The 123,847-nt window shown below is 38.9% G+C and overlaps 5 protein-coding genes across 25 annotated transcripts; 4 read left to right on the top strand and 1 right to left on the bottom strand.

Annotated features, from left to right (window-relative positions):
- The first annotated feature begins 4,690 nt into the window (after nt 1-4,690).
- On the top strand, nt 4,691-24,916 carry ZNF84 (zinc finger protein 84). Of its 3 annotated transcripts, none has more exons than XM_017657280.3 (7): nt 4,691-4,851; nt 5,291-5,401; nt 6,589-6,700; nt 8,262-8,400; nt 12,436-12,543; nt 13,193-13,288; nt 19,243-24,916. In XM_017657280.3, exons 5-7 carry the CDS (start codon nt 12,510-12,512, stop codon nt 21,225-21,227), a joined length of 2,115 nt encoding a protein of 704 aa, XP_017512769.3. In that variant the 5' UTR covers nt 4,691-4,851; nt 5,291-5,401; nt 6,589-6,700; nt 8,262-8,400; nt 12,436-12,509; the 3' UTR covers nt 21,228-24,916. The 3 variants fall into 3 exon arrangements, with proteins under 3 accessions (XP_017512769.3, XP_036870180.2, XP_073078413.1); XM_037014285.2 differs by having other exon boundaries at nt 12,417-12,543; XM_073222312.1 differs by lacking the exon at nt 4,691-4,851 and having other exon boundaries at nt 4,882-5,401; nt 12,417-12,543.
- Nucleotides 24,917-28,168: 3,252 nt separating this feature from the next.
- Nucleotides 28,169-43,775, top strand: ZNF140 (zinc finger protein 140). 12 transcript variants are annotated; one of them, XR_012125371.1, is made up of 8 exons: nt 28,170-28,390; nt 28,738-28,789; nt 30,372-30,498; nt 30,743-30,838; nt 38,276-38,326; nt 38,957-39,005; nt 39,745-39,798; nt 41,591-41,729. XR_012125371.1 is itself a non-coding variant. In XM_073222322.1 (7 exons), exons 2-6 carry the CDS (start codon nt 28,781-28,783, stop codon nt 38,968-38,970), a joined length of 297 nt encoding a protein of 98 aa, XP_073078423.1. In that variant the 5' UTR covers nt 28,169-28,390; nt 28,738-28,780; the 3' UTR covers nt 38,971-39,005; nt 41,591-41,776. The 12 variants fall into 12 exon arrangements, 11 of the variants coding, with proteins under 11 accessions (XP_073078423.1, XP_017512776.3, XP_073078417.1 ...); XM_073222322.1 differs by lacking the exon at nt 39,745-39,798 and having other exon boundaries at nt 28,169-28,390; nt 41,591-41,776; XM_073222316.1 differs by lacking the exons at nt 38,957-39,005; nt 39,745-39,798 and adding an exon at nt 28,913-28,996 and having other exon boundaries at nt 28,189-28,390; nt 41,591-43,775.
- A 7,952-nt stretch (nt 43,776-51,727) lies between these two features.
- On the bottom strand, nt 51,728-60,877 carry ZNF891 (zinc finger protein 891). Of its 3 annotated transcripts, none has more exons than XM_037014167.2 (2): nt 60,379-60,877; nt 51,728-55,271 (listed from the first exon to the last, which is right to left on the bottom strand). In XM_037014167.2, exon 2 carries the CDS (start codon nt 55,154-55,156, stop codon nt 53,435-53,437), a length of 1,722 nt encoding a protein of 573 aa, XP_036870062.2. In that variant the 5' UTR covers nt 55,157-55,271; nt 60,379-60,877; the 3' UTR covers nt 51,728-53,434. The 3 variants fall into 3 exon arrangements, with proteins under 3 accessions (XP_036870062.2, XP_036870063.2, XP_036870064.2); XM_037014168.2 differs by having other exon boundaries at nt 51,728-55,180; XM_037014169.2 differs by having other exon boundaries at nt 51,728-55,180; nt 60,776-60,877.
- Nucleotides 60,878-60,982: 105 nt separating this feature from the next.
- Nucleotides 60,983-78,006, top strand: ZNF10 (zinc finger protein 10). Of its 6 annotated transcripts, none has more exons than XM_037014163.2 (7): nt 60,988-61,300; nt 65,311-65,406; nt 67,207-67,426; nt 67,737-67,827; nt 69,410-69,536; nt 69,897-69,992; nt 73,907-78,006. In XM_037014163.2, the coding sequence occupies exons 4-7, from the start codon at nt 67,795-67,797 to the stop codon at nt 75,367-75,369; spliced, it is 1,719 nt and encodes a 572-aa protein (XP_036870058.1). In that variant the 5' UTR covers nt 60,988-61,300; nt 65,311-65,406; nt 67,207-67,426; nt 67,737-67,794; the 3' UTR covers nt 75,370-78,006. The 6 variants fall into 6 exon arrangements, with proteins under 6 accessions (XP_073078416.1, XP_036870058.1, XP_073078414.1 ...); XM_073222313.1 differs by having other exon boundaries at nt 61,937-65,406; XM_073222315.1 differs by lacking the exons at nt 65,311-65,406; nt 67,207-67,426 and having other exon boundaries at nt 60,983-61,300; nt 73,907-73,942; nt 74,027-78,006.
- A 17,021-nt stretch (nt 78,007-95,027) lies between these two features.
- On the top strand, nt 95,028-121,253 carry ZNF268 (zinc finger protein 268). The gene is given in 8 exon segments (XM_073222807.1): nt 95,028-95,160; nt 95,341-95,416; nt 106,820-107,008; nt 112,666-112,792; nt 113,059-113,154; nt 115,851-118,089; nt 118,091-118,661; nt 118,664-121,253. Coding segments are annotated over 7 exon segments (3,459 nt in total). The 5' UTR covers nt 95,028-95,160; nt 95,341-95,383; the 3' UTR covers nt 118,868-121,253.
- Nucleotides 121,254-123,847: the final 2,594 nt, after the last annotated feature.

The raw sequence follows: 123,847 nt of genomic DNA, 5'->3' as shown, positions 1-123,847 counted from the left end.
GTGGAACTGCCAAACTATTCCAATGTGGCTACAGTATTTTACATTTCCACCAGCAAAGTATAAAGGTTTCTGTTTCTCCACATTCAAATTAAGAATCTGTTTTTTATCTTCATCTAGCACAGCTCCTAGTGTATAAATATTTCTTGAATGTGAACACTTAAATGAATGTATGAATCAATGAAGAAATGAACAAATGAACTGAGGTCATTTAAATATTAAATACTATTAAATAGTAAATCACAGTCAACAAAAGTTATTTATTTTGACCATTAGTTTCTCACTTTTAATCTTGATTTAGAAATCTGGAGTAAATCAAGATCCATGGATTTATCTTCTATATTTAATCAATTGCCTTTTATTTGGTGTTAAGAACTTCCATTGCTCTGTTAATGAATTTACAGTTAGTCCTACACATATCACCACCAAATGGGTTCATATAATATTGTCTACAAAAACATTGTAAATTCCTTGGATTCAGGAAACATGGTTTATAATATTTTTGTATTAACAAAAATAATTGTGATATGCTGGTAAGTGTTTGACAACTGGTACTCAAATTTGTTTGCCTATTTCTGTGTTGTAAATACTCCCACCACCATGTCCAATTTTAGGCTACCAACATGGTATTATTAAACCCAGAGCTGGTGAGATATAAGTAGATATTAACTGGCCCCCAGCATATCACTAATACCAGAAAGAAAATAGACCATGAAATCAGACGACTTAAAATTCTAGCCTGACTCCAGTACTTATTGGCTGTGTAACATTACCAAACAGTGCCCTTCTCTGAGTCCCATATATAAAATGCAGCAATTTCTATCACCCTCACAAGACGTTTGTGTTATTAATAAGAAAAGATTTGTGTATAAACCAGTCTGTGACATCTCATGGATGGGTAGGCATAAATCTGAACCCCTCTAGCTTGGATCCGAGCCCAGAGAAGAGATTTAGTAAATAGTTGTTGACCATCAAACTCTAGGCAAAATCACATTCCCTGAGGCTGACTCAGCCCCTCACTTTCCTTCTCTGAGGATTCTTCTTCTGCCCACTCTACCAGTTCCCTCTTCTTGTATAACTTCCTGACAGGTTTTTTTTTCATGAGATATGCATTTAGGAAGATAAGTATTACAAAGAGGAAGACAGCCTTATCCAATTAATTTTAGATAGGATCTTTGTAAAGTAAAAACTAGGTCCTTATCTCAGACCTGGACTCCAATTAAGAATTTCTGGGGTTTATAACTTGTGGAGACTAAGAGGATGTAGGATAAAATAGCCTATGATGTCCTAATTTGCTAATGTGATATGTCAAAAAGGGAAACAGTGGTAACCTGGACACATTTATTGAATATCAATTTTGTTCTGAGCAGTAGTCTAAGTTTAGTTTACATATTAAAGTTTACATATTAATAATCCTCATGATAACAACAGGGAAAGGACAGTCTCTTTTAAGTGGTGTTGGGGAAATTGGATGGCCACATGCAAAAAAATGAAACTGGACAACTACCTTACACTGTATATAAAAATCAACTCAAAATGGATTGAAGACTTGAATGGAAGACATGAAACCATAAAATTAGAGGAAAAAATAGGCAATAAGTTCCTTGATATTGGTCTTGGCAATGCTTTTTTGGATTGGACACCAAAAGCAAAGGCAACAAAAGCAAAAACAAACAAGTGGAACCTACATCAAATTAAAAAATGTCTGCACAGCAAAGGAAACAATCAACAGAGTGAAAAGGCAACCTACAGTATAGGAGAAAATATTTGCAAATTATATATCTGATAAGTGGTTATGTCTGAAATATATATAGAACTCATACATTCAACAGCAAAAAAAAAAACAATCCAAATAAAAAAGTGGGCAGAACAAAAAGGCATCCTACAGTATGGGAGAATATATTTGTAAATAGCATATCTGACAAGGGGTTAACATCCAAAATATATAAAGAACTCACACGCCTCAACAACCAAAAAGCAAATAACCTGATTAAAAAATGCAAAGGATATGAACAGACAATTCTCCAAAGAGGAAATTCAGATGGTGAACAGGCACATGAAAAGATGCTCCACATCAGTAATCATCAGAAAAATGCAAATTAAAACCACAATGAGATATCACCTCCCACCAGTGAGGATGGCCAACATCCAAAAGACAAACAACAACAAATACTGGTGAGGATTTGGAGAAAGGGGAACCTTCCCACACTGCTGGTGGGAATGTAAATTAGTTCAACCATTGTGGAAAGCAGTATGGAGGTTCCTCAAAAAACTAAAACTAGAAATACCACTTGACCCAGGAATTCCACTCCTAGGAATTTACCCAAAGAATGCAGGATCCCAAATTCAAAAAGACATATGCACTCCTATGTTTATTGCAGCACTATTTGTAATAGCCAAGAAATGGAAGGAACCCAAGTTTCCATCAGATGAGTGGATAAAGAAGATGTGGTACATATACACAATGGAATATTATTCAGCCATAAGAAGAAAACAAATCCTATCATTTGCAACAACATGGATGGAGCTGGAGGATTTTATGCTCAGTGAAATAAGCCAGGCAGAGAAAGACAAGTATCAAATGATTTCCCTCATCTGTGGAGTATAAGAACAAAGCAAAAACTGACAGAACAAAACGGCAGCATACTCACAGAACCCAAGAATGGAATAACAGTTACCAAAGAGACTGGGCAGGGTGGGTGGGAAGGGAGGGACAAGGGAAATAAGGGGGAATTATGATTAGCACACATAACATAGGGTGGGGGCACAGGGAAGGCAGTAAAGCACAGAGAAGACAAGTAGTGCCTCTATAGCATCTTACTACACTGATGGACAGTAACTGCAATGGGGCATGGGGGGGTGAACTCGATAATATGGATGAATGTAGTAACCACATTGTTTTTCATGTGAAACCTTCTTAAGAGTGTATATCGATAATACCTTAATAAAAATAAAAAAACCTAATCATGTCTCAAGTGGAAAAGTAGCAGTTATCTGAAGACATCACTGATCCAAAACACCCAACAGTGCCTGTGGTTGGTGCTGTGTTCTATACACCGCATAGAACACAAAGGAAACAAGTTCAAGACAAGGCACAGGGATGCAGTCCAAGAAAGAAAAAGAGAACAGCGTTGTGACATTTCTTTTGCTAGCTGAACAGATAGATGATGTGCTGCGTTTTTCACATTAAATGGAATTGTTACTACAAGTACAAGTTTTTACTAGGAGAGTTACAATATAAATTAAGACCTGAAACTTGCCTTGTGTTTTGTAAAATCAACCAGGACATAATTGAATAATGGAAGTGACTTGGGGCCTAGAAAATGTACCTCATTTGCATCTCTCATTCCTCTTAAATCTGAACTAAGGATTTAAAGAGATGTACAGGATGTGTGGTTAGGCCACACTTTCTCAGATGTCACACCAAAAGCACAAGCAACTCACCAAAATAGATAAGCTTACTAGTTAAACACTTTGTACTTCAAAGGACCTCCACAAGAAAGTAGATGACCTACACAATGAGACAAGTTTCTTGAAATCGTGTATCTGAGACATTACTAGTGCCCAGAATATATAATGAACTCTCATAATTGAACAACAAAAAGACAACCCAATCAAAAAGGGCAAAGGGGTATAAGTAGATATTGCTTCAAAGAGGATAGACATATGATCAATAAGCATGTGAAAAGCTGTTCTACATCTTTGACCACTAGAGAAATACAAATTAAAAGCACACTGAAATACCACCTCACACCCATTAGGACGCCCAGGATCAAAAATGATCATCATGAGAACTTTTGTTGAGGCTATGGAAAATTGCAACCCAATATACCTCTGATGGGAAAATAAAGAGTTTGAAAAACTCTTTCTCAAAAGGTGAAACATGAGGGAGAGCAAGTCTACAATTAGGTAATCTCTCCAAGGGAAATGGAAACACAAATCCAAACAAAAACTGGTATACAAATGTTCACAGAAACATTACTCAAAAGGGCCAAAAAGTGAAAACAATTCCAATGTCCACCAGCTGATAAGTGGATAGACTCTAGGTGATATGGCTACATCATGCACTATGATTCAGCCATGAAAATGGATGGAGCAGGAGGCGTGCTGGAACATGGATGAACCTGGAAACATCATGCTGAGTCAACGAAATCAAGACGAGATTGCGGAATTGTATTGTATTGCAGGATTCCACTCATATGTCATGTCCAGAACAGACAAATCGAGACAGCTGATCCATAGTGGCCTGGGGATGAGGTGGTGGCATGGGAGTGGTTGCAAATGGGTTACTTATTAATAACTCTCCGTCACAGCACTTGAATTGAGAATCAGTTTTACTTTTTTTGTTAATTCCTATCTGCTCTCCATAAATGTATTAAAGCGTTTTCCGACTTCAACTGAATTTTTAAGCCACTTGACCTTTTTTTCCGCCCTTATCACACCGATGTATTTGAATTCATACTCTTTTAAAACCTAATCCTTTCTAGAATCTTACTCTTTCCTGCACACCGCGTTTTCACGCAAGCGGCTCCTCGATAGGCGCGAGGGCGTCCGCGATTCTGTAGGAGACCGGCCCTCCTAGGTCGCCAGTACGCCGACGTGCGCAAAGCCTTCTGGGAAATGTAGTTCCAAAACGCTCTCGTGCGCACGCGCTCTCGTACAGCCTTGGCGCTTTAACGTTGTGCCCCCTCTCTTTGTCCTCCGCCGGCACGCTAGAGACGAGTATGCGCGCGCCCGCGTGTTGGCGTGCCCGTGTGCGCGCGCCCCCAGCTACGCCGGAATCCCGAGGAACAGCCCGCACCTCACCGAGGCCTGCGGGCGTCCAGTCACGTGGCTTCCGACTTGTTGTCTGAGGTTGCTGGCCTGGGGTCGGGATGGGCGTTTTGGGCGTTCGGGGCCTAGGCTTGGGGCAGCGGGGGCCGTGTCTGGGCTGCAGGCTTTGCGGCCTGCGGGCGCCCGCGCGTTGGTCGGCGGAAGCGGGGATTTCGGGGTTGGGGAGTAGCGGGGAAGTATTGTGTGGATTTGGGCGGCTGTAGCGGGGAAGTATTGTGGGGGTCTGGGCGGCCCAGCCGATCTGGGGGCTCAGGGCGCGGCGCACAGGCCCCGGTTCTCTGGGGACGCCGTTTCCCGGTCCAGACTGGTTTCGCGTTTAAGGAGAGGAAGAAGCGGGTGGGACCGTGGGGGAGCGACCGGTGGGGGTGTGCGCCGCGGAGGCCCGCCGGGCCTTTTCCTGAGGTTGGCGCTGCTCCCCAGCGCCTGCTGTGGGTCCTAATCTCTTGAGGTTCCCTTTCAGCTTGAGTTTTGAAGGCGGAGCTCTCCTGCATCTCTGGATGTCTTTGGCTGCCAGCCTAGCTCCGTCCCCGCTGAAGGGCTGGGACCCCATGGCTGGAGAGGAGTGTGTGATGTGAGTGCCCGCGCTGGCCAAGGCGTGGTGTGGGGGCGAGGGTGGCTGGACTGCAGGACCGCCTATTCCTTCTCTAACCTGGCTTCCCAGCTGGCTCTACATGTATCGGTACTTTTTTTTAAAAAGACTTTTCTACTTAAAAAAGCAAAGCAAAAGAAAACAAAAGCAGCCAAAACTAACAACAGCGAACTTTTGACACTAAATAGCTGGTGTGACGAGAACAACATTGCCCTAACGTCCTTTTCTCTTGATTTTGATCCACCTCTGCCATTCTGGATAGTCTCCTCACTGTTTCTGGGTCTCATGTTTTTATCTGGAAATGAGGGAGTAGAAAGAAATGAGCTTTTATTTTCTAGCTTCGATGTCATTTGCTGTCATTAAAACATACTTTATCTTATTTTAATTATTGTTTACTTTGTTTTCAACCGTATGGTGCTGGATTGACACTGCTCTGCTTGCCTGTTTTCTTGGGTTAAGGATTTTAAGACTTTAAAAAGATAGTATTTGTACTTTTTTCTCTTATGAATCAAAAATATATTCACTGTAGGTCAGTTTGGGGCATCTTGGTAAACAGATTCAAATGAAAATCATGATCCCATCAGCAGATTTACTGCTAACATTTTGGTACTTTTTTTGGTCAATAAATGTATGTGTGTTTTTAGTACGTCTTATTTGTATTTCTTTTAAGAAACAAAGTTGGAAATATGCCGCATATGCTGCTTAAAGCTGTTATAATATATAACCAGTGTCTTTGCTTAACTTGAAATATTTTGTCCCAAGTGTGGAGTTTAAACTTACCTGGGGAGTTTTTTCAACTGGCCTTTCAGAATTCATCTTTCTCTTGTTTTTAATTTTTCCTCTGGTGCCATTATTTCTGTACAGGGGACTGTATGTGCCTGTACTGGGAATATTTGGGGTGCCTTTTACCACTCCTCTCTCGACTGTTGCCAAGGGGCTGTAGTCACAGGCTCTGGGGTGGACGGCATGGGACCAGTGGCTCAGATCTGTCACTTCATGAGTATGTCATCACTGTTAGGCAAGTTGCTGAAACTCTGTGCCTTATCACTTATGTAATGAGTACTCAGTGCATTAAAAAACAATGGTATGGTGTATAAAATGAGGCACATAGCAACTGTAAATAAATGTTAATTTTATTATTCTCCACCTTTTCCCTGAAATTCCTTCAGAACTTGAAACTGAGTGGAGCCACGGGATAATGATGAAAGTTGCCGCTTGCTTCTGAGGATAAACGTGAGAGCTGTCACAAGGAGAGCTGCCCTGTAAAAGGAAACTACTAAGGTGAAAAAAAAAAAACAAACCTGAAAACCAAACATGTCAGTGAAGTTAAAATGGGCCACATCGTTCAGGGAACAATTAGGCTTCCATTTCTCCATTGCCCATGAGGGGACATGTTAAAAAATTCAGGAGGTGACATCTACCTCAAGGGCCAACTTTAAAAGACATTAGTTTATAATAAGGTCGAGTCTGTAACAAATTTAAATATCATCAGAAACATCTTTAACTACCACACTGATGGCTGTGCACCTAAAATTCTTATCTCTGTGTATTCTCTTCAGTAAATCTACCTTATTGAGACATAAATCCCTACTTGTAATAAGTTCTCACTGAAACCCAACTAAACCTCAGTAATGTTGTAGTCATTGACAGAATTACAAAGGAAATTTTAAAGTCACATTGCAGTTTTGGCTACCTGCTAAAGAAATGGTTTGAATGATAAATGTTGTTTTATTTGTCACAATGCCAGAATTTTTATTATGTGGCATGAAATGAAATGAAAGCATAATGGAAAGGAAATGAGATCATTTTGGGGTAAATTTTCCTGTGTGTGTGTGATGATTGCTTTTTTTTTTTTTTTAACCCCACAGAGGTTATCTTTTTTACCTTGTTTGGGGTTAGATTTATTCACTTAAAAAAAATTACGGCTTTTGCCTTTGTATCATACGTAGGGAGAATTTCCTCCAAGTTATACAAATATTCACCCATGTTTGATTCAAGCATTACCCTGGTATCCATTATTTTAAACTCTAATCCATCTGGAACTAGTTTGTTGTAATGTAGGAGATGGATAACTAGCTTTCTTCTTTCAAATGTTAATCATTGGGTAGTCTGGTTTTGCTCATGCTTTGAAGCCACAGTATTGTGGGCTTAGTTCTCCCATACTCGAGCTTTAGTCATCTGTGTGTCTTTTTGAGACAGTGTCAAATGCTTGTTTTGATTATTATAATTTTATAATACATGTTAATATTACACAGATCTTTTTACACCCATTTTGTATTTCCAAAAGTGTCCAAGATGTTACTAAACCTTTTTCCTTCCAGAAAACCTTTTTGAAGTTGTGATTGGAGTTGACTAAAGTTATGTCATTTGGAACTAAATTATCATTACTGTATGAAATCTTCCTATCCCAGAACAAGACCAAATTGTATGAGGTGTATATTTATAGTCCACATTGGTGTTTTTAATTTGTGTCATATGGCTTTTAGATATTTATTGTCAAGTATATTCCTACATATATTATGTATTTATTCTATTAGCAGTTGTTTTTCTTTAATTTTTTATATAGTAAAACTGTTGATATTGTAGAATATTTGTTGACCTGTCTTTGTATAGTGGGGAAAAAAACAAAAACAGTTTTTAAATGTAACCACATACTTGGACTCTTGTTAAAAATAGCCAAATAGTTTCCACCATCTCTTTTGAATGGTTGTCTGTGATGTGGTGATAGCATAGGAAAATAATTATATACATTTCTAAATTTTGCCATCATATTTTACTTTTGTAATAGTTATGGCTAGTGTTTGTTTAGTGCTGATTGTGTGTCAACTTCTGTTCTAAACAGGAATTCATTCTCAGTGGAAAAGATCTAGCTGAGACCTGACATCAGAGCTTCGGGACAGAAGCAGAACAGACGCAGGATAGAACAGATCTCAGACTTGCAAATCATACTGCACAGGCATCAGAAAATGACCATGTTACAGGTGAGTTGACTGTTTATTCCTCATTATTTTTCTAGGGGATTAGAAGAGGTGTGTGTGTCTTCCAGTGAAAAATAAAAGTTTAGACAGTTAAGAAATCAGAGGAAATAGCCTCAGAATAGAAGATCTGGATTGGAACAAAATTGGAGCAGTGATTTATTAACTATAGGGCTTTGTGAAGTTTTTAATGTTTAAGTTTTTGTAAGCTATAGTGCTCTACATAATTACTGAATTTGAGCTGCAAACTTGGTTCTCAAATTTTTGACAGTTGTAACAAAATATGAACCTTTATATGAGTTGCATTATTCAAAGGAAAAGCAAACTGATCTTCATTGAAAGTAAATATTTCTTGGTCATTCCTTGATGAAATCTTCGAATAAATTATACAGCAGGTAGTGTCCTCCAGAGAAATGTATAAATACATGAGTCTATGGCCATTTTACATAGTTTTCCAGAGTGTGCCCCAAGGGGAAAATTCGAAAGCAGAACCTAATGACCGTAGTTCTTTTCATTTATTGTTTTACCTCATTAATTGTGAAGTCGAATTCACATTCAGAAAAGTACATCAAATGTAAGAGTGCAGTTTTGTGAATTATTATCAACTGAATCCGTGAAACTACCGTTCTAGTCAGGGAATAGAACATTCCAAGCCCAAACAAGCCTCTTCAGGTGCCCTCTTCTAATCACGACTTTGCCCTCCTGACAAAGGGAGTCAAGACCCTGACTTTTGTACCATTTCTTTGCTTTTTTAAATAGTTTTTCTTGTAAGTATCCGTCCTTACACTGAAGTTTGTTTTGTCTGTCATCTGCTATAATATATGCTTATTTGTATTTTGCTTCTTTCACTTAACATTTTGTTCATGATATTCATTGTTGAAATCTCTGTTGAGGTAGCTTCGTCGTATCATCAAATCTAGTCAGTGTTCTAATTTCCAGTTGTCTCATAAAATCCATAAGTTGTTGGCTCTTTATTTGAATCAGAATTAAAGTTCATGCAGTGCAATCAGTTGATCTTTTTCCTAACTCTCTTTTAATCTATTGGCTGTTTTTTCTAGCCATATTATTTGTTGAAGAACAGGTCATTTATTCTGTGGATTCCCACTGTCTTGATTTTGCTAATTGCATCCCCACAGTGGTAAGGTGTTCTGTCGCCTATGTTTCCTATAAATTGGTAGTTTTAGAGCTGTGCTGTTCAATATAGAAGCCACTGGCTACATAAGATTGTTATAATTTAAATGAATTAAATTAGTCACACTAGCCACATTTCAAGTGCTCAGTAGCTGCCAATTGGATAGCTCTGCTGGACAGAAAGTTCTGCTGGACAGATCTGACCTAGAGACTTGATCAGATTCAAGTTTGACTTGGTGAGAATGTTTTAGAGGTTGTAGTATGTACTTTTTTTCAGGAAGTAAGTAACATTTGTCTCTTTGTCATGCTGGCAGCTTTATGTGATCACTGCCTAGATGGATTATTTCATTAGAGGTTGTACAATGATAATGTTCTCTTTTTCTTTTTTTTTTTGAGAGGGCATCTCTCATATTTATTGATCAAAGGGTTGTTAACAACAATAAAATTCTGTATAGGGGGATAATGTCCTACTTTTATCCTTTCTTTGTATTAACTGAAATACTGCTTTCTAGCATGACAAGATACAGCAAGCCTCATTTTGTAGATTTTTGTCCCAGACCTGCAAGTAGCTATTTCTGCATTCAGTGGTATCTTAAAGTTTATTTATTAATTTAAAAAATTTTTGTTCTCAAAATATGGATATATACTAGATTTTTCATATTGACTTTGTACACAGGAACTTCTTAAGACATTTTATTCTAATAATTTTCTTTAGATTTAATTAGATTTCTATGTTCACAAATATATCAGTAATATTTTTTTTTTGTAAAAAGGAATTCCACTGAAATTGTACATGGTCAGGACTTTTTATAACATGTTGATTATTTTTCAATATTTGGTGTGTCAGTTTTGTTATGTTTTTCATCTTCTGTTCTTTTTTATACTTAAATTTCTTATGAACCTAGTCCTTCTTTTTGAAAATTTAAAATGTTTTTTTAAAAACCGTTAGATTTTTTTGTTATTTGCAGTTCTTGCAATGTATATTCTTTCATTTGCAAATATGCTTTATATATGCATATGTTAAGGTGATTAGATATTTTTTCTTAGTCTGTTAGGGTAGTGAATGTCACTGAGTTTTTTTAAAAAAATGTTACCAACCTTGAATTTCTGGGGTAAGCTCCAACTTATTCTTGATATATTTTCTTCTTTATACTGCTCAGATAGTTTAGTAACATAATGTTGAGGATTTTCATGTCAGTGTTCATTGTGAGTTGGCCTTTGCTTTTCCTTTCCAAGTGTATCCTTACTGGGTTTTGTTATCAAGGTTATAATGGTATTAAAAAGTTAAGGGTTGTGTATTTCCATATTCTATAAGAGTTCAGTGAAATTGGAATTATTTCTGTATTGTTTACAGAATTAACCGATAAAGCCTTTTTTTTTTTTTTTTTTTTTTTGGTGAGAAAATTTTAACTCAGGGAACCAGTACTTTCTACATAACCAATGCATGGTGGTATAAAATAATTAATTTGTAAATGATCCATTCAAAGACCGAGATAAACAATAGGTTTTAAAAATGTAACAGTGTGAGTTCAGTGATAACGTTTAAGATTCTGCATTGCACCTCATCTTTAAGAGAACACTAGTTGATTAGTTTTGGTGGAATATCAAGACTATCCACAATTAACTAATTCTAATTGTTTGTAGGATCTTTTGGATTTTATTTGTATTCATTCATAGCATCTATGACAGTTTTACATCTTCCTTTTACTATTTATACTTTTTCCTTCTATTTTATTGTACTGGCCAGGACTTCCAATACACTGTGGACTAAAAGTGGTGTTAGGGAACATCCTTGCCTTGCTTTAGATTGGCACTGTCTACTGTGTGGTGCATTACAGCTCTGACACTAACCTTAGGGAGTTAACACAGGAGCCATACGTTAAGAGCACAGTCCTCAACAAGATTCTCCTCACTTCAGGTGCTAGCTGTAAATTTGGGGGTCCCCAGGCTATCTGCACTTCTGACAAGCTGGCTACAAATTTGGGGGATTCCCTTGACACCCTCAGATTTGCTGGGAGTACTCACAGAGCTTAGGAAAGTGCTATACTTAAAATTACAGTTTTATTGTGAAGGACATAAATTGGGGCCAGCCAAATGAGACACATAGGGCGAAGAAGTCTGGAAGTATCCCCCACAGGGAGCTTCTGCACCCTCTCCCCATGGAATCAGGACACACCACCCTCCTTGCACATATCTGTTTCCCAACCAAGAAGCTAACCTGAGGCTCCAATGTCCAGTTTTTATTGGGTATTCATTATGTAGGTATGATTGATTGAATCATTGGCCATATGATTCAGCAGTCTCCAGCCTCCTCTACCTGGAGGGGATATCTGCCTCAAAGTTCCAAACCTCTAATCAAATGGTTGGTTTTCCCAGATGGTGCCTATGGACATTTTCTCAGAGCCCATCATGAGTCACCTTGTTTGCATTAATTCAGGAGAGGCCCACCATAAGAAAAACACTCCTCACTGGGGAAATTCCAAGGCTTTAAAAGCTCCTTTCCAGGAACTTGGGACAAAGACCAAACAAATTCTTTACTGTGCAGCTACATGTGATAGTTAAATTCAAATAAGTTAAAATTAAATAGAAAAGTCAGTTCCTAATCACCTTTGAAGTGTTCAGTAGAAATCTGTGGCTAGTGGCTGCTGTATTGGATGGTATAGATCTAAAACATTTTGATCGTCACAAAAAGTTCTATTGAACAATGATACTCTGGCCTTCAGGGAGAAAGTATTCATTATTTTACCATTAACTATAATGCTAGCTAATCTCTGTAACCCCTACGATGAGGATAATATGTCCATGCTCATGCACCACGTCGCATGGCAATAGCTGCTTCATATTCACTAGATTGACAGCTGCTCAGGTTCAGACTCACTGTGCTCTTATAGGGGTCCTTCTCATTTGAAGATTTATCTGTGGACTTCACCCAGACGGAGTGGCAGTTACTGGACCACTCTCAGAAGGACCTGTACAAGGATGTCATGTTGGAGAACTACAGCAGCTTAGTGTCACTGGGTAAGAAAAGGTCCCAGAGGAAAATTGTGCCCAATGCCTTGCTTTTTCCCTTCTAGTTGCTGAGTGCTGTAGGTCTTCTGAAATTTTTAATGATTTTGAACCTGAATCTAAAAGACCAAAGTTCTTTGGATTGCGATACCAGGGAAAGTATTTGAATCTCACCTTCCAGTAATGAAGTCTTCATTTTGTTGTGCAGACTCTGAAGCTAATAGTGATAGTGGCAGTGGTGGCATCTGTATGCATAGAACTTAGAATGTTCCACATAGTGTTCATATATTGACTTGTAATCATAAGAGTAATCCTATGTGGCAGGTAATGAATTCTCTCCTTTGTTTTCTAATAAGGAGATTGAGGCAAAGAGAGATTAAGTAACTTTCCCAAGGACTGATGCTACTGAATGAGCCTGGATTTGAACCTAGGCAGACTGGCTCCAGTGCCTGTTCAATGGCTTTGGATTTGAATAATAGAAGTCAAGACTCTTAGACCCTATTAACTTCCAGGAAGATCATTGCCTTGACTGTGAGAATTACTTTGTTCATACACAAATGGGTAGCTTCACTGGTTAACTATGATGCCAAACCTTGCTGTTCTTAAGAGGCTCTAAAGTCCAAGGAATTGGAGCCAAGGCCTTTGTGATTTCCCCTAACAGGGTATGAACTTAGGAAACCTGATGTCATCTTCAAGTTGGAGCAAGGAGAAGAGCCGTGGAGAGGAGATGGAGATACTCCAAGTTCAGACTCTCCAGGTGAGTGAGAACCAGGATGATGGGAGCAGGTCCAAGTTCAGCCTCAGCTGGTTAGTGGATTGACATCTTTGAAATGTGCTTTAGAGAGCTCTCGTCAAAGTCTCTAAACCATTAGTGGTGATTCAGAATTAATGTGAGCTACACAAGTGAGTCATTCAGATGTGGCTTCTTTGCTTATAGCTTAAAGCAGAATGTTCCCATCTTGCCTGAGCCATGTGTGCTGTTACTCCCCATCTGTCACATCTGGGACTTTGGCTTCTTGTTTGGTATTCTGTCCCCTGACATGTTGAATCTCCTGTCCTTCGTTCCCCTGTGGTCAAAGACACCCCTGTGTGTACATTGAGGAATTCTTATATTTCCCTTGTTCTGAGTGTTTCTGATGGCCAGAGAAGTGCCCTGTGAAAACCATTCTGTTCAGTCTCATTTTATCAGAAAATGGAATCATCATTCCTCCCAACAATTTTTCCTTTTTGTCCCTTTTAAAATTAGGTTCTGCTGTGCTTTTTCTGTAGATTAGATACCACAGTACTTTGAGTCATCTCTTTCTACCATTCTTTTTATTCAAGTATTTTGCCCTTTGGAAAGTACTTTTTAAAAGTCTTATCTCCTCAACTCTCAGTAAAAAGTAGGCCCATGATGTTTCATTCCTGAATTTCCCAAATTTCTAGCTTAATCCATATTCTAATCTCCCAAATTACTATAAATGATACAACCATATTGGAGTTTCTAAAGCTCTGACACTGATCAGGTAAGCCTCCCTGTTCCTCATTATCTGCTGCATGACTTCGGCTTGCTTCAGGTTCCCTCAGAAAGTGGACTCTGTGGTATGTTTCTGAGTGTAAGACTTAGCCAGGGCTCTGATACCCACACTGTAGTGGGAAGAAGTGAGGTAGGGAGTACCACATGAAGGTTGTGTGGATGTGGGGCGCTGCTGGGAGCCCTGAGGAGCCAGGAAGCTGGCACTGCTGTCCAACTCCAGGCTCAGTGGTTAAGCACTGCTCCAGGGAGCACCAGCTCTCCACAATGTCTAGCATCTGCCCTCAGACCAAGCATGTACTTGAAAGGGCTCTGGTGGGGAGATGCGAGTGGCTAGGGTGGGTGTCAGTCACACTGCACATGTTCTCTGACTGTGGCTGAGGGGAGTAGGTGTGGCAACAAGGATCTGCTACAGGGTTTACTCCTCATTGACCTCCATCGTATGAGCTCTGTAGCCTGTTCAGCTATTTCCCTTTTTTCTTCCAAATTCGTGGTCAGTTCCCTTTAAACATTTCTCAGTGTTTTCGGACATACAATATTTATTCTCCCCTGCATGTGAACTTTTGATTGTGCTATGCTTTCTTAGGAAACTCTTGGTCCTTTTTGCATGAACTCTGTTTTCATATTGCATGTTCCTTGACTGCTCCAGACTAAATTTTCTCACTTTTTTCTAACATCCCATCCCAGACCTGATCATAATATTTCTTGGTTAGTTTGTCCCTGAGTGTTGTTTGCATACATAGACATAAGGGCTTATAATTTATGTTCATTTATGAGACACATAATCTCTCTCCACAAACCCATTGTTTTAATACAGGTGTTTTTAACCAGGTCTACATCAGATTACTTGGGGATTTTTTTCCCCAATGATGAGCATCATGTATCCTTTACTAGAAACTGATTCAGTGGAGTGATGTATATGTAGTTTTAAACTATCATAATCTAGTACTAGAATTTATAATTTGAGAAACATTTTGTGACTTTTATGTACTTATTAGTTGAGACCCATCACTTTAATGACTAATAACAGTGATTAAAGAGAGACACAGAAAATACCTTTTAGAAGCATAGAACTTAGTTAAGAAGATGAGACATTTGAATCTTTTTTTAATAGCATTTAAATGTTGAGTGTTTATCTTTTGTTGTAATGCAGTGCAATGTTAGTTGTCAAAATTAACATAAACGAGGACTGTGTCAGGGTCCCCAAGACTACCACCACATTCAGAGAAGGGGTCAGAATGTAGTTGTATGGGCTAAGCTTTATTACCATGATATAATAAGGACACATAGCTGCTTCACAAGGGAAAAGCTACTAGCAAAATCTGAAGCAATCTGTGTGCAGGCTTCCAGTGCTCTTGCCCTCCATGAGGGATACAGAGCTCACCCTTCTGCAGCAGTGAAAATGCAGTAATGTGTATGATGTTTCTGCCCGGGGAACTGTATTAGAGACTTATTGCCCAGGGTTTTTTTTTGAGGGGGTTTGGTGAGGCTGGTCACATAGACACTTCTGTCTGGCACATGCAGGAGCATTTCAGACTCTCAGAAGGAAAACGTGTTCAGCATAAACCATATTGTTTGTACACAGTCTAGGCATTGGGAACCACTTTTATCAGGGAATGGTGGGAACACTCCCCAAACTCAGGTTCCCCAATGCCAGCCAAGGGCCACCTTGCAAGGAGGCCTGTTAGTAACTTTTCTGTACAGACTGCATTAGCAGATCATAGAAAGCTGGAAACAGACTTCTTTTATTTTCAGGAGTTGTGCTGGTTGCTATGGGTGCAATTATGAACATAGAGTTATTCCCTGCCTACAAGAATGCCTGCTTTCCAGTGGGAGAATAAAAGTGAACAAGTTGGCATATAACTAAGACAAAGTTCAGACCCTGAAAGTAGTGCTAATAGGAATAAATCAGGTAACGATATGGTAGAGGGTGTGTCAGCCAGTTTGGGCTGATGTAACGATACCATAGACTGGGTGGTTTAAACAGGAAGTTATTCTCAGTCTGGAGGCTGGAAGTCCAGGATCAAGGTGCTGTCAGGATCAGGATCTGATGGAGGATGTCTTCCTGGCTTATAAACAACCACCTTGTAGCCTTGTAGCTTTGTCATTGCCTGGCTTTTCCTCATGTTTGCATGTGGGCAGAGTGGGCAGAACATCTTTAAAGGACATTAATCTTGTCAGATCAGAACCCCTCCTTTGTGCCCTCATTTAACCTTAATTACTTCCTTTGAAGATCTCATCTCCACACTAGGGGTCAGGGCTTCAACAAATGAGATTTGCAGGGATGCAGATGTTCAGTTCTTAACAGAGTAACATGGAGAAGCCAATTCTAGTCATTAGGACTGAAATGAGCAGGCCATTAGGAGCTTAGTGACTAAAACAGAATGGAAGCCTTGTGTCTGGAGGAAGATGGAAGTTGGAGAGAGTGAAGGAAATAAGATCGTACATCAACTTGCAAGCAATAGGAAGGAGTTCAGATTAGTTCAGACATCTTTAAATTACCCGATTTAATAATTCTAAAATTCAGTCTGACCACCAAATAGAAAAGTATATTGGAAGAAGGGAAACCTTTGGGACATATTGTAAATGACCAAATATCAAGCAATCCCATTTTTCCAATGGGAAAAAAATTGAACAAAAATTGGGGTAAGTTTAAAGTTGTAAGTGTGTACTTAGCTCAATAATGTAACGCTTAAAAGAAATGTATCTAATGTATAGATAGTCCTATTTTTTTATCATTAATATACAATTACATGAGCAATATTGTGGTTACTAGATTCCCCCATTATCAAGTCCCCACCACATACCCCATTACAGTCACTGTCCATCAGTGTAGTAAGATGCTATAGAATCACTACTTGTCTTCTTTGTGCTATACTGCCTTCCCCGTAGCCACCCCCACCGCTACATTATGTGTGCTAATCGTAATGCCCCTTTCCCTCCTTATCCCTCCCTTCCCACCCATCCTCCCCAGTCCCTTTTCCTTTGGTAACTGTTAGTCCATTCTTGGGTTCTGTGAGTCTGCTGCTGTTTTGTTCCTTCAGTTTTTTCATTGTTCTTATACTCCAAAGATGAGGGAAGTCATTTGATACTTGTCTTTCTCCGCCTGGCTTATTTCACTGAGCATACTACCCTCTGCTCCATCCATGTTGTTGCAAATGGTAGGATTTGTTTTCTTCTTATGGCTGAATAATATTCCATTGTGTATGTGTACCACATCTTCTTTATCCATTCATCTACTGATGGAGACTTAGGTTGCTTTCATTTCTTGGCTATTGTAAATAGTGCTGTGATAAACATATATCTTTTTCAAACTGGGCTCCTGCATTCTTAGGGTAAATTCCTAGGAGTGGAATTCCTGGGTCAAATGATATTTCTATTTTGAGTTTTTTGAGGAACCTCCATACTGCTTTCCACAATGGTTGAACTAATTTACATTCCCACCAGCAGTGTAGGAGGGTTCCCCTTTCTCCACATCCTCAACAACATTTATTTTTGTTTGTCTTTTGGATGTTGGCCATCCTAACTGGTGTGAGGTATTATCTCATTGTGGTTTTAATTTGCATTTCTCTAATGATTGGTGATGTGGAGCATATTTTCACGTGTCTGTTGGCCATCTGAATTTCTTCTTTGGTGAAGTGTCTGTTCAGCTCCTCTGCCCATTTTTTAATTGGATTATTTGCTTTTTGTTTGTTGAGGTGTGTGAGCTCTTTGTATATTTTGGATGTCAACCCCTTATCGGATATGTCATTTAGGAATATATTCTCCCATACTGTAGGATGTCTTTTTGTTCTACTGATGGTGTCCTTTGCTGTACAGAAGCTTTTTAGTTTGATACAGTCCCACTTGTTCATTTTTGCTTTTGTTTCCCTTGCCTGGGGAGATATGTTCATGAAGAAGTTGCTCATGTTTATATTCAAGAGAATTTTGCCTATGTTTTCTTCTAAGAGTTTTATGGTTTCATGACTTACATTCAGGTCTTTGATCCATTAGATGCCCCTATTTTATACTCTCACATTTCCTGATATCACTCTGTTCACTCATATCATATTTCAAAATTAATGTATCTGTAATAGACTCTTAATTTTTAACCTCCAGATCTCTCCTTCAGTCTTTCCAATTCACCATAAGCCACTGAACTGCTCAGATCCCAAACCTAGGAATCATTCTTGATTTCTTGCCTTCCCTTATTCCATCCACAACAAATCCATCATCAAATCTTGGTAATTCTATCTCCAAAAAATATATATGGCCAACAATGAGTTGTGGGTTTCTCACAAATTTATTGCCCTTGGTTGACATTTAAGTCCTTAAGAGATTTTTCACATTACTGTCTTTCATACCTGTGGATGTGACCTCAGAAAAAAAATCCCAAGTGTAGATTGTTGATGAAAAATAAGGCTTTGAAGAACACTTACAACGCTAGTGTAAGTGGTATGTTGTGAGGATACTGGAAATAGAGCTAAAAAGTAAATGGGAATCAAACTTTCAAAATATTTTAAGAACAGGAACTTGTGTCGGGATAGTTTCAAGGAGGAACACATGGAAATTTTGTATGTGAACAGTTTAGATGAAAGGTGGAATATGTCTTGTAATGCATTGTTCAGAGTGGCTTTGTTGGTGATAATATCAAAATGTGTATGGTAAGTTTTAAAAACTTGAGAATGGGAAAGCATACAATATTTCTCATTCAAGATCGAAATTACTTTATCAAGCCTGTTTCCTTCATAGTGCTCACCACTGTATACAGTTGTACTGTGTTTTTAATATCATCTGTTTTTCATCTTTTCCATTAGAATGTAAGTTTCATAATGGTGGAGGCATGTTCTCTCCTGTCTGCAGGGCCTGCCTTACTTCCAGGAGAAGAGTGTGCTTGAATAAATTATTGAATAAATTAACTTCTCAGAACTGCTTCCAGCATACTCTTTGATTCTTGATGCTCTTCGTGTATTTTTCACATGCTCTCCCTATTTTAGAAATTTAAATTTGAGAATGAGCAAAGGTAACAATCTAATGTTTCTTACTACTTTTTACAGTACTTTATTTTTCAATACCTAGAGTATTGAGACTTATTTCACATGAGGAAACTAGACCTTAAAAAGTATTTACCACCTCAAATAGCATTTCTTTTTTTTTTTTTTATTTTCATTCAGTAAGTGCAACCATAGAAGAATTTACAGGGTTTTCTTTTTTTATAGAACAAGTCTTGCAAGTAAATGGTCACATGATTTGGCCACAGGATAACCAAGAGAAGCTTAAAAATATGAAACAAAATCATGACTATGATGCATTTGGAAAACATTTCAATGTGAGCATGAACTTTGTTCCTTTAAGGAAATCAAACAATGAATGTGCCATAAATGGATTACTTTTTAACCATCATTTAGATTTACTTATTCCAAAAGCAGATTATGGAAGAATGGAACCAGATGACTTAAATGTATTTGATGAATTGTTTCTCCATACCAAGCCTGAGGAAACCGATACTTGGTTAAGGTACTACGAATGTGATAAGTATGATAAAGTTAGCTCTAAGAAGTCACAGATCATAATTTATCACAGAACTCGATCAGGGGAGAAACTCTATGAATGCAGTGAGTGTAGGAAACGCTTCAATAAGAAGTCAAGTCTCATGAAACATCAGAGCAAACACTGGAGAGAAACAGCCTTTGGCTGTGGTAAGTGTGGCGGAACCTTTCCGCAGAAGGCACAGTTTATCACGCATCACAGAATTCACACAGGTGAGAAACCGTATAATTGTAGCCAGTGTGGGAAGGCCTTCTCCCAAAAGTCACAGCTTACATCCCATCAGAGGACACACACGGGAGAGAAACCGTATGAGTGTGGTGAATGTGGGAAGGCCTTCTCCCGGAAGTCACACCTTATATCACATTGGAGGACACACACAGGAGAAAAACCCTATGGATGCAGTGAGTGTGGGAGGGCCTTCAGTGAAAAGTCAAATCTCATCAACCATCAGAGGATTCACACAGGAGAGAAACCTTTTGGATGCAGAGAATGTGGGAAGGCCTTCAGCAGGAAGTCTCAACTTGTTACCCATCATAGGACTCACACAGGAACCAAACCCTATGGGTGTAGTGACTGTAGAAAAGCCTTCTTTGAGAAATCAGAGCTTGTTAGACATCAGACGATTCATACAGGAGAGAGACCCTATGAGTGCAGCGAATGTCAAAAAGCCTTCAGAGAGAGGTCAAGTCTCGTGAACCATCAGAGAACCCATACAGGAGAGAAACCTCATGGATGCATTCAGTGTGGGAAGGCCTTTTCCCAGAAGTCACATCTCATATCACATCAGATGACACACACAGGAGAGAAACCCTTTGTGTGCAGTAAATGCAGGAAAGCCTTCAGCAGGAAATCCCAGCTTGTTAGACACCAGAGGACTCACACGGGAGAAAAACCGTATGAATGCAGGGATTGCGGGAAAGCCTTCAGTGAAAAGTTAAGCCTCACTAATCACCAGAGGATTCATACAGGAGAGAAACCCTATGTGTGCAGTGAATGTGGGAAAGCTTTTTGTCAGAAGTCACATCTTATATCACATCAGAGGACACATACAGGAGAGAAACCCTTTGAATGCAATGAATGTGGGAAGGCCTTTGGTGAGAAGTCAAGTCTTGCAACGCATCAGAGAACTCATACAGGAGAAAAACCCTATGAATGCAGGGATTGTGAAAAAGCCTTCTCCCAGAAGTCACAGCTCAACACTCACCAGAGAATTCATACAGGTGAGAAACCGTATGAATGCAGTCTTTGTAGGAAAGCTTTCTTTGAGAAATCAGAGCTAATTAGACACCAGAGAACTCATACAGGAGAAAAACCTTATGAATGCAATGAATGTAGAAAAGCCTTCAGAGAGAAGTCAAGTCTCATCAATCATCAGAGGATACACACAGGAGAGAAGCCCTTTGAATGCAGTGAATGTGGCAAAGCGTTCTCCCGGAAGTCACACCTCATACCACACCAGAGGACACACACAGGAGAGAGGCCCTATGGATGCAGTGAATGTAGGAAGGCTTTCTCTCAGAAGTCACAGCTTGTTAATCACCAGCGAATTCATACTGGAGAGAAACCTTATCAGTGCAGTGAATGTGGGAAGGCCTTCTCCCAAAGGTCACAGCTCATTAATCACCAGAGAACTCATACAGTAAAGAAATCCTAGGAATGGAGTAAATATTAGTCTTTCACAGAGGTCTTACGTCACTGTACTTCAGGAAATGCACTCCCAGTAAACGTTAGGTACTTAAATCACATATGTCTGAGTACTCATGGAAATTCTGAATGAGGTTATGTAGGGAAAACTTTCAGCAGATTAACATGTTTACACATCAGCATTCTTAGGGAAGAATGAGCCTATGAAGTACAGGGGGTTTCAGAAACCTATCAAACTTCATACAGTAGAAAACAGCAAAGAGGAATACTGTGGATATCAGAAAGCCTTCCAGAGGTCAAGTCCTATTAGCTGATGGAAGTACTCCCACTGGGATAAATGCTAGTCCAGTGAGTGGAGGAAAACCTGTGAATGCAGCAAGTGAGAATATTTTCAAGAAATGAAAGCTTGTTTGTGCATAGGAAAATATCTTCAGGAATGAAATCCTATGAAAATACTAAATACAGAACAATTGTCAGCAAGTTGTCCAACTATATTATATTTTGGAGAATTCATATTGTGGGTAAACCTAACAAAGACATCGGAAATAATGTGTCCCTATAGAAACATTGCTGTAAAGAGAAACCACACACTTTTTATAGACCTGGGTATACCAAAAATACCCAGTTCTCCATGGCTGATGTTCACTCTGAAGTATGAAAATTTAAAAATATGTGAATAAATTGAATCATTGAAACATCTAAGGAAAAAATTTCTCATTGGTATGGCTTATTTTCCTGTGTCACGTGATGTGTTTTATATTTTGGAATTGCTTATGATAATGTAATTGGGAACATGAAATGCACATGCCTTGCCTTGTAGTGCCTCCAATGTCTGTCAAGACACACCATATGTCACTGATTTTTCTATTTTAATGAGACTATAAAAATGGTAGCTAATATGTTGTTGCTAAGTAAATAGCTCGTTTCCTTATGATTTGTCAGCTTATAAAAGCCAACATTATATAAAGTCCTTGACATCCTCAGAGCCTGAAAAACAGTTTATAAAATAAACCTTGTTGATAAGTATGCAAAAGCAGTAGCCATAGAATAGCTGCAGTAATTCATGATAAATAGTGAGCAAAAGAAAGGAGGTGTGCAAACTGGATTACTCTGCACCCAAACTAAATGGCAGTAATGCTGTGCAACAAACTTATCTCATTTAGTGAGATTCCCCCATGCATCAAGTATATCTACATCTTAAGTGCTATGTAACCCAGGTACAACTGGTAATATTTTAATTTGCTCTGATGAAGTGTGGAGGTGGTATGCTTCTATTATGTTTTTGGTATTTCATAAAGAATCTTGTAAAAAATGAGATGGAGAAACCAATTATTTAAGTCACTTCAGAAAGTATAAAATAGAGAATTTTGTGGTGAGAAATATATTTTTGATGTTTTCAAGGAGGCCTGTTTTGCTTTCCTGCAAATTTCTGTGATTAATGGATAAGTATTAGGAAAGAATATGTTCATTATTTCATCATGTGAAATATTTGTGTTCACCTTCCTACACTAGTGGCATCATCCATGTGGGAAACTTCCCATTGTAAATGTCCCATTACGTAAGTATGGTTACCTTTGAAAATGGATGAACCATTTCTTAGCTTAGTTAGAATTTTGTAGTGATCTCTTTATAATGTTTGGCAGAGTCAACAGTATATTTTGTATAATGGTGAAAATGAGAGAAGTGCAACATTGACCTTGTATCCAAATCAAGACTTCTCTCATGCACAGGGTGTTTTTTGAGTACAGTGTATTGCATGGGCAACTCTAGCAGTGATTTTTCTTTTACCAATTTTACATCATTGTTGAAAAATTGGGACTTAAATTAGAGTAATTTCTAACCCACTGTGGCAGAATTTCAACGTCCAGGTAATCCTGTCTTTCCATGTGGTAATTTTAAGAGCATCCAATTTCTCAAGTTTTTATTCATGCTCAAATTCATAGACTTCCTACTTTTCACCTGAAGGTCGTTTTACCAAATAAGGGAAACAGACTGTAAATAAAGAAGAAATTAAAGGGTGATGTTTTACTTTATGTTTTCTATCAATTATGATTCTCTTCCCTAGTCCCAGAGATTGGTTCATTAGGTCTTCAGCTCAGAAGTCTAAAATTTTCTAATTTTGCTTCCTTCAATTCTAGATTATTTCCTTGACTTTTCAGCACTATTCCCTTCAATTCTAGATTATTTCCTTAACTATTAGCTACTATTATTCCTAAACCTAAACCTAGTACTTCATTCTGCATGACCCTATTGATTTAATACCCAAGAGTGAAATTTTTTTCTAAGGGTCAGGTGTAAGTCACAAGGCTTATGCCGGCAAGAGAAGTCTAGTTATCAGATTAACTGATGTGGCGACCCAAATATGTAGAACTCACTGGGAGCTTCCACTGTTGTAACGTATCAAGAGAGGGCTGTGAGTCTGAAACTAGAGATTTGTAGTGTTCATTAAAAATGTTAACCTTTGTAAACCCCACATCAAGGAGAAAGTCAGTTTTAAAATTAGACCAGGTTTACTTATGGTTTCTTGAGGCACAGTAAGTTACATTGAGAGGAAATCTAATATAGAAGCATCACTTTTCCTTTCCTTGGGTGCCATCCAGGTTCTAACACTGGCCTAGAGACAGTCCTGCAAAGGACAGTTTGTGTTGTTTTCCTAAGTAATGGGCCTGTTGGAGGTCCAGTTTATGAATTTTGAGACCTGTCCCAGGAGTGCCTTATGTTTAGCTTTTCTTTGTGGGCTTTCATAGTCTGACAGTTACTTGGTTTCAGTAGCATCACTTGTAGAACCCAGAGATGAATTCAAAGACTTCCCGATTTATCATATGTATTACAGCAGAACAGAGACCAATGGGCACTGGAATTTACATCTGATCACTTATTCCAGCAGTGTATGTCCTGGCTGTCAATTTCAGTGGGCTCATTCATCTACAGATATGGTACCAACATGTGTTCAGATGCTCAGCACCTAATCCTGGCCACAGTGCTGATAAACTAACAACCATGACCCTTGCAGCTGTATGCATATTTTTTGCACTTTGCTCTTACTCTTCTTTAATCCATTTTTCACATTTACACATAGTAGTTACCTTAAGATGCAGTCCTGATTACACACTTGAGTGAGAGATGTGGCTAATTGTGGAATTTCCTTAGGGTATGCGGGGACTTCATACAAATCCATGCCTGTCCATTGTTTCTGAGTATTTCGTCCTGCACAATAATACTTTGGCCTCCTTGAACTATTTTCAGTTCCTTGAGGTTTCTATAATCTCTCATTTTAGGCTTTTTGTAGATCAACTGCCTCCAAAATGCCTTTGTTCCTTGTTAATGACTGTGGCCTATATGGACCTGTGCATGTATTCATCACTGTGATAATATAACTATTGCATGCTTTATCTTTTACATTAGAAGGTTTCTGGAAAGATGGGACTCTCGTTTTCTACGTAATTGTAGCAACTGAAGCTGTAATACATAAATGTGAGTGCTGTCAGTGGTAGGGTTTTCTACTACATAGTGAAGCATAGTCTACGATGAGAAAGAAGAATGCAGCCATCATGGAAGCCGTCAAGGCACAGTCCTGATTGAGTCTCAGCATCTGGTTCTTGTCTTGATGTCCAGAGTCATCTCTGCCCTTTTTCAGGCCTTGATTGTTTCTGTGGGGTATCCCAAATACCCACCTAATAAATCCCCATGATTGCTTCAGCTGGTTTAATTGGTGTTTATTACTTACATCCCGAATACTCCTAACAGAACACCAGGCTTTGTCTAAATTGGGGTCTCTGGAAGCAAATGATGAGATGAATTTTGGAGCTTCTTCTACTTTGGGGACACAGCACCATATAAAACCTTTCATCCAGTTCATATACTGTATTCTGAAAGATGGCACCTGTCCTGACAATATTTCCTCTGAGCTGGAGCTTCAGCTGTGCCTTCACTAGGTCATTCCAGTGCTCTGTTGCATTAACAACTACTGTAAGGTGAGGTATGGACATACCCAGTGGATCCCATAGTGGTCAATCAGACATTTTGTAATTTGGATAGTGGTGTTGGCTTAGGCCCTGGAAGCAGGAAAGAAACCCATGCCTGGGGATGTTTTTTTTCCTTTGAGAACACTGGTATTTCCAGGGCCAAAAGAGTCAACTTGATACCAAGTGCTAGTTGGTCTGCTCAAGGAATGTTGCTGTATAGAGGGCTCAGCCTTGGTCTCTAGTTCTGGACATTAAGTGGTGGCAGTACCATCAGCCCTGGTGAGAGGGACTTTGCTGGTGGACCTGGACCAGAGACATTCCTGGGAATTACCTCTCCATTGGGTCTCTGGTCTTTGGTTAAGGACTACCATGGTGGACAAGGCCACATGGGAGGCTCTGAAAGATGAAGTAGTAATAAAAAATACTGCTTTCAGGGGAGGAGACTGAGAGGAGGGTGGCAGAGATTAGTGCTATTCTTAAATATCTAAAGGATGCAGAGGTCTTCCTATCATCACATCCCTATTAATTCCACCTTGCAGAAGCCTGATAATCCTAGAGAATAAGGATGGACTACACAGACACAGCCAAGCTGTAGTCCCACTTGCAGACATGACACTGCTTCTAAAGCTGTTTCTTATGCTCTCAGATACACAATATGCAATCTTTGATTTGACAAATGCATTCTTGTTATCCCGCTTAGGAAAAAGGATCAGAAAATGTTTGCATCAACATGGAGCAGACAACATTACACATTCACAGCCTTACCCCAGGCTGTCATAATGTAGTCTTAGGAAACGTAGACTATCTGGGCATTTCATAGAACATCACAGCAGTGAAATGATGACAAGATTTCAGGATGAGCAAGAGGTGGCCAACAGGTTGGATACCCTGATATATCATGCATTCCAGAAGATAGGCAACAAACCCTGTGAAGGGTTAGCCATCTACCACAGAAGACGATTTGCACTTTTACACACTGCTTTGTATCTTACTCATGAAGTTTTAGTAGGGTGCTTTTCTAGTAATTTATGTATTATTTACATTATACATACTAGCTTTGTAATTGCTATCTCTACATTGAATGTTTCATTAATATTTATATGTGAATTCTCTCATTCTTGTTCCATCTTGGCATAAGTTTGTCTCTATTAGCTTCTATCATGAACAAGATTTTAAATTTGTTGTTCTATTAGTATCATTTCTGTTCAGTTGATTAGCTGAAAGCTGGACTTGACAGAGGCCAATACTAAGATGTCAGAAGTTCCTAGGCATAATTTTGGGATTTATGGATATATAGTTGTTGATAACAGATTTATCCTGAGGTAATTCACTCTTAATTCCCCCAATTTTGACCTCCAAGAGGGTTCAGGACATTGAGAAATTATTGGGTGAAGGGAGCACCAGCAGCAGCCTGTATAAATGTGGTTGGTCATGGCCATGAGTTGTAGGCCATGGGTAAAGATGGAAGATACTGCCACTGAAGTGAGATCCCTGACATCAAAGGAGATAGGATTCTGGGATTGAACACTCCTAGTGGCAGAATTTAATTTTGAGAGGCAAAGGTGGGCATGGTTACTGCAACAGACTCAGTGCCATATGGTAATCAGAATTTCTGGACCTACAGAAACCTTTGGAAGTGGCTAGCATATGATCGTAAGGACCAGAATAGCTGGACAGCTTATGAAGTTCCTGTCTATACAATAAAAAAATATAGACGCTAGATATCCTTGAGGATAGACCATGTAATAGGGTCACAAGTACATACATACTGTAGAGCTGAGGAGGCATCAACAGGCCGTTTTACCATTCTTTCAGGCTGACTGCTTTTAGGTGAGTAAGTACATGTTAACACTAGTGTGCTTAATCATAACCACAATCCTACTATTATACTTTTCCTTAAAATAGGTCACTGGATCTGAATCTAGCCAGTGTGCACAAGATGAGTTACACTGTCATCCCTTTTGCTTTCTCTGCCTCTTCTAGGAATTAATGTGAGACATAAAAATCCACATGCATTATGTCGACTACCAAATTGTGTTCAACCAGGTTACTTTTTCCTCAGACTTCCTTGACCATGATGTTCCAGTTTCATTCCTGTCAGGATCCTTACTACCTTGGTTTCTAACAGATCTGCATCACGTCCTAACTTTTGGGATACCTTGCACCAATCCAGGTCTCATTCTAGGCTCCCCTCAAAATTGTAAGCTCTCCAAATTATGCAAGAAATTGGTTAGAGTAGAATTTCCAAATGTGTTCAATACTGCCTTACGAATTCAAAGAACCCCTCCAAGCATTGTAGCTCTTCCTGTGTGGTGTGTGAATTTTAGTAACTTGTCCTATACCTTAGAGGATATCCTAACATTCCTCAGTTCACTCAACTTCTACAAATGTCATTGATATCAGGCCCCTAAATCTTTGTGGTGTTTACCTCACACCTTCTGGCACATGTAGTGTTATCAGGGTTCTTAGGTACCTGCTGCTTCTTACACAGCTGTTACAGATCTGTCCCCCAGAACCCAGGCCCCAAACCAGCACCTCTAATAAGTAGGCCGAGGAATCGTACGCCGAGAAGCTGCAGGAGACGGCGCTCTGGAACTTGAAGTGTGTGTGCGTGCGCGTACGTGAGCGAACGCATGGAGGCTCCTGTGCGCCCTGGGAAGTGTAGTTATCTGAAGTCCCGTGTCTTGTTCTGGAGACGTGGGCGCGGGGCCTTCTGGGAGTTGAGGGCGTACTTCCTCCTACGCAGGGAGGCCGCAGTGGCCCCTGGGAAGTGTAGTTTTTAGTCCCTTTGTCTCCCTGGTCGTGCTTTTACGGAGTTGGGGACGTACTTCCTCCCAGGCCCAAGGCTGCTGTGCGCCTTGGCATGTGTAGTCCTAGGCGCTGCGGGCGCGAGGCTTTCTGGACGTCGTAGTGAGAGTGAGAGTGAATGAGTGAGTGAGTGAGTGTGTGCGCGCGCTTCAGTGAACTCTAGGAAGCGTAGTTTTCTGAGGCCGTGGTCTGACGCCGTGGGCGCGAAACCTTCTGGGAATTGTGGTCCCACAGTTCCTCCCACGCACGGAGGCCGCGGTGGGCCCTGTGTAGTGTAGTTGTCTGAAGCCACGGCCTGGTCCCGGGGCCGGTCCCTGAGGTTCCTGAAGGCGCTGTTTGCGCGACCCTGGAGTCAGGTTCCCCGGACGCAAATCCGAGTCTGGACCGTGTTGGGTCCCAGGTAAGAGAAGGGGCCCAAGCTGCCTGCGCTGGGATCCCTGCCGGGGGTCCCGGGATAGTAACTCCGTCCAGGACTCGGGAATGGTTCGCCCACCCAGCCAAAAGCGGAGGAACGCGCTGTCTTGTGATACCATTAAAATAGAAAGTTTTGGGGGGCAGGTCAAGTGTAGGCTCATCGGAGCTACGCTGTAGTAGAGTGGGAGTCCTGCCGGGTGCCCTGGATCCTCGGTTCCCTGAGGATGAAGCCGGTAGTTGTGGAGCGACAGGGCTCCACGGCTGGTGGGACCCGGTGGCCCTGGCAGGGCTCAACTGGCGTGCACACTCAGGGCTGCTTTCTTTTCCCTGCAGCTCGGCCGTTTTACACTGTGCTGTTCTCGGTCTACTGCGAGCCATGCCCCAGGTAAGCTGGTGTTTCCTTTCTTATAACTCAGTTGTGTTTTTCAGGATTCGGGGACATAGGCTTTCTCCTGAAGGCTCCTGGCCGGCGGAACTTCAGGATGCTGTCCCTGTTCCTCCCCTTCAGGCTCTTGTACTCACGAGGGTTGACGGAAAGCCGTCCCCATATGAGCGGGGTTTCTGACCAGCAGGCATGTTCTAGGGTGAGAAGGTAGGGAGCTAACTTTTACGTTGCTTCCTCTTTTTCCCAGTATTAGAATGAAAAATGGTTTATGTCTCTTGTGTTTGTCCATTCATTTATTCATCATGTTTTTATTGAGCATCTATTTTCAGCACCCCTATCAGTGGTCTTAAAGTGTGATCCGGGGATCACCTGAGAATTTAGAAACTTATTAGGGCGTGTTAGAAATGTATGTTTATGAGTCCCATCCCAGATCTTCTGAACCAGAAACTTGAGTGTACAGTACAGCAGTCTGTGTTTAACAGTCCATTCTCATATATAACCGATCCTGGGTGGATGCATCAGTGAGCAAAACACAGTCTCTGAATTCACAGAGCTTATTTTTCAGACATGGCATTAAGGTTCCTTAGCAAGGAACGCCGGTTATTTTTGTTCTGATAGTGACTAAATGCCTGGCTGACAGTTATGCTTCACAGAGGTGAGGGATGAGAAGGCCAACTATTCCAAATTAGTCTCTGTATTTAGTTCCATTTTGTGTACCACTTCTTGTCATACTTGCCTCCAAATCCAGAGGATCTGGAGTTTTGCTGGGCAGTCCGATTTCCACCTGTGCTTCAGATCCCATTTACTCTAGGAAACAATTCATTAGTTAGTAAAATATAACTCTGGGGCTCTTCTAATTTGGGACCTTTTGCAATTTCTGTTCTTGACTGATAGTTATGTAGATAGATCACTTGAGTGGTACAAAACCAGGCTGCAAAGCAGGGACTTTTACTCCCCCTAAACCTGGAGGAAAAAACTTCAGATTTCATCCTTGGAGGTATTATATTCTGTCTTTGGGAGGTTCTTGTACTTTACTTACTATCCCCGGTTGTTCTGTGACATTGTTAAAATTGCCTCTTAAGTTTCACTGATGTTTCTTCTGGAATATCCTGCTGCTCTCTGGTACAGCCAATTGTTACCATGAAGAACTTCTTTGCTAACTCATATAAAAATAGGCTGGTATTAAGAAAAAAATAATAATTTTTGTCTGTTAAATACAAAGGAATTATTTTCATTATTCATCAAATGTTCTAAGATTTCAGGGATTTAAAAAACTATAGCCAGAAATCCATGGTGTTCATGTGTATAGTCGTTTATCTTTCATAAAACTGTAGATTATCTTGGACAAATGACATGTATTTTCTCTCCTTTTCTCCAATTATTCAACAAATGTTCTCCAATTATATACAAAATGAAACTGCTACGTTCTGAGTTATACTCTTATTACCCATGATTATAGAAACTCCCATTGCCACTACTTACATATACCATCTGTTCTCCACAGTGGGACTTGTTTCACTTCTTAATCAGGGCCTTTGGGAGCTTGGGTGCTGGTTGACCAGTTATCTTTATGTCATTTCAGGGGTCAGTGACATTCAAAGATGTGGCCATAGACTTTTCCCAGGAGGAGTGGGAATGGCTTCAGCCTGCTCAAAGAGATTTGTACAGACATGTAATGTTAGAGAACTATGGCCACCTGGTCTCACTGGGTAAGTATTCTTCCTTATTTCCTCTTAGTCAGAATTTTACCTTTAGGATGGCTATTCTGAATCCTAATTATCTGGCTGCATATTTGCAAGGAGGTATTTTTTAAAATTAGTTTTTAAGCTGACGATCATAACTTTACCTAATCTTTAGATATCTTTCATATTTATTTCTCAAAATTCTTGTAATGGCCCCTTTTTTCTGAGAATTCAGGACTGATTATGAATTTATTTCAATTTCTGTAAGCAGGTCTTAACATTTCTAAGCCGTATGTGGTTTCCTTATTGGAGCAAGGGAAAGAGCCATGGCTGGGGAAAGAAGATAAGAGAAGAGATCTGTTTTCAGGTGAGTTTAGAAGCTGGTGGGGAAATTTTAAAAAATAACAACCCATTTAGTCAGTGAGAAACAATACTTTTTTATATGTTGCTTGAAAAGTTTTCCCTTAAAGATAGCAGAGATACAGAGAATGTGAAGTTGTACTCACAGTTCTGTAAGGGACCACTTCATGGCTATTCACTACTCTGCCTTAAGTTCTCATTGTAGCCTTTCCCCCACTTTCTCACAGATAGATGTGTCCTTTCTATTGTTAGTTCTGTCTTGGCTCTGAATTTTTTTCTTTTTTTTTTTAATTTCTCCTCCCTTTCCTTTCTTGAAATTGATGTGTCTATTGCCTAAAATAAAAGGTGTATATTTTTATTTATCCTGCTGTTCTTTTTAACCATCTTGTAAAGATAAATTCATTACTCTTTGGTTAATCGATGGGTTCATTCATTCATTTATATATTCTCAACAATATTAATTGAAATTTTAATCTTTTGGAGACTTCTTAGGTGCTAGAGAGAGTATAGGGCATATCAAATAGCAATTACTATCAAGGAAGGTGTGGCCTCATGAAATAAAATGGGTCTATAATAACTTTGTTAGAGATTATCAAATTGGCAGTTCAGCAGTGAGAAAAAAAGAATTTCCAGTTGGTGTTTTAAGCCTGGATAATTTGAATAGGGATAGTAGTAATAGAAACATAAAAGACAGGAAAAGGATTGGTTTTAGAAAAAAGATGAATTAATTGGAGGTATGCTTTATGAGAGTAGAGGATAGTATTTCCAAGTGAAGCTGTGCAACAGATTTTTGGGATGTATCTTAGAAAAAAAATTGATGTTAGAGATGTGGATGTAGGAATCTTAAGAAGCAAAATTTGAAGCAGTGAGATTGATTGAGACAGCCTTGAGAAAGCCTTCAGCTGTGGTTGACAATAGAATTGTTGGTGAAGCTCTTTAAAAAATGTGGCTATGCGCCACTCTTGAAGATTCTGACATAGAATATCTGTGGAGCTTCAATTATATGTATTGATGAAAAGTTTCATAAATTCTACAGTGGCTCCTGAAGCAAACCTCTCATGAGCTTCAGAGAGTAGTCCTATTGAGTCCTATTGAGAAGGAATGCTTACATTTAATGAGAAGCAGCAGCTTGGAAGGACTGATGAGGGAACCGGAGCAGGTGCCATGAAAACTGAGCTCTGGCTTTAAGGAGGATGTAGAAAGAAAGATGGATGTGAGCCGAGGTCATAAGGTGGAACAAGGGCAGGGAGGCTTTAAGTATGAATTGAAGAGATGTCCTTTTTCTAAATGTTTTTAAAATAATGAAACTTACAAAACTATATACAAGGGAAGTAAGGTAAAAGGCAAACATTAAAATTGCCTCTATTTTCACTACTTTAATACAACAGCTGTTGGAATTGTTGTGGGCTTCCCAGTACCTTGTTTGAAAGGTGAAATACCACCCAGAAATAATGTGTAAAAGATAAGTGTGCAGCTTAAATTATTAAAAGACACCCATGTCACCACCACTCAGGTTGTTGAACAGAAGAGATGCCTTAGAGCTTTTTCTGCGCTCATCCCAGTCACCCCCACCCTCTACTGAAAAGTAATCTTCCCCTTACCTTAATGGTAGTGACTTCCTCGATATTCTTTAGAGCTTTATCAACTGTCTCTCTAATCACCATGGTTCAGGTTTGTATGTTTGTGAACTTGAGATAGAGAAGCTCATAATGGATACATTATGTTGTAGTTTGCTTCTCTCTCAAAATTATTTGAAGATTTATGCATTTTGCATATTGCTCTAGTAGTTTGTTTCATTGTATAAATAAGTACACCCCAATTTATCCATTCTGTTATTGAGGGCTTCTTGGGTTGTTTGCAGTTTACGGCCTTTGCAAGCAGTGTTTCTGCCGTCACCGTATCCTGGTACATACTGGCACAGGTTCCCTGTAGTATGTAACTAGGACTGGAATTGCTGGGTCAAAGGATGATGCACCTCTTCCACATTGTTAGGTAATGCTGAAGTTCTCCAAAGTGCTTTGCTGACTTACACTCCCACAAACACAGAAAAGTGGCTTCCTCTGGCTCCCCATACTTACCAACACCTGACACAGTTAAGCATCATAATATTCACCTAGCAGAAGAGTGTGCATTGGTAGCTTGCATTTCTGATTACTGATGAGCACTTGCTCATACTTTTATTGGACATTTAGATACCTTCATTTGTTAAGTGCTTTTTGAAGGTTTTTGCTCATTTATCTATTGGATTCTCTGTCTTTCCTCAATGATCTGTAATATATTTGTTATGTATTTCAGATACAAATCCTTTCTTAATTATATTCACTGCAAAAGCTTCTCTCATATGGGGCTAACTTTTCCCCTTAATAACCTCTTTTGATGAACAGAAATTCTTAATTTTAGTGTATTCAGATTTACCAGTCTTTCCCATTATGATTTATATATTTTTTGACCTGTTAAGAAATCTTTCCCTACAGTTTTTTAGATTTTCTCTTAAAAAAGCCTAGTTATTTTGCCATTCACATTTAAACCCATTGTTCTCTTTCAGTTTATTATTTGTGTATGTGAGTTAGTGGTCAATTTTTCTATTCTGGGTGGACATCCAAGTTATCCATGGCACCATTTATTGACATACCTGTTCTTTTCCCTGTTTTGTCATAAGTTAAATGTCATTTTTTGTATGTTTCTGAATTATCTTTTTTGTTTGTCTATTTTTCTGTCTTTGCATAAATCTATACAGTTTTAGTTATGGATTTAATAGTAGATAACATTTTACTGTATTAGTTCACCTCAGCCTTTTTTTATGGAATAATTTAAAGAGATACGTTTGACATTTCACTGCATAGTTCTTTACTATCATGTATAAGTATAGGGACATTTTATACATAATTAAAATATCATTTTCACAACAAAATAACAGTTTTGCCTAATATTTTTTCAATGCATTATCCATATATAAATGCTCTGTAAATGTGTTTTATAGCTCATTGTCTTTTCCCTGCAAGATGATGAAATTTTCCTGTTTCTCTGTATGACCTATAACTTTGGATTTTTAACCTATCATTTAAATATTTTAAGACTTTGGTCTTGTTTAAATTATGTTGACATGTTAACTTTATTTCCGCAGGCTGTTGGTACAGATGAGTTGAGGCTACATGTTCTAACCTGTCTTCTGTGTATGTGGTTCCAATGACAGTATAGTTTTCAAAGCCATTGTAGGTCTGTTGTTCCTGCTGTGCACACTTTAGTGGCCTTGCTGGAACTTGGGCAGTGGGTTCCCCCTTGTTTCAGTTCACACAGGTATTAGTATGCTATAGAGGGTCAAATCCATGAATATACAACTCAGTGACCAGCCCAGGATTTCATACACAACTTTATGGGATCATCTTCCTGAGCTCCCTTCTTCAATGTCCCCTACCCTTTTTGGCTCTGGGGCCTCATCTTTCGGGTCAGCTGGATAGAAAGCCAGACCTTTAGTTTCCCCTGTGCTATTCACTTCTTGTAACTGGGTCTGCCTCTGCAGCCAAGCAACAAGGAGATACAAAAAAAAAAAAACCTGGCATTACCTCTGTGCTATTGGGACCATAGACCCTGTGCTGAAAGAAAGGTTACCCTGCCTTGGGGTCTTGATTGTATGGTTACTGTTGCCTTGGGTTGGGCAGGAGAGAATGGGAAATGAACAAACAAAAGATTTCTCTGACTAGTAATGATTTTCTTTCCCATTCCTCAGACCAGAAAGAGAGGTTTTTCTTGGAGTTCTTTCTCCTCTTATCTTCTGAACAGTTCTTGCTTTCAGGGTGCCTTTGAGTTTAGTTTGACAGACTGGAAGGAAAAAACACCCAAGAAACTCAACCACCAGTTAAGTGTTACTTTGAGTTGTTTTCTTTCCCCAATCAACTTGCTACCATTTACTTTTAGAGTCTTCAGACAGCTGCATGCATTCCATCCATGGCTTTTACTTGCACTCAATAGGTTGACAGGTGGGAGTATACTTACTCCATCTTAACAGGAGTGGAGCCACTCACATTAACTTTTATAAGTGTGGGGGGGAATTCATAGCATATAGAAAGATCATACTGATAAGATGAAGATATGAGGTTCAGTCTAGATTGAGCAAAACTATATAGTGCAAGGAGGGACTTGGTGGGAATTAAGACTGGTTAGGGAAAGCACTGCCCAGTTCATGCAGATGCTTTAAAGTCATGTTACTTAGGAGTTCATCCCACAGCTAATAGGGAGTCATCAAAAGATTTTAGGCAGCAAGCATTTTATAAGGTTATTCTAGCTACAGTTTGGAAAACAGATTTGTTGGAAACAAGACTAGAAAACAGAACTATTAAAGAATTGTTGCCATACCATAACCTAGTCTAGATACAATCATCTTGATCTGTGAAGGTGTCTAGGGAATGAAAAAAAAACTATACAGATTGGTAACAAATTAACAAAGTGGACTCAAAAGAACCTGGTGATTGACTAGATAAAAGCTATGAAGATGATTGAGAAATTGAGGTTGATACCTTTCTTTTTATTGGTATTATTTTTTTCCTTAAAAAGAAAAAAAGATGAGCAAATGTGAACAGGAAGGGGAGTTTACATCAGTTTGTAATTTAATGAGTTTTGGGTCTGCGAGATACTTGATTATTCTCTAGACAATTGACATCATATTCTGGAGCATGCGACATCATAGTGCTTTTCAAATTTTAGTTATTTGGAGAGTTTTAAAATACATATCCCCAGGCTCCACACCAGAAATTCTAAGTCATTAGGTTTGTGGTAGAACTCAAGAATTTGCTTCTTAAACAGACGCTGATACTGAGGTATAGCACACATTTAGGAGTCATCTGCACAGCTCCTTAGAATTTTGAATTTTATTTGTAAAATCCCTGTATACCTATTACTGAATTTATTCTTAAGTAACTTTCCTTTAGTTTCTTTTCTAACAAGTTACATTATTTTACTATAAGAACACTAGTGAATTTGTGTGTTTATATCTCTCAGTCTTTATTGTAGTAATAAAAATATCCTAACCCTTTCTAGATTGATTCTTCCTTGCAAATACTGTAGTGATTTTTTTTTTAATTTATAAACTTTTTTAAAGCAGTTTTAAGTTTACAGAAAAATTAAGTGGAAAGTACAGAGTTCTCACATACCCCGTGCTCCCAACTTCCCCCACTGTTAACATCCCACACTACAACAGTGCCTTTGTTGTAACTGGTGAATCTACCTGACCCATCATTATCACCTAAAGTCCATAGTTGACATTAGGGTTCACTATTGGTGTTGCATATTTTATGGGATTTGAGCAATGTATGATGTATCTGCCAGTGTAGTATCATGCAGAATCGTTTTACTGTCCTTGAAATCCTCTGTGTTCTGCCTGTTTATCCCTTCCTTATGCCTAACCCCCGACAACCACTGCTGTTTCCATAGTTTTGCCTTTTCCATGTCAGTAGTTGGATTCATAGAGCATTTTAGCCTTTTTAGACCAGCTTTCACTTGATATTATGCATTGAAAATTCTTTTATACATTTTTCATGGCTTGATAGCTCATTTCCTTTTAGTGATGGATAATAGTCTATTGTATGGATGTGCCAGTTTATTTTTTTCATCGTAGTTGCATCCAAGTTTTGGCAATTATGAATAAACCTGCTGTAAGTATCCATGTGCAGGTTTTTGTGTGAATGTGTTTTAAATTCATTTGGGTAAATACCGAGGAGCTCTTGCGCTTGCTGAATTATATGGTAAGAGTATGTTTGGTTTTGTAAGAAACTGCCGAACTGTTTTCTAAAGTGGCTATACCATTTTATATTCCCACTAGGAATGAACTGAGAGTTCCTGTTGATCCACATTGTTGTCAGCATTTGGTGATGTTAGTGGATTGGATTTTGGCCATCCTAGTAGGTATATAGTAGTGTCTTGTTTTAATTTACCATTCCCAAATGATAGATGATGTTGAATATCTTTTCATATTTTAATTGCCATCTGTGAAGTATCTGTTCAGGTCTTTTGCCCATTAAGAAGATATTTGAGTTTTAAGAGTTCTTTGTATATTTTGGATAATAGGTCTTACCAAATAAGTCTTCTGCAAATATATTCTTCTAGTCTATGGTCTTATTCTCTTGACATTGGTTTTTCGGAGCAGAAGTTTTTAATTTTAATGAAGTTCAGCTTATTAACTACTTCTTTCCATTGGTGTTGGATATAAATACAAAGGTCATCAGGTTTTCTTCCATATTACCTTCTAGGAATTTTGTAGTCTTGTGTTTTACATTTAGGTCTATGATCCATTTTGAATTAATTTTTGTGAAGAGTATAATGTCTGTCTAGGTTCATTTTTATGCATGTGGATGTCTGGTTGTTGAAAAGACTACCTTTGCTCCCTTGTGTAGTTTTGCCTCCTTGTCAAAGATGAGTTGACTGTAAATATGCAAGTCTGCTTCTGAACTCTCTGTTCCTGTAATGTACTTATCTAATCACACTGTATTGATTACTGTATCTTTGTGTAAAGCCTTGAAGTCAGGTAGTGTCAGTCTTCTGGTTTTTTCTTCTTCGTCAATATTGTATTAAGTATTCTAAGTCTTTTGCTTCTCCAAATAAACCTTAGAATCATTTGGTCAAGATTCTCTGCATAGATAACAGTGTATCAGTGTATAAAAAGTTTTACTTTTTCCATGCCAATTTGTATACCTTTTATTTCCTTTTCCTGTTTTATTACACTATGTAAGAATCACAGTACAATGCTGAAAAGCAGTGGTGAGAAGAGACATCCTTGCCTTGTTCTCAGTCTAGCTGGAAAGCTTCAAATTCTCGCTGTTAAGTATGATGTTAGCTGTAGGTTTTTTGTAGGTGATCTTTAAAAGTTGAGTGAATTCCACTCTATTCCTAGTTCCTCGAGTTTTTTCACAAATAGTTGTTGGATTTTACAAGGTGGTGTGTTGGTAACAAGTTTTATCAGTTTTTGATAACTAAGAAGATCTTTATTATCCTTCACCTTTGAAGCATAATTTCTCAAGTATTGATTCTAGGTTGGTTATTTTTTTCTTCACTTCATTCTCTTCTTTGTGTGGTTTCACAGCAGTCAGATGTAATTCTTATCTGTGCTCCAAATAGATAAAAATTTCCACCCTCTGGCTCCTTTCAAGATTTTTTCTTTATCTTTGGTTTTCTGAAGTTTGAATAAGATATGTCTAGGTGTAGTATTTTTTACATTTGTCCTGCTTTGTGGTCTCTGAGTTGCCTGGATGTGTGGTTTGGCATTTGATATTAACTTGAGGAAATTCTCAGTCATTATTGCTTAAAATAATGTCTCTGTTTCTCTCTTCTCCTTCTGGTATTCCCAATATGTATGTTATACCTTTTGTATTTATTCCAGTTTTTTGTATTTATTCCACAGTTCTTAGACATTTGCTCTGGTTCCCCACCCATCTTTTTTCTCTTTGCTTTCCAGTTTTGGATGTTTCCATTGAGATATCCTCTAGCTCAGAGATTTTTGCCTCAGGTGAGTACAGACTACTGAGCCCATCAATGGCATTCTGGCATTCTTCATTTTTGTTATAGGGTTTTTGATCCTTAGCATTTTGTCTTTTATGAAGACATTATTTTTTTGAGCAATTTCAGGTTCACATCAAAATGGGAAAGTACAGAGGTTTCCCATATTCCCTCACCTCTACACATGCATGGTCTCTCTCATCAACACCAGCCCCTTCAAGAATGGTTCTTTTGTTGTAGTTGATAAACCTACACTGATACCATAATCACCAATAATTTACATCCATTCTTGAGTGTTGTCTACTTTTTCCATTAAAGTCCTTTGCATATTAGTCATAGCTTTTTAAAATTGCTGATCTGATAATTCCAACATTCCTGCCATATCTAACTGTGGTTCTGGTGCTTTTTCAATCTCTTCAAACTGTGCTTTTTCTTTCTTTTAGTATGCCTTACAATTTTTTCTTTTTGAGAGGTGGACATGATGTGAGTAAAAGGAACTATGGTAAATAGACCTTTAGTAATGTAGGAGTAAGCCTTGGGGGCAGGGGAAGCGTTATACAGTCCTATGATTAAGTCTCAATCTTTTGGTGAACTTGTGCCCCTAAACTGTAAACTTCACCTGCTTTTTTCCCCCACTTAGGTGGTACAGGGTGACTAGAGGTGGCAGGAATTGAGTATTTTTCTCCCAGGTATGTAATGCTCTGGTAAAATAGTTTCTCCTGAGAGCAGGCCTTGTTAATGAGAACAGCATGCTCTTGGTATATTTCAAAGTGGTTCTTTTTCTCCTCCCCCTCCTGGAAGCATGAGGGGATTTTTCTCTAATATTTGCTGTTGAGACCTGGCAGAAGTACTGGAGGTAAAACAAAAGTGTTTGGGGCGGGGGTTACCATGATGCCTGGGTCCCCTTGGAGTTTTTAACTCACTCATTAATACTGAGCCTTCAGCTACCCGTCAGTTACAGTTCTGCTCCAGCACTGGTCCCTGCAAAGGGTCTGCTTGTGTTTTCTGCTCTAGTAAATTGTGGATTTTCTGTATCTTTCTGTTCTTCAATTTTGGGGGACAGAGATTTGCCCTGTGACCTCACTTCTCTGATGGATTATGGATTTTAAAATAGTTGATTTTTCAGTTCAGCTTCTTACTTTTTAAGACAGTAGTGATTTTTAAAAAATTTTTTTAGTAAGGTGTGATTGATGTACACTCTTATGAAAGTTTCACATGAAAAAAACAATGTGGTTCCTACATTTACCCATATTATCAAGTCCTCACCCATACCCCAATGCAGTCACTGTCCATCAGTGCAGCAAGATGCCACAGATCCACTATGTGCCTTCTCTGCTACACAAGACAGTAGTGATTTCTAAGCTCCTTATGTGTAGGACCAGAAACCGGAAGTCTCCCCATAATGATTTTTTAAATCTTGTTTTCCAGAATTTCTTTTTCATACAACATCAAATTCTTCCTCAATGATCTGAAGTAATACTGGTGAGAAAGGATATTTCTGGTTTTTTTAATATATTAGCTGCTGATTTATCATAGGAATTTTGTTAGATTAAGAGGGACATATTGTATTCCATTAGGCTTTTAATAAGTGTAAGTGCTAAGTTTGACCAAATCCATTTGACATCTACCAAAAAAGAACATGGGCATAGTAGGTGATGGGAGGAGGTGAGGTGACTTTGAGGGAGGGAAGAGGGAAAGGAATATATACTCAGCATTCTTCTCATATCTTGAGCCTGGTTTTCTTGGTTTTGCTTTTTACTTTCATTCTCACTGGTCTGGGAAATCATATGGCAAATAGTATACTAAGTCTGTGCAGTTAACTCCAACAGCTTTTTCTAACATCATTAAATATCCAAGTTCACCTGGTATTTGTGATACTATATTTCAGCTCCCAACTAGTTTCTTCAAGGATACCTCTCCAGATAAAGCCTTTCTTTATCTGTTGCAATGGATTTTTATATCTCAACTCTGATCTTTCATACAATTTTTACTCTAAGTATAATGAGCCTTATTTTCATTTTTTTGTTTTCTTCTGTGTCTCTTTTATCTCCCTATTTATATTTATTCCCAAAGAGAATGATTCAGTTTATATCCCCAAGGCTCTTAGGGAAGTGCTCAGATGTTAATAGGTTTATTGATGAGTCAGGTAAGGTTTTTCCTTTATTGAGATCATAGTTTTCCTAATAGCTATTTTACTGCTTCCCTTACCCTAATCTTTCATTTTTATGGGCCTACTATATATGTACAGATCTTGATTCATTGCTTAGATACATATTAAATAAATATGAGGTCTGTTTACTTTACCCTGTAAGTTTACAGTCAGTGATAGTAAAAGATAGCATCCCCCCATACAAAATAAATATGGAAATGTGTTTCAAAGAAAAATGAAATTCTTAATGTGTTATTTGGAAATAATTTTAAACTTTCAGAGAAGTTGCAAGAATAGTACAAAGAATATTCATATGCCCTTTACTCACATTCATCTATTGCTAACATTTTGCCTTGTTTTATCATCTGATGTATGATTTTTCTGCTAAAACATCTGAGAATAAGTTGAATACATTATGGCCTTTTATCCCTATGTGTTTTCTAAGAGTAAAGATGTGAGAAAAAAATATTTTTAAAAAACCTTCATATTATTATTAAATTATTATTCTCTCCCAAATGATAAAGCCTCTTCTTAAATTTAGCCTGGAGAAACTTGGGGCCTAACAGGTTTGTCTATCAGAGCATCTTGATGGAAAGATACTCTTATACCAAAGCTAACCTTCACATACCAGTTTGGAAAGTAGAGTTAGAGTGAAAATCATTGAAGATAGTTTTCAGAAAAACATTTTATTTACTTACTTAGAACAAGTTACTGTGTGATGTTCTGAAGACATGAAGTGAACGGTATATCTTTGTGGGACTTTAGGAATACTCACTTATTAATAGCATTATGAAATTTTCATTACCAAGTCATTCTGGCAGCGAGTAAATCTTAAACGGTGGTGAGGAATGCTAAACATCTATCCTCCCCAATTTCTTATTTTCCTGATAGTTCTATTTTTCCTTATCTTTGGTTACTTATTTATAGTCTTTCTCCCTATTCAGTTGTATTTCCCTTCTGTTTGATGTTTTTTGAATTTCTGGGTATATGCTCAGATTTGTTACGTAACTATGAAAACGATGCAATGCTGAGAATTTTGTTCAGTTCTCTCATTAGAAAGAGAGGAGTGGCTTTTAGTTTACTCAATACAGAGAAAAGAAATATTAGCTTTTTTTTTTTTTTCAGTTTCAGAGTCAAATGGTGAGAATAAAGAGTTTTCTCCAAAAAGTGTCGTATGTGAAGGTTACACATCCCAGTATTTGATACTGGAAAGAATGCTAACCCAAGGCCCTGAGTATTCCAGTTTCAAAGGAGGCTGGAAATGTGCGGATGATACTGAGATGCTGCAAGGAAATGAAGGCTGTATCAGGCAAGTGACAGTGTCTCGTCAGGAAGCTGTGTCTGAACATATGAGTATCAGTACTGCGGAGAGGCCCTATGGATGTCATGAATGTGGAAAAACTTTCAGTCGGCGCTTTTCCCTTGTGCTACATCAGAGAACTCATACTGGAGAGAAACCGTATGTATGCAATGACTGTGGCAAAACCTTTAGCCAGATCTCAAATCTTGTGAAACACCAGATGATACATACTGGAAAGAAACCCCATGAATGTAAGGACTGTAATAAAACATTCAGTTACCTTTCATTCCTCATCGAACACCAGAGAACGCATACTGGGGAGAAACCCTATGAGTGTACTGAATGTGGAAAGGCTTTTAGCCGTGCCTCAAACCTTACTCGACATCAGAGAATCCACTTAGGAAAGAAACAGTATATATGTAGGAAATGTGGGAAAGCCTTCAGCAGTGGCTCAGAACTCATTCGCCATCAGATTACACATACTGGAGAGAAACCTTATGAATGCTTTGAATGTGGGAAGGCATTTCGCCGTTCTTCACACCTTACTCGACATCAGAGCATCCATACTACCAAAACCCCCTATGAGTGCAATGAATGTAGGAAAGCCTTCCGTTGCCACTCATTCCTTATTAAACATCAGAGAATTCATGCTGGAGAAAAGCTTTATGAATGTGATGAATGTGGTAAAGTTTTCACATGGCATGCTTCCCTTACACAACATATGAAAATTCATACTGGGGAAAAACCTTACGCATGTACTGAATGTGACAAAACCTTTAGTAGGAGCTTTTCCCTCATTCTACATCAGATAACTCATACTGGGGAGAAACCCTATGTATGTAAGGTATGCAATAAATCCTTCAGCTGGAGCTCAAATCTTGCGAAGCATCAGAGAACACACACACTAGACAACCCCTGTAGGTATGAAAATTCATTTAATTATCACTCATTCCTTACTGATCAGTGAATTCATACTATAGAGAAAACCTAAGGATTTATGGATAAAAAAAAAGCCAATGCCTTATTTTGACTTCAAAGAAGTTTTGGAAAGCCTTATGTGAATGTATAGAATGTGAAGAAATGTGGTCCATACTTCATTCCACATCCTGGGGAAAAACCCTGGGAATATGTGGGAAAGCCATTAGTGGCCACCCACTATTTGTAAAACCAGATCAAGTCAGTCAGTATTCAAAAGACCCTTCATTCAACTGGTAGGATTCCCTTACTCTACATTTGGAAATTCCCACCAGGGAAGAATAAGGTCCAGTAGATGTGAGAAAGCTTTTAGATTAACCCTTTTTCTGTACCTGTCAACTCAAGCAGGACAGAACCCATAAGGGTGCACTTTTTCCTGTACAGCAGAAAACTCATAATGAAGCAAAGCCACACAAACAGTGATTTGGGAATGCCTTTATTTACTGTGCAATATTTATTAAAATTTTAAGTATTCTTCCAAGGAGAAAAAGTAACCCTATAAATAAACAATACAGAGTGACTATCTTCAGTATTTCAAACCTATAGAATTATACTGGGGAAAAAACTGTTGTAATGAATATGGCAAAATCTTAAGTATTCTGAGAAGTCCTAAGGAGGGAATCTGTGTGAAAGTTTTTTATTGGGTTTTCTTTTAAAGCAAATTCAGAAAAGGTTACAAATCTTTGGATTTATAGCAAATGTGGATTTGCTGAGCTTTTATTGTATATATGATTCTGAAAATGGAACCACTGTAATGTTGACATCAACAATAAAGAATAGTGTGCTTTTGTAGAAACATGAACATAATCATAGAAATGTTTTTAGGTCTCTTACGGTTTCAACTTTGAGACAGGGTTTGGATTTAAGGTTATGCTGTCGTGTTTATCCTTGAACATGAATAGACATGTCTTAAATCTAAAATGTAAATAAGGTACATCATAGGAAAAGGAATTTTCCTTGTTCCATTTACAGTGGTATTTCTTTTGTAAGCACATTTGTCAAAATAAATCAGATTATGTTTTCACTTTCCATGTACACCTTGCCCATTTTTTAATGTCCCAGTCAGAGGTTTATCTTATCCTGGAAGCATCTGATTGCCTTTTAAGAACTTTGCTTGCATTGAGTGTATGTAATAGGCAATTTAGCACTGGAATAACTGCCTCAGTGTATTTTTTCATGTATGTGTAAAGCTTTCATAAAACAAGAGGCTTTTCCTTTCTTACTTAATGTGACCTAACAATACATAGCTTCTGCCTAATGGTTACTTGTCTTACTTGGCCTCAAACTCTGCCAGAATAATTCTTTGTACAAACCCTCACTTTCCTACATTGTGGCCAGCATTATTACTTCCCTAGCACCATCTGGGGGTCGTTGGTGAACAAGAATGTGTTCAAGGGTTTTTTTTTAACTTTCAGGGCCGTGGTCATAGACTTAGGAGGAATGGGGCTGATTGGACCTTGCCCAAAATAATTTATATGGAAATGTAATGATGGAAAACTATGGAAATTTGGTCTGAGGAGGTTACCATTCTTCCAGATTCAGAATCTGAATTTAGGTATCTTTGTGTTTTTTTAGGAAACATGGGGGTGGATTCTGAATTGCCTGGCTGAATCCCTACTCTGTTCTTGATGACATGAATTAGAGGAGTGTAGACAGCACACATTCTTGCTACTGCACTTGTCCTTGTAATAGCTTCTCTTTGCTCATGGAAGAGACTAGGTCTGGATCTAGGAAGAAACACAGCATTTTGAAGTATCTATTTTCTCCTGTTGTAAGCAGGACTTTCTATTTAAAAACCAAATGTGGCCTTATTGGAACAAGGAAAAGAGTCAAGAGTGATGGGGTAAAAATGACAAGAGGCCTGTGATCAGGTAAGTGTGGGGCAATCAGGCCGAGAGGGAGTGCTTTACAGATAAGCAGTCCAGCTTACCAGATACATTACCTGAATCATTTTATCAAAAATAAGACTTTCCCTAAAAATTCCTTTACGCAACAGCATTCTGAACTACATAACTTATACAAAAGTCCTTTTATTAATTTGTGGTGGGCGATTTCAGAAAATAACTATGCTATTATTTTTCATTAAAAACAGTGTACATCCCCTGGCTTTACTGGGGGACAGAATGCAGGTTTGGGGGCTCTGGAAGCCATATTTCCATCAGAGGAGCCACACTGAGAATGGAGAGAGGAAGGCAGAGCTGAGAAGCAGAAAAGGATTTATTGACCATGACTGTTTAAATCCCAGAACGAGTCGTGCATGAAAGCAGTGCCACCCTTGAATTCACAGTTTTACGAACCAATGCATTCCTCATTTTGCTTAATCTGGTTTCAGTAGGGTTTGGGTTTCTGTCCCTTGCAATTAACATATTCACAACTAATATATTTGGGCTCATGTATTTGTAATTCTTTGTTTATAATCTAAGGCAGAAGCAGTAATAAATATGTGACTTGGAATTATAGAAGCTTTAAATATCAGTGATTATATAGTCTTCATAACAAAAACTTCTTTCCAGTCAACTCAAAAAGAATTTAAAACCAAGACATGACCAATATCACATAATTTAATTTACTTCATCAGTTAGGATGTATACGTGTCCTGAAGTTGTCACATTTTACATAACCATAGAACCAGAAGAAAGGTCACTGTCATGATTCAGTAGAATTCATGTATTTTATAATTCACCCATTCTATGTGCTCCATCTATATTGTGGGCATGTCTTCATTATCTCTTGTACTAAGTGGGACCATAACTATTTCTGTCTCCCCAGCTGGAGTCTGTTCATGCCTCTAACTTCAGCACATAGGACAGTGCCTGGAAAAGCTTCCCCACTAGGTTGGCAGGGCAGCGGTAAAAGGCAACTATAGAACATCAACTGCCATCAGGGAAAAATGTTAAAGGTAAAAGCTGGGTAGCCTATCTCTAGTTATTATAAATACAGTGTAGGTTAAGAATGTGCAAATATCTACACATATTTGAATATCCCACCTTCTCCAGAAAGAGTGTACCCAAAGCTAATATTGATACTAGGACATGGCAATACTGCTATCAATGATCTGTTTAAATTTTGCTTTGGAAAGTAAACAGCAATTAGTTGTCAAATCACTATGTTCAGCACCTGAAACCAATATAATATTGTATATCTACTATGCTTCAACTTTTAAAAAAAGATAAATAAATAAAAGTAGTAAGAATGCATAAAAAATGTTCAGAGCTAAATGTTAAAAATATAGATGATTTCTAGCTTAAACAGTAAGATGTCAAAACCCTCTTGCCACTGAAAAAAGAAAGTAAACAGTTTGTAGATATTTTTGTTTATACATGTATTCTTTGTCATAGCAAGAAGCATTGGCAAGGTTCATTGTTGCTCTTTTTAATTTTAGCATGAAAATCTGTTACATCTTTCCGTGTTTAACATTATAATCATTTTTTAAATAATCTGGTGCTTTCTAGAGGTAACAGAAGACTAAATAGTTGGCTGTTTTCAACATGAAATTTGGCAACAATAGCCAGACACAAGAATAGAAGTATATGATGTTGCACTTTAAAAATTACATATATTATATATATATATGTCAGTTCTAATTTGTACTGTTGAGACAGAGAAACAGTGGTGATTTGTAGTGTGACCATCTCAATACACATGAAGGAATAAACTCCAGTGTGAGCATTATGATCTGTGTAGTATAAGAAGTTTGTATTTTAGACACAATTTCTTAGGTTTGCATATTCAAGATACAGAAAATTTATGTGAAACATACTCAGGGATGCAACCATTGTTTGTATCTCTGAGACAGAGTATTTTTACTACCCTGTTGTCACTGAGTTATCCATACATTATAAAAACATACTCCCAAAGAATATGTCTGTCCTTTATAGAAGAGCACATTAGGTCATCTCCCACCTTACAGATGCTATCTCTTCTGGAATATGACTCCCTATATAATAATTTGTGTGAAACCTTTTCTGAATTAGTTTATCTCCAGACTGTTCTCTTGCATACAATCTAAGTACACAGCTGCCTGCCTATCAACATTGGGCATACTCCTTGAGGTAGCTGTCATAGATGTGTATGTTTTAACTATTCCTTCAGTTGAATGCAATGTTGTTACGAGGTTGAGTTTAACTATAGTATCTTTAAAAAAGTGTGCCTCTAGATAGGATGCAGTATTGTGGCTGTGACCAACTAAAACAAATAAATTGTAAAAATCATATTTTGAAAGGTATAGAATTGTGGAAGCAGTGAGATCTAGACTAACCAAAATTCTAATGGTGGGGGCAACTCTCCTGAGGCACCTGATGATTATGGGCTATTTCTTTCCCTTGTAGCATTTACTGCTTTTGGATATGGCCTGAAGATTGGGCATTGCCCAGGCAAGGGGGCTTTGCTGTGGGGAGAGAAATCACAAATTTTCAGTAGTCACTTGAGGTTGACGTGGCAGATGAGAAATTGGAGCAGCCTCAAATGCATAGCTGGCTGTCTCCCATGGGGCACCTGCTGAGTTTTAGGGCTGTGTAGGAGGCTGGGGAACTAGACAAAAAGCCTCTAAAAGACAGGTGAAAATGGAAAAATGGAAATTGATCAGAAAATATTTCAAAATGTCAGACTAAATATAAAGTTTTGCTGATAACATGGTAAATATAATTTTGATATGCTTTTCTTAAATTACAGGTGAGTTTAAGTCATAACTTATTAGTCTGAATTTCCCTTTTACATTAAGCAAATGTTTCATTTTATTTACTGTCTTCATTCTGTATAATAAGGAAATGACACTACTGTCATTCAAATTTCATACATGAATTACTACAACAGCCTCCTAAACAGGTCTCCCAACATTTTTTAATGCAAAAATTTTATATAAAAGTATGAACTTTTCAAAACAATTTCAATCTTCTATGAAAGACCCCTAGAGTTTCTCATAGCTCACCAATTAAAATATAAACTCAAGGGGGATCACGGGAAGATGGCGGTGTGAGTAGTTCAGAGGAAATCTCCTCCCCAAAACATACATATTTATGAAAATGCAATAAATACAACTGTTCCTAAAAGAGACACCAGTGGATGCAGTACAACAGCCAGGATACATCTACATCTGCGAGAACTCAACATCACACGAAGGGGGTAAGATACAAGCCGCAGCCAGGCGGGACCCGAACGCTCCCCCACCCCAAAACACGGCGGGAAGAAACTAGATGACAAAAAAATTTGACTCAGAAATTTCTACGTGATAACATGTTAGTGTATATCCTTCCATATTTTCAATGCACACATATACGTATGTACTTACAATATTTATTTTAATAAAAACATGTTCATACTCTAATATTTCGAAAATTTTATTTAAAATCATAATACATCACCACATGCCAATAAACATATTTTAATGACTGCATTATATCCCATTTTATGTACGTAACTTTTTCAAACCTACTGTTATTGGGAATTTAGGAATTTTTCAGTTTTTCACTAGAAAATGAATCAGATGACTATTGTTACTTGCTTGAATGAATTCATGTTTGAATGAATCTTTCATAAAAGCTCAGAAAAAAATTGCTATACTACAGGCTATGAATATTCTCACTTTGGACACATAGTGCCTACCTGTCCCCAAGAAAGGATGCATTATGAGTTCATCAATAGCATCAAGGAGAACACTGCACTCTCACCAATATGGGGTCATTTCACTCCTTTTACTATAACACAATGTAGCATCATATGAACACTTACCATGCAAAATGAACTACATGGGCTTGTGATGGGTAGTGAGGTGAAGGAAAAGCAGAGAGGGAGGGATATGAGTAACCATTAAAGTATAGTTCTCTTAATGGTCTTGGTTTCTGCATGCTTCTCATGGCAGAATATCTGAATGTGACTCTAATACTTAAAAATTTGACTCAATGCAATTTCTACCTTATACAATCAATCCCTTAAAACCCAGTTATTTTAAGCTTCCACTGAAACAGTAAAAAAGGCACAGAGTTTATTGAAAAAACCTTTACTGTTTAAGTGAATGCCTACCTACTATGGGCTAAGTACCAGGAGTGAAATGAAAATTGAGATGCAGTTCCCACCTTACCCAAGCCCACAGTTTAGAGGGCAGCACACATAAACAGGGAATACTGTGCTAAGTGTTGTTAAAGCAGATACAGAACACAGCACCTAAATGATGAACAGGTTAAGGTCCAGAGAAAGTAAAGAGATGCAAGTAGCATGGCCTAAAAAGATGGGTAAGAGTTGAAGCATGAAAGGACTTGTAAAAAGGTCTTAGCAAAAAGGAGGAAAAAGCCAGGGGAGTATTTAAAAGTAAAATCTAATATAATCATATTGGTACTTTAGATGAGCCACCCTGAAAGCAGTGTGGAGAACAAAGGAAAGGAAAGCAAGATATAAAAGCAATGTTTTTTGCACTATTGTTATTATAAAACATCTGGAGGGGAAAATGGATTAAATACATTATGATACATTCATATAATCAAATACTAAGCAGCTATTAAGAATGAAATAGAATTACATGTACTGACAAAAAATGCTTCCTAAAAGCTAAGAGGTGACCAATTTTTATAAAAACATATTTGTATGTACATAGAATGCAGTCTGACAGAATGTGCACTCATTTACCATTAAGTTTACAAGGCAGTAGAATCTGAGAGGAAAGGCTTTCCCTTCTTTTCTGTATGACAGAATTTTACATTTTTTTCTCATATGCATGTGTTAATTTCATAATTAAAAACCAAACAATAAAATATAACAGAAGGACACTGTGGCAGCTGCACAGCAAACACTGGAAACCAGTCATGAGGGTTTTGCAATAAGATTCACTTGAAGTATGAATGGGCTGAGACTGCCTGAGTCCACAATAGCTGGTTTGCCAAATTTTTGGTGGACCAAAATTAATAAATTTCAATCCCCAAACACAGTATGTTGTGCCCCGTTTCCTTGAGTCCCCCGTGTGGAGCCACAGTCACCAGGCTCAGTCGCGAGATGCAAGAGCAAAACAGGTCTTTTTATTGCTAGTTCGAACTAGGGTCTCAGTGGCCCATCAGAACACAGGACTCGGTCTGAGACCCTGAACAAAGTTCCCTTTTTGCTTTTATACTTTTGGAACAGTTAGGGGCTTTCCAAGAGGGAGGTGATGGTGGTTTATTGTGACCTTAGCTGATTGGCTGAGGAGGGTCAGGGTCTTGTTGCACAGGTTGCTGGGCATGGTTTCGGCAGGAATGGGCGTGGCCTGAGCGGGAAACTTCTTACTCAAGATGGAGGACACAGAATAAAATGGAGGAGGTCCGGTTGGCTAGGGGTCATAGTTATTCAAGATGGAAGACACAAAATGGAGGCGGGGGTCAAGCTAACCTTCCAGGGGTCCCACAAGTACAAGCCCCCTTTCTGATTACCACTTAAGATGATCTCCACATGCAATGACCACATGCGTTTGGGATCACTTGCTAACTGCTGCCTGCTCCTGCTGTATCCTTGAGGGCTAATACCTAATGAATAAAACGAATACTTGGTTCCACAGCACGACTGCAGGTTCTTCCACACTACATGTGACTCCTGCTAAACCTAACTGTCCATCATCTTCCTAGAACCTGCTGAAATTTAATCTATCCTCCCTTTAAATTTTGTTTCCACTGGTCAGAACAATATCTTAGCACTCCTAACTCTAGCATTATTTTCTCCATCATTACTGACATCACAACAATCTTCTGTTTATGCTCCAGCCACAAACCCAAATTCCTGTCCTGGAAACTGTACCCATGCTGCTCTCTGAGATTGCCCTAAATGATAAAGAAGCTTCTTTTATGTACTCAATAACTTCCCTAAACATTCATTTCCTTGCTTTAACTTAAACTTGGCTACCCCTGGAGAAAAACCTATTTGACAACAATCATATCAAAGGGCTGTTTATTCCCATGGACTCCACATCTATATGTTGGGCGTATCCTCCTTCCCAATATTGCTTCTAACAATGGAAACCTCTTGTAAAAAAAACAAAACAAAACCTTCCTTTGAGGCTCATACCAGCTAGTTATACCACTTTCTGTCTCTTGTTGCATCTTCTGTTCAATTGGACTCCCTATTCAACTTAAACTGCTATTTGTTGCCTTTTTCACTAAAAGCTCTACTGATTACTTGGGAGGACTTGTGCCCACATAGAGATCTTCACTAAAACTGCTGACCAGTCTTTTCATCCATCTTACTGTCAGCAGATAAATCTTATCACAAAATTTACAATCTCCTGTCTGTATTTCATTGGCCAGAAACAGAGGGAATGGCCACACTTGGCCATGGAGGCTGGAATAAGTTTTTTAATTGGACATATTGCTACTCTAAACAAAATGGAGTTCTATTAGTAGAGGAGGAGGAAATGTGTATTAGGTTATCAACTACCATTATCTGCCACACTGGGCCAGAACGGGGCTCTGAAGAAACCAAACAGCAGCGACTAGTTCAGATACTTGAGGGCAGCTCAAGCAACTGAGATATAAGTAAATAAACAGGTAGTTAAAACCAACTCACTCATTCTTCTTTTCCTTTTAAGAGAAGGGAAATCCCCTCATGTAGCAAACATCAATCCTTCTATTTGTGTTCCACATGCCTCCATCCCTTTCTCATGAACTTTATGATTCTCTCTTCTCATGCCTGCATATTTAATCTCTCCATAATAGACACATTAGTATTTAAACATGTTCATTTCTTGTTATTTTATTTTTAATTTTTTATTAAGGTATGATTGATATACATTCTTATGAAGGTTTCACATGAAAAAACAATGTGGTTACCACATTTACCCATATTATCAAGTCCCCCCCATACCCCAATGCAGTCACTGTCCATCAGTGTAGTAAGATGCCACAGATCCACTATGTGTCTTCTCTGTGCTACACTGTTCTCCCCGTGATCCCCCACACCATGTACACTAAACATAACACCCCTCAATCCCCTTCTCCTTCCCTCCCCACCTGCCCTCCCAGACCCCTCCCCTTTTGGTAACCACTAGTTCATTCTTGTAGTTTCTTGTTATTTTAAAAACGTTTTCCCTTGACCAAATCTTTCTCCAGCTACCACCCTTTCTCCTGCTGCTCACTCATCTATATCCAGTGTCTTTTACCTCCTTGTCCTTTACTGATCACTAAATCATCCTAATCTATCACCCATCCTCAACATATTCCAACTAAGGTCAACAATAATCTTCACATTGGTATATGATGTACCTACTTTTTAAGACTTAATTTGACCTGTAGCATTTAAACTGACTTTATCTTCCTTCTTGAAACACTAGTTTGTCTTGGTTCCATACAACTTCAGTCTTCCTCGTTTTCCTCTTATCTACTAAGGTTTCTTGTTTTATTTATCTTAAAATGTAGGAGTGATTTAAATATATAAAAAATACATAAACATATGGTCAATGATAGACATTCTTTTTTCACACCATCCATTTTCCTTATGCAATCTCAATCACCTCCACAAAACCTATTGTAGTCTATCTACTGCTGTTGCTACAATTATATCTCTATGCTAGACACCTCCTCAGGTCCAGAATTGCACACCAGCCCAGCCTGTTTACCTGGATGTCAAAACTATATAAAATTGACATGACTAAAACAACTCCTGCCTCTTTCTCTCACTGTAGGCTCCCCCTTCCATATTTTGTTTCTTAGTAAATTAGAGCTAATCTGGTATCTGTAAGACCAAGTAGCAAATCTCATGAGCTTCATTCAGCATTGAAAGTTGGTTATTTTCCCTGTCTGAAAACTCTCTGGATTTCTTACTTATTTTTAGTGATCTCAGCTCCACGATCATCTCTAGCCTGAGCACAAAAGTTCCATAAACATTCCTCCTTTTTCTATGATCCTATCCAAATTTGTATATTCCACATAAAATATTTAATTCTATATACTTCCATGGTCTTTTTAACAAGGTTACTGTATTGACTGTATTCTCACACACACACACACACACACATCATGTACAGGCAGTGCAGTGCTGTTCAGCTATTTAAAGATGTCTTTGGGGAACCATGATTTTTCCTCTACACAATCCCTAGGCCCTGATCATTCTCATGGCTACAAGATGACACTTTCAGTTCTAGGGGTTGAAAAATGGAATAGGAGAAGAATGGAGAAGGCAGAAAGGCAAATGGCAAAGAGGTAAAACCAGACAGGTTTGTCCCCAGTGATACTATTTTTTATTAATCAGGGGTAAGTGATATGGCTACATTTGGCTGCAAAAAGGCTGAGAAGTTTTGTAGCTAGAAATATTGGTATTGTGAGCTAAAATAGAGTCATCAGTAGGAAGGATGGGCTAGATGTTTGATTGGCTACTAGCAATACATGCCACACCAGGTCAGAAAGCAACTCTCTAATCATAAACTTTCAAAGCAACTCAATACCAATATAGTAGTACCATATAGTCCGGATACTCTTAACATAATGCACTTAACTTAGAAATCAATGAGATAACTAAAAGCCTTTCTTCACATTTTAAAAGCACATAATGTCAAATAACTGTGGATCAAAAATAGTAAGTATTAAGACATTTAGAATTAAATCAAGTTAACATAGATATGTTACATAGGTCAAGAGGTGTCTGGAGGACTATTTATAGCCTTAAATGCTTATTTTAGAGAACAAAGACTCAAAGAACGAGCTTGGAGTCCACCTTAAAACAAAAGGGCAACGCTACATTCACAATATTTACAGGGTTTCTCTCCCAGTATGAATTCTTTTGTGTATAATAAGTGAAGAACTCTGACTGAACGCTTTTCCACATTGAATACATTCATGGGGTTTCTCTCCAGTGTGAGTTCTCACATGTCTTCTAAGGGAAGAGGAAACACTGAAGGTTTTCCTACATTCCTTACATTCATAGGGTTTCTCTCCAGTATGAGTTCTTACATGCATTCTAAGGGATGAGAGACCACTAAAAACTTTCCCGCAGTCACTGCATTCATAAAGATTCTCTCCAGTGTGTATTTTCTTGTGAACTTTAAGGTGAGAGCTTGCGTAGAAGGCTTTTCCACAGTCACTGCATTCATAGAGTTTCTCCCCAGTGTGTATTCTCTTGTGCACTATAAGGTAAGAACTTGTGCCAAAGGATTTCCCACAATGACTACATCCATAAGGTTTCTCCCCAGTGTGTATTCTCTTGTGCACCATAAGGTAAGAACTTGTGCCAAAGGATTTTCCACAATAACTACATTCATAAGGTTTCTCTCCAGTGTGAATTCTCATATGAGCCTTAAGGGATATTTTTTGACTAAAGGCTTTTCCACACTGATCACATTCATAGGGCTTCTCACCAGTGTGAGTTCTTACATGTCTCCTTAGGGTTGAGGAATCATTGAAAACTTTCCCACATTCATTACATTCATATTGCTTCTCATTCATATGACTTCTCTGGTGCAAGGTAAGATGAGAAATTCTTCTGAAGGCTTTTCCACACTCACTACATTCATAATGTTGCTCTCCAGTAGGAGTTTGCTCCTCCTGTTGTTTGAGGGATGAATGATGAGAAAGGGTTTTGCTTTTCTTATATTCATAGGAATTATCCACCATATAAAAATTACTACATACAGGAAGCATATTATGTTTGAAGTGTATACTGTATTTGGAACATGTGTACTGTTTTTGTGCTGTCTGAATTCTTTCAAGATACCACAAAGCTCTGTCATATTCATAACTTTCACAGTTCTTCTCACTCACATAGTTTTTCCCATAATTGTTTAGGATTAAGTTTTGTTTGAAACACTCAATATCTAAGTAACATTTGTGGCAATGTTTACTAGTGGAAATGTTCCTTAAAAAAACAAGTTTTGATCTAAGTCTAGAGTTTTCCTCTAATTCATGATAGTCACAGAATCTCTCCTGAGATGCTGTTTTGTTTTCGGTAAATATCACTTGCCTCACATTTTCCTCTGGGATCTTGTGCTGTTTTCTGATCTTATGGCATGCCCAGTATTCTCTTAATGTGGAAGACCAATCATCCATTGTGAATCTTATGTTCACTCCACTGGATTTTTTCCCAAAGATATTCTGCTTAAGAGTTGACTCTTTGGTTTTAAGTTGAACCTCCCAGTCTGCATAGTAGGTGCCTTGGGGAATATTCCTTTTCATAGTTATCTCCTCTTGACCCATGAGGGAGATCACAGTAGGTTTGTACAACTGATATTCCACCAAGGCAAGGTTTATATAGTTTTCCAACATCACATCTCTGTACATACTTCCCTGAGTTGAGTCAAGCATTATCCACTCCTCTTGGGCAAACTCCACAGCCACATCTTTGAAGGTCACTGGTCTCTGGGACCAGTTTGCCGGATATCCAGCCACCATCTTTTCCTCCTCAGTATTTCTCAAGTAGAAACAGGCAGAGTGCTGGGCAGGCAGATCCCATGATGGGGACAGGTCACTGGCTGCCATGTTGAGTCTGAAAGTGACATATGCCTGCACAACAGAGCAGAGAAGTCAGGGTATTTCTTTTCTTGTTTCTCTGATCCAAGCAGGGCAGGGATACATTTCACTGGGCATGTCCTCCCTGTAGCCAAAAAGGCAAGTTCAGGTAAAAGAAAAAGGTGGAAATAGTGCCCTATTGGAGGCAAAGTTAAAAAAAAAAAAAGTGCAGACCCTCCCCTTATTTCCCAGGAAGGTCTGAACAGCTTAAAATCTTTACTGAGATTTGTATAGACATGAAGTGTAGTCATCTCTAGCCTCCTTCTACAGCTGTCATCTTATTTATTTATACTGGCTTCTCCTGCAGACTGCTTCTCAGCCATGGGCATTGAAATTCATTATTGAAAAAAAACTCAGAAAACAAAAACCTAAAGCTAAAGAGAACCAGTTGAAAAAGCATGGTTTTTAAATTTCATGTACATTTTTAGTTACCTTTTTGGAGTCAGAATTTTCCTGCCAAACAGAACTGTTTTAGGTAAATTTAGGTGTTCTATACATAACTTGGTGTTTACCTGATAAATAGGACTGATGAATTGGTTGCTTCCCTACTTAGGAATTTTACTGTAGTTGTTATAGGTAGGTATGTGACTTTGAAACAAAAGTTCATTTCATTACCTCCAATTTAATCTCTCTCTCCAGAATCTGTATTTCTTCATGATAATTGATTCTAAAACTTGAATGGGATCAATAAAGAAGCATGAACTATGTTCCAAGCTTTGGGAGAGAGAGACCTTAACAATGTTAGTATTAGACAATATAGTACTTTCCTGAGTAACTTTTATAATGGACTTAGTATAAATAACAAAAATAAATAGTGTAAGTATCAAAGATGAATGGCTGGAGACTTTAAGAATCACAATATATCATGCAATTTAACATACTATTATGCTAATATTTTACAGATCTCACTTTTTGAAGATTAAATGATAGCCTTCAAAATAAAACCTATCTCAATATTATACTTCAATAGGGTTGTTTTAAAGGACAAAATGATAGAACTGGCACTTATATTTAGACAAAGTTCTATATCACTAAACCAGAACTGTATATAAATGTCACTTTAGGGGAAGTGATGTAAAAGTAGATTTGTCTGATTTATTCATTGTTGTATTCTGAGTATGTAGAAAATTCCAGCACATGGAAGACACTCAACAAATAAAGCACGTATGGCAAATAAGGTTTTGTAAATGAGATATTTTCCCACATTCACACCCTTCTTTCTGAAGGAAAACAAATGAGAAATTCAGGCTTCCTCTTCAAAAGAGGAATTTAGTTTGCCTTTTGGCTAAAGTTGTTAAGCTAAGAAGTGTACTCTGGGCTTATGCCTTCATTACCCATAGTTTTTTTTTTGTTGTTTTTTAAAATTACAGAACTAATTACAAAGACAAAACAACTCTACCAAAAAACAGGAAAAAAATACCTGAATAAATGGAGTGATTCACCAGGCTCATGGATAGGAAGACTAAATATTATATAAAGATTTCAATCTTTCTCAAACTATAATTTCATTGGGATTTTCATTAATCTATATATTCAGTAGGGATTTCTTGAAACATGACAATTTGATTTTAAGAGTTTTATTGTAAAAGGAAGGTACATGAATACAAGGCTTTGCCCTATTTAAAAATGTATTATAAATTTCTAGTAACAGAATGATAATGGAGCAATAATTGAAAGTAAAGGAATAACTTTAGAAAAAAATTGATCTGTAGCTAGGCATTTAGTACATTATAAAGGTAGTACTTTAATCAGTTGGGGAAAGGAAGAACTAGTCATTAAATGGTTATCAGAACAATGGCTATTTGGGATAAACATAAATCCTACTTCACACATTCTCTCTCTACACATTATGGACCAAAGACATAAACGTGTATCTTAACAGGAATTCTGTAAGAGGATAAAGGGAATATGAAAGAAGCAATATTAGAGATAATGGTTGTTTTTATCCTGAACTGAAAGATGTTATATCCTTGATCTTGTGTTTACACTACATGCCACGCTGAAGAAATTTTTTAAGTCCACAAGTTAAAAACATAGACTGTAAATATCAGGGATAATGAAAATTTTTAAATTAATGGAGAGAAAAGGTAAATTACCTACAAAGGAATACCAATTATACTGACTATATACTTCTCAGCTGAAAAGATAGAAGCCAGACAATTATACAATATCTTCAAAGTATTAAAGGAAACATCAACCTAAAATTCAATGAGCTAAAGTGTGCAATATTAAAAACACTGACGTATTTCAAAGCAACAATAGCAGAGTCAAATATGCTCATAGTAAGAAAAATGCAAACTGAAACAACATTGAGTTATAATTTCTCTAAGGTACACCTTAAATTAAACAAGAACTAAAACTCCATGAACCTTATTTGGATCATGAAATAGTTTTTAAAAAAAAATGAAATAATAGAAAAATTTGAACACTGTCTATATCTTTACTAATTAGTTATAACATTTATAATTAATGTTTACATATTAAAGAATTATTGTTTATTTGTAAGTATGACAATAATATCCTAGCTAAGATTTTTAAAGAAGTCCTTATTATTCCGAGATAAATTCTGAGATGTTTGCAAATAATGTATCATGGCCAGTATCTTCCAAATAAAGCAATGGGTACAAGGGTATTCATTATTATACTATTGTTTTTCTATTTCGAAATTTTCATAATATAAAGTTGAGTCATCAGGGAGTCCATTCATAAATACGAATAGGTTATTTTTTAAATAAAATTACAAAAAGATGAAATTTAAAACTATAACAAAAAACAGAAAAGATAAAAGGTTTAAATATAAAGTTGAGGAACTCAGAAAGCAGATTCTCAAAAAGATAGATAATAAGAAAATGATATAATCAATTTAAAAAAAGGATCAATACCAGATTAATTTAAAACTGTAACAAAAACCAGAAAGATTAAAAGGTTTAAAGATAAAGTTGAGGAACTCCTCAGGAAGCAGATTCTCAAAAAAGATAGACAATAAGTAAGAAAATGATATAATCAATTTAAAAAATATATCAAGACCAGATTATTCAGAGTTTCAGAATGAAAAAAGAAAATGGGAAAAGAATGAAACAAATAAAGGGAAAATTTCTAAAAATACCAAAGTATTTAAGGATTGATCCATCCTTTAAAAAATGGGTAATTTTTTTTGAAAGACTGCAGCTACACATATCATGAAATTTTTAACACCAAAAATAAACTGAGGAACCTAAAAGTTTCAAAAGATGATAAGTAGGTTATACACAAAAGAACAGTAACAGGCATGGAACAGGACTTCTCAACAGTAACATTACCATTTTCCATCTAGCTTTGTAAGTTTTCAAAATTCTGAAGGAAAATTATTTCCTATTCAAGACTTCCATGCCAGGCCAAAATGCCATGTAAATTAGGACAAAATAAAGCAATACTTAGTCATATACAACCTTAAGATACATAGCTCATATGGACCCTTTTCCAGAAAAGAGATCAATACAGAGATGAGATGAGAGAATGGGTGAGGATAAAGCAAAGTCCAGTATGCCAGTGAGCTACATGCCTGGACAGTAACTGATCAGTTTAGATTGTAGGAGGATGGAAGACTCCTGGGAATATGTGGTCAGGAAAAAAGTGAAGGACAATATTGTATGACAGGTTTGAACTTGAGCAAAATTATATTTAGAGGCATTTTACATAGGTTTAATGAAAACAAAGCAATGAATAAAAAAGGCAATTGTTAAGAAATAGAAGTAGAATTTGTACAAGAAAGAAATATGGCTCAGCGGTAAAAACTATATAGTTATCACAATGAAAACACTGAACATGGATTTAACCAAAATTTGTGAGAGAATTACAATCCCTGCAATATAATTACATTGTGATTTAAGAATGTAAGGGAAAGCAAGGTGTAACAATCAAAATTCTCATTTAACATGGTAAGAAACTGAAAATTGTCTCAAACTGATTTAAAAAAAAAATAACAGTTCAAAGTCACAACTGCTTAAATGTTTGAAAGTGGTTGCCACTTAGGAGAAATAGGGACCTCTTGTTTTTATTATGAACCTTTTGATATACTACACATATATACAAGTGTATGTACACATTTCTTGGAAAGTAAATAAATTAACAGAGAAAGTACATGAATTAAGCAATCAAGAAGTAGAAAAAACACCAAAGTAAAAGAAATTTAAAAATAGCAAAAGTGACTAAAACCAAAATACACAGACATAAGGAAAACTGAAACACAAATAACAAAACCACAAATGTTTCTTTGAAATGATTAATGTAGATGTACATGACTAATCAAGAAAAATAAGATAGCCAAGAAACATACTTGACTCAAAAGAAAGCTACAGTTACAAGGAGTGATCTTGTGCAAGCAGTTATATTTTAAAATCACTGAAAAAGAATAGGATGCCAACAATAACTTCATGCCAACAAACTTGAAAATTCAATGAGATGAATAATTTCCTAGAAAAACACAGGTGTCCCAAATTGAGTCAGCAAGAACTACAAAATCTCAATCAATGAACCACCATAAAAAACCTGAATTGTAGGTCAAATTATCTACCCCTAAAGGTTTTAAGTTCAAACCTTCAAGGGAAAATTATTTTACAGAATAAAGTAAAAACCTATGCTTTCCAAATTATTCCTGACACTTGTAAAATCTTTTTAGTACAGTACAAAGGATAGTATTGCAAGAGTAGTACAAAGAAAGAGTGCAGTCTTAATTCTGAACACAAAAAAAATCCTAAGTAAAATATCAACAAATTGAATACACTAGTGTAACTAAAGAAGCATCACATTCAAGCAGGAATGCAAGAATGGGAGAAGCAGAAAAACTATTATTTTAATATAATCTGAGAGTATAATCAACACTTTTATACCCATCTCTCTATTGTTAAGTAGGTTTGGGAATGAATTATTTGTAAAAATTTCAGAATTTCTCTCAATGACCTTATAATTCATAGCCAGATTATCACACCTACAAACTAACTAAAATTCCTTAAGTGTCAAATACATAGGCAGAGTTAGAATTTTTGTTATCTTTCTTTTTTTTTTTCAATGCAATTTGACTACTGGTCCAAATAAGGTTCGTATAATTTGGAATTTCTTTTTAATTTAAGGTTTGGCTTAGAGAAATGGTAACTCCTTACTGTGAAGCAACCCATTACTACATTAAGGGATAAAGGCAGATTCAAGAAAAGCACCTGGATAAAGTCAAGTCTAAGGCACTCCTGCTGCCCAGCTCACAGAGGCAAGGCCGACTTCCCACGCGGACGCCCGCTCGGTTCGCTGCCCTAGCCTCGACCTCCCGCCCGGCAGCAGGGAACGTCCTCAGTTCAGCGGAATACCCGCCTAGGAAAGGGCCTCGCCGAGGAAGCCTTTCCCGAGATCCCCTACCCTCCACGCTCCCAGCACGGCTGTCCTTTTCAGCCCTCGTCTCCCCGGCTGCTTTTAGGGCAGAGAGGGCCCAGACACCGAAGAACTCAGATGAGTGCTGAGAGCAGCAGTGGCCGCTCCCGGTGTCCTCTCACTGGTCGCGGCTCCTCAACCTATACTCACTCCAATGGGCTCCCCTAGCCTCGGGGTACCTGACTTTTGTACCTTTGGAACCGCTTGGCCGCCAAATTTGCGAAAGGAGTGTGCGAGCTACTACAGCAGTAGCACCCAAAACCCCAACCGAAATGAGAAAGGTGCGCGTTCGTGCTTGCGCTCCGCTACCCGGCAGAGCCAGGTCGGGACTACATTTCCCAGGAGTACCTACCCTACCCCGCCCCGCCCCGCGGAGGGATTCTGGGCTTTGCGTGAGGGATACGATCCTCGCCGAGGTACTGCAGCGCGCACGCCCAGCGTGCGTGAGGGATAGGGTATGGGCGTGTGCGCGTCCGCGTCTGTCCTGAGAACGGCGTGAGGCCGGGTGCTTTGGGAGCGGCGGGAGGCAAGGGGAGAGCGCGCCGCCCGGCCTTGGAACCGACAGGCAGTGGGCCTACCTTCCCGCTGCTTGGCGCGCCACCCCCGAGCCTGGAGGTTCGGATCAGGGACTTGTGGAGCGGCCTGCCGCACGTCTCCGTCACACGCTGATGTTTCTGTCAGATTGCGGTGCGGCGGCCTCAGCGCGGAGGGTGGACGGTAAATGCCTCACTAATTTTTCACCCGTGACTGGGCTTTCCCCGCGCATGAGTGCTCGTTTCCCCCTGGCGTGGGCCTCTAGAAGCGCGCTAGCAGCAGGCGTTCGGGTGTGGAGAATAGATGGGCGGCGGCAGGGCAGGTGGAAGCCACCTGCGCCCCCCCGGCGTTGGCCCCGCGTATACGAGCGGTCCAGCCTGTGTGCGGCCTTCCTAGCATCTGTTACAAATGGTCGTGCTCCTTTTGGTCAGAGTGGGAAATTTCTTAACAGTAGGAGCCTTAAGTTCCAAGGAGACATCCAACGAATGTGTACTGGTTTTTATGAATATAAACCACTGGATTCTATAGAAGTTATACGGGACGGCCGTTGATGAAGTAGGTCTATTAATAGGTTTCTGGCAGAAGGGACTGTATCGATTTCCATTTCCTGATCTAGTTTAAAAATACTCATTTAAAAAAAACTTTACCTCTTATTAAAGTTATCTTGGCAGTTATTGTCCTTAAAATCGCCCATCTTACCAATATTTTCAGTGGTTAAGATTGATCAGATTTATGTGTGGTCTTTTGAAAAACATTTTCATATCTCTACCTCCTAGCCTCCTGACCTTCTTCTTTTTTTCTTTTCTTTTCTTTTTTAAGGTATCATTGGTATACAATCTTATGCTCAGGTTTCACATGAGCAACATTGTGGTTACTACATTTCCCCTGTTACCGAGTCCCCACCAGATACCCCATTACAGTCACTGTCCATCAGCATAATAAGATGCTATAGAGTCACTACTTGTCTTCTCTGTGCTATACTGCCCTCCCCGTGCCCATCCTATATTAGGTGTGCTAATCATAATGCCCCTTAATCCCCTTATCCCACCCCAGTCCCTTTCCCGGTGGTAACTGTTGGTCCATTCTTTGTTCTGTGAGTCTGCTGCTGTTTTGTTCCTTCAGTTTTTGCTTTGTTGTTATACTCCACACATGAGTGAAATCATTTAGTACTTGTCTTTTCCTGCCTGGCTATTTCACTGAGCATAATACCCTGTAGCACCATCCTTGTTGCAAATTCCTAGCCTCCTGATCTTAAGCTTTTTAACAAAAATTAAAAAGATTAACTGAAGGTGTTTATGTGTTTAACTTAGTTTTATTTTTCAGAGACAGCTCATAAATTTAATTATAATTTTATTTACCATTGATAAGAGAGTTGTTAAAATAATTAGAATGATGTGTAGCACCTAATATCTAGTATGAATATAAAAAATAAGGTTGGCTCAAGATTACAAAGATCACACCCCAACTCAGTGGAGAAGGTGAAGAACTTCAATTATATCTATGCCTTAGTAACAGAAATATACTGTACAAGGAAAAAAAAGGATTAAAAGGGAAGACAGGATGTCATCCAGAAGGCTAGCTAATAAAAAGTCCATCAAGTTAGAGATGTTGACTATAATCAACTACAGTTAACTAGAAGTAAATAGCACAAATTCCTCATTCTTAAACCACTTCAGCACTACACTAACTTCTCTGTGACATAATCTCCTCCTTTCCTGTTTCACCAAAATGGTCCCTCTGTCTTGCAAAGCCTTAGGGTGAATTGCACACATTCCTGCCTCTTCTTGAAAATTGTTCATTTGTTCTTTCATTCCCTCTTTCAACACATATTTCTTGAGCTCTTAGCATGTGCCAGTCACAAGACAAGGATTTGAGATATATATGAGTTGGCTTAATCAATATTTTGTATAAACATTGTCTCAAAATTCAGCTTTGGACCATACAGTATTAAAATAGATGTAAGGAAAAGTGATTACACAGTTATCTTTATTAATTAACTATCCAACAGATATAAGAGATTCATTTAACATCAATGAATTTTTAGTAAAGTGAGTGAAAGGAAATGTGTAAGTTAACAGATTGCTTTACTGTCTTCAATAACAAGTTAGCACATAACCTTTGTAAAAGAAAGTCTGTTCATAATAGGAAGAAAATATCTAATGTTAATTTTAACTAGAAATATGCCTGAACTATATGAGAAAACTTTAAAACCTTACTAGGAGATAGAAAATAAGAATAAAGGATGAAAAGGAATGAGATAAACAGTTCTGTTCATAAATTCAATTGTCAAGAAAAGATGAGTGGGATTTTTTTTTTCTAAGAACCTTCATGCACTTTGTTCCTTCTTTTATATCCTCATCTTAAAAAATGTTATGGAAGTGGCCCATTCCTTTTCTTTGTAATTTGATGAGAAAATGTTTCTGTTAAAGGAGAAATACTCCTAGAAATGATGTTTCCTTGGTTTTCATCACATAATTCAAGCACCAAAGGCTCAGTAGCATATAGTTTTAAAACATTTGAGGTTTTTAACATTTTTATTTAAGGTAAGACAAGTTTCCTACTGTAATGTCTCTATTTTGCTTACAGTACACTTTTACCTGTAGTATTCCTTGTAGCGTGTTTCCTATCAGCCAGGGTTCTTAAATCTTCTGGGTATGAAGCAAGGTCAGAACTGGGTGTAGCACAGGTTGCCGTCACTACATGTGGACATGGCCCTCTCTTGCTGTACTTCATGTGCTTTGGGGACTGTGGGTGTACAGTCCCTAAACTGAACAACCGTAAAACTTTCTGGAGACATGAGGGAATGACACAGAAATGGGTGGTGTTTGATCTTGTAGGGTGGATAGGATTTTGCCAAGAGGTCAAGAAAGGGAAGAGCATTCCTGGCATAGAAACAGTAAACATAACGATGGTGAGACAACTCACATGGCTTGGTGTGGTTATGGGAAAAGTGGCAGTTTAATGGAACACTTAGGGCTAGTGAGGTGGAAAAGGGCTTAATCACAAAGACTCCTAAATCCATGCTAAGGATTTGGTCCATTTTCCTATAAGTACTGGAAGACCAACAGAGAACTTTATTCAAGGAGTGAGACTTGTGTTTTGCAGAGATGATTCTGATGTGGACACTCATTGGAGTGGGAAAGACCAAAGGCAGAGAAGCCAAGTAGGAAGTCTCTAGGTCATGAATTGTGAGGGCCTGAACCAAGACCATGCAGGAGGAACCTAGAGGAATAGGTGGATGGAAGAAACATTCAGGAGGGGAAATTTACAGATTGTAGTAGCTGACTGGATGTTATATGAGAACAAAATAAAGAAGGACACTTGCGTTTATGGGTCTCTAGAAGTCATATATTTTATTTAATTAACAAGTAATCCTACCAGTGTCAGGCACTGTTCTATGTGTTTTGCAATCATTGACTCATTTAATTCCCATAATAACCTTGTAAGATAGGCACTATTTAACCCCCATTTTACAGAAGAAAAGACTGAGATACTGAGGGGTTAAGAAACCACCTAGTAAATAGTGGAGCACAGGTTTGAACCCATGCAGTCTGGCTGCAGAATCCAGGCTGTTAACCACACTGGAAATAGGTACTGAGGTTACCTATTGAGGGAAAGATGGGATAGAATAGAGTGTTTTAGTCATCCTGGCCAAAAACATCCCTGTTGTGTGCTGTGCAATGGGATAGACAGTGGGGATAAAGTAGGTAGATAAGGTGTCCTGAGGTGCCCAGGTGGTTGTTAAACAGAGATTGGAAAAGACTGAGGATGCAGCACAATTTTTGAAAGCTAGGCACAATTTTTGAAATCATTAGAGAAGACTAAGAACAATCAAGATGGAAAACTAGGTGAGAAGGGGAGCAAATAGTGAGCTTCCTGAATAATTAAGAGGCCAGTTATAATTGAGCTGTATAATAGGGGTCATGGGTGAGAACCATTTTAGTGGTGTGGTGGGGCAGAAACTGTAGTGGTCCTGTTATTCATGTAAAAGAGGAATCAAAATAAGGGGTCAAACAATATGAAAGAAAACAGAGCAGTGATTGTCAGCACATGGGAAATACTCAAGCCTGGTGTTCAAAAGATGGAAATTAAAAATACAATCTAAATTTAAAACAAGTTAAAAATGCAGTGTTTATAGGCTTCTGGCCAAGACGGAGTAACAGAAAGTGGATTTATCCTTCTCCCCAAACAAGATAAACAAAAAGACAGATACATGAAATGATCATTTCAAGACCCTGGATAACAGACAACAAAGGATAGTCATCCCTGGGAGATGGAAAACCAACGAGGTAAGCCCTCTTATTGCACTGGTTTATTGCCTTGAGAGGGTTTCCAGGTTACTGCAGAGGAAGGTGAAACTGAAGTGGAGCCCTCCAGCCTCCCGGAGTCTAGGGTATGGAGCTGAGAATCTGGGGAAAGCAAAGGAGCCTTTAAGTTCATAGGACAGAATAGAGAGGAGGGTTGGCCCTTGATTAACTGAGAGCATAGATGGGCACATGTGTTTGAGGAAACCACCTGAGGCCAGGGAAAGAGTCCTCTAAAGGATTAGAGGGAATAGAACCTGACACTCACATGGGGCATATTGCTTATTACCACTAGCTAGACTGGAAAACATTTCTAATTCCCAAAGCACTGGGAATGGAGCTATATCTAGAAAGCGCTGAAAGGAAAATGAACTACTTAGAATTCTATATTCTGCAAAAATATATTTCAACAACAAAGTCAAGACAACCTTCAGAATGAGAGAAACTTTTTGGAAATCATATTTCTGATAAGAGTTTAATATCCATAATATATAAAGAACTACAGCTCAACAACAAAAGACAAATGACTGGCCCAATTTAAAAATGGACAAAGGACTTGAACAGACATTTTCTCAAAGAAGACATACAAATACCAATAAACACATGAAAATAATGCAGATCAAAACCACAATGAGCTATAATTTCACACCTACTATAATAATGTAAAAAATAGAGTACCAAGTGTTGGCAAGCATGGGGGGAAATTGGAACCCTTGTGTGTTGCTGATGTGACTGTTGAATGATCCAACCACTATGGAAAAAAGCAGTTAAGTGGGTCCTCAAAAAGCTAAACATAGAATTACCATATGACCCAGCAATTCCACTTCTAGGAATACACCCAAAAGAACTGAAAGCAGAGACTTGAGCAGATACTTGCATGCCAGTGTTCACAGAAGCATTATTCACAATAGCCAATAGATGGAAACAACCTGAGTGTCTGTCAACAGATGAAGGGATAAACAAAAGGTTTAATATAATGGCATATTACTCAGCCATTAAAAGGAAGTTCTGACACATGCTGCAACATGGATGAACCTTGAAAACATGCTAAGTGATACAAGCTAGATGTAAAAGGACAAATGTATGATTCCATTTATATGAAATATCTAGAATAGACAAATCACAGAGAGAAAGCAGATTAGAGGTTACCAGAGTCTGAGGGGAGGGACGAGTGAGGAGTTACCATTTAATGTTTCAGAGCTTCTGTTTGGGGTGATGAAAAAGTGTTGGAATTACTAGTGATAGTTGCACGACATTGTGAATATAATGAATGCCACTGAATTGTGCACTTAGCAATGTGGTTAAAGTGGCAACTTTTGGTATATATATTTTACCATTGTTTAAAAGATTAATGTAACATACCGAAAAACATTGAAGTGTACACCTTGGGTGAATTGTATGATATGTGAGTGAGTTATATCTCAAAGCTGTAAAATAAAAAAGGCAACATAAAGACATTGTGAGAAATATAAAAACTGAAAGAATTTATTACCAGCATACCCACATTACAAGAAATGTTAAAAGATGTCCCTAAGGGAGAAAGGAAATGAAACCAAACTGAAGTCTGGATCTTCTGAAAAGAATGAACAGCACTGACAATGGTCATTATGTCGGTAAATATATAATATTTTTTCCTTAAGTTTCAATATTTAAAAAAAGATAATTGACCCTGTGTTAGTTTTCTGTTGCTGTGTAACAAACTTAGCAGCTTCAAACGGTTCCCATTACAAGCTCACAGTTCCATGGGTAAAAGTCTGACACAGTGTGGATGGGTTTTCTGCTTAGATATCCAACAGCCAATATCAAGGTATTGGCTAGCCAGAATTCTTATCTGGAGGCCCTGGGGAAAACTCCACTTCCAAGTTCACTGCAACTGTTGGCAGAATTCGGTTACCTGTGGCTATAGGACTGAGGTCCTTCTTTCCTTGCTGGCTGTCATCGGGTGCTGCTCGTAGCTCACACAGACTGCCCGCATCCCTCGCCATGTGACACCATCCACCTCCAGGTCAGTAATGGATCAGTCAGGTTATTTTTTTTTCCTCAAAAAAGAGGGTTTGTAATATAACTACTTGATTCCAAATAAAATTCAGCGTGGAATTCTAGAAATTAAAGGGGAAAAAGGTGATCAATGTAGCTATTCTTCCTACTCTTAGAAATTTCAGTCATTGAGGTGGATTTCTGGAATATCTTTGATGTTTCTTTTTTTATAGTAGGGGTTTGCGTTACACCCAGCTGGTATGAGGGAGTCTAGGCTGACGATCTATGAAGCATCCCAGTCACAGCAAACTTTCCTCATGTTTCTTTCTTTTCTCCAGCTTTGTCTTCCCAGGGTGTCCCGTTACTCAAGAAAGCATTATCAAGAACAAGGAGGGCATGGACACTGAGTCTTTAACTGCTGGGTCCCATGTAAGTTGGGCTGCCTTCTTTGTTTTACAATTGAGAATCCCACTTTACTTAAGTTCTAAAGTTGCTTTGCTTAGGACTAGCACTATTTTGTTTGCTTTATTTGTAGTTACAGTTTTCCTTTTGTACTTTTAATGCTTTTATATATAAATATATACATATAAAGTATACCTTTATACTTTATAGCTTAATTTAAAAGAAACAAGTTTAACAATAATGTGGGCAGGAGCCAAGTGGCATAATATGGAGGACTTGTTTGAAATGCTCTTTCATCCACACTAAGGAACTGAACCCACAGCAAGCTTCCTCCCCAACAGATGATAAGAAAACTGGAATAGTTGGTGCCTCCCAGGGTTTCTTATGTCCTTGACTGTCCTGGGTGTGGTGCTGGCATTTAATTCCTCCATGGGGGAGTTCCTGTTCAGAAGAGATCAGGGACAACTTACATAATTATCAATGGGTAACTGCAACCAGGTGCAAAGAACTAGGAGAAGAATGGGACCTCTGGGAGACCTGAGAGTGCTGAGAGTGGGAGACTGGGCTCCTTGTACCTTATTCAGCTTCTTCCCCCAGAAGATCCTTCAAGTAATACCTCTGCATCTATAGAAACCCCACCAGAAAATGTAGTTGCTGCTTTTAACTGTCCTACATATTTTGAAGGATTTAAGAGCAGAAAACTAGTCTATTATATTTACCCAGATATTTACTGTTTTTGTTGCTCACCCTTTATTTCTGAGATGTAAAATTTCTCTCTGGTATCATTTCACTTCTGCCTGAAGAAATACCCTTAATGTGTCTTTCAGAGCAGGTCTGCTCATAACAGTTTTAGTTTTAGTCTGCTGTTTTAGTTTTAACTTCATTTGAAAATGTATTTTGCACATTCCTGAAATATTTTTTTAATGAATGTAGAAATTCTGGCTTGACAGTTCTTTCAGCATTTAATAAATATTACCCACTGTCTTCTGACCTTCATGGTCTTTGGTGAGAAATCTTCAGTCATTCAATTCGGTGTTTTTTGTGTATGTAATCAACACTCCTTTTTGATGTACCTAAGAAAGACCTTGATTCTTTATCTGTTATTTCTTTATCAAATTTTTTTGCTACTCATCCATTTTTCTTTATGCCTATCAATGTTTAGGGAAAGTGTTTTGGATAATTATTTTAGAAAACTATCTATTTAATAAAACACAGCTAGGTTGGTTTCTTAAGAATTAAGTTGTACTTGAATTCAAGGATGTTTTTGTCATTTTCCCTGTCTCGCATTAGGTTCTTTATTTCATATAATAAAAGCATAGATAGCTTCTGGTGTCATGGTTCTTCTTGCTATAGCTGTTTATAATAAACTTGATTTAAATAAAAGTGCTTCTGACCCGTTCTAAACCTAACGCGTGGAACTTTTTGGACAGGAGATACCTTTCCTTTTAGGACTTAATCAGAATCCATAATACTACTCATTTCAGGAATAAGTTCTGGTCACCTTCCTCTGCCCTGTTGCTATTAGCCTGATCCCCTTTTCTGTCAGTATTCAGGAAAGGGAGGGAAAAGATGTACATCTGACTTAATACAGATTTGTTCCATATTGTAGACACTGGTGACCTTCAAGGACATACTTGTGAACTTCACTCAGGAGGAGTGGAAGCTGTTGGATACTGCCCAGCAGATCATGTACAAAGATGTGATGTTGGAGAACTATAAGAACCTGATTTCCTTGGGTAAGACCAATGTCTGTTTTTGGATATATATTCCCTGCAATGATTTTGATTCTTCATTGATGAAAAGGTATGGTGACCTTGAAGCATATATCAGAATGTGAGCCCAGGGTAAGGGACCTAATTTCCTTGGGGCATAGAACAAGGTTTTACTCCCTTCTGCTTCTGTGAAAAAAATTGTTTAGATTTGTTCAGGTTTTAAAAATGCATATTTTACTACCTCTATAGCCTCACTTTGTCTATTCTTCAGAGTACCTGTAGGAGTCTGCAGGAGTTGGGGGTGGGGTTGAACCTGGGATGCTTCTCTGTCTGGCCCAGAGATCCCCAACCCTCACCCAATTCTTTATCTTTTACTGTGAACAGGACATCAACTTCCCAAGCCAGATGTGATCCTCCAGTTGGAGAAAGGAGAAGAGCCATGGCTGGCAGAGAGAGGGATTCACCAGGAGAACCATCCAGGTGAGGACCAGATGAGGCTTTGCAGGTGGTTGCCCAGATGACCTATTAGGGGCTAGAATCCCTGGAGATAGTGGTCCTTAGTTCTCTTCATTTCTGAGGAGAAGACTTGAGTTTACTCTCCCTCTCTTCACCATTGCTAGTCTTGTTTCTACAATCCTGTCACACTTCAATTTGCATTCAGAGACAAAGGTGTCTTTCTCCTTTACTAAAATTATTTTTCCATTGATGTGCATGGTGTCAGCCTGTTCATAGTGCTTTTATGATTAGCAGTAACTCTGGCATCCCCATTCTTTAATTTTTCATGGAATCGCTTCTTTTGCCTTTGTCTTTTCCCGTTCATCTGGCTCCTCCCCACAGCCTGCATTCTGCTGCTTTGTGTGAGCTCCACAATGGGACTTCCTCACATGGCACCATTCACAGTTTGTCCTGTGCCAGTCAGAAAACCAAGGCAGAGGGTTGCCCATTCCTGTTGGCATAGCTGTCCTTACTTTCTTGAACCGCTACTCTTCTCACTGTAGTCTTTATTTAATGCTTTTTCAGTTTATTCCTATTTCATTTTAATCTTAATGTCTCAAAAATGTAAATCATTACGTGGATTCCTAACAACACCCCTTTCCCCAACTTCCCTTTGTGCTGGAAGTTAGCTTTCCAGGTAAAGAAATAAAAAGGAGTCTTTTGTCTGCTCCCTCAATTTTTCGTAAAGCAGTGTCCTCCCTGAGCTTTGTTTTTGAGCTCAACACTCTGACATCTGTTTCCTCAGCATCTTGGGTATGGCTGTCTGAATCAAGCTGCAGATAGTCTACCTCCCGTGGTGCAGAACAGCTAGGACACTCTCCAGGACTCTGCAGGCTCCCACAGACACATGGCTTCCTAAGTCCTGTGAATTTAGTCATGTTCTAACAGCCTGCAGTTGCTTCCATCTGGAAACTAGTGTCCACACCTATCAGGCGTTTACCTGCATCCCACGCAGGCTTTGAGTAGAATATGAGTAAAATCTGTCAGAGTCTTAGTTGTCCTTGGTGAAACTCCTCATTGAGTATAGGCCCCTTCCCTTTGTGACCTTCCACATTAAGTCTACTTTTAAATATAAAGTGTTCTTGACTTTTTTCTACATTTCTTCTTGTAGGTGACTGTCATATGCGTGTTTCAAGGGCAGGTCTTTAAATACAGTTAAGAAGTTGATCAGTCAGCCATGTGGGTCCATGGGAGGAAAGATTGTTCTCTGTATTCTTTCATTTCTCTATTTTTTCTTTTCATATGTTCATTCACTTGGCAAGCTTTCCTGGATGTCTTTTGACAACTATCCAAAAATAACTAACCATATCCAGCATTTCCTATTTTTATTTAGAATTTGTTGTAAAAAAAATACTGAAACTTCATGTGCTTAAACACTTGGAATTTAAAGGGCTGTACAAGACTATGTGAACTTCATTGTGAAAAGAAAAGTATAGTGAGCAATGGGTTTAAAAATTTAGATGAGTTGATTAGTGGATACTATAGATTTTGAAGACAACTCATTTGAGTGGTTACATAACATGGAAGACTTTTAGGATTTTAATGAAGGCAAGCTCTCCATTTATGTGTTCAAAAACTACTCAGATTCCTTCTCCATCAGTACTCAGCCCTCACTTATCACATGTTCATCTTTGAACTTTCCAGCTGGCATTTATAGTTTGAAGAACTTCTGTATGGGATTCTGATGCTCTGGGGGAAAGGATGGTATATTTCCTATGAAAAATCATCAAGGAGACAGTATATATATATATATATATACACACACAATGGAATATTATTCAGCCTTAAAAAGAAATTCTGCAATGTACAAATACTTTATTTTATTAAAGTATCATTGATACACAATCTTATGTTGGTTTCAAATATACAACATAGTGGTTCAACAGTTACCCATACTATTAATTCCTCAACCTCTCTAGTGCAGTCACTATCTATCAACATAGTAAGATGTTACAGAATCATTAACTCTATTCTCCAAGCTGTACTACCATTCTCATGATCAGCTTATATTGTGATTGCAAATTATTGTGGCCCTTTATCCCCTTCCCCTTCCCCTCCACTCATCCCAACTCTTCCCCCTTGGTAACCACTAGCCCCTTCTTGGTGTCTATGAGTCTACTGCTCTTTTGCTCATTGTTTGTTTTATTTTTATACTCCACAAATAAGTGAAATCATGTGATATTTGTCTTTCTCCACCTGGCTTATTTCACTGAGCTTAATACCCACTAGATCCATCCATGTTGTGGAAAATGGCAGGATTTCTTTTCTTTTTATTGCTGAATAATTTTCCATTATGTATTTGTGACACATCTTCTTTATTTATTCATCTATTGATGGATGCTCAAGTTGCTTCCATATCTTGGCTATTGCAAATAGTGCAGCAATAAACATAAGGGGCATATGTCTTTTCAAATCAGGGATTTTGTTTTCTTTGGGTAAATAAGGACAATTTATTAATAGGCACAGGGATTATTTACCACGTGTATTAGTTTCCTGGGGCTGCTGAAAGTTCCACAAACTGGGGGGCTTAGGCCAACATACGTTTATTGTCTTACAGTTCTAGAAGTTATAAGTCTGAAATCTAAGTGTTGGTAGGACCACAGTCTCTCTGAAGGCTCTAGGGGAGGATCTTTCCTTCCTCTTCAAGCTCTGGTATCCCCAAGTGCTCTTTGGCTTGTAGACCCATCCCTGCAGTCAGCCTCAATCTTCACATAGCTTCTCCCTGTGTGTCTGTCTCTGAATCTGGGATAGTACTCATATTGTATTAGCCTCCCCACCAGTACTACTTCATTTTAGCTAATTACATCTACAGTGATTCTATATTGGGGGTTAGGACTTCAGCATGTCTTCTTTGAGGCACACAGTTCAATCCATATACTAGTTAAGAGTCGAATGTCTTTGTGGGAAGAGGTAGTAGTGTAAATAGTTGTTTTTCTTGGTTTAGAACCAAATATTTTAACCTGAAAGGCATTGAGAGACAAACACAGGCTCTTAACCAGGGAAGTAATTTGCGGTAACATATATGGGTGTAAACAGAAAGACCAAAAGTCCCAAAGAATGAGTTAGGTTCTGGGCTCTGAGTAAGTGCCCTGTCATGTTAGTCCTAGTGGTTGCTAAGTCTTGATGTCTCAGAATAAAGGAGTCAAAGTAGAAGACATGAACAATTATAATAATGATTATTCTAAGTGGTATTCCTTTGACCATACATGTGTCAGAGACTGATATGCTCATATCTTATGTTACACTTAAAATAATCTTATATGACAAACACTATTGTCCTTTGATTATAGATAAACAAAATGATGTCTGAAAAATTTATCAACTTGTTTAAATTCACCCTTAGTACTGTTAAAGCTCAGATTAGAACTTGTATCTGGGTAACATCTGTGCAATTGCTCTACCAGCCTATCACATGGACTTTCTGAGAAGTTTGTTTTGTCAGTCATCTGGGCATTATTCTGAAATGTTTTGGTGATGTAGATGAAAGGTATTGCCTTATATATGGCTGCATTTGTGGTTTAGGAATATGAAATTGGCAGTAGTGTGAATGCATGCCAAGGAAAGGGGCTGGCAATAAGCAGACATTTTAGGCTCTTATTAAGAGTAGCTAATGGGAGTGCAGTGCTTCTGTGGGGTTGCCACCTCTACTGCTGAGTATCCTGATGGCACGTATCCCTCCCAGTCCCATGGCTGGTCTTTGCTGTCTTTGCTTCTGTTATGTACAGATAGCCTGATACATTTGCTGCTCTACCCTTCCCTTTCTCATTCACTATCAAGGCCACAGCACCTCATATTTGAAAGCAACTCTACACAGCTTACATACTTTGTCTCCATGTATATTCCACCATTCTGACCTTAATACTTTTTTAAGTCACCCAGCATTTTTAAATTTCTTTCAGATTTGGAGACTGCAGTTGAAATCAAATCAATTTCCAGTAAGAGCATTTATAAAGATAAACAGTCTTATGGCATTAAAATGGAAGGAATGACAAAGAATGACCTCTGGTATTTGTCACTAGAAGAAGTCTGGAAGTGTGAAGACCAACTTGACAAGTATCCAGAAAACCAAGAGAGACATTTAAGGCAAGTGGCATTTACCCAGAAGAAAGTACTGACTACAGAGAGAGTTTCTGAAAATGGTAAATATGGCGGAAACGGTCTTCTTCCTGCTCAGCTAGTATTGAGAGAATATTTCCATAAACATGACTCACATACTAAAAGTTTAAAACCTAATTTAGTTTTTAGCAGTCATCAAGAAAGCTATGCAACTAACAGTACTGAATGTAGTCAAACCTTCTGTCAAAATATTCACCTTATTCAATTTCCAAGAACTCAAACAGGAGATAAATCCTACAAATACCCTGATAATAACAACTCTGTTCCTCATAGTACATCCCTTGGTATATCAAAGAGTATACATAGAGAGAAACCCTATGAATGTAAGGAATGTGGAAAATTCTTCAGCTGGCGCTCTAATCTTACCAGGCACCGACTTATTCATACTGGAGAAAAACCCCATGAATGTAAAGAATGTGGAAAGTCTTTCAGCCGGAGTTCTCACCTCACTGGACATCAGAAGACTCACACTGGGGAAGAGCCTTATGAATGTAAAGAATGTGGAAAATCCTTCAGCTGGTTCTCTCACCTTGTTACCCATCAGAGAACTCATACAGGAGACAAGCTGTACACATGTAATCAATGTGGGAAGTCCTTTGTTCACAGCTCCCGGCTTATTAGGCACCAGAGAACTCATACTGGAGAGAAACCATATGAGTGTCCTGAATGTGGGAAGACTTTCAGACAGAGCACACATCTCATTCTGCATCAGAGAACTCATGTTAGAGTGAGGCCATATGAATGCAATGAATGTGGGAAATCTTATAGTCAGAGATCTCACCTCGTTGTGCATCACAGAACTCACACTGGACTGAAACCCTTTGAGTGTAAAGAGTGTGGAAAATGCTTTAGTCGAAGTTCTCACCTCTTCTCACATCAGAGAACCCATACTGGAGAGAAACCATATGAGTGCCATGATTGTGGAAAATCTTTCAGCCAGAGTTCTGCCCTCATTGTGCATCAGAGAATTCATACTGGAGAGAAGCCATATGAATGTTGTCAGTGTGGAAAAGCTTTTATCCGGAAGAATGACCTTATTAAGCATCAGAAGATTCATATTGGAGAAGAGACCTATAAATGTAATCAGTGTGGAATTATCTTCAGCCAGAACTCTCCATTTATAGTACATCAGATAGCTCACACAGGAGAACAGTTTTTAACATGTAATCAATGTGGGATGGCACTTGTTAGTAGCCCTAACTTTATTAGATACCAGACAAATCATATTAGAGAAAATACATATTAAGACAATGAGAAAGGAAAAACTTTTACAAATAGCAATAACTATTTTGCATTGGAGAACTCATGAAGAGAAGCTGTACAGATACAATCTATGTGGAAATGTTTTCAAACTTGTTACTACCTTTTAGTGTACCAGAGTTTTGGTCCTGGAGGGACTAAGACTCCCAAAATTGAATTTTAGTACACAAATACATCCTTATTTTTTTCTTTCCATAAGTTCCTACAAAAATAATTCGCCTAGGAGCATTCTTGACCAAGCCTCAAATGCAAAAGTGAGAAGGAACCTTTTAGGTGAGTTTTTAGAAAAGACAGCAGCACTACCTTAAGCAAGAAAAGAGAGATTGCTACTTCAAAAAAATAGAAAAGAAGGGTAAAAACTGATATAGTTCTTATGACAAAAGATGGGAAATAATACCCTAGTGAATTAATATGCCATATTTTACTTAGTTGTCCTCCTTTTCTGGGACACTTAGTAGTGTGTAGTCTGTTTTATGTGTCTGATATAAACCACATATTTTTTTGTTAATAACAGGGAAAATGATTATTATGTAAAGCAGAAAAAAATACATGTACTATTAGTAGTACCCAATTTAAATATATTTGCATGTGGGTGAGAACTGAAGAGGTATCCGTGGGTAAGTGAATACAGTTGGTTTGTTAGATAATGGGATTATGATTGATTTTAATAGTCTCCCCAGGATTACTGTAGTAATTATCATCCAGTTTCTCTATTCCACTCTTAAGGCAGCTTGAGAACCATCTGTCAGCAAAAATTCCCATTAATTCTAAGTCAGTTTGGGTCATAAGAGTACTGGTCTTTGAACCAGGATGCTAAAGCCTTCTGGGAGTTTAAACACAGTGACTCTGTGGACATTGGGACCTTAAGGGAGCATTGGGTATTTGAATATCCCAGAGAGGTCTCCACTGGAGTGGGAGGTGCCTGGGCAATACCTGGAGCAAGTATGCTCATGGGATAAACACATGACTGCTCAAAGCCACTCTTCTTCCAAGGTAGTCTTTCATCTTTATGCGGAAAACATAGAAAATTTATTGGTTAAGAGCATAAGCTTGAGCTCAGTTACCCAAGCTGAAATCCCACATCTGTCCTTACCTTGCTGGGTGAATGTGGGCATGCCACATAGCTTCTCTGTGCCTAACTTACAGATATCTTCCTCTGAAAGTTAGGGATATTACTTACCTTGTAGGATTGTGGTGAGTATTAAATAAGTAAACCTATAAGCAGCTTAAGAGTAGCACCTGACATTTATCAAGTGATTTATAATTATTGTGATTAGTAATAATCCCCACCTAGTGTTTGTTTAATTTAAACCTGCCTGAGTGCTAGTAAGAACTCACTGAGTTCTGCACTTCCCTTCCAGTTTCCTTTTAACCTACATCAGTACTTACCAACCTGAGGAAATCACTCACCTATACTGGGTATGTGGATTCCTTTTCGAGGATCCATAGACAACTTTAATATTTTATCCAAAGTCATTCTGTTTGTACAAAGGTTTTTCCTTCTAAGGAGAGGATCCTCATCATCAACTGCAGTGGTAAGCCCATGACCCCAAAAAGATTAGGATGAGAATCTGTTTTAATTCTCTTTCTCATTCTGTAAATTGATCTCCTATGTGTACAGATTGACCATTTTCCATTTTTAGCAAACAGTATATAAGATGCTATATGATTGTTGAATGATAAATAAAATATTGTTGAGACCCACAGGAAAAAGATCTTGGTGTGTCCCCCAGGAGAAATCTAGAAATGATGCTTAGAATCGTGAGACTTGAGAGCCACAAGGAATGTAAAACCATCTAACTCATGCTCTTCATTGTACAGTTGAGATAAGGTGAGTTGTCCCAGACCTCACATTTTGAGTGAAGTCAGACCCACAACTGGATCCCAGTTTCCTCATTGGTGCTGCTCTCCTCAGTGCTTACATTCCATTCACATGTATAATATACTCCTATCATAAAGTTTTCATTATAAGCAGTGGTTCTTTATGGGGTAGAAGAGTAGCTCCTTCACTGGGCCTCTTAGAATTTCTAATAACCTAAGGCTCAGTTTTCCTCAGCTGTGTAACAGAGATACTACTAGTATCTACCTCAGAGGGTGTGTGGATGAAGTGAAATAATGTGTATAAAGTACTTAAAACAATACCTGGCACATAGCAGCTGTTAATAACAATATTATTAACACCCTAAGGAATGTGGTAAGAGATATATGTCTATGGATGATCATTGAAGAGTTACTTACGATAGTGTAAAATTTACAATATAGAAAAATGTTTAATAGCAAAATGATTATAGCATACTCATAATGGAATATTATGCAGACATTAAAGTGATGCAAACAAAATTTGGTAACAGGAAAAATGTTGATGCTTTTATGTGGTACAAAAAAAGCATGATAAATGTCAATATAGAGTGAGCTCAAATATGTAAAAATAAATGAATTGTAAAAAAATGAAAATGAGTTTTGCTCAAAACTAAGGAAGTTTGTCAAAAGATTAATGCCAGGTAATGGTGAATGTAGTACACACATTGTTTTTCTTGTGAAACCTTCATATGATTGTATATCAATGATACCTTAATAAAAAAATTAATAACCATTTAAAAAAAGATTAATGCCAGGTAACCTATGTATGGGAGAATTGACATTTATTTTATTTTTTTGTACTTTTCTATTCATCCCAAAGTCTCTTCAAAGAGTATATGTTACCTTTAGGATCAGGAAAACAATCCCTTCAGCCATGGAATATTTTCTCTTCAAAATTTCATATCTACAAATAAGCTACTGGAGCCTTATAAGGGAATTTGGGAAAGTCACAGGATACAAGATAAATACACAGAAACTGCTTTCATTGGGTATGTATTAGCAGTGAACACTTTGGAAATGAAATCAGAAATATAAGCCTATTTACAATGATAAAAAAATGTTAAATACTTAGATAAGCTTAATGAAATGAGCAATAACTGTGCATTGGAGAGCATAGGACATAGCTGAAACAGAATTGAGCACATAAGGAAGAGTAAAAAATACATAATAAGGGGAGCCAAGATGGCGGAGTGAGTAGGGCAGTGGAAATCTTCCAAAATCATACATATTTTTGAAAATACAAAAATACAACTATTCCCAAAAGAGAGACAAGAAGATACAGTACAACACTTCGGCTACATCTACATCTGCGAGAACTCAGTGCCTCATGAAGGGGGTAAGATACAAGCAGCGGCCCTACAGGACCCAAGCACCCCCCTACCCCAGCTCCCTGGCAGGAGGAAGGAACTTGGTCGGAGCAGGGAGGGAGTGGAAGCCCAGGACTGCTAAATACCCAGCCCTAGTTGTCTGCACTGGGGGAGCAGGAACACATTGCGTGGTGTGCTGGATATTAGGGAAACGGAACAGTAAAAACGGCAAGTGGGTCCCCACAGGTGGCACCCCTGGGACAAAAGAAAATCAAGTGCTTTTTGAAAGTCTTAAAAAGGACAGGGGCCTCACAGCTGGATGGAAGTGTCCCAGCACACTCAGCCTAGTAGCTGAGAATCCCAGGGAAATTCAGGCACTCCAGCCCCATGGGAGGCAGCGAAGCCCTGAAGGCTCTCACAGCAATAAACAGCCTCACATCCATTCCCCCTCCGGCACAGCCCCTCCATAGCAGAGGAGCGGCCTGAGAGCGCCTGCGCACACAGCAACCGCCCAGAGCCTCCTCTGCAGCCACCTGGGCCAGACTCAGAGGACCTGCCAGCGTGCACAGACAGAGGAAGCCAGGACAGGATGCCAAGGGTTGCCATTCTCACAAGAGAGCACACCCGGTGTGTCTGCCCCTCCCCGCAGACACCCGTGGCAGATCAGGAAATAAAACTGGAAGCTGCTCCAAGGAGGGCCAGACAACCAGCAAGCAGGAAGGGACTTTGTTCTCCCAGCTAACAGACATGCCAACTGCCCACGACTACCTCTATAGCCATGAAAAGGCAGAAGAATTTGATCCAGTCCAGAGTCCAGACAACCCCTGAGAGGGAGCCTGGGGAGATAGATTTAACCAATCTTCCTGAAAAAGAATTCAAAATAAAGGTCATAACCATGCTGATGGACATGCAGAGAAATATACAAGAGCTAAATGGCCAAGTTAGGACGGAGAATACAGAAACAAAACAATCTCTGGAAGGACTTAAGAGCACATAGAATGAGGTGCAAGAGGCCATTAATGGAACAGAAATCAGAGAACAGGAACACAGAGAAGCTGTGGCAGAGAGAGATAAAAGAATCTCCAGGAATGAAAGAATATTAAGAGAACTGTGTGACCAATCCAAACAGAACAATATTTGCATTATAGGGGTACCAGAAGAAGAGAGAGAAAAAGGGATAGAAAGTGAATTTGAAGAAATAATTGCTGAAAAGATGGCGGCGTGAGAGGAGAGACAGAGGCTTCCTCCTAAAACTGGATACAATTAGAGAATTTAATTGGTGCAACTAATCCTGAGAGAGCAATAGGAAAGAGGATGGTGTCAGACTGCACACACCTGGAGAAAAGAGCAGACATCACCAAACGGGTAATGTACCAGAGGTGTGGCTCCGTGGGACCTGAGCCCCTCCCCCAACCCAGCTCAATGGTGGGAGGAAGAGAAACGGAGCAGAGAGGGAGTGGAAGGCTTGGGACTGCTGAATACCTAGCTCCGGAGATCTGCTCTGATAGCACAAACCTACATTTCATGGTGCTTTCATGAAACTCGCATGACTACCATGTTGGAAAGTTAATACAATCAGAGTTCCTGGGGATACTGGGATTCCGGCTGCTTGTGGAAAGCAGGGATCCATATCCAGCTGCTCTGGGATGAAAACATACCTGTGTGCCCGGCCCACTGGCTCAGGTAGTGGAGACAGGCACAGCAGCCGGGAGTCAGGGAACAGCTCTTTCCTCCCCCCAGGTACCAGTACCGCTCCCCTGTGACCCCCGACATTGCTTCAGGGGCTGAGCAGCTCCAGAATAAAGCTTCTGGACACTAGAAGGTACCATATACAAACATGAAACACCAAAGGAACGTTATCCAGAGTAAAATTATTAATACAACTCCCGAGAAAGATATAAATGATATGGACCTCGTGACTCTTCCTGAAAGGGAGTTCAAATTAAAAATCATCAACATTCTAAAGGAGATATGGAAAGACATCCAAGAACTCAGGAACGAATTCAGGTTGGAGATCCAATCGTTGAAGAACACGATGGAGGGTATTAAAAGCAGGTTGGATATGGTGGAGGAGACAATAAATGAAATAGAAACTAGAGAAGAGGATCACAAGCTGAGGCACGGAGAGAAAAAAGGATCTCTAAAAATGAAAGAATATTGAGAGAACTGTGTGACCAATGCAAGCAGAACAATACTCGCATTATAGGGATACCAGAAGAAGAAGAGAGAGAGAAAGGGATAGAAAGTGTCTTTGAGAAGGTAGTTGCTGAAAATTTCCCCAATCTGGGGAAGGAGAGTCTCTCAGGCCATGGAGATCCACAGATCTCCCAACACAAGGGACCCAAGGAAGACAACACCAAGACACATAGTAATTAAAATGGGAAAGATCAAGGATAAGGACAGTCTGCTAAAAGCAGCCAGAGGCAGAAATAAGATCACATACAAAGGAAAGCCCATTAGGCTAACATCACACTTCTAAGCAGAAACCTTACGGACCAGAAGGGAGTGGCATGATGTATTTAATGCCATGAAGCAGAAGGGCCTGGAACCAAGATTACTTTATCTGGCAAAATTATCATTTCAAATTGAAGGAGGAATTAAACAATTTCCAGATAAGCAAAAGCTGAGAGAGTTTACCTCCCACAAATCAACTCTGTAGTCTATTTTGGAGGGACTGCTATAGATGGAAGTGTTCCTAGGGTTGGATAGCTGTCACCAGAGGTAGTAAAACCATGGTAGAGAGGGTGGAGCAGCTGATTGCGAGGCAAATGCAAAATTAAATTGACTATCCCCAAAGTCAATCAAGGGATAGACAAAAAGTACAGAATTTGAGACCCAATATATAAAGAATGAAGGAGGAAGAAAAAGGAGGAGAAATAGAAAAGAACCTTTAGATTGTGTTTGTAACAGCATACTAAGTGAGTTAAGTTAGACTCTTAGTAAGGAAAGTAACCTGGAACCTCTGGTAACCACAAATCTAAAGCCTGAAATGGCAATAAGTACATACCTATCAATAATCACCCTAAATGTAAATGGACTGAATGCACCAATCAAAAGACATAGAGTCACTGAATGGATAAAAAAACAAGACCCATCTATATGCTGCTTACAAGAGACTCACCTCAAACCCAAAGACATGCACAGACTGAAAGTCAAGGGATGGAAAAAGATATTTCATGCAAACAATAGAGAGAAAAAAGCAGGTGTTCCAGTACTAGTATCATACAAAATAGACTTCAAAACAAAGAAAGTAACAAGAGATAAAGAAGGACATTACATAATAATAAAGGGGTCAGTCCAACAAGAGGATATAACCATTATAAATATATATGCACCCAACACAGGAGCACCAGCATATGTGAAACAAATACTAACAGAATTAAAGGAGGAAATAGAATGCAATACATTCATTTTAGGAGACTTCAACACACCACTCACTCCAAAAGAACAGATTCACCAGACAGAAAATAAGTAAGGACACAGAGGCACTGAACAACACACTAGAACAGATGGACCTAATAGACATCTCCAGAACTCTACACCCAAAAGCAACAGGATACACATTCTTCTCAAGTGCACATGGAACATTCTCCAGAATAGACCACATACTAGGCCACAAAAAGAGCCTCAGTAAATGCAAAAAGATTGAAATTCTACCAACCAACTTTTCAGACCACAAAGGTATAAAACTAGAAATAAATTGTACAAAGAAAGCAAAAAAGCTCACAAACACATGGAGGCATAACAACACGCTTCTAAATAGTCAGTGGATCACCGACCAAATTAAAATGGAGATCCAGCAATATATGGAAATAAAGGACAACAACAACACAAAGCCCTAACTTCTGTGGGACGCAGCGAAAGCAATTCTAAGAGGAAAGTGTATAGCAATCCAGGCATATTTAAAGAAGGAAGAACAAACCCAAATGAATAGTCTAACATCACAATTATCAAAATTGGAAAAAGAAGAACAAATGAGGCCTAAAGTCAGCAGAAGGAGGGACATAATAAAGATCAGAGAAGAAATAAATAAAATTGAGAAGAATAAAACAATAGAAAAAAATCAATGAAACCAAGAGCTGGTTCTTTGAGAAAATAAAATAGATAAGCCTCTAGCCAGACTTACTAAAAGAAAAAGAGAATCAACACACATCAACAGAATCAGAAACAAGAAAGGAAACATCACGATGGACCCAACAGAAATACAAAGAATTATTAGAGACTACTGTGAAAACCTATATGCTAAGAAGCTGGAAAATGTAGAAGAAATGGACAACTTCCTAGAAAAATACAACCTTCCAGGAAATAATTGCTGAAAACTTCCCCAAACTGGGGGAGGAAATAGTCCCTCAGACCATGGAAGCCCACAGAACTCCGAACACAAGGGACCCAAGGAGGACAACACCAAGACACATAATAATATGGCAAAGATCAAGGACAAGGGTAGAGTATTAAAGGTAGCCAGAGAGAGAAAAATGGTCACCTACAAAGGAAAATCTATCAGGCTATCATCAGACTTCTCAACAGAAACCTTACAGGCCAGAAGAGAATGGCATGATATATTTACTGCAATGAAACAGAAGGGCCTTGAACCAAGAATACTATATCCAGCACAACTATCATTTAAATATGAAGGAGGGATTAAACAATTCCCAGACAAGCAAAAGTTGAGGGAATTTGCCTCCTACAAACCACCTCTACAGGGTATTTTAGAGGGACTGCTCTAGATGGAAGCACTCCTGAGGCAAAATAGATGTCACCAGAGAAAATAAAATCACAGCAAAGAAAGCAGACCAACTAAATACTAACGAAAGGCAAAAAATAAAATCAACTCACAAAAGCAGTCAAAGGAAACAAAAAACACAGAATAAAACACCTAACATATAAAGAATGGAGGAGGAGGAATAAGAAGGGAGAGAAATAAAGAATCATCAGACTGTGTTTATAATAGCTTAATAAGCGAGTTAAGTTAGATGATTAGACAGTAAAGAAGCTACCCTTGAACCTTTGGTAACCACGAATCTAAAGCCTGAAATGGCAATAAGTATATATCTTTCAATAATCACCCTAAATGTAAATGGACTGAATGCACCAGTCAAAAGACATAGAGTCACTGAATGGATAAAAAAGCAAGACCCATCTATATGCTGCTTACAAGAGACTCACGTCAAACCCAAAGACATACACAGACTTAAAAGTCAAGGGATCGAAAAAGATATTTCATGCAAACAATAGAGAGAAAAAAGCAGGTGTTGCAGTACTAGTATCATACAAAATAGACTTCAAAACAAAGAAAGTAACAAGAGACAAAGATGGACTTTACATAATGATAAGGGGGTCTGTCCAACAAGAGGGTATAACCATTATAAATATATATGCATCCAGTACAGGAGCACCAACATATGTAAACCAAATACTAACAGAATTAAAGGAGGAAATAGAATGCAATGCATTCATTTTAGGAGACTTCAACACACCACTCACTCCAAAAGAACAGATTCACCAGACAGAAAATAAGTAAGGACACAGAGGCACTGAACAACACACTAGAACAGATGGACCTAATAGACATCTCCAGAACTCTACACCCAAAAGCAGCAGGATACACATTCTTCTCAAGTGCACATGGAACATATCCCAGAAGAGAACACATACTAGGCCACAAAAAGAGCCTCAGTAAATTGAAAAAGATTGAAATCCTACCAACCAATTTCTCATACCACAAAGGTATAAAACTAGAAATAAATTGTACAAAGAAAGCAAAAAGGCTCACAAACACATGGAGGCTTAACAACATCCTCCTGAAGAATCAGTGGATCAATGACCAAATTAAAATAGAGATCAAGCAATTTATGGAGACAAATGACAACAACAGTACAAAGCCCCAACTTCTGTGGGATGCAGTGAAAGCAGTCTTAAGAGGAAAGTATATAGCAATCCAGGCATATTTAAAGAAGGAAAAACAATCCTCAATTAATAGGCTAAAGTCACAATTATTGAAACTGGAAAAAGAAGAACAAATGAGGCCCAAAGTCAGCAGAAGGAGGGACATAATAAAGATCAGAGAAGAAATAAATAAAATTAAGAGAATAAAACAATAGAAAACATCAATGAAACCAAGAGCTGGTTCTTTGAGAAAATAACTAGATAAGCCTCTAGCCAGACTTATTAAGAGAAAAAGAGAATCAACACACATCAACAGAATCAGAAACAAGAAAGGAAAAATCACAATGGATCCCACAGAAATACAAAAGAATTAATAGAGAATACTAAGAAAAGCTATATGCTAACAAGCTGGAAAACCTAGAAGAAATGGACAACTTTCTAGAAAAATACAACCTTCCAAGACTGACCAAGGAAGAAACAGAATATCTAAACAGACCAATTACCAGCAATGAAATTGAAGTGGTAATCAAAAAACTACCCAAGAGCAAAACCCCCGGGCCAGGTGGATTGACCGCGGAATTTTATCAGACATACAAGAAGACATAATACCCGAAGGACAAGTACCAAATGATTTCACTCATATGTGGAGTATAAGAACAAAGGAAAACTGAAGGAACAAAACAGCAGCAGAATCTCAGAACCCAAGAATGGACTAATAGTTACCAAAGGGAAAGGGACTGGGGACGATGGGTGGAAGGGAGGGATAAGGGCGGGGAAAAAGAAAGAGGGCATTATGATTAGCATGTATAGTGCATGGGGGACATGGGGAGGGCTGTGCAACACAGAGAAGACAAGTAGTGATTTTGCAGCATCTTACTATGCAGATGGACAGTGACTGTGAAGGGGTATGTGGGGGGGATTTCATGAAGGGGGGAACCTAGTAAACATAATGTTCTTTATATAATTGTACATTAATGATACCAAAATAAAAAAAAAGAAGACATAATACCCATTCTCCTTAAAGTTTTCCAAAAAATAGAAGAGGAGGGAATACTTCCAGACTCATTCTATGAAGCCAGCATCATCCTAATACCAAAACCAGGCAAAGACCCCACCAAAAAAGAAAATTACAGACCAATATCCCTGATGAACATAGATGCAAAAATACTCAACAAAATATTAGCAAACCGAATTCAAAAATACATCAAGAGGATCATACACCATGACCAAGTGGGATTCATCTCAGAGATGCAAGGATGGTACAATGGTTGAAAATCCATCAACATCATCCACCAAATCGACAAAAAGGAGGACAAAAATCACACGATCATCTCCATAGATGCTGAAAAAGCATTTGACAAAATTCAACATCCATTCATGATAAAAACTCTGAACAAAATGGGTATAGAGGGCAAGTACCTCAACATAATAAAGGCCATATATGATAAACCCACAGCCAACATCATACTGAACAGTGAGAAGGTGAAAGCTTTTCCTCTGAGATCAGGAACAAGACAGGGATGCCCACTCTCCCCACTGTTATTCAACATAGTACTGGAGGTCCTAGCCATGGCAATTAGACAAAACAAAGAAATACAAGGAATATCCAGATTGGTAAAGAAGAAGTTAACCTGTCACTATTTGCAGATGACATAATAATGTAAATAAAAAACCCTAAAGATTCCTCTCCAAAACTACTAGAACTAATATCTGAATTCAGCAAAGTTGCAGGTTACAAAATTAATACACAGAAATCTGTGGCTTTCCTATACACTAACAATGAATAATAGAAAGAGAAATCAGGAAAACAATTCCATTCACAATGGCATCAAAAAGAATAAAATATCTAGGAATAAACCTAACCAAGGAAGTGAAAGACCTATACCCTGAAAACTACAGGACACTCTTAAAAGAAATTAAAGAAGACACTAACAAATGGAAACTCATCCCATTATCTTGGCTAGGACAAATTAATATAGTCAAAATGGCCACCCTGCCCAAAGCAATATACAGATTTGATGCAATCCCTATCAAATTACCAACAGCATTCTTCAACGAACTAGAACAAATAGTTCAAAAATTCATATGGAACCACCAAAGACCCTGAATAGCCAAAGCAATCCTGAGAAGGAAGAATAAAGTGGGGGTGGGGGGGCGCGGATTTCACTTCCCAACTTCAAGCTCTACTACAAAGCCACAGTAATCAAGACAATTTGGTACTGGCACAAGAACAGAGCCACAGACCAGTGGAACAGATTAGAGACTCCAGACATTAACCCAAAAATATACGGTCAATTAATATATGTTAAAGGAGCCATGAACATACCATGGGGAAATGACAGCCTCTTCAACAGTTGGTGCTGTCCATACTGGACAGCTACATGTAAGAGAATGAAGCTGGACCATTGTATAATCCCATACACAAAAGTAAATTCAAAATGGATCAAAGACCTGAATGTAAGTCATGAAGCCATAAAACTCTTAGAGAAAAACATAGGGAAAAATCTCTTGGGCATAAATATGAGCGACTTCTTCATGAACATATCTCCCTGGGCAAGGGAAACAAAAGCAAAAATGAACAAGTAGGACTATATCAAGCAGCTGAAAAGCTACTGTACAGCAAAGGATACCATGAATAGAACAAAACAGCATCCTACAGTATGGGAGAATATATTCACACATGACAGATCCAAGAAAGGGTTGACATCGAAAATATATAAAGAGCTCATGCACTTCAACAAACAAAAAGCAAATAATCCAATTAAAAAAGGGGCAGAGGAGCTGAACAGACACTTCTCCAAAGAAGAAATTCAGATGGCCAACAGGCATATGAAAAGATGCTCCACAACGCTAATCATTAGAGAAATGCAAATTAGAACCACAATGAGATATCATCTCACACCAGTAAGGATAGCTGCCATCCAGAAGACAAACAACAACAAATGTTGGCGAGGCTGTGGTGAAAGGGGAACCCTCCTACACTGCTGGTGGGAATGTAAATTAGTTTAACCATTGTGGAAAGCAATATGGAGGTTCCTCAAAAAGCTCTGTTGTGCCCCGTTTCCTTGAATCCCCCGTGTGGAGCCGCAGTCACCAGGCTCAGTTGCGGGATGCAAGAGCAAAACAGGTCTTTATTGCTAGTTCGAACTAGGGTCCCAGTGGCCCGTCAGAACACAGGACTTGGCCTGAGACCCTGAATAAAGTTCCCTTTTTGCTTTTATACTGTAGCAAAAAACATGTAGGGGATTTCCAAGGGGATGGTTTATTGTGACCTTAGCTGATTGGCTGAGGAGGGTTGCTGGGCAAGGTTTCTGCAGGAATGGGCATGGCTTGAGCGGGAAACTCAAAATTGGGGACACAAAACAAAATGGAGGGACATAGTCATTCAAAATGGAAGGCTCGAAATGGAGGCAGGGGTCATGTAGGGGACACAGCTATTCAAGATGGCGGACACAAAATGGAGGCAGGGTCCCACATTCCCCCCTTTTCTTTTGTGCCTAAGTGAGCATTCTTGTCCCACTATGGGTCAGCATTTAGTTGGTGACATTGGTGGTGATGCAGCTTCAGCTTAAGGGGGTTCTGCGGGTGCGCTTTCACTGTCCACTGTTCCCCAGCAGGTGCAGGTGTCTTCTCTGGGTTGGCTCACCGGACTAGCGAGTAGTGGATCCACGAATGCAGACATAAAATGGAGGCAGGGTCCCACAGCTCAAAATAGAAATACCATTTGACCCAGGAATTCACTTCTAGGAATTTACCCTAAGAATACAGCAGCCCAGTTTGAAAAAGAGGGATGCACCCCTATGTTTTATCACAGCAGTATTTACAATAGCCAAGAAACGGAAGCAACCTAAGTGGCCATCAGTAGATGAATGGATAAAGAAGATGTGGTACATATACATAATGGAATATTATTCAGCCATAAGAAGAATACAAATCCTACCATTTGCAACAGCATGGATGGAGCTAGAGGGTATTATGCTCAGTGGAATAAGCCAGGTGGAAAAAGACAATTACCAAATGATTTCACTCATCTATGGAGTATAAGAACAAAGAAAAACTGAAGGAACGAAACAACAGCAGAATCATGGAACCCAAGAATGGACTAACAGTTACCAAAGGAAAAGGGGTGGGAAGGGAGGGATAAGGGCGGGGAAAAAGAAAGGGGGCATTACGATTAGTATGTATAATGTGGCGGGGTGGGGGGCACGGGGAGGGCTGTGCAACAGAGAAGACAAGTAGGGATTCTACAGCATCTTACGCTAATGGACAATGACTGTAATGGGGTTTGTGGGGGGGACTTCGTGATGGGGGGAGCCTAGTAAACATAATGTTCTTCATATAATTGTAGATTAATGATACCAAAATTTAAAAAAAAGGGCTTTGTACCCAAATTCACACACACAAAAATCCAGCATAAACCTACATGCAAAAACTAAGGCTTTTTATCTATAATGAAACATAGGAAACAATGTTTATGCCTCTGGGCTAGGCAAAGATTTTATTATAGCACAAAAAGCCTGAATCATAAAAGAAAAATTACAAATTGAACTTAATAAAACTAGAAATTGCTGCTCTGCTGTAAACACCATTTTGAATGTAAAAAAGGCAAGTCATGGACTAGTGTATGTTGATAATACGTGTATCTGACAAAGATTTGTATTCAGAATACAAAAGAAACATAGTAGGAAGACAAACCAATAAAAATGCAAAATATTTTATCAGATGCTTTATAAAGGAATATATACAAATAGCCAGTAAACCCATGTAAAGATGCTCATCATCTTTAGTCATTTGGGAAATGGAAGTCAGAACTGAGGAGATAGCACTTCACATCCAATAGCAAGACTAGATAAAAAAGATAAAGAGGATTAGAGAGGTTAGAATCCTCATACATTGCTGGTGGGATTATAAAGTAGTACAGCCACTTTGGAAAACAATTTGGCATGTCTTAAAAATACTAAACATATAGTTACTATATGACCCATCAATTTCACTCCTAAGTATATAGCCAAGAGAATTAAAAACATGTCCAGCCAAAACAAATACATGAATGTTCTGCTTTTTAATAGTAGCCTGAAGCAAGCAAACCTAAATATAATAAACACAGCAGATGTATAATAACTCACATATGAATGGATAAATTGTATTTTAGCCATATTGTGGAATACTACTCAACAATAAAAAGTAACAAACTAATATACCCCCCATCATGGTTAACTATCAAAAACATTCTGAGTTAAAGAAACTCAGAGAAGAGTACACACTATATGAGTCCTATTTTTAAGATTCTAGAAAATGTAACTTACAATGGCAGCAGGTAAATAGTGGTTGCCTGTGGCCGTGGGTGGGAGTGCAACTGACTGCAAATAGGAACACAAGGGAACCGCTGGCATTGATATGTGACTTGATTGTGGTGGTGATTCCATAACTATTCATTTGTTAAAGTCACCAAACTAGACACTTTAATGGATCCAGTTTGTTTTATGTAAATTTTGCCTCAAAAAGTTGATTTTAAAAAATATTTGGAAAACCAGTGATTTCTGGGTAACCAGAGAAAATCTGCTCCAAATATTCATTGCTGATTTTTGTAACTCTTCACTTACAGACAGCTTAATATGAAGTAGCCAGTCTGATAAATTCTTTAATGCATTAGATTACTTCTGTCTACACTCCTATGAGGAATGTAAAATTCCCCCTTACAGTTGAGGGAACTAGAGTTTGGAAATTTTAAGCAATTTGCCCAAATTCACGTAGCTAGTCAATGGAGCTTTTTAGAAATAACTAGCAATTGGATGGTATATCTCAGTCAATGTGGCACATAGTAGAGGGTCTTATAAAATGAGCTCTTCTAATTAAACAAAGGCACACATGACGATTGCAATACTCTGTAGAAACAAATTCAGACCTTCCTGAAACGATGTCCTCTGTCTCCCTCTTTACATTGTTGTGTTGATGTCATATCTTAAAATGACAGAGCTAATAAGTGGAAGTCAGGATCTAAAGGGAAGAAAGTAAACTAACGATGTTAAAACAAGTCAGGTGGCATGTGAGTTCCTGCTCCATCCCATTTAATTTTCACACCAATTCTGCTCATATGTATTGCTTCCTTCCATCTTACGAGTTCACAACTCATAGGACACAGGACTGTGTCCCAGTGTCCAAATAAGACGTGGAGGAGCCAGGATTCAAACCTGGATTAACTTGGCTCCAGCATGTGAAGTTTTCTGCTACTCCTTGTTGCCTCCACATCTGGCTAGCATCCTGTGCTTTCCTAAGGGTAATGGGGAACCATCGAGGAATTTTTAAGAAAGGCCACAGTATCATCAATAAGCAATGCTATGGGCACATGGGGAATCGAGAATTTTATTAACATTAATGAATTAAGCACACAGTGATTAAATATGGCTTCCCTGTTACATGTCAAAAAGTGAAAAAAAATTAGTTGCTTTTTTCCTTAAATAAGTTGCTAGCCTTGTGCCTCAACTGCACAGAAATTGGTTGAAAAGAAAGTAATGATGTGCATAAACAGCTGTTGGTTGAGGTTGGCAGGATATTCCAGGAATGAGATGAATTTAGGAGAAAGATGGCAAGGGGAGAGAGATTCTACAGATTTGGGGCTTTAAAGGATTGGAAACTGCTTTTGACTCCATACTACATTAGGAATTGAGTTTTAGGTATTTCTACTGACAAGTTCTCTTATCAAATAGCCCTAGGGAGAAATACCAGATTGAGGGTATTATCTTACAAACGAGTTAATTGTGCCCTTCCAAAATTTACGTGTTGAAGCCATGTCCCCCAGCACCAAAATGTGACCTTATTTGGGGAAAGGGTCTTTACAGAGGTGACCAAATTAGAGTGAAGTCATCAGGGTGAGCTGTAATCCAGTTTCACTGGTGTCTTTATATTTAAAAAGGTGCGGGGAATTTGGACACAGAGACACACATAGAGGGAAGATGATGTAAGAGACACAGGTAGGAGATGAGTCTACAAGTCAAGGAGAGAGGCCTGAACAGCTCCTTTCCCCACAGCCTCAGGAAGAACCAATTTTGCCAGCACCTTAGTTTTGTACTTCCAGCCTCCAGAACTGCGAAACAACACGTTTCTGTTGTTTTAAGCCCACACTCTGCAGTACTTTGTTATAGCCCAGGAAACTAAGGCACAGCTTTACATAAAATTGTAGCCAACTCACTGGCACTGCAAATCCCCTTTCCCATTCTTTTTACTTTTTCCATTGTACTTGTCACTTTTTAAAAATCTATCTACCTATCATCATCTCTATTATCTGTTTTCCTTTGTTGAAATGAATGCTTCACAAGGGATCTTAGTTTTAATTACTGATGTATTCTCTGTGCCTAATACATTGGGTGGGTCATAGTAGGCATTCCATAAATATTGGTTGAATGAATTAATGAAGAATCAGCATTCATCCACTGAATCTGGAAAGGGGAATGCCATAAACTTATGGCCAACCAATACCTAAACATATATAGTTGTTTTAGCAAAGAGAAAGGGAGGGATAGGTACTGGATAGTGAAGCAAAAGGGCATGTCACATGGAAATATCACTTTATATATTATAAAGGGTTTTATATGGAATTTGGCGATCAAAGCCTAAAATGTGTATGCAAGACCAAAGGGATAAAAATAACACATTTTGAAGAACAACAATAAAGGGCTTTGATCTACTATATATCAAGGCTAATGATAATAATAACAGGCTGATGATGTATTGGTATAGTGTAGAGTAGGACTTAGCAAACAATGGGCCATATGCCAAATCTGGCTTACTGTCTACTTTTGTAATTAAAATTTTACTGAAACACACACATGCTCATCCATTTATATATTATATATGGCTACCTTTGTGCTGCAATGGCAGAGTTCAGTAGTTGTAACAAACTATGGCCCACAAAACCTGGAACATTTACTAACAATGTTATGTAAGGGCTGAATTATGTCCCCCCCAAATTCCTATGTTGAAGTCCTAATCCCCAGTAACTCAAAACGTGACTGCGCAGTGTCTTTAAAGTGTAAATATTTTAAGCTAAAATGAGGTTATTAGGGTGGGCCCTAATGCAATGACTGGTGTCTTTATAAAAAGAGGAGGTTAGGACACAGACATGCAGGGGGAAGACCACATGAGGACACAAGGAGAAGATGGACACCTACAAGTCAAGGAGAGAGGTCTCAGAAGAAACCAGCTCTGTTAACACCTTGCTCTCTGACTTTAAGCCTGCAGGACTGGGAAAATAAATTTCAGTTGTTTAATCCATCCACGCTGTGGTACTTTATTATGGCAGTCCTCCCAAACTAATACACTGGCTTTTTACAGAAAAAGTTTGCAGATTCCCATCATAAACAAATATCCATGGAACAAAATAGACTGATATCCAGCTCATGTGTATGCTGTAGGCAAAAAAAAAAAAAATGGCTCCTGAAGATATCTATATCCTAACCTGGAACCTATGAATATGTTATCCTACATGGCAACTTGCAGAGGAACTAAATTTGTTAATCAGCTGACTTTAAAATAGAAAGATTAATCTGGATTATCCAAGTGTGCCCAAAGTTATTACTTAGAAGTGGAAGACAGGCAGAAGAGGCTAGAGTTACGTGATGTGAGCAGGACTCAAATGTTGCTGATTTTGAAGATGGAGGAAGGGACCATGAGCCAAGAAATGGAGGTGGCCTCTAGAATCTGGAAAAGGTAAAGAAAAGAATTCTCCCCGAGAGCCTCCAGAGAGGAATGCAGCCCTGCCAACACTTTCAGCCTATTAAGACCTGTGTCAACTTTTGACCTACAGAACTATTAAAGATACTACATTTTTGTTGTTTTAAACCACTAAGTTTATGGTAACTTGTTACAACAGCATAGAAAACTAACAAGAATTTAGTATACAACAGATTGTTTAACGTCAGTGGGCAAAGGATGCTTACTCTACACTGCAGTCTAAAACTTTGAGTCTTTCCATATTTAGTATTTAGGATTTATTTTAAATGTGAGACAAATGTTTTTTCTATTGTTGTATAACTATCTCATTGTTTCTGCACAATTCATTATAAAGTTTTTCTTTTCCACAACACTTTCCCCCAATGTTTTACTAGAAAAATTTGCAAACATACAGAAAAGTTGAAAGAATGTTACAGTGAACACTGATATTCTCAAGCTTAAGATGATATTTTCTGTGTTAAATATGTACTGATGGTACAAAAGCAATAGTGGGTAAAACTATGGCACTCAGCATGCATCAAAAAACAGCATTAAAGTGTGTTTATTATTAGCCATTGTATTCTTCATCCCTACATTCACAGGTAAAAAAAAATAGGGGGGGGCTGGATTTAACTTCAGAATGTGTATGATGGAGCAGTAAATAACTTAATTCTCAACTCTTGATTACTTCTTAATAGCTGTGCAATAAACACTCTGTGCTGCATATGAAAAGTCCATAGTTATCTCCAGAAAACACTTGTGTAATTGATTTGGGAATTTTGTCTGAAAGGACTGAGAGACAAGGCACACTTGGGGATGCAGCAGACATTTTCTCAAAAATCAACCAGGTCAGCTGGTAACTTCATGGAACACAATTCAAGTATATTTCTGCCAATATAAAATCAGTCTTTTCAAATGAAAAATAGAATTTTGGAAAACTTGTATTTGCTGCTGTGATGTTTGCAGCTTCCCAATACTTAAGATCAATGGCAATATTAATAGGTATGATTTTTCATATTGTAGAATGAAATATGTCAGCATCTGAAAGCTCTGCATCAGTCAGTGAAGCAGGATTTTCCAAATGACCAATGCATGATGTTAAGATATACGATACAATAGAAAAAGTTCCTTTGCAAGGTTCCAGATCGCACACTGCAGCTAAACTATCCCTTGTTTACCTTGTACTAAGAATATCCACAATAACCTGTTAAGTAACACCCTATCCTTTTTCCAGCTACCTATCCGTGTGAGGTCAGATTTTCTTTATATACTTCCACAGAAACAACATATGTAACAGATTGAATGCAGAAACAAATAGGAAAATCCAGCTGTTTTCTATTAAGCCAGACATTTAAAAGATCCCCTACTCAGTAATTCAGAAGATAAATTTTCATTAAAATGTCACTTGTTAACATACTCAAACATAAATCTTTGAGTAAAGTGTAAATTAGGACTTTTACCATTTCGGAAAAGCGGGAACCTTAGGACACTTAATTTTTAGCTCAATATTTAGCATTCATGCTTTCAGGCTATTGCTTTTCATTACCGTGCGTTGGTTAACCAAGGCGTGCAAAGCCCAAGGACCAGGTGGCAGCGCCTGCGCGTCATGGCTGTGCTCAGCGCAGTCCCGCCCGAGCGGGAGGCACTCCGCAGAGCCTTCTGGGAGTCGTAATTGTTCTGCTCTCGGGCCGCAGTAACGCATTTCCTGTGCGCCCCTAATAGCTGCCGTTGGCTGGATGCGTGCTGGGAGACCGTAGTTCTGCGTTTGGCGTCGGTTACCTGTCGCAGTTACCTGAGCTGGGGCGGGCGCCACGAAGTCAACAGCGAGGACGGTACAGATCTGGCTGCTGATCCGGGAGGTGGAGACAGTCTTTCTTTATCCCTCTGCTGTCCATTCAGGAGTTGGAGCCACGCGCCCCGAATTCTCCCCGTTTCAGGTGGCGGGACCATACGTAGGCTCGTCTGTCTCACTCCTTACTGCCCAGACCAGGAACGGTGTTCTGACCCCATCGCGTGTATGTTGGTGGGAGACGGACGTGGGGAACCCCGTGGCTGCGTGAGGGAAAGCGTCTCGGCTGCGGGAAGGGAGGGTGCGGGGTCCTCGGGCTCTCCCTCTGTGGGGCCAGGAAGGTCTTCTCTGTTCACGGTTGGGAGCCGAGGGAAGACCGCTTACCTCACGGTTCTGTCTTCTCCAGCAGTCCTGCCACCCCCGGGGGGCGCTCAAAATTGACCGTGGGAATGGCCACCAGGGTTCGGACAGCTGCTATCTGGGTGAGTAGGGTTTTTTCTCTCCTGTTAAGTCGTCCCTGAATGCTGGCGTGTACACACATTCCATGTCTTCCACAGTCAGAGCTGGCGGTGAGCTCCCTCTCCACCTCTCTTCCAAGCCAGTAGTACCCCTGTAGCAGATATTAGATCCTTCAGGTATGTGTCTTTTCATCAGACTTTTAATTTGCTCCTTCTTTGTTTTATGACAATTTTGTACCCCGAACTTTGAGTTAAACAAGAGGTAATCACCCATTTTTTCAACACATTTACTCGTTTTCTATGTGTAAGGTCTTTGGGCCGCATTTGGGAAACTATTGTTTATTCGCCTATCAACGGTTTCATTTCTTTTGTTTTCTGGACCCTGAAGCAGATTCTAATAGTGCAAAGATAAGTTGTATATGGTCCCTGCCTTGGAAGAGCAGTGGTTTGGTGGGATGGTGGACAAGAAAGGTATAGGTGCAACGACAGTAGGCACTCTGAGGACAGACAACAAAGAATCAGTTTTGGAAGTAAGGACTCTTAAAGAAATTCTGCAGAGATTTTAATAAGAGATGTTTACACTGAGGTTTGAAAGATAGATAAGGTGAACAAGGGACTGAAGTTCAGCCTAGAAAAAGGAAGCAAGTTGCACATTTTGAGGAGCTTGAAATGGCCTAGTATGTTGGTGAACTTCGAACACTTTAGGGTTAGGGGTTTGTAGGTGGTGGTGGTGGTGGTGGTGGTGGAGTGTATGCTAAGAAATGAGGCCAGAGCCATGCTAGAGACCAGATTACAGAGGGATTTGAGAATCACATTAAACATTTAGATTTTATCCTCTAGGGAAGAGAGACTTGTTGAAGTGTTTCCCCAGAGGAATTTTGGTTGGAACAGTCTGCAGTAGGCAAGAGAAGTCAAGGGTTTCAGTAAACTACTGGTTTTGAGGAAAGAGATGGTAAAGAGGCAGAAGCAACTGGATTTGATAACTAGTTGGGTGCTGATGGTGAGGGAGCCAGAGGAGCCAGGGATGACTGCTGGAGTTCTCTGTGGACCTGCATTGGGTACCATTCACTGAGTCAGGGAAGACTATCAGAATTATTACTGAGGGTGTGGAGATTTCTGTTTCATATGGTGCTAGTGGGTAAGTGGGTAGGTATGTGTCTCATGAGAAGGGTCTAGACTGGTTACACTGATTAGGTGTGGCCAAATTAGCTTAAGAAGAGTGTATACTGTGAGAAGAGGATGGAGGAGAGTGCTCAGGGAATTGACAAGGGAAGGCAGTGGAGAAGGGGCTGGAGATTGAGATGGAGCCCAGTAGAGATGAGAGAAAAAGATTTGTGTTTCAAGTTGAAGGAAAAAAAGGTCCTCAGAAATGGTTGCCATGTGATATACCCCAGGAAGGTCAAGTAACATTAGGTTGTAAAAGTTTAAATTGGATTTAGTGGTAAGTGGTGGATGTTGCTGGTAATATTTCCAGAGCAGAATGTGAGCACGTATGTATGCTGGGCAGGAGAGGAAAGAAAAGGAGTGGAGTAGTGGGAACAGTGGTTGACTGTAGAAATGGGAATGAGGCAGTAGGACAGTGATGCAGGCTTAATTGCGGTGCTCTGCTGTGACGGGAAGAGAGTGAGAGACTCAGGAAAATCTAAAGGTACCTTGGTACAAAATCCGTCAAAAAATCAATGGATATACTAGTTATAAATGTTGTGCCCTGTTTCCTTGAGTCCCCCATGTGGAGCCGCAGTCACCAGACTCAGTCGCGAGATGCAAGAGCAAAACAGGTCTTTATTGCTAGTTCGAACTAGGGTCTCAGTGGCCCATCAGAACACAGGACTCGGTCTGAGACCTTGAACAAAGTTCCCTTTTTTGCTTTTATACTTTTGGAACAGTTAGGGGCTTTCCAAGGGGGGTGGTTTATTGTGACCTTAACTGATTGGCTGAGGAGGGTCAGGGTCTTGTTGCACAGGTTGCTGGGCATGGTTTCCGTGGGAATGGGCGTGGCCTGAGCGGGAAACTTCTTACTCAAGATGGAGGACACAGAATAAAATGGAGGCAGGGGTCATGTAGGGGACATAGTTATTCAATATGGAGGGCACAAAATGGAGGCAGGGGTTCCACATTCCCCCCCTTTTTTTTTGTGCCTGGGCATTCTTGTCCCACTATGGGTCTACATTCAGTTGGTGACATTGGTGGTGATGCAGCTTCAGCTTAAGGGGGTTCTGCGGGTGCATTTTCACTGTCCACTGTTCCCCAGCAGGTGCGGGTGTGTTCTCTGGGTTGGCTCACTGGACAAGCGAGTAATGGATCTACAGCCCAATGCCGTCTACCTTAAGGGCTGTAGGGGTAGTAAGGAGTACAACATAAGGCCCTTTCCACCTAGGTTCTAAAGTTTTGGAACAGTTATGTTTCATCCACACTTCTTCCCCTGGTTCAATGTCATGTTGTGCTTCCTGGTGGGTGGGTCTCCCCTCAATAGCTCATAAGAGGGGCCATACCTCTCGGTGTACTTCTTGCAGCCTCTTTAAGGCCTCCTGAAGGGCCGGGGGTCCCAGGGATTCAGGAGTTGGGGCTGAGTGGGGTAAGATAGGAGGGGGGACCCCGAACATGATCTCAAAAGGGGTCAATCCTAACTGATAAGGCGTGTTCCGAGCCCGGAACAGGGCAAAGGGAAGGAGGGTCACCCAATCTCTGCCAGTCTCTAGTGCCAATTTAGTAAGGGTCTCCTTTAAGGTCTGATTCATCCTCTCTATCTGTCCTGAACTCTGGGGGTTGTACTCACAATGCAATTTCCAATCTACCCCCATGTGGGCAGCCACCCTCTGTATAGCCTCTGCGGAGAATGCTGGTCCATTGTCTGATCCTATAGTCGAGGGCAGGCCATAGCTAGGCATGATCTCTTCCAGTAATTTCTTACCCACTACTAGTGCTATTTCTCTTGTGGTGGGGAATGCCTCCACCTACCCGGAAAAGGTAACTACTAACACTAGCAGGTACCGGTACCCATATCGGCCAGGTCTCACCTCGGTGAAGTCCACTTCCCAATGTTGCCCTGGTGCGTGGCCCCGAAGGCGAAGTCCTGTGTGTGTCCCTTTAACTCGGTCCGGTTGCATTACCTGGCATGCAGTACATGATCTCAAGAGAGCCTGTATGTGGGCCTTGGCCCCCGGGATCCGGATCTTGGCTTTTTCTAAGAGCACTCGAGTCTTCTTCTCACCCAGGTGGGTAGAGGAGTGCAAATTAGTTAGTATCTGGTTCCCCAAGGCCTCAGGTAATATTAGCCATCCGTCTTGGTCTCAGTACCATCTGGAGTCCATTTTCTCTATCCCGGGCTATCTCTTGACCCACTGCATATCTGAGGAGGAGTACTCTGGGGTGAGGGGAAGGGTCCCCATACCTGGCGGTGGTATTTGATGCAACTGTAGCCCGAAGACTTGAGATGTCGCGGCTTGTCGGGCATCCTCATCAGCCCTGTGGTTGCCTAAGGCCTCTGGGCTGCCTCCCTTTTGGTGCCCCAGGATGTGGACTGCCGTTACCACCCGGGGTTCACGTACAGCAGCCAGCAGGACCCCAACTTAACTTCTCGGCGGGTAGTTCATGGATAGCACTTAGTGCCCGTGGCCCCCTATACCCAGCTCTTCTGGGAGGAAATGGGTCCAGCACTCCGAGTTGTGACAGAGTGTTGAGCCCCGGTGTCCACCATAAAATGCATTGGTTCCCCCTCAATCTGTAGAGTTACCCAAGACTCAGGGAGGGGGCTCGAGTCCCGACCCCCTCAGTTGCTGTCTTCTCCTGCATACATCACCTGATGTCTAGGGGCCTCATCGGGTTTTTTGCCCTTTGCGTGGGGTGTGAGGACGATGCCGGCGAGGGCACTCATTCTTCCAGTGCCCCATTTCTTTGCAGTAGGCACACTGGGTGGGTCCTAGTTTTCCGGGAAAAGGCCCCACTTTTTCTCTATTCCAAAATAAGCTGCCATTTCCTGGGCAGGTGAGGAGTAAACCCCTCTTCCTTTCTCCTGTCTCTCTCCCTTTAAGGGGCCCGAGGAGCCTCAGGGCGGACGGCCATCCTGGGCCCCCAAGTGGAAAATGCGGGCTAGTTCCTTTTGATTTTTTCGGTTTTCTTCTGCCCTAACTTTCCTCTCTTCCATCTGGATCCTGTCCTCTCTTTCTTCGGGGGTTTCTTGGTTGTTGTAGACCCTCTCTGCTATTTGGAGTAGGTCTTGTATAGTCTGCTCCCCGAGTCCATCTATCTTCTGTAGTTTTCTCCTGATATCAGGGGTGGCCTGGTTAACAAAAGCTAAGACTAAGACGGCCCTTGTCTCATCTGTTGAAGGGTCTAGGGGAGTGTATTGTCTAAATGCTTCCATTATCCTTTCATGGAAAGCAGCAGGGCTCTCATGGGGCTCCTGTCTAACAGAATTTACCTTGGCCAAATTAGTGGGCTTCCTGGCGGCCGCCCAGAGACTGGCCATCAGAGTCTGCCGGTAGATTCAGAGACACTCCCTACCTTCTGCCATTTTGAAATCCCAGTTGGGGCACGTTAAGGGGAATCCTTCATCGATGAGGTGAGGCTGTATGGTGGGTCAGCCGTCTATGCCTGGCACCAGTTTGCGAGCCTCTGTCAAGATCCTCTCCCTTTCCTCTGTGGTGAAAAGTAGCTTGAGGAGCTGCTGGCGGTCCTCCCAAGTAGGACTATGGGTAAAGAGGATAGATTCTACTAGGTCAATAAGACCCTGGGGTTTCTTGGGGAAAAAAAAAAGGGTGGGGGCGCATTTTGTGTTTTCCAATTATAGAGATCACTAGAGGAGAAAGGCCAGTATTGATAGTTACGACCCCCATTGGGCCTCCGGAGCCTGATTGCTCGGACCAGAAGGGCTTGGACGTTGGAGTCATCCGAATCCATGTCCATGGAGGCAGAGGATTAGCTAGTCTGGGGTCTACCCCTGGTAGCTGTCCCTGGGTGGGGAGGGCCCGATTGGGTTCAGGGTCCTCCAGAGTTGGACTGCCAGCCTGTGGATATGGGGGAGGGAGAGGCAGTAACGCTGGCGCAGTGGGTTGGACTGCTTCGGCCTCCAAATCAAGAGCACTAGGATAGTGGGGCGACTCTGAGAGGACCTTGAAGCCTGTCGACTTCTTGTCATCCGAGGTGGTTGCTATCATGGTTTGGACTGCTGGGGGTGGCAGCCCCGGGGGGGGGGGGCGGTAGGTGCCATGGGAGTGGGTGGAAAGAGAAAAGGTTTAGCCAGCAAGGGGGATTCTTAACAAGGTACTGCCAGGTGAGTATGTAGGGGGCCTGGTCAGGGTGGCCTCTGGGCCCTGGGTCCATGACTCTGTCTCGAACCGCCTGAATCACAGAGAGGGCGAAAGATACCTCTGGGGGCCATGCCACACCGAAGGCGGGCCATTCTGCGGAACAAAAGGTTATGAGTTTGCTCTTCCAGACTTCCAAACTAAGATTACGAGCCTCGGTTCTGAAATCAGAAAATGGTCAGTCATGAGGGTTAGTGGCGAAGATTGCCCTTGCCCCATAGTTGGATGATGGCTGTGAGAGTAAGAGTGATAGAGGGAAAAAGTCAGAACTGGCCAGACAACAATGACAACACAAAACAGGACAATATGACTAACAGAAGTAAATAATAACAACACAAATCAGGACAATAAGACTAACAAAACCAACCAAAAAACAAATTCTCCCAGAAGTCTGACAGAAATATCTTTCAGTTAGTCTTCTCTCTAGAGAAGACTGACCCCAGAGACCCAGGACCATTCGCTATGGTCCTGAGCCTGCAACAGCCTCCCAGCGCATCCGCTGGCCCCGGTCTTACATTGCCCTGTACCAGACGGAGGCAGATCCTGCTAGGACTTCTGCCCCCAGAGACCCATGAACTAACTGTTCGCTAAGGTCCTGAGCCTGCAGCAGCCTCCCAGCGCGTCTGCCGGCCCCGGTCTTACGTTGCCCTGTACCAGATGGAGGCAGATCCTGCTAGGACTTCTGCCTCCTCTATTCCAGCTGGCCTGCGGCTGGCGTGACTAGTCACTTCCAGATTTAATAAAGACCTTACTCGGTGGCTGGGGCTGCTGCTCCTCACGGGGATCCCGGATGAGCCCCCAAATGTTGTGCCCCGTTTCATTGAGTCCCCCGTGTGGAGCTGCAGTCACCAGGCTCAGTCGCGGGATGCAAGAGCAAAACAGGTCTTTATTGCTAGTTCAAACTAGGGTCTCAGTGGCCCATCAGAACACAGGACTCGGTCTGAGACCCTGAACAAAGTTCCCTTTTTGCTTTTATACTTTTGGAACAGTTAGGGGCTTTCCAAGGGGGGTGGTTTATTGTGACCTTAGCTGATTGGCTGAGGAGGGTCAGGGTCTTGTTGCACAGGTTGCTGGGCATGGTTTCCATGGGAATGGGCGTGGCCTGAGCGGGGAAACTTCTTACTCAAGATGGAGGACACAGAATAAAATGGAGGCAGGGGTCCCACAATAAATAGTATCTATTTAGAAAAGATAGTGAAAGAAATTCTATCTACAATAACTGTAAAATAGGTAAAATTACTACAAACCTAAGAAATGCAGAGGACTTATATAAAGAAAGCTTTACAATTCAGTATTGCTAGTCAGCATTTATATAGCGGTTACTGTGTCCCAGCATGGGTCTAAGCACTTTAAAATGAAAATTTAATCTTCATCGAGACCTCATGAGGAAGGCATTCATGTTAGCCCTGCTTAAAGGTGATGAAAGTGCAACAAAAAGAAGTACAGTGACCTACCAAGATCACACCACATATGGGTAGCGGAAGACAGATTCCAAACCCATGCAGTCAGACTGGTGGCTCTCAGTCTTAACACAACAGAGTACATACTCAAGGTAAAGAACATCCTGGTAGACACAAACCATACACTTTGTTTTTGAAACATTCACCCATTGTTTCATTGTCCACATACTATGGAGCACCCACCATGTGTCAGGCCGCCTTCTAGGTCTTGGGCATGTTGTGGTGATCAGGACTGACAAAATCCTTGCTTTTGCGTAGTTTGCATTCTTGTGAAGGGAGGCAGATGACAAGCAAATGAAGAATCTTATCACAGGTAAAAAGAAAACATCAGAGTTGTGTTATACGCAGTTAAAATTAGTTACTGTGAAAGATTGTGTGCTTGAGAGAGGCTCCACTGAGGAGGTGATGTTTAAGGCCAAGGTCTGAGTTACAAAAGCAGGCCAGCCTTGGGAAGAGCAGGTGGAAGAAAGTGCAGGGTGGAAACAGCCATTGCTATTTGTTGAGTTTGAATTCACAGCAAAGGGAGGTGAGGTTTGGAAGTGACATTTCACTGAGGCCTGTGAGTCACTAGGTCCCTGTTCTTCCCTGTGAGGGTGCTGGGCAGTTACTGGCAGGTTTTGTTTTTTTTCACCTGCTTTTAACTACCTTTACTGTTGACACTCCCCTTAAATGTGTTGTTACAAAATCAGTTACATTGAATCTCCATTCCTAGGTGCTCAGAAAGATTTTCAAAAAGTAGCTCACATGCAGACTTGCAGACACTGAGAAGTGGCTCATGATTACCATGGGGGAGGGGTTGGGATGGGTTGGAGGAGAGGGTGAGGGGGATAAAAAGGAACAAAAGTTCTCAATTGTAATATAAGTTGGTCATGGAGCTGGAAGTGCAGTGATTCTGTAACATCCTCCTATGTTGACAGATAGTAATTGCACTAGTGGGGGTGAGGATTTAATAATAGGGTAACTGTTGAACCACTGTGTTGTATACTTGAAACCAATATGAGATCATATAGAACCTATACTTCAAAAAAGGAAAGTAGCTTACATGCTTTTCTTCTCTGAGGTCCCAGTATATCTTATATTTTAGCTTGATTACTTGGGTACTATATTGTCAGCTCTTTTGAGAAGAGTTAAAAAAATTCTATAACCGGCATCTTTGGTTGTTTTCAACACAAGGCTTGGTTCAAACACCCAAGCCAGCCATTCCTGGACATGCTGTCTCTTCAGAGTTCAAAGGCATGTTCAGACCTCAACTCTAGGTTATAGAGTAAGTTTCTTAATCTCTCCAAATCTGAATTTACTAACCACTGCCTAGGAGAGTTGTGAGGATTGAAGGAAACCATTCTCATCAGTGCTTGGTCTGTTACCTTACACCAAAATAGAGTCGGTGGATCTTGATTGTAATGTTCTGTAATTTAAATTGCTGACCTAGACAGTATTCATTCATTATCGAAATCCCCCCAACCTTATCATATATGTCACTCCATTTTTTCTACAAAAATTTTTATTATGAATATTTTCAAATACACAGAAAAGTGAAGGGATATAAAATGAAATCTCATCTACTCACTACCCACTTTCAAAATTTATGAAAATTTTGCCACGTTTCCTTTCCTTTATTTTAACAGAAGCATTTTAAAGCAGATTCAGTCCTCATACCCTTTTACCCTGCACACCTCATTCATTAAGAGACAGGCATTTTCTTACATAACTACAATGCCACCATCTCACTTAACAAAATATTTCCTTTGTATTACCTATCCAATATTCAAATTTCTGTTTATTTTTTAAACATTGGCAAATTCAAATCAAAATTCCAGCAAGGTGCACATTTCTTATTGTTACATACTTGAAGTCTCTTTTAATCCAGAGTAACCCATCCTTTCTGTTTTTCCCCAACTCATTTTCTAAAGATGCTGAGCCCTTTGTCCTATAGAATATCCCACATTTTAGATTTATCTCTGTTTCCTTGTGGTAGCATTTAACTTGTTGCCCATTACCAGTATTTCCAGTAAACTAATTTAGCTTTAAGCTCCTTCATACTCATCTCCGTTTTGGGCAAAAATACTTCACAATTCTTTTTTTTTGTCACCTCAGGAAGCATATGTCTGGTTGGGTCACTTTAGGTGCTGCAAAGAGTGATTGACAGGTTCAGAGGGTAACATGGTAGAGTTGTAAAGTTTCCCATCAGCCTTTTCCAGCAGGTTCATCCATTAATGATCTCCCCCTCAGCCTATTATTTCATAAGCATTTACAAAGTGGTGCTTTTCTATTGCTATCATTCTTTTTAGCTGAGATTTTTTTTGTGAACAATTTATAGAATTTCCCTCTAGAACATGTCTTCATCAGCTAGAACTCTTTAGGTACCTGAAAGGATGGGGTGCCTTGGGTTTCTCAGGTTAACTCTGTATTGGTGAATTTAAAATAGAGCTGTGGGAATAAAGCCCAGGAAGGGAAAAGCAAGTGGTCAGTCAAGGGAGCAGTTATTTGGTCACCTAGGGCTTTCTAAGGAGGACTTCTTGGGCCTGGTAGCCTGGCTCTATACCTAGTTGTTTAGCTGTGGCCATCTAAGGACAGGAGGATCTAAGAAAAAACTGGCAAATAGTCCTTGTGTATCCAGGATGGAAGTCTTTGAAATGGATGCTTGGCAATTCAAAGCTTATAATGTCAGGCACTTACATTTTAGTTTTTAAAAAGCTGTCAGGTGTTTACACTATGAGAGGTCATCTGTGTAGTAGCATTTATCAGTACTTCATTCCTTTTCATGGCTGAATAACATGGCTTTGTATAGAAATACCACATTTTGTTTATCCATTCATCCATGGGTAGACATTTGAGTTGTCTCCACTCTTTGGCTATTATGAATAAAGCTGTTACAAACATTTGTGTATGAGTGTATGAACATATGCTTTTGATTCTCTTGGGCAGGTACGCAGGGATGGAATTGCTGGGTAACACAGTGATTCTGTGTTTGACATTTTCAGGAAATGCCAAATTGCTTCCAAAATCGTTGCTCCATCTTACATTCCCAACAACAATGTGTGAGGGTTAAAAAACCTTACTCTTGCATCTTTTTGTCATATGCTAGATGCCTTGGTTCCTAACAACAGTAACATAACTGTCATATCCTACACTATACATAAAATGGTTTTAAAATAACAGTATATGTCACTATTAACAAGCATACCAAATGGTTCTGTGTATCTTCATAAATCATTTGATACAAACAACACAAGCTAATACCATGTCATTAAGGTCAGAAAAATTATTTGTGTAGTTATGTTTCCATTAATAAATATATTTGTTTTGATATTTATTTTTACCTTTATGGGTTGCTCTCCCTCCTTTTTTGATCATGGAAAATATTTACATATTCAAAAGTAGAAAAATTGTGTAATGGTGCATTCAGACAAGCCTTGTGTCCATCCCTTCTGTCCTGTTTTTTTCCTCCCCAAGAAGTAACCATTTTTACAGTTTCTAGTTCATCTTCTCATTGATTTCTTTTGGAAATAGAAGCAAACACACACATACAACTGTGTGTGCTGACTCAGCAATGAGCCTTTTCAGGAAGCCTCTTTTTCTGCTTTTAGTCCTATGTGTTGTAGGGCTTTACATGCCTCGCTAGTGTGTTTCTTGCACATTTACGTCTTGTATTTTGTTGTTAAAATTCCCTCTTCTGATCGAATAGCCTCTCCTCCCTTCTCCTTCTCATTCAGTGTTCCTGCTTGCTCTCTCCCTTGGTCCTTCCACTGCTCATCAATTTGATGTGTTTCCATTAGCTTTCCCTCAGAGCAAAGGTCTGTGCTTCCAAAAGGACTATTTGCCAGTTTTTTCTTAGATCCTCCTGTCCTTAGATGGCCACAGTCCTGTTAGGTCACGTAGTGCCTTTAGGAATTTTTTTTTTTAGTCACTTCAGCTTTGAGCCTGTGAGGCATCACTCAGATCCCATTCGGAGGAAGTGCTCTCTGGTTGGGGGCACACGTCTCCTGGTGACTGGAGAATTGCAGTGTGTAGCCTATCAGAATCTTTTCTCATTTCGCTCACTTCCTCTGCTGGAATGGCCCATTGCCAGAGGTTTGTGAGGAGATCCTGTCATCTAGGTTTTGTCTGTCTGTTATAGATGTCTTTGGGCTTTTTCTTTTACAACTTTGGTGGATGTCTTTTGTTTTCACTTGGAGTTTTGGGAGATTTAAAAACTAGACTGCTACTTTGATCTCAGCCTATTCTCCATGTTTCAACAACCACGAAAATTAAGACTCAGTGAGAGAGATTAAGTGAATTGTCTATGGACATCTGTATAATGAGAGAAGAAACTCTGAAACATAACCTGTTTTGTTGAAAATCTATTACTTATGTACACCTTGGCTAAAACAGTTGTCTACTCCTTAGCTTCTGGCATCATGTTAGGTAGGTTGGCTGCCCTAAGTTGTGTAAAAATTTCAGGGTCATTTTGCACTTTCAGGGTTCCTGGGGACCTATGCAAAGCCTTAGTGGGAGACTGTCATCATAGTGCTGGGGCCCCCATTTGCATTTTATCTTGCTTCTGCCCTCAGTGGAATTGACCACCCAGCCTGGCCTCAGGTGAGCACGTTCACCATTAAGAGAGACCAAGAGGGGCCAGAAGAAATACACCTGCTTAAGTGAGTTTGCTCTTGAGTCTACAGGTCCCACCTCTCCAAGAACCAGACAGCTCATGCCACAGGATCAGGAAGCTGCAAGGTCAGGAATCCATCCTGGGTCAAGGGACTCTTGACCAGAGGCCTCTCATTGGAGGACCCAGGCAGAGACCTAAAAGTCAAGTTCTAGAGTGGCTGTTTATTTCCCAAGAACAGCTGAAAACCACAAAGTCCCGAGTGAGTTGCTTGTTTATTTTCCCACTTCTTTTCTTTAGTAATTTTTGTTTGTTTGGTGGGGAGAGGGGTGCGGTCAAAGGGTTAAGTTAATCATTCCTCAGTTCATGGCCTTTTATCATTACTGATTTGTGTAAGGTCCCTATCCACTTTTACTGACATACTTCTTGTTTTCCCCATATTTTATTTCCATCTCCTTAACCACCCCCCAAAGTTATTTTTTGTGTGTTTACAAAGTGTGCATTATTATTGCTGTGTATGTATTTTTAATTTCTGTTAATGGTTTATGCACATATGGATCTTGCCATATTGCTTATATTTTTCATTAAGTACTTGGTTCCATTGTATCCTTTTTCTCAATTTGAATTTTTAAAAATGGGTTGTACTTTTGGTATTATATTGAAAATCTCATCACCCAAAGCAGAATACACACATTTTTCCTTTATTTTTCTCTTGAACATCTATAATTTGAGCTTTCACATTTAAGTCCATGACCTATTTTTAGTTAATTTTTGTGCATAGGGCACTGGATATGTGTCAAGGCTCATTTTTTGTGTCTATGGATGTGCAAGTGTTCCAGCATCATTTGTGGAAAGATTACCTTTTCTCCATTAAAATGCCTTTGTGTCTTTGTTTAAAAAAAAAAAGACAGTGTTTGGGCCTGTTTTTAGGCTGTCCTGTGTGTTCCACTGATCTTTCTATCTGATCTTTCATAGCATCACACTACATCGATTTTATAGGAAGTCTTAAAATGGGCAAGTAGGGGTGCTCCACCTTTGTTCTTCAGAATTGTTTTGGCTATTTTGTTTCTTTGCCTTTCCATATTAATCATAGAAGAAAGAGCTGTGGACAGCTACAAAAAGCTCGCCAGGATTTTAATTAGAATTACAGTGATTTTGTGAATCAAATTGAACTTACATCTTAATACTAAGTTTTCCAATCCATGAACGCAGTGTATCTTTCCATTTTTTAAAAGATATTTGTGATTATTTTTTAAAACCAGTTTTTTATAATTTGGAGCATACAGATCCTGCACATATTTTGTTTTATCATCTTTGACATTTTTAAGTGAACAATTCACTGGTGTTACATACATTCCAATTGTGTGACCATCACCACCATGCATCTCCACAACTCTTTGCATCCTCTACAACTGACACTCTACAGTAACTCCCCATTCCCCCCTCCCCACAGCCCCTTGCAACCACCATTCTACTTTCTGTGTCTATGAATTTGACCACTCTAGATAGCACATATAAATGGAATCATACAGTAGTAGTCTTATGTGACTGGCTTATTTCACTTGATATTATGTCTACAAGGTTCATCCATATTGTAACACACTGCAGAATTTCCTTCCTTTTTAAAGCTGAATAATATTCCATTGCTTGAATATCCATTAATTCAGTGATGGACACTTGAATTGCTTCCACCTTTTAGCAATTAGGAATAATGCTGTTATGAACATGGAGGTACAGATATCTCTTTTAAGACTCTGTTCAGTCTCTTTGGGTATATACCCAGAAGTGGAGTTACTGGACCATACGGTAAATCTATGTTTAACATTTTGTGGAACCACCATATTGTTTTCCATAGTTCTACACCATTTAATAGTCTTACCAACAGTACACAACTGTTCCAGTTATTCCATATCCTGTCCAACCCTTGTTATTTTTTATTTTTTTGATAGCCATGTTAATCGGTGTGAGGAGGTATCTCATAGTTTTGATTTTCATCTCCCCAATGATTAGTGATGTTGAATATCTTTTTTTTGTGCTTATGGGCTGTTTGTATGTTGTCTTTGGAGAAATGTCTACTCAAGTCCTTTGCCCATTTTTGAATTAGGTTTTTTGTGTTGAGTTTTAGTTCTCCATATATTCTGGATATTAATCCCTTAAAAGATGCATACCTTCAAAATATTTTTTCTTATCTTTGAGTTGCTTTTTTAATATGTTGATATTGTGTTTTGGTGTAAAAAAATGTTTAAATTTTCATGAAGTCCAGTTGGTCAATTATTTTTCTTCTGTTGCGTATGCCTTTTGTGCCATACCCAAGAAATCATTGCCAAAGCCAACATCATAAAGCTTTTGCTCTGTTTTATTTTTTTTCTCTATGTTTTCTTAATAACAGTTTATATAGTTTTAGGTCTTACATTTAGGTCTTTGATTGATTTTGAGTGAATTTTTACATATGGTGTTAGATAAGGATTCAACTTCTCCTTTTTTCATGTGGATATCCGGTTTTTCCAGCAGCATTTGTTGAAGACTTTCTTCTCCTCATTGAATGGTTTTGGCATCATTGTCAAAAATTGACTAACTATGCTACGGTTTATTTTTGGTCTAGTTCTTCTATTACATTGGTGTATATATGTTGGTCTTTATTTCAATACCACATTGTTTTAATTACTATAGTTTTATAATTTTGAAATCAGGAAGTATAAATCCTCCAGCTTTGTTGTTTGCTATATTGGTTTAGATTCCTTGAGATTCCATGTGAATTTTAGGATGGGTTTTTCTGTATCTGCAATAACAGTCATTGGAATTTTGGTAGGGATTGCATTGAATATGTAGATCAATTTGGTTAGTATTGATATTTTAATGGTAAGTGTTCCAATCCATGAACATAGGGTATGTTTCCATTTATTTATGTCTTTAATTTCTCCCAGCAAAGTTTTCTAGTTTTCATTCTACAAGTAATTTACCTCTATGGTTATTAATTCTTATGTATATTATTCTTTTTGATGCCATTATAAGTGGAATTGTTTTCATAATTTGATTTTCAGATAAAACATTTCTTTCTATAGAAATGCAACTGCTTTTTGTGTGTTGACATTGTAAACTTCTACTTTGCTGAATTTATTTGTTCTAACCAGGTTTGTGTATGTGTGTAACCTGTAAGTTTTTGTATGTATTGGGTATATTGCCTGTGAACAGGGATAGTTTTACATCTTTCTTTCCTATTTGGATGCCTTTTTTTCTTTTTCTTGCCTAATTACTCTGGCTAGAACTTCTAGTACTCTGTTGAATAGAAGTGGTGAAAGTGAGTATCCTTGTTCCTGATCTGAGGAAAAACTTTCAGTCTGTCACTATTGGTAATGTTTGCTGTGATTTTACTGTATGGCTTTTATAATGTTGAGGTACTTTCATTGTAGTCCTAGTATGTTGAGTGTTTCTATTACAGCCATGGTATATGAACTTAATGTGCTACTGACTTTGATTGGCTAGTATTTTGTTGAGGATTTTTCCATCTATATTCATAAAGTGATATTAGTCTGAAGTTTTCTCATCATGTCTTTAGCTTTGGTGTCAGGGTATTGCTGGCCGTAAAGAATGAATTGGGAAGTGTTCCCTCTTCAGTTTTTTGGAAAAGTTTGAGAAAGATTGGTGTTAGTGTTTCTTTAAATATTTGATAAAATTCCCCAGTGAAGCCATCAGGTCCTGGAATTTTCTTTTTTGGGATATTTTTTATTACTGACTCAATCTCTTTACTAGTTTCAGGTCTATTCAGATGTTTTATTTCTTCTTGATTTAGTCATGATAGTATTTGTGTTTCTAGAAATGTATGCATTTCAGCTAGTTTATCCAACTGTATGGTGTGCAATTGTTCGTGGCACTGTCCAATAATCCTTTGAATTTCTGTAGAATCAGTACTAATGTCCCCACTTTCATTTCTGATTTTAGTAATTTGATTTTTTTTTCCTTAGTGCATCTACTTGAAGGTTGTTTCAGTTTTGTGAATCTTTTCAAAGAATCAACCCTTGGTTTCATTGACTTTCTGTGTTATTTTTATAATTTACAATTTCACTTACCTTTGATTTAATATTTATTTCCTTCTTTAAACTAGCTTTGCATCTAGTTCTTCTTTCTCTAATTCCTTAAGTTGTAAAACTAGATTTGAGCTTGCTTTGATTTGAGATGTTTCTTGTTTTTTTTTCTAAATGTGTTTATAGTTATAAGCTTACCCCTCAGTACTGCTTTTGTTGCATCCCATGAATTTTGATATATTGTGTTTTGCTTTCATTCATGTCTGAGTATTAACTAATTTCCCATTTGGTTTCTTCTTTGGTTCATTGGTTGTTTAAAAGCATGTTTAATTTATGCAAACTGTGAATTATCAATTTTTTTCCCCTTCTGATAATTGATTTCTAATAGAAGATACTTTTGTGTGATACTTATTCTTTAAAATCTATTAAGACTTAATTTGTGGTTTAATATATGGCTACCCTGTAAAATGACCATTTGCACTTAAGAAGAATGTGTATATTGTAGTTGGGTAAAGTGTTCTGTATATGCCTGTTAGATCTAGTTGGTTTGTGTAAGTCGTCTGTTTCCTTACATATATTCTGTCTGGTTAATCCATTATTGAGAGTAGTACCTTGAAGTTACACCAACTGTTATTATAAAACTGTCTATACACCAACTGTTATTATAAAACTGTCTATTTCTCCCTTCAGTTCTGTCAGGTTTTGCTTCATATATTTTGATCATCTGTTCTTAGGCATATAACTGTAATTGTTATATCTTCTTTCAATTTTGAAACTTTAATAATACTTAACATTCTTTGTCTCTTGTAACCTGTTTTGATTGGAAGTCTGTTGTGCCTGGTATTAGTTTAGCCATCCCTGCTGTCTTTTGGTTACTGTTTATATGGAATATCTTTATCCATCCTTTCACTTTCATCTGATTGTGCCATTAGGTCTAAAGCGAGTATGTTACAGACAGCATATAGTTGGGTCATGCTTTCTTATCTATCCTGCCAATCTGTCTTTTGATTGGAGAGTTAAATCCAGTTACACATAAAGTAAATACTGGTAGGGAGGGACTTATTTCTAACATTTTGCTATTTGTTTTCTATATACCTTACAGCTTTTTGTCCCTCAATTCCTGTATTACTGTTTTCTTTTTTGTTTCTCTTTTGATGTTTTCAAGATGTGTACTTTGTCTTTAGAAAATTTGATTATGTCTCTATGTGGGTCTCTGGGTTCTCTTTTGGAGTCTTTTGAGCTTCTTGAATGTTTGAATTCATGTCTTTAATCAAATTTATATTGTCAGTTTTATTCTTTTTGGCCATTCAAATAGGTGTGTAATGGCATCTTACTGTTTTAATTTGCAATTTTCTAATGATACATGATGTTGAGCATCTTTTCATATGCATATATGCCATCCATATATCTCCATGTTCAGATCTTTTGCCCCAGAAACTTGCTACCACTTACATCTTTGCTTTTTTTATTCTAGTGGTCACTCCTGCAGTAATCTTTCATGAACTCAGCCTGACACTTTGAAGTATGATTGTTAGCTTCCTCCTTTGTGCCCATGGTGTATTTTACATGTTCTTTTGTCTTAGTTTCTTTGACTCCCATCAGTATTTACATGTTTTTAACTTTGCTTTCCTTTGCAGTGTTGAATACTTCTTGTGGGTAAGACTGTGTTTCATCCATTTTTATGTCACTTGCACCTAGTTGAATACCTGGTACCTAGTATTGTCAAATGTTGTGTGAAAAGTTGACTGATTTAATGCATGTTGATAGGATGTATTCAGTAAATTTTTGTTTTCAAAGTTTACATACAAAGTTGAATGTAAAGGACATCCTAGGGTACCTGTTTTTGCCACAAACTCAGTAACGTAATTTGAGATTGAATGGCAATATCCTATTTCAGGAATCAGTGTCATTCATGGATGTGTTTGTGGACTTTACCCGGGAAGAGTGGCAGCTGCTGGACCGAGCTCAGAAGAAATTGTACAGGAGTGTGATGTTGGAGAACTATAGCAACCTGGTGTCCCTAGGTAAGTACCTCCCTGAAAGGAGTGTGTGTAACCTCCAGGCTTCCCCTTCTGGGTTGCTGGGGATCTTTTGTAAATTACTTAGTGATTTTGGACTCACATTTAGAAGCCAGATTTTCTTAGTTTTCCTTTGTCAGAATATGACAGTTGAACAATCTTTGCCAGAGTGCAGAAGGGCAGAGTCATCATGCCACCTCTAAACTGAATCTTGCTCATTCTGTGGGATCTTTGGCAGTTTTGGTCCAGGTTTTCTGATTTTCCATTCCCAGGGTATCAACACACCAAACCCAACATCATCTTCAAGTTGGAACAAGGAGAAGAGCTGTGGATGATGCAGACCCACATGCCAAGTGAAGGTCATCCAGGTGAGTGGTCAGGACATTTAGATCCTTTCCTTTTTATTCAGAACTGGTGTGAATGGGGATGTGATGTGCTTTTTTCTAAGCAAGCTTTTCTACTTTGCTTTACTGGGCGTGACTTTTATAACCCTCCTTTTTTAAATAGGTATATTGTAAAATCCCTCACACTTATATTCAGCAACCACAGTCCCAGCTTTCTTACTTCTGGAAACCTATAGGAGATTCTACCCCTTCCTTGTTTCTCCATGCTAATCACTTAATGTCTCCACTGTCCTCTTTTGAAGTGCATTCCTGCATCCTTGGATCATATCAGTTACCCTAAAAAGCCTTATTCCCTCCCCCCCTTATTCTAGTGACACCACATTGAACCCATTCTCACACTGCACAATGACACACTTCTCTGTATGCTTTACAGGTTGCTCTTGTTCTTCTCTCCAAAGGGGTCTTTTTTATAGTTACCACTTTCCTTGTATATTTTAACTTTTAAAAGACTTGCATTCTGAAGATCTAAGGTCTTTTTTTTCTCTAATGGTATTTGACAGCCCCACCCCTTTTTCACCTTCTTTTGGTACTGGGTTTGATTGGTCCATAAAGCATCTTTTCTGCATGTGTCACTCTTTTGTCTCTTTTTAAAGACCTAGAATTACCTCTCCCACTACTCCGTTGCCACATATTTTCTTCTTACCTTTCTGATTGTTCTGCTATGCTCTTAGTTCTTTTTTTCTGGTGCTGGTGAGCCAGCTTAAATCTCCTTTATATGATGCAGTTTTTACTAGTCTTGCTGTAGTTTGTTAGTATTCTGGTCCTTTAAAAAGAAATCTTTTCGTTTTTAAAGCCGCCATCTTCTCAATTCCCTCCCAGAACAAGACCAATATTCTCTCATTTCTTGATTGTTCTACTTAGCCAAATGTATTCATTTATTTCTTTTTGTATTAGCTCATCTTGATGTCATGTAGATTTCCTTAAGCATCTGTTTATTCTGCCACAAGCATAGTAGGATAGCAGTTAGCCTTTGTATCATTAGGATTGTTTCAGCTGCAACCTTTTTTTTTCTTTCTTTTTTTAAAGATAAGTTTTTTTTTATTAAGGTATCATTGATATACACTCTTATGAAAGTTTCATGTGAAAAACATAGTGGTTACTACATTTACCCATATTATCAAGTTCCCCCCATGTCCATTGTAGTCTTTGTCCATCAGTGTAGTAAGATGCCACAGAGTCACTACTTATCTTCTCTGTTCAGCTGCAACTTTTTATTAATCCTAAATTGGCCTGTTTAATAACCAGAAGTGATTATTACCAGACATCACAAAAAATCCTCAAGTGGGGCAAGTCTAAGATTGACTAAGTGATTAACTCTAAATCACCAAAGGTCTATCTGTACACTGCCATTCTAAGTATGTATTTTCCTCAGGTTACCTTCCCTCATGGTCATCTGCTGGCTATTCAGTTCCAGCCAACACCTGCAGATATGCCAGCAGCCAGTGGAATAAGGAAGACTGTTTCTTCCCACATGATTATTTTTTAGGAAGTGAAACCTATCCCAGGACCCTCAGCAGACTTACCCTGTTCAGTAGGATAGATTTTTAACATATAACCTTTGTAAATAAGACTCTAGTAAGGGAATTGGGACCATCACTGTTGGCTCAGATAAATCATGCTTTACCTTCTGGGGTTGGGGGTGGGGGAAGGGATTGAAATGGGTCCCCATTTCCCTAACTGAAGCACATAGCCTTAAGAAAGGGAGTGGGACAAAATCAGGTATGCTAGCCTAGGAAAAGGCAGAAGAACTCTTAGGTAGGCAGCACCGTCCACTTTCATCTACCTCTTTGGCTAGGAAGCATCCAGTAACACCATCCTTCCCCTCCATCCATCTTCAAAAATATTCCACCACTCCAATTTTCATTCTTATACTACATTCATGCAAATCTAGGATCCTTTTTCCCAGTCAGATCTTGTGGTAGTTCTTTAGGTCTGGTGACCTATAATTAAAGATAAGTTATCCACATTCAACCAACCAAATATTGAGGGTTAGAGAGAAGTACAGGGTAGGTACAATAGGAATCCCCATTTGGGAAGAGCAGTGACAGTGAACAACACATGGAAGTCACTGGTTTGCAGTGCACTATAGCCTGATCAGGCAGATTGTGCCAGTGGCCTCATGAGCCCTTGGTTCTGCTCTCTGAGCGTAATCTCCTTTTCTTTTGTGTTCTGTGACTAAACTCAAGGTGGTCTTTGGGGAGAATGCTTTCCTGTAGATTCAGAGTCTCAATTCTTTTGGTGTAGATTTAGTTCCCAGGGACTGCTTTTGCACCATAGCCAGTAATCATGTTTAATCCTTAAGCTGAAGAATTCCCATATTCTATTCTTGGAGTTAGGTATTCTTTTCTGATATCTTGAAATCTTTGAACTTTCTTTTGAGATACCATCTATAATATTTTGTACCATTATTGTTGCAAAGAGAATGCTCAACAGAAATGCATTAGATTTATTTGAAAATCAAATGAAGGAAGTCAGAGATGTCATTGTCAGTTTCCTATGCCTGTCTTCATTTTTAGTTATCCTTTGTTTTCCCTAGTTCTCAGGAGTTTGGGTGATACTGGAAACTAAAAGAATAACTTCATGATGTGACATTTTAAAGGCAGTTTTACGCTATACTGGGATCGTGTTATTATTTATAACATGATTATTTTCACTTTTAGACAAAGACTGTGAAATCGATCATATGGAACATCATCAGGAAAATAAAGGCAAGCTAGCAAAAGGCTTTGAATGCACTGAATTTGGAAAACTATGTCTTAATACAAAATATGTTTCTTCAGGACAAAAGCTTCATAAATGTGGCACACATGGAAAGATTTTGAAATACAGTACAGATTTCAATAGTAATTATGCTGCAAAGAAATATAATGGGTTTCATGCACATAGGGATTCATTCTTCCATTCTAAATCTGAGCAAGCTGTTATTGGAATAAAATACTTTGAAAGTAATGAATCTGGAAAAACTGTTAAGAAGTCACAACTCATAGGCCAACAAATGCATGTGGGAGGAAAACCTTTTGAATGCAATTACTGTGGGAAGGCCTCCAGTCGCAAGTCATACTTTGTAGGGCATCGGCAAACTCATGCTGAAGAAAAATTCTACAAATGTAATGGATGTGGGAAAGACTTCAGCAGCAAGTCCTACCTCATTGTACATCAGAGATCTCATACAGGAGAGAAACTCCATGAATGCAGTGAGTGTAGGAAAACTGTTAGTTTCAATTCACAGCTAGTTATACATCAGAGAACTCACACAAGTGAGAACTCCTATGGATGCTGTGAATTTGGAAAAGTCTTTAGTAGGCAAGACCACCTCATTTCACACCAGAGAACTCATTCAGGACAGAAACCCTATGGGTGTAGTGAATGTGAAAAAGCTTTTGCTTTGAAATCACAGCTGATTATTCATCAGAGAATTCATACTGGAGAGAAACCCTATGAATGCAGTGAATGTCAGAAAGCCTTTAATACAAAGTCAAATCTTATGGTACATCAAAGAACCCATACAGGGGAGAAACCCTATAGTTGTAGTGAATGTGAAAAAGCCTTTACTTTTAAGTCACAGCTTATTGTACATCATGGGATTCACACAGGAATAAAGCCCTATGGCTGCATTCAGTGTGGAAAAACCTTTAGTTTGAAGTCACAGCTCATTGTACATCAGAGAAGTCACACAGGAGTGAAATCTTATGTATGCAGTGAATGTGGCAAAGCCTTCAGGAGCAAGTCATACCTCATTATACACATGAGAACTCATACAGGAGAGAAACTCCATGAATGCAGTGAATGTAGGAAAACTTTCAGTTTCAATTCACAACTCATTATACATCAAAGAATTCACACAGGAGAGAGCCCATATGAATGCTGTGAATGTGGGAAAGCCTTCAGTAGGAAATACCAGCTAATTTCACACCACAGAACTCATGCAGGGGAGAAGCCCTATGAATGCAGTGACTGTGGGAAAGCTTTTGGTTTGAAGTCACAGCTCATTATACATCAGAGAACTCATACAGGAGAGAAGCCATTTGAATGTAGTGATTGTAGCAAAGCCTTTAATACAAAGTCAAACCTTATTGTACATCAGAGAACTCATACAGGAGAGAAATACTATGGTTGTAGTGAATGTGGGGAAGCCTTTACTTTCAAGTCACAGCTCATTGTACATCAGGGAGCACACACTGGGGTAAAGCCCTATGGATGTAATCAGTGTGGAAAAGCCTTTAGTTTGAAGTCACAGCTTATTGTACATCAGAGAAGTCACACAGAAGTGAAGCCCTATGTATGCAGTGAATGTGGCAAAGCCTTCAGGAGCAAGTCATACCTCATTATACACATGAGAACTCATACAGGAGAGAAACTCCATGAATGCAGTGAATGTAGGAAAACTTTCTGTTTCAATTCACAACTCATTATACATCAAAGAATTCACACAGGAGAGAGCCCATATGAATGCTGTGAATGTGGGAAAGCCTTCAGTAGGAAATACCAGCTAATTTCACACCATAGAACTCATGCAGGGGAGAAGCCCTATGAATACATTGACTGTGGGAAAGCTTTTGGTTTGAAGTCACAGCTCATTATACATCAGAGAACTCATACAGGAGAGAAGCCATTTGAATGTAGTGATTGTAGCAAAGCCTTTAATACAAAGTCAAACCTTATTGTACATCAGAGAACTCATACAGGAGAGAAATACTATGGTTGTAGTGAATGTGGGGAAGCCTTTACTTTCAAGTCACAGCTCATTGTACATCAGGGAGCACACACTGGGGTAAAGCCCTATGGATGTAATCAGTGTGGAAAAGTCTTTAGTTTGAAGTCACAGCTTATTGTACATCAGAGAAGTCACACAGAAGTGAAGCCCTATGGATGCAGTGAATGTGGCAAAGCCTTCAGGAGCAAGTCACCTCATTATACACATGAGGACTCATACAGGAGACAAACCCCATGAATGCAGTGAATGTGGGAAATCCTTTAGTTTCAATTCACAACTCATTGTACATCAGAGGATTCATACAGGGGAAAACCCTTATGAATGCAATGAATGTGGAAAGGCCTTTAATAGGAAAGATCAGCTCATCTCACATCAGAGAACTCATGCAGGGGAAAAGCCTTATGGGTGCAGTGAATGTGGGAAAGCATTTAGTAGCAAGTCATATCTTATTATACACATGAGAACTCATTCAGGAGAGAAACCATATGAATGTAACAAATGTGGGAAAGCCTTCATTTGGAAGTCACTACTCATTGTTCATGAGCGAACTCATGCAGGTGAAAACCCTTATAAGTGCAGTCAATGTGAGAAATCCTTCAGTGGAAAATTACGGCTCATTGTACATCAGAGAATGCACACGAGAGAGAAACCCTATGAGTGCAGTGATTGTGAAAAAGCTTTCATTAGGAAATCTCAGCTCATTGTACATCAGAGAACACATTCGGGGGAGAAACCCTATGGATGCAATGAATGTGGAAAAAAACCTTCTCTCAGAAATCAATTCTCAGTGCACATCAGAGGACTCATACAGGAGAGAAACCCTGTAAATGCACTGAATGTGGGAAAGCCTTTTGTTGGAAATCACAGCTCATTATGCATCAGAGAATTCATGCTGATGAGAAACGTATTAATGAATTAAATCTGAGAAACTCAAAAATCAATTCACAGGAAATAGCAAACTAATATAGAAAAGAAATTGTATAAGTGGAAAAATTTCACTGTATACCAGAAAACACATAATGGGTGGAAACATGAATGCACAGCATGTGGAAGAGCATCCACAGAAAGCTATTTTTAGATATTAAAAAAAGTAAATGCACACAGTAACCCAGTGAATTCAGTGAACTCCATGAAAGTTTTCAGCAGCAAGTCATACTTTTTTTTAAGTTTGTACAGGTGAGGAGCCATGTGAATGAAATGAATGTTGGGAAGTTGGTTTTAAAAATATGATACAGAGAAAATTCCACCAAGTAAGCAAATACAGAATACACTTTGAAATTTATAGTTTATTAAACATTGAGACTTTAATGAGAGAAAATATGAAACCAATGAAGTGCAGAATTACCAAAATTTCAAACACTTTAAGTATCAGAAGCTCATTTCTTGGAGAAACCACGCTATAAGTTAGGAAATTCTTAATCTGGAAATGACACACTTCTAGCAAAAAAGTGAGTGAAGATCTATAAATGTCCTAGCAGGAAGGCTCCCTTTACTACAATTTTGACTGATTTTGAAAAATAATGACCCTTACAAATTATTTTAAAGGAAGTTATGTTATAGATGTTCCAAACTTTTAGGAAGAAACTGTAGAAAATAATTATGTTAATAATAGAGATGTTCAAAAGTATATGAAGTGTTTTTTAGTGTGTAAATTAGTGTAATAATCAGGATAAGAAGAAAAACATCATAAGACCTACAGGGATATTTAGAAGTTATCTTCCTCTCTGTACTATGTGACTTTTGTGAAGTTTGGTATTTTACTTGTGAATACCACATATGACAGATAAATTAGATACAATGCCATTTCCAGGGATTTCTATTCTGAATAGCAACATTCTTTATAACAAATATAACTTGTTACTAAAATGACTTGTCAAATACTACAAACTTCAACACTACAATACTTCATACTACAAAGCTTTTCTGTTATTTTGTACCCGTTGTGAGTCTGGCAGCTACCTCTATAGTTGTATATACATCAGTAAAGTGCACATTTCATGTGTTTGTGTAGCTCCCTGGTTTATACCCTCATTTCCTTTAAGGGAATCACACTGTATGTAGTTATGATGGGAACATCACCTAAAGTGCCCTGCCAAGAAGTTGGCATGATCACCGAAGTAGGATGAGGTACTCTGGACTTTAAACTTTTAGTGGACTCCTTAAGTATAAAAGCAAGCTGAGCTTTTGTTCTCTGGTGGCATCTTGCTTTAATTATTAATTATTTCCCTCTATACAGATTACCCAGAATAGATTTAGTTTTCATTTTAGCATTCTAGTTCACTTGTCTTTTATTTGTGCTACATGGTATCACTTTAATATGTTTAAGTGATGCTACTAAAACATCTGCATGTAGCTACACAGTCAGGGTGATGGAAAATAAGAAAGGAATTTTACAAACAATACTACACACATAAATTTGACAACTTTGATGAGATGGGCTAAATTCTTTTTTTTCCTAGTTTATATGTCTTATTGTGAGTAAAAGTGAGCATTTAAGAGCCATTTCTATTTGTGAACTGTCAGTTCATATCTTTTACATATTTTGCCCAATGGCTTTTTTTTATTAAGGTATCATTGATATACAATCTTAATGGAGGTTTCACATGAGCAATAATTGTGGTTACTACATTCACCCATATTTTCAAATCCTCCCCAAACCCCATTGCAGTCACTGTCCATTAGCATAGTAAGATGCCACAGAGTCACTACTTGTCTTCTCTGTGCTACAATGTGTTCCCTGTGACCCCCACACACATCATAATGCCCATCAATCCCCTTCTGCCTCCCTCCCCACCAGTTCTTCCCCACCCCTCCCCTTTGGTAACTGCTGGTCCCTCCTTGGAGTCTGTGAGTCTGCTGCTGTTTTGTTCCTTCAGTTTTGCTTTGTTATACTGCACAAATGAGTGAAATCATTTGGTACTTATCTGTCTACCTGGCTTATTTCACTGAGCATAATATTCTCTAGCTCCATCCATTTTGTTACAAATGGTACGATTTGTTTTCATCTTATGGCTGAATAATATTCCATTGTGTATATGTACCACATCTTTATCCATTCATCTACTGATGGGCATTTAGGTTGCTTCCATTTCTTGGCTATTGTATATAGTGCTGCAATAAACATAGGAGTGCATCTGTCTTTTTGAATCTGGGATCTTGTTTTCTTTGGATAAATTCCTAGGAGTAGAATTTCTGGGTCAAGTGGTATTTCTATTTTTAGTTTTTTGAGGAACGTCCATATTGCTTTCCACAATGGTTGAACTAATTCGCATTCCCACCAGCAGTCTAGGAGGGTTCCCCTTTCTCTGCATCCTCACCAGCATTTGTCATTTGTCTTTTGGATGTTGGCCATCCTAACTGGTGTGAGGTGATACTCATTGTGATTTTAATTTGCATTTCCCTGAAAATCAGTGATGTGGAGCATCTTTTCATGTGCCTGTTGGCCATCTGAACTTCTTTGGAGAAGTGTCTGTTCATATCTTCTGCCCATTTTTTAATCAGGTTATTTGCTTTTTTGGGTGTTGAGATGTGTGAGTTCTTCATATATTTTGGACGTTAACCCCTTTGCTGTACAGAAGCTTTTTAGTTCGATGTAGTCCCATTTGTTCATTTTTGCTTTTGTTTCCCTTGCCTGAGATGTGTTCACAAAAAAGTTGCTCATGTTTATATTCAAGAGATTTTTGCCTATGTTTTCTTCTAAGAGTTTTATGGTTTCATGACTTACATTCAAGTCTTTGATCCATTTCGTGTTTACTTTTGTGTATGGAGTTGGACAATAATCCAATTGCATTTTCTTACATGTAGCTGGAGATGGACTAAATTCTTGAAAGATAGAAACTACCAGAACTCAGTCAAGAAACTGGTAACCCAAATAGCTATACATGCATTATATAAATCAAATTCATAAAAATCTTCCAACAAAGAAAAATTCAGGTTTCCTTCATTTCGTTGGTGAATTCTATCAAACATTTAAGAAGTAATGTTAGTTCTATACAAACGTCCAGAAAACAGAAGTTGATAAATACTTAACTCATTTTACAAGGTCAGTAATACACTGATAACAAAAGCCAGATATTCCAAATAATGATTTTTTTAAAAACTACAGTGTTCCTCAACATAGATTTAAAAATTCTCAACAAAATGCTAAATGGATTAACCCAGAGTATAAAAGGGACATATATTAGGGCAACTTGGAATTTGCCTTGGGAATACATAGCTGAAGCTGATTCAGTATTGGAAATCCAACCATTGTGATTCATACTGAATGACTAAAAAAATATATAATCTCAATAGGTGTAGTGAAAGCATTTGTTCAAATTTCATAGCATTCATGATAAAACTTCAGCAAACTAGCAATAGATGGTATCTTCCTGAAAGTAATAAAGCATATCTATATATGTCTACAGTTAACATAGTAATGGTGAAAGACCAAATAGCTTCCTTTAAAATAGATAGCAAGCCAAAAATATTCACTCTCACCACTCAAATGCAACATTGTGCTGGGAGACCTAGATGGTTTCATAAGGCAAGGAAAATAAGTTTTTTAAATGATACAGATTGGAAAGGAAGATTTTATTCTGAGACAACATGGTGGCCTTGTTTAAAAATCCTTTTAGAAACTCACCACAAAAAAAGCAACTATAACAAATAAGTCTTTATCAAGATAGCAGACTATAAAATCAGTATCCATAAGTAGTTCTTATTTCTATATACTTCCAATGTACACTTGGAAGTTTGGATTAAAATGTACTATTGTTTACAATAGCACTTAAACATGAAGTACTTAAGTATAAATCAAAGTATATGTTGAACAAAAAAACAGCAAAGAAGGAAATAATGACCTAAATAACTGAAGGATATGCCATGTCAATGTTCTCCAAACTTATTTATGGATTCAATGCTATAAACTCAGTGTTTTCACTCCTAGGTGTATATCCAAGAGAAGTGAGTGCATGTACCTAACTAAAATGTCACAGAAATGTTTGTGGCGTCTTTAGTGATCAAATGGCAAACAATTCAAATGTCCAACAATCGAATGAGTAAAGTTTTAGTATATGGAATTCTACACAAAAAGTAATGAACTCTTGATACATGCAACATGGATTACACTCAAAACACTGTTAAGGAAAAGAAGATAATTTCATTCATATGAAAATTAGGGAAAGGCAAAACTATTATATGCAATAGAAGCCAAACAGTGTTTGGGAACTACTGACTGGAAAGGGCACAGTAATGCCTGGTTGGGTGCTAAACATGCCCTATCTTGATATGACTGTTGGCATTCCATCTATATGAAGTGTAAAAACAGTCAACGCTAACCTATGGTAACTTACATCAGAAGAGTAGTTACCCTGGAGGGATACTGACTGAAAATGAGTAGAAGAGTCTCGCAGTGTGTGTAAAATGGTGATGACAAGTATATACATACATAAAAAATCAGAGGTATACCCTTAACATTTGTACCTCAATAGGAAAAAAATAGATTCAAAACCATTAACTTTCACAATGTACTTTTATTTTCTTGGACTTACATTTCTATTCAACTTTTCGTATGTAGTATCAAGCTAATTTAAAATTCTTTGGTTAATTATCTTTTATGGGTTCTTTTTCAAACAAAAAATATACATTTGCAGAATTCTCCAAATGCAGTGCAACTTATTCATCTCTGACGTCAGTGCCCAGAATGAGTCTGGAGCATAGGAAGCACCAGAAAAGGTTGCTGAATAATGACAGAATGTAGCTTACATCAAGACTTTGCTCTTCTGCCACCCTCCCATTCAGTGTGTTACTAGATGACAAGAAAATGTAATAAGCAGTGAAGTCCTCTGCTTCCAGAGGTGGAGGACTCACATCAGAAAGCATATGTCCCAAATGCAGGGGTTCATGTCAAAAAACCCCACAGACTTTGGAGACTGGAGCAGATGAACCTCCAATCCACTATCT

Source organism: Manis javanica, chromosome 15, assembly GCF_040802235.1.
Source record: "Manis javanica isolate MJ-LG chromosome 15, MJ_LKY, whole genome shotgun sequence".
Classification (NCBI taxonomy): domain Eukaryota; kingdom Metazoa; phylum Chordata; class Mammalia; order Pholidota; family Manidae; genus Manis; species Manis javanica.
This window is presented reverse-complemented; position numbering and strand designations above follow the sequence as displayed.

Coding starts and splice junctions, on each gene's coding strand:
- ZNF10 (XM_017657414.3), top strand. CDS start 67,795: ATGGACACTGAGTCTTTAACTGCTGGGTCCCAT. Junction 67,828..69,409: donor CTTTAACTGCTGGGTCCCAT/GTAAGTTGGGCT, acceptor TCCATATTGTAG/ACACTGGTGACCTTCAAGGA. Junction 69,537..69,896: donor TAAGAACCTGATTTCCTTGG/GTAAGACCAATG, acceptor TACTGTGAACAG/GACATCAACTTCCCAAGCCA.
- ZNF84 (XM_037014285.2), top strand. Junction 12,544..13,192: donor CAGCAGCTTAGTGTCACTGG/GTAAGAAAAGGT, acceptor TTCCCCTAACAG/GGTATGAACTTAGGAAACCT. Junction 13,289..19,242: donor TCCAAGTTCAGACTCTCCAG/GTGAGTGAGAAC, acceptor CTTTTTTTATAG/AACAAGTCTTGCAAGTAAAT.
- ZNF891 (XM_037014167.2), bottom strand. CDS start 55,156: ATGGCAGCCAGTGACCTGTCCCCATCATGGGATCTGCCTGCCCAGCAC.
- ZNF140 (XM_017657287.3), top strand. Junction 30,499..30,742: donor TGGCCACCTGGTCTCACTGG/GTAAGTATTCTT, acceptor TTCTGTAAGCAG/GTCTTAACATTTCTAAGCCG. Junction 38,327..41,590: donor CTCAGAGATTTTTGCCTCAG/GTGAGTACAGAC, acceptor TTTTTTTTTCAG/TTTCAGAGTCAAATGGTGAG.